Source organism: Macrobrachium rosenbergii, chromosome 55 (genome assembly GCF_040412425.1).
Source record: "Macrobrachium rosenbergii isolate ZJJX-2024 chromosome 55, ASM4041242v1, whole genome shotgun sequence".
Lineage (NCBI taxonomy): Eukaryota > Metazoa > Arthropoda > Malacostraca > Decapoda > Palaemonidae > Macrobrachium > Macrobrachium rosenbergii.
This window is the reverse complement of record NC_089795.1, coordinates 32410268-32520267: the sequence shown is the minus strand read 5'-3', so window position 1 is coordinate 32520267 and position 110000 is coordinate 32410268. Positions and strand designations below refer to the sequence as shown.

General features: G+C 39.6%; 2 protein-coding genes across 2 annotated transcripts in view; both read right to left on the bottom strand.

Annotated features, from left to right (window-relative positions):
• LOC136835926 (carotenoid isomerooxygenase-like) overlaps positions 1 to 6100 on the bottom strand; it is a 40139-nt gene extending 34039 nt beyond the window's left edge. Inside the window, exon 1 of the mRNA XM_067099797.1 lies at positions 5526 to 6100. Coding sequence (XP_066955898.1) covers positions 5526 to 5601 — 76 coding nt within the window. The 5' untranslated portion in view covers positions 5602 to 6100. The remainder of the gene's footprint in view (positions 1 to 5525) is intronic.
• A 19750-nt stretch (positions 6101 to 25850) lies between these two features.
• On the bottom strand, positions 25851 to 92680 carry LOC136835925 (malectin-A-like). Its single transcript, XM_067099796.1, has 6 exons — positions 92491 to 92680; positions 77789 to 77913; positions 60434 to 60559; positions 59753 to 59935; positions 40054 to 40111; positions 25851 to 27867 (listed from the first exon to the last, which is right to left on the bottom strand). The coding sequence occupies exons 1-6, from the start codon at positions 92624 to 92626 to the stop codon at positions 27602 to 27604; spliced, it is 894 nt and encodes a 297-aa protein (XP_066955897.1). The 5' UTR covers positions 92627 to 92680; the 3' UTR covers positions 25851 to 27601.
• Between the last annotated feature and the right edge of the window lie 17320 nt (positions 92681 to 110000).

The following is a 110000-nucleotide window of genomic DNA, read 5'->3' as shown; positions in this document are numbered from 1 at the left end:
ACCCGAAATCGAACTATGTATGATCTACACTGATGTAAGCCGAGAGCGCTATCATTTGAGCTACTACAGAGAGAGAGAGAGAGAGAGAGAGGAGAGAGAGAGAGAGGGCCGCAGAGAGAGAGAGAGAGAGAAGGGGGTCAAAAGACTGAAATCAACTGCAATTACCACTTGCACGCGATCTTTCCCGTCCGTAACATTAGACCAATATCTAGTTCAGTTACCAAAGACAAGTGGAGTCTGGCTTTCTGAAGTTTAATAAAAATTAGTTAAGCATGACGGCATAGCAGGTACTTCAAGATTAGAGATATCTTTCTCTCTGGAAGGTCAAGTATGCGACATCCTCATTGAAGGTAACTATAGAAACTGGAATAACTTAAAATCGTACCCAGCTTCACTTACTGTAATTTTTCAAGTCGGCATATTAATCTGCACAAATAGACTAAGACAGATAAAGTTGAGTATACCTTAGTTTAACCAGACCACTGAGCTGATTAACAGCTCTCCTATGGTCGGGTCTGAAGGGATTAGACTTGTTTTACGTGGCTAAGAACCAATTGTTACCTAGCAACGGACCTACAGCTTATTGTGGAATCCGAAACCACATTATAGCGAGAAATGAATTTCTATCACCAGAAATAAATTCCTCCAATTCTTCATTGGCCGGCCGGAGAATCGAACGCGGGCCTAGGAGAGTGCTAGCCGAGTACGATATCTACCCATCCAATGAGCTAAGTAAGGAAATCGAATACAGTATTTTGAACTACACTAATTTACATATTTGTGGAAGTCACTGTTTGATAAGAAAGGGAAATTAAAGTGAAAAAAAAATTACCGGGTAACGACAGCGAAAAGTAACATGCGCATCAAGCAAAGATATTGGTCGAAGTTTGAAACAAGACTCTAAACCAACGAATTCAGTGCAAATGCGACAGTCAACTCAAGTCAAGTGGGACGAACCCATTTTATACGTCTAACCCCCATAAAGGGAAAAGGTGACTCAAAACGATCATGACGATTACGATAACGATCACGAACTCAATGCAAATGCCTCTCCAACGCAAGATGTTTACCATACAATGCGTTTCACTCCGGCAGTCAGTAAAAAAAAAAAATAGTCAGCTATTGTTGTAATGGAGTATGTGATTTCGGCATAAAGCCAAGCACTGGGACTCACAGGGTCATTCAGCGCTATCAACTATTGCTGTCTCGCAATATTTCTCAGCTCCAAACCACTTGTCCGTCGGTAAGTGGAATGTTAGCCACTAAAAAATTCCACTTCAATCGTCCTCCTAGACTGCTTCCTTCACCTGAATAAATTCTCCTCATGCTGTCATTTGCGAGTGTCTTCAGTGAACTAGAGCGAGTGTCTAGGGAGTTGACTGGCAACGTTGTAACCTTGATACGGGCCTAATCTTCTTCGCATCAGAGTGACCAATATACTCAGCCTCACAGCCCCTTTGTTGGGAATGGAACTGGAGGAGGAATCCAATTTACGTGTAATTGGACCAATCAGCATTTCAAGAGATAGAGGTGTTGTGACTCAGTCACGAAGGCAGTTGACTGCCATTTATGCCTCCCAACTCAGTTTTGTCAATATAAAATCCACTGTTAAGAAAACAGGAATGAAAACGGTAAAAATATTAAACATCTAATTACTTTTGGGAATTTACTGATGGGTGATTAAGGGCTTGTTTTTTTTTGCTCAGTTTTCTTCTCTCTGCACACAGTTCGGTTGCCTCTTAACTTCTGGTAGAATCAGAATGTTTTATGATGTTTTAAAATCGATACCGAACAAGGGGAAAACTGGCACGGGGAAATAATTGAAGATAAATGTGCAAAGCACTAAAACAAAAGCAGCAAAACTGGTTAAAAAAAATAAACTATAACATGGCGCATAAAAGTGGTACTACAACTTTTGAACATGGGAGGATCGCCATTTGATAATATTGTCTTAAGGCCATTTTACAGTATCACAAGGAGGAATGAGACCCTTCTGGACATTGGGATATGTACCTTAAAAGTGTGTGGATGACTGTGCTCTGCTGAGATAGGAGAACACGTTAGGAGAACACACTGTAGCCCAGTCCAGCGAGTTTCAAGTTTTCATTATATTGCCCCAGCAACCATCCTTTAAGAAATTCGCTACACTGCTGACCGCTAGGTCAGGGCACAGTAATGCAATATTCAGATTGGATGGCCAAAGTGCTTAGGGCAGGCCAAATATGCTGATGAAAAGTTCCCTACTGAAATAAAACTTATGGAAGAGCACCAAACAAACTATCATTAAGTAATAGTTTAGACCATAATGACCACTTGCCAAAACAGAAACCACCACTAGAGCCTTCTTGTCAGATGCAGACATGGCAGCAATAGAAAGGTGTGAAACATGGGGCGTAATGGGGCGTAAAAATAAATTTTTTTTAGAAACTGGCTAGTCTTACGAACAAAACTTTTTCTTCCTTCACCTTGGATGATGCATTTCTAAGTTGTTAAATTTAATCATGTTCGCAGTCAGCAGTCAATGTAAAAAAAAAAAAGTTATTTCCACATGTTCAGAAATTCCCCAAGTTGAGTTTGATCTGTTTATCATGGTGAGCCCGTTTGCAGAATCAATAAACAGTGGCTAATCGTGATACCCGATCTCTATTTTTCCTCGGAATGAAATGTGGCAAAAATTTTTCACGGGAAGAAACCTGTGGCTAATTTATCTTTAATTAAATTAAAGTTATTTATAGGAACTTGTTACGGGGCTGCTTTCTCCAACTGGAGACAGTGCTGACAGATGCAAGCTAACTTGTGTGCTTTAGCAATGAAGTCTCTAAAAGTGGAGTGCTGTGTAGTCATGAAAGCTGCCAACCACCTTATCTTAAAGGAGACAGGGGTAATCACTATTAGGGGAGCTCATACTAAATACGAATGCAATCTATTTGCTAAAACACTTCGAAATAAGATTCCAGTCATTCACATTTCCCTGGGAGGTACAACGATGAAGTGGTAAAAAACACACCCACTCGTCAACCCTCGGAATGATCATCTCGGCTTTAGGCATTATCCAGAAACACTGACTGGCTTCTGAAACAATCATGTACTAAGACACTGATGGTCGAGAATGTTTGTATTAAGATTTCCAATATTTGAGTAGTTCCTTCCATTTCTTATGGATTAAATGAGGCTTGAGGCTCAATCTAATGTTGCTAGACAATCAAAAGAATAACCTACATAATAAAACTGTACTAGTTTTTCACACAAAAAAAAAAATTGTATAAAAGTGTAACTATACTTTACTCTCATATAGGCATTTAAATACTCGACAAACGGGGGGACGGAGAGAGAGAGAGAGAGAGAGAGAGAGAGAGAGAGAGAGAGAGAGAGAGAGAGAGAGAGAGAGAGAAACTTCATAAACCAGGCTATCAACCAGTCAAGAAAAAGAAGTTTTTTTAGTTAGAAAACCACTTTCGTTTGCTGTTATGGATCCAAACAGTTTCTAACCTTTGTCCCTTTACTCACCGATAAAGTTTGGAGAATGGAAATGAAACTGTATTGTTCGGGTATTTAATTGTGAAGTCAGTTCACCTGTATACATATACATAAACAACATACACACATATATACATATTTATATAACACATATATATAAACCACAATTTCCTTTAATATCGAATTCACTATACCTCTGGAGTAACTTATAAAGAAAGGAAATTATAATTTATAAGTGCATCTGCCCCAGCCAGGTTTGGAACCTAGGTCTTTGATGAACTTTTGCCCTGGCCACCCATATCAAGATCTTGGTAGTCGAGTCCTTCAAATGGACATTAGATAGTTTTATCTAAAAGGCCCAGGTCCGAATCATGGCCAAGTCAGATGTCCTTATCAATTATAATTCCACTTGGGTGTAAATTATTCCCTAGGCATAACGAATTCGATATTAAACGAAATATTTGCGGATTAATATCTGTAAATTATTAAAAAAAAAAAGCCACGTGCGTATAAAGGGAGAAAATTCACGTTATATATATATATATATATATATATATATATATATATATATATATATATATATCATATAAGGGCAGCTGTAATTAATGAGGTATATCAATTACAATTCCCTTGACGTAAATTATTCCCAAGAAATAGAAAATTCGCTACAAAATGCTTTCGACTTATTTTGTGAATATAAAAGGAACACAACAATTAATTTCATATTTGATAATGTTCATGTAAGTATAATATATACACATACATAATACATTTTAACTAAGGTAATAATGGTTTAATTAACAGTTAAAATCATCTTACCTAACTCCGTTGCTATATTTTGTATGTGACAAGCGGATATGCGGTATCTCTTCCATGGAAACTGCAGCAATTCATCCCAGATATTAGAAAGGCATCGACTGACATTATTTGAAACATAAGTGTTGTGTCACTATAAGTCATGATTTGAGATGAACTCAGAGGAACTTTGGTTTAGTGATAACATCTAGATAAGTGTCCAGTCTTGAAGAATCAGGAGCCGATTATCAGTAAAAGATACAAGTACTAAGAATGGTATACTTCACGTCACAGGTTCACACAAGTCAAGTGGCCAGAAAAAAAAAGGTAGATAATCATACAATCCTGCGTCGGGAGGCTACCTAAATTTTGTAATTGTAAGATGTTTTTGTTAGATCACAGCACAAGAACATAATCACAAGATTACCATGATGATACCATGGTAACATACTGTGTCTTCATCTGTATCCACTGCTAAGCTTGTCAGCTCTCTCAATTTCATACGAACGATTTTATTCGAAAAAAAATTTTTTTTGGGGGGAGCTGGTTAACTTTATATTCAAGGCTGAAGTACTTGATCCACCACACGGATCTACCCCTGCTTCTTGCTAACATTGCCCAGAGCGTGCATGATTACCTTGGCAACAAGTTTGCCTGAAAATTCATTTCTGTCACACCGAATAAACCCAGTACATGCTACTTCATTGTTCGAACGATTTTTCGGTTCTGTCATTAGCAAATCATGATCATCATAATTTAATAAGGTGAAGCACTATACATATATGCATCTAAATACATATATACATATATTTACGCATATACCACATATAATATATATATATATATATGTATATATTTTATACATAATGTATATATATATATATATATATATATATATATATATATATATATATATATATATATATATATATATATAATATATATATATATATAATATATATAAAATAAGAATTGGAAAATAAGGACATAGTTTACGAAAGGGGGGACAATCTTTTGAGCACACACTAACAAGAAAATACAAGTTCCTAAAAACTTCAAAAAGATTTTCGAACCTGAAGAAATTCAAGAAGGAAGCAAGTCACATCTATCCTCAACTCGTAACGACATAGAAAGCTAGTAATTTATGTTAGCTGTAACTGTCTAATTAAAGTTACCGCAAGAAAGATCGAGCAAGTTCCTAAAAATGTAAATTTGGAAGGTAACATTATGTTTTGAATTCTGAAACTTCTTACCTGTCACAGTCCCATCAAGTGGAGTCGCATGTTCCTCCAAGCAATTTCGATCCCAGGTAGTAAAATCGTAAGGCATCTTGGAAGGCAAAACCTTTGAGTATCGATGAAGTTTCCTCTCTTGCTTCTTGACGGCTTTGTCTCGCCAGCAGAGGTTATCCCTCAGATACCGGGGAGCTAAAGTTATTTATTTTAGCAAAACGCTGACTATAGAACAGCTGATCAGTTACGGAAGGTCAGTCCTGTACTTATAGCTGTTCTAATCTTATCGGGCGACCAATCGGGAAGGTCAATATATCGTAATATTTGAGACAGGCTGACAAGGACGGTGAGCGACTTTTTCCACGACTGCCTGCTGATAGACGTCTTAGCAACCTGGCTTCGGGAAAGGGAGTGAGAACCGAAAGCTCGCTCGGGTCGCTCCGGAGTGGGCGGGTTAGCGTCAGCCAACAACAACCTTGGCAGTTGGGACGGGTGTCGACTCACTGTATGGATAGCGGAGGAATGTACTACCCTTCAGGCTGCCTCCATACCCTCTTGAGCTTTACATAAAAAGCAGACTGAGAAAGTTGTTAAGGAAGGTGGGAAAAACTCGACAGCAACTGCTATAAATACAAAAGGTTAAATGGAAGAAAATGGCAACACTTCTTTACTACTCTCTTACAGGTAACAAGGTAATTTACTTTTTTGGAAAAAACGGAAGAGAGCACGGAAAGCAGACCGATGTGCCGTGTGCAAATAACGCTTTGTTATGTAATGGCTAAATTATATTTTTTAGCCATGTCCCTCAGCTTATTCGGTCATGTCACACAGCTTCGTCGTAGAACTTCGTGCTAAGAACGGACTTTTTATTTTGTTGGTCATGTGCTGTTTGCCAATTATTTCAACGAACACTTAGAATTATAAAAAAAAGCTTCATATTTATTAATGTCTATATTTCCATCGACGGGAATTCGAATGATGTTTTTTGAAAACTAAAACCCAATAAAATTCAAAGGACTCACACCACATCTATACTCTCACCAAACCAGTTACACTGAAAGAGAACAGAAAATGGTTATGGCAGCACTAGGCCTAGAAAAACTTTCCTTATTAAGAGTATCAACGAATGAATGACTATTGAGCTTTGCTGCTGGTAACGGCCACAATAGCGTCATGAAATGTTTAAAACTATTTTCTGAAATCCTTACTACCCTTAGTCAGGGGCGTTCCTAGACATTTTGGGGCCCGGGGGGCACTGTCCCATTTGGGGCCCCTCTTATGGGGAAAGCGAGCCAAAGCAGCTGGGGGGTTCGGGGGAGAAAATTTTTAGAATATGAGCAATTGTAGGATCTTTTAGCACTTGTAAATGCAAATTTCAGACATAAAACTTGTCCTGTCATAGCGGCAATGGTTAAATTTCGCATTTGGGAGCCCCACGTCACTTTGGGGCCAGGGAGGAGACGATTTCAAACAACCCCTCAGAGAACGCCACTGCCCTTAGTAAAAATCATTCCTTATAAACGAAGTACTTTCACATCAACCGGTAAAGGCGTTTTTAATACTTTCTTCTGCCAATTTTATCGTCTACGTCATTAGCTTATTTTGGTAGGTTCTTATTAGCCCTAATAATAATAAATATAAATACATAATAATAATAATAATAATAAGCCTTTTCACAACAGATAAATTAACCTCCCTAAAAATCTTTAAAACGGTTCTGAAAGAGACGAAGTGTCAGTAACTGGTGCGGTTACTTTTAAATGTGGCCACGTAGAAAATTGAAGACACGCACGTGTGACTTCCCTAAGCCTAGCCTACACTTACACCCAGTAGCCAGGTAAAACGAGAAATATATTACACCTTTCACTCTCCTCGTATTTCCCTTCAACAGTTGTGACATATGAAGAGAAATTGATTTTGTGTGGTCCACGCGTGACCCATCTACATTGGGACCACGGTCATGAACGTCGTAGCAATTTACAGTCTTTATAGAGAACCTCGACTCTCGATGGCAAGAGGGTGGACACATCCGGGTTCAGAGTCCAAGCCAGGTCAATACGATAAGGGCACATTCCGTCAAAACCCACCCTGCTTCTCTTGAACTAACAAAGGAATTAGGTATTAACATCGTTATCATACAATTTGCATGCATTCTTTTATAAAAAAAAAAAAAAACTACAAATGGATCTCATTTGTGAAAAAGGAAACCATGTATTGTTAAATAAAGTCATAATTTAAGTAATTTTAAATCCTTGAGTAAATTGGAATTGTAATGTGAAATTTAGACCTAAAGCCAAGCGCTTGGAGCTGCGAGGTCATTCAGCGTTAAAAGGGATATTGAGAGAAAATGTTTGAAAGGTGCAACAGGAGGAAAACCTCACGATTGCACTATGAAACGACTGTTAGGAGAAGGTGGAAAGTAAGATGGAAGAAAGATAATATGAACGGAGGTACAGTAAAAAGAATGCCTGTGGGTTTATTGCTCCGTTTGCTTGTGTTAAAAGACACCTCAGTGTTTCTCTCTCTTATCTGCCCTCATTTTGTTTATATCAGTGTTCTTTGGTTCACCTCATCGTCTTGACATGCTTTTATTAAAGATCCTCACTCTCCCTCTCTCTTACCTTTGCCTCTCAGCCTTCCTCTGTTATTCATTCAGGTTTGAATTAACAGTGCGCTTGTCTAGAACCACATACGTATCTTCGAAGTATATTCGAGAACAAAGCTCCTGGGTGCGTTCGATTCAAGGATTGAAAGTCAGTTTGCGTCCACCCCCTTAGTTGACTAACCCCCAAAAAAAAAAAAACACTCTCAATATTCTACCATAAGAGTGACCTATTTCAGTTTCCTTTCGTCACTATTTTAGGATGTAAAATGTTCATAGGTCAATTGCTGCTAAAACATACAATCAAAATGCGAGGGCAAATGCAGAGAGAGAGAGAGAGAGAGAGATTACAATGCCTCAAACGGTGGTTTTGGACGACTCGGCGTTTCGTTGAAATATCTCGCTTCCGTTGTCAACCACAGAACCAACTGTAACTCCCAGTAACAAGACAATTGACCTTTCCCGCCCATGCGTGACGTCATAAGCAAGCGGACTGGTTTTGGAGGACACTACGTCATCATCTCTTTTAAGCTTTCTTACGGAAAATATTATGCTATCATATTCATTCTTCTAATTTCCTTATAGTTTTCTACAAGTAAGTGGTGATTTGATTCTAAATGAAAAATTTACTTGCTATGTCTTCCCCCACCAAAAAAAGATAATGAACTGACAAGCAAGAATGACAAAGGTCATGGAATGATCATCAAAAATGTTAAAAAGTAATTTATTATTTTTGGTTATAGTGCATGATTAAAGGGATTAGGAAGGTGCAGCGCTCATCTCACGTTCGTTAAGTACTGTGTACTACAAGGATCGCTCAGTTCCCCTAGCTATGAGTAGATGCTAGTGTTCCCTGTTTAGGGCAAGAGAAAAGGCGTCAGTCGGTCGGGGTAGCAACATCACCCCTAAAGACTTGTTCAGACTGAAAGCTGTACCCCTCTGACACCAACCCTCAGGAAGAAGAATGTGGCCGAGGGTACAGTATCAAGGCATACATCAATTAAATTAGTCTTGTACAGGTATTATTAACAGCCTACTAACAAGCCTCTCATACAGATGTCAAAGGCATAAAGAAAGTGAAGAAATATAATTTACAAATGTGAAATACATCAATATAAAGATTAATTTATTGTACTCTAGTACTGGAAAGTTACTAAAATACAATATGCAGTTATAAGGAAGTGCACAATACTTACCTTTAGAATTTTATCTAAAGACGAGTTCTACCCTGCGTTTTTCAATAACCTCTTTGTAGCGTCATCATAAAATGTGTTTTATTCTCAAGTGCTCAAACAGAGTCTTTTTCAAGGGATACGGTTGACAATTTTTCCGACATTGTGTGCCTCTCCAGTAAGTTTTGAGTTTTTTTCTGTAGTTCGTTTCTTTTGTAACATTAGAGTGACAATTAACTTTGTACTGTTTATAAACTTCAGGCAGTCCCAGGATGAGTCAGTTTTATCCAAGATTTACATCATAAAAAAATAGAGTTGCCTCTGAACTCTCAGGAACGTTTAAAATGTCTACAAGCTAAAGCACTAAAATATTCCTATAGACCCAACACACATAATTAAAGTACCTACATACCGAAGCAGAGGAATGAAAAATACTTTTCACAGCAATACTGTACGAGCAAAAAATTACATAAAAAGTATAAAACAAAATGCAAAGGAAAAGATGACAAACCGACAACTTGTGACCATTTAATTCAGTTGTCAATAAACTTGTCTATAAGTTTACTGATTTGAACGAGTTTTTTTTTAATGACGTACCTCTTGAGCTTGATAATGACAGATAAGACACTTGTAATCATTTTAATATATGAGGAGTCTCATCGTCCTCTGTTGACTCAGTCACCAAGTCTGCAGCAACGTCTTCGTTGCTGTCAATCCACATATCTCACAGGGAGGAATGGGTCCTTCTCGGGGTTGCCCAACAAGATAATAGGACTGTTGACTTTTGCTGCTTTACCATTCCTCTGAAATATAACTTTCACCAATAATAAAGATGACAGAAGCAAGTGGCATTTATATACAGCATTAAATATTGCCTGTCAAACATAAGAATTGTGAAATTATCTCATCCTGAATTCAATTACAAAAAGAGAATCGTTGGCAGTTTTGTTCAAGAGGACGATCATATTGTCTCAGGTAAACCTTTAACTCCTACTGTGAACACAGGTGCTTTGAAAATGTTTATTTTCCAGCAATTAAGTTGTGGCATTCATCAGTTCTTTCTTTAAAGGGCTGGTTGTGAAAGAAGTTCTCTCCTCTGTCTTTTGTCTCGTGCACTTTTTGAATTCCTATCTGACCTCTGTCGTCATGTGTACCTTTTCTCTTCTCTCAACCACCTTCCGAGCTCTGTCTACTATTTTTCTTATTAAGTGCTCTTGCTAGTCCAAACTATCTACATCTTAAGATGTATGCTAATTTTCTAGAATCGAGACACTCCATCTACTACGACTTCTTTACTTGTAACATGATCACCCCAATGCGCTAAGACCTCCTCTACAGGTGTGGGTCAAATGGAGAAATTTAAGTTTTTGTAAAATAAAACATTTTCCATAGAAATCCGCCGATCATTTATAGCCTTCCTTTGCATTCCAGATATCCCAAGACGCATGCATCCTGATGCTATGCAAACACAAGCAGAGTAGCTAAGAGCCACAGTTCAAGCATGATCCATCCTTGATTGAGAGTTTTGTAAAAAATATGATTAAATCACAAAAGCTTGATTTATTAACAATACACCCATCAATCATATACAACCTGAATTGCAATTTAAGTGGGAGGTCAAGCAGAAAAGACTCGCAGCCTTTGCAGAGGTTCAGTGGATCCAATAGACCAGTAATTTTTGTGGGTTACTATGAGTAATCATGACACCAAGAGAGAAAAATATGTAGCTTTTACTGGTTCATATCATAAAACGGGAGCAGAGATCAATAAATCATTAAGTGAAATGTAAATGCTTGTAACTCCAAAGACTAATTCTCGTGAGAATGAGAGAAGAATGGACAAAGAAAGAGGTCAGGAGGAAGTGGAAGAGGAGTGCATTACATCCTCCACCAGTAAAACCCGAACCAGCCTTGGCTAACAATCTCAAATGCAGTACAGTTCCATCCCTTGTCCACAATATCACAAAAATTTAAAAAGTGGCAAAGGTTGATTGACATCTCCACTTACCTGCATTCATGATGGCTGTTATCTCAGTATTATTGTTGAAATTTATGGAAGTTGGAAGGATCCTGGTGTTATGTACAGTGGCTCTTGCTTGGCTAGCTTCTTCTTATGGGACCTCTGGTATGCACTGAATATGACCCCTCTCAGCTAGCCGGAATCAATATTTTTGGAGAAATTTCTTTTACTGATGTGTAGACAAGAATAACCTGGATTCCCTTGGGTTCCTTCTCTTAAATGCCTGGTCCTCCTCAGGGTAGTGCTGGATAGCTTTCACCGGACAGATGTCATCTGTTTCGTTGGACAACAAGACTGGAGTGGCAACTGGCAGTGATGATTCTGAAGGTTAGCTGTCTGGGTCTTAGTGATGAAATCAGAAGCAAATGACAAGCCAAGCTTTGCCAGGCAGCACATGAAAGCTACTAATGTCTTAAGATGTCAATCTACATTTAAAATGTAGTGGTTTGTAAGGGGCCAGGGTAAGGCTTGAGAGTACTAAAGAGTAGTCCCATTTCAGTGGTTGGATTGTGCTTTGAAGGAGATTTTTCTCAAAATGATTAAATAGCTTCCTAGAAGTCAGTATCCTTTGACTGGAGACACTTACAACTCCTGAAGGTGCAGAAGGATGAACTCTTGAAATCACATGAACATGGGCATTGGGTTGACTGATACCCTTCTCATTTCACCAATGAAAGAATCGCCCAACTCAACCTGGTAGAGGTTGATGATCATGGATTACTAAGGGCAAGATTCCAACTTCAAGGCCTCAAATGATAAACCTCCAGGCATAAGGGTGGTTGGTGGATGGGTGTGGGTGGAACTTATGCATGTACAGCTAGTTTTGAGGTCTCTTCCAAATTGGCAAGGACATGGGATGATCCACTAGCAACTGAAGAAGGTCCAGGCTACAATCCTGCTTTGGCCATAGAGGGGCAATCAACATCATCCTGGAGTGGCTGTAGGTTCTAAGCTTTTCTAGAACCTACCTAACCAGGCCAAAAGGAAGTAAATTGTAAGTGTCAAGGCTGTCCATGCTGCTACATTTGGTTGAGTCAAACATTATGCTAGGAGCTTATGGTTCAGGGTCATTGAAAGGAGGCCGACTATGGCCATGTCCTACACCTGCCAAAGAACCTTGCAGACTTCCGGGAAAGGAAGGAAAGCAATATAAAATTTAGGCCAAAGGCCAAGTGATGGAACCTATGCGGTCATTCAGCGCTGAATGGGAAATTGAGAGTAAAATGGTTTTAAAGGTGCAACGGGAGGAAAACCTTGCAGTTGCACTATGAAACACTTGTTAGGAGAGGGTGGAAACTAAGACGGAAGAAACCAAATACTGGGTGCAGCTAGGGGCCAAAGGACACTGCAAAGAACCTTAAGTAATGCTTACAGTACACCATGTGAGGTGCACTGACAGAACTAACCCCCTACAGGGCTTACAGACTTCTGGATCCAGCAACCACTCCAAAGACAAAACCTGCTCCCCTGTTGAGGCTGTCTTTGCTGATGTTCTGCCCTCCTGGCACAAACCTCTGGACAATCTAGACCTAGCTAGTCTCTGCTTACATGACCACCACCACCCTTGACCTCTACTAACTTGGACAATGCCTTTAGTTCCATTAAGTTGAATGGTACTTTCAATCTCCCTCCAACAAGACATTGCTTGAGGACTAGCACTCCTTACCCCTGATGAAAACGGCCAAGGTCTAATGCTGACCGGGAAACTGAAAGGTCTGGCGATGATTAAGTTTTGGTATCAGAACACTTGTCCTTCCATGCTTGATGCATCCTAATGTTGTCATATTGAGTAGACTGTATAATAGCAGACCCTATATGGTAAACCTTGATAAATTCACTTAGCCATACTTACGATTAGTGAAAATGTATGAGTATTCCTCAGCTGCAAGTTATAATTAGTCTTTGGAACTTTGTGACAAGAAAGTAACCTGGTGGTATGTGGGTGAAGTGGGGGTAAAACCCCACCCACCTACCATCATCAAGCACTTTTTTCTTTGGCATCAGGGACTAACAGGGTGGTTGGGGTGGAATTGTGATAAAAGGCCATGGTTTGTATACTCATTAAAAAAAAATTACCTGGTACTTTAAAAATATGTGATTTGTTCCTACAGGAATATCAACCATCACCTTTCGTTTAGGAGACTCATTCCTAATGCAAGAGGGAGTCTCACAGTAGATTGGGACATTGAATCTCAACCCAAATTTGTCAGTTCCTAGTCATTATAGTAAGAAGAGGAGTGTTGACTCCTTCAGCCTAGCATATGGATTCCAGTAAGCTTGGATAGGAAAATCTCAAGATAGACAAATCTCAGAGCAAAGAGGAGTGACAAAAATGGGAGTGACAAAAATTGAAGACAGTTAAAACCTAGTGAATAAAATTGATGGGTTCACCACTTACTAAAAGGGAAGAGTGGAGACAGCTGCACCTTAAATTTCTAAGCTCTAGGACAGAACGCTTGTGTAGCTTACCTGCACTTGTGCCCAGTCCAGCATGCACTCTGACAGTTAATCAACCATTCAACCCCTAGCCTTATGACCTCTGAGTACCTAAGAGATGCTTTTCTGTCCAAAAGGAGGAGCTTGGGTAATTACACAACCTGCTGAGCAGCCACCACAGTTCCCAAGGAGATGGTATCCAGGGACTTGCAGGTTATATCTCTTAGGCAGAAGGAGATAAAGGTGGCATGGCATCTCTGGACACCTGCCCTCACTGCCTGTACTACCAGAAAGTTGCTTCAAAATACAGTGCCAGGGAAAGTCCCATGCCTATGAATTTGTGAGCTCTTGCCCGAACTGTATTGGTTGTCCACTACTGGATAAGGCATAAGCCCACTTGAATGCAGCACGAAGCCAGAAAAGTTTTCTTGGACACCACCTTCTCGTGCCTGTTGGTAGCCTACTAATAACCAAGCGCTGATATGTTCAAAGCTTTTCATGAGCACAGACAACTCAACCAAGGCATGGAGGTCTATGCCTCCCAATCTGAAGACCTGCTCAAAGTAGAGTGACAGCCTTTTTTATGGAAAATGAGAGGAATTTGTCTCAAAAAAAGTGGATGAGGGAGTCCAAAACCTACTGAACAGAAGCTCTGACCAGAGAGAGACCCTTTCTATGACACCAATTATAGAAGATGGCCCACTCTCCCTAGTGCACGTTGGAAGATGATCCAAAGAGGTGCATGAACATCTGTGCGGTCCTGAGAGAAGAGAAGCTGTACTCCATTTGTTGGTGTAAGCCTCTATGTAATGGTCTTGTCCGTCAAACTACAGAGTGGCCCAGCACTTGATTTTAGAATGTCTGCAGGGCTACCACTTTCACTCAGAAATCCATTGTGTTGATGTATACCCCACCACTCCTGCTGAAGGAGACTACACAATGGATCAAACCTTACCCATCCCAGAATTGGATTGTTCCACAACAAAAGGCTATTCTCAGTCAAAACTTGTCTAGAGAAGAGAGAAGACACCATGTCTTACCTTCCAGAGACAATTTGCCAAAAAGTTGGCATCCTGATGTGAGAGGAAAGTCAGCACCTTTCCTCATAATGCCAACAACCTCTGGAACTTAATCATCTCCCCCTTGGCAAGTGTCTTACACCATAAGCTGAGACATGATGCTGCCTGAAAGGAGGCCATGGCAACTGACTCTGCAGGCAAGCCTTCTTGTAGAAGTCTCCACGGGAGGTCGTTGTCAGTCTGCAGATTGATGAACCCACGGGGAGTAGTTTCTGCATTCTCCTACATGCAGAATTTCCTCTGGCATGTCAGCAGTTGAGGGAGGAATTTCCTTGATCTGCTAGACAAAAGGGAACCATCTGTTCTGAAGATAAGACTTTTTCACTTGGTATAAAGCACTACAAGCAAGTTGTGACCATGGTAATCTGAATGACTGTCTCATTTCAGCACACACCCAAGCAGAAACTAAACTGACAAGAATGGGTTTAGATGGGACACTGAGGTCACCTTCCACAGATGAATGAACTCAGTGACTCACAAAAATGTTGCCCCAACCTTGCCTGCTGGGGTTCTGATGGTACAGGACCCTCTAGCCCCATCACCTTCCTCAATTGCACAAGAAAGATCCCCTCCCAGGAGAGAGGACAACATGCTAGCCTGCCCTGGTCATTCACAGAAATTTGTGCATGATCAGTTCCAACAGTACCATGCACACATCACGGCTCTGGGCAAATCAGGAACCAACTAAGTTGCTGCACAATCATCCAAATGAAGATCGTTATAATACCCATAGATATCATACAGTGGTGACCTGTTACATGTTAAACCCTGTCTGCACATGTACAATCAGGAAACCTTGCACATGGTGATTGAGAGGGTAGCATTGACTCTAATCCATGTATCTCAACAGAAGCACAGAAATAAGGGACTGGCGCAGTCCTCCTGTCCGAGAAGGACTGGGAAAACTCAGGGTCCTGGGTGTGTTTGCTACAGTAGACATCCCACTCAATAGTGAACAAACAACACTCTGACCCTAAAAGGATTATGCTCTCTGGAAGTCTGCTAGGACATCTTGTTAGAAGACTTCTTGGACTTCTTTTTCCTGCACAAAGAAAAAAAGGCAGATGAGGAGGACCAGAACTTTACTCCTTGGAAAGTGTGACAATACTAAACGTAAACCTGATCCATTCTGCTATGTGAGACTACTATCAGCCAAAATTTGTTGGGAGAAAAGCAGGCATGTAGCCTGTGTATTTCAGGCATGCAGGACTTCCACTGGTATGATAACAGCAGAAAAGCAGCTTGCCTGATCTGCATATTCAACTGTTAACTTAATTCAAGACAACTTTAGCAAGCAGTGACCACAGCACTTGGAATGACTGTCTTGTTCCCTGAGTACACCCTAGAGTCATGCTTTATCGATAAGATGAGCTCAACAAAGGAGCAGTGGTTACTTCCTTAAGATCATTAAGCTCACAGTGAGTCAAACCATCTTTCTATTCCAACAATGTTTGAAGGGGTTCTGGAGGAGATCCCTCAGGTTCTGATTCCCCAAAGCAAGAGTTGCATCCTTCCTTGAAAGAGGCTGACATACCAGGTTGCCCTAGTGAGTACTTTCAGACCATGGACACAATCAATCAGACCTAGTAGTACCAATTATGCACACCAGGAGTCTTAGAGGTACGAAAACTGTTTTGGATCCACTGTGCCATTTAGACAATCTTTAACTCTCAAGAGAGCAAAGCCAGAAACAAGGTACCCCAAGTGTCTTTACAAACACAGGTACACAGCTTGCCACAATACTCAGAAGTATAGTAATGCAGTGACTTTCCAAGCATGGACCTGTGTTGCACACACGCAATCCAGGTATCATGGGAGAGTACATCAAAAGCTGTAGAAGAAGCAGGCACCATCCGAGGGTTTGCATGATCATGCACATACTGTACAACAACACAATACCCAGAGGTATCATGCAGTAGCAACCTACTGCATATGAACCTTTAGCTTGCACATGTATGATCCAAGATTTGTAGGCACACTGACTGAGAAGGTAGCAGTGGTTCTATTTGAGTACTGTAGGGTCCCACAGGGACCCCATACACCATCATCTCACCTGGCTCGCTAATCTCTTCACATCATCATCTCCGTGCGCAAAACGTGCGAACACAAGAAACAAAGCATACATCGTGCATCTTTTTTCATATTATTGTCAGGTCAAATGTATTATTGTCTGTACGCATTACAATGTCAGCATTTCAGCCATATGTGCCATAAATTCAGTCACCCCTGTATATCAATATACAGTATATGTATATATTCATCTGTCAACAAACGCTAATGATTGTGTGGTGACCCCTGTTTTTGTTCGTCTGGTGTCAGGCGCTACATTTCCGCTTGCAAGGGTTATTGACCTGTCTGTTTGTTGTCTGAATAAATTAGTAAGTTTGTAGATGCTGACTATTACTCACATCTTCGCTACATTGGTGACCACGGGGGTGACTGACCCAGCCAACCCCAACGATGCCAGCCTCTCCAGCGAGACCATCACCGCCGCCACCATATGCCTACCTCCATTCATACCCCACAACCCGGAAGCTTGATTCTTCAGGGAGGAAACAATCTTCCGATTGAAGAAAATCACCTCCTCAACACACAGCAGACACTGTCCTCGAATTCCTGACAGACAACGTCTTCGAGCAATTCGCAGGATGGCTTGCAGAACTTCAAGTGCCTATCACCTACAAATTGCTGAAGGATCAGCTGAAGTCATCCTTCAGCACGCCACCTGCCCTAAGAGCCAAGAAATTCCTCAACCACATGGAGGCACCCACAGGAGACGAGCAGCCATAGCACGTCTACAAACAGTTGCGGCAGCTCATCATGCTACCCGCCACAGACGGCCAACCTATATCTTGTGAGAGAGGTACTCCTCACAAGATTACCCCACCAAACAGTGACAGCCACGCCCAATGCCTCCACCATACCAATAGAGGAATTCCTGAAGTTGGTCAACGCAGTGCACATGGTTCACAAGATGGCGGAGCCCACACAGCCATCAACAGCAGCAGCAGCACCACGATGGGCCCAGCAGTCAACCGACACAGAATCCGACAGCGACTCAGAAGGACTAGCCGCCCCTCTCCACAAACAAAACTTCCCCAAGCAATTCACCAAGGAAAACCCCAGACAGAAGAAAGACGAACCACCAGAGGCAATGTGCTACTTCCACTGGAGATTTGGGAAGAAAGCCTGCACATGAGACAAAGGCTGCCTGTTTACAAAAAACATGCAAAAGGGTTGCACCAGTGACCCATCCAACTAAACGTCAGAGGTGAGCAGACCAGTTGCCTCATAAGAGAAACTGCACCTGCCCACCGCTGTCTTTCTTCCAGGTATGAACGTAGAGTCTCCACATGCTCCTCTATCAGGCACAAAAGGTCAGAACAGAATTCCTCGTCGACACCGGAGTATGTACTGTAGGTCATTTGTACCAGCCAGTCCGAATGAACAACTCAACCCTGCTCCACCTACCAACCTCCACGCATCCACCGCCAGCGAACACCACTCAAGATGTACAGGAGGCAGGATATGAACGTGTCATTCAATGGAAAAGACTACAGTTGGACCGTCATCACGGCAGATGTGATGATAGCACTGTTAGGAGTGGACTTCCTAACAGCACACAACCTGCTGGTGGATGTAGCATCAAAACAACTGATTCTGAAAATGACTCCAACATCATCTCGTTAACAGCCACGCAGACGAACTGCCACCACACTGTCACTGCAGCAGCAGAGGCAACAAATATGCCCCATCACAGCAACCACCCCACCACCGGAAATACAAGAACTACAAGACTATCAAGAAGTCTTCAAAGACGACCTGCAGCATGACCTAACCAAACCAGCAAAACACAACATTCAGCACCATATAGAAACCAAAGGCCCCATGATCGACTCATCTTTCAGACGTTTACCCCCCTCGAGAAGCTCGCCTACGCCAAAAACAAGTGTTCAAGGAGATGGAGAACGTTGGAATATGTCAAAAAGCCCCCAGCCCATGGGCATCCCCCCTCCACATGGTTCCAAAACCTGACGGAACATGAAGCCCGTGTGGAGACTACCGGTAACTAAACGTCAGAACAAAGCCATATACAGTAAACCCCCCGTATTTAGGGGGGATGCGTACCACTCCCCCCTGCAAACAGCTAAAATCCATGAATACTTAAAGCCCCTCTAAAAACACTTAGAGCTGCCTATTTTGATTGTTCAAAAAAAAAAACTAAAAATGCTTATACCTGAGTATTTTAATATCTTTATCATGAAAAGTGCATTTAGTCATGAAAATTATATGAAAATACAGTAATTTGTGAATATTTCTCAGTGAAAAATACCACGAATGTGTATATATGTTCCATAGAGAAATCCTTAAGTCGTGAGAATGCAAACACGGGGGTGTTTACGGTAGATACCGGTTGCCGAACATAGCAGACAGAACTAACCAGATGAATGGAGCAAAGATCCTCACCAAAACAGACCTGCTGTTCCAGTAGCGAAGGAAGATACTGTATAGAGACAACAGTGATCATCACCCCCTTCGGCACCTACACGTTCAACTAAAGCTGTTTCGTGCTTCGCAATGCAGGGCAACCTTCCAAAGACTGATGGACGAACTGCTTGGCAACCTTCTGTTCTGCATGGTCTACATCGATGATATCCTCATATTTAGCCCCACCCTCAAGCAGCATCTTAAAGACGCCAAAAAAGTACTACAAATACTCAAAGAAAACGGACTAGTAGTAAGGAAAGACAGCTGCGAATGGGCAAATAAAACAGAATTCCCGGGACATCAAGTAAGCCCAGAGGGCATTGAACCCCTACCTGAAAAAGTAAAAGCAATCACCAACTTCACACAACCATCAACAATTAAAGAAGTACAAGAATTTTCAGGACTAGTCAATTATTCATCCCTAACATTGCTAAAATTATGAGCCTGATATATCAATGCCTACAAGGAAAACAAAAAGTTATTGGTCAGAATATCAAGATAATGCATTGCTTTTAGCAAAACAAGTGTTAATCTCTGCAACCACATTAATTTTTCCTCTACCCCATAGGTCCCTCACGTTGACAACAGACGCAAGTAACATGACAATGGGCGCCATACTAGAGCAGAACACAGATGATGGTCATTGTCTGCCGGCATACTTCAGCAAGAAACTAATGACAGCGGAACAGAAATACTACACTTTCGACAGGGAGCTTCTAGCAGTCTACAAAGCCATCCGCCACTTCTGCCACATGCTTGAGGGACAACAGTTTAGTCATGCAAACAGACCATCAACCCTTGGTGCGTGCCTTCACAAAGTCAGCAGGCACATGGTTCAGCAATAGCAGAACACTCATGCACCATCAAATACTTTAAGGCTTCAGCAAGCACCATGGCAGATGCACTATCAACAAACTGCATCAACACCATTCAGCTCAGGATAGCCTATCCTGAAAAAACAGAAGTACAAAAAGACGACCCAGACCTCCCCGCCCTTACATGAAGCGACCTGCCAATCAACCGTGGAGAGATGACCATTGCCTGCAAGACAAGTACTGGATGCCCTCGCCCCTACCTGCCAGAAGGCCTCAGAAAACAAGTCTTCGCTCTCGCCCACAACCTGTCCCACCTATCAGGCTGGTCAACTGTCCAAACCATAGCAGAGCGGTACGTCTGGTGGGGAATGAAAAAGGACATAAAAAACTGGATGAGAGAATGCATCCTGTGTCAGACTTCAAAAACCACAAGACACATAGAGAGCGGAACAGGAGAGTTCCAAACAACACACCACCGACTCACATCCATGTAGACATAGCAGGACCCCTAGCCCACTCCGAGGGGTACAGACATCATCGACAGAAATACCAGGTGGCCTGAAGCAATACTGGTATGGCAACAGATGGCAGAAAGCTCTGTGAAAGCCCTCATCGGATGGGTCAGCAGGCATGGAGTTCTGCAGATCATCACAAGCGACAGGCAAGCCAACTTTACATCCACCCTGTGGAATGCCCCCACAGACAGTTTGGGGACAAAGATAACACACACGATGGCCTACAGTCCAGAAACTAACAGCATCATCGAAAGGCTACATCGGTCATTGAAAGCATCACTCACTGTCAGATGTCACAGCAGAACAGCAGAAGCTGGAGAAAGGAGTTACCATGGGCCTTACCAGGCCTAAGAATGACACCACAAGCAGCATTCAACGCATCTCCAGTGGAAGTCCTATATGGCCAAGCACTAACACTGCCAGCAGATGTCTTTCAAAATCAAATGAGCCCAATATCCCCATCCGACACCTGAAAAGCAGTAGAACAGATAATGCCAGCCAAGATGACCTATCATGTGACCAGAGGAGTGTACGTCCCCAGCGAGCTGCAGAATGCAAAATGTATGTTCATACAGGTAGACGCACAGAGACCCCCCAGCCTCCCCAGGACCATACCGTATCATCCAAAAACGACACAAGGCCTACCAGATGACAGTAGACTGCAGGACGACATCGGTATCTATATCGATTTAAGTTTAAAACCAGCTTACTCTCCTTAGAAACCAAGCCTACAACCGTAGGCTCTCCAAGGGGAACCTATATGGTAGGCCACATGGACCCCCACACCGTCCTCTCACCTGGCGCTAATCTCCTCCATCATCATCTCCGCGCACAAAACATGCAGACACATGAAACGCAGCATACATCAGGCATCTTTTATACAGTGAACACCCCATATTCGCGGGGGATGCACCCCACATCCCCCCGCAAATAGCTAAATCCGCGAATACTTAAAACCCCTCTAAAAACACTTAGAACTGCCCATTTTGATAGTTTAAACACAGAAAAACCCTGTAAAAATGCATATACCTGAGTATTTTAAGTTTTATCGCAAAAAGTGCATTTATTCATGAAAATTATATGAAAATACAGTAAGTGGTGAATATTTCTCAGTGAAAAATACCGCGAATGGGCGAATTTTCCGCGAATAATGGCTAGATATGTTCCACAGAGAAACCCGTGAATGCGTGAGTCCGCAATCATGAGAATGCGAATACGGGGGGTTTATTGTACACATATCTTCTCTCATATCATTGTCAGATCAAATGTATTATTGTCACCACACACATTTCAGCCATATGTACCATAGCTTCAGTCGTACCTTGTATATCAATTTATATGTATATATTCATCTATTAACAAACACAAACGATTGTGTGGTAGCCTCTGTTTTCGCTCAACTGGTGTCAGGCGCTACATTTCTGCTCGCAAGAGTCACTGACCTGTCTGTTTGTTGTCTGAATAAATTAGTAAGTTTGTAGATGTAGCCGCTGACTCTTACTCACACCTCTGCTACAGTACCTTGGCAGAAGTATGAGCAGTGGAAGAATCAGGGATAGTCCTTGTATTCTGGAAGTACATGGCAAGACAATGATTCACACCACACTCAGAGAACTTGATACCAACTTGTAAACCCTACCTATAACAGATGTCCCAACCACAGGTGAGCAAATACAATCACAGGGGGCTTCTGAGACTTCTTCCTTTTCTTCCCATGGAAAAAGAACAGGCAGACAGTGAGGAGAAAGAGCTCAATGAGGAGGAGGAGGAGGAAAAGGAGGAAGATAACATAATTTGCATCTATGTTCCTCCATCTTGATCTGTCCATAGGTTTTACTCTCTTTGACTACAGCAGAAGACATGTCAAGGTGGGAAGCATCATCAGAAGAATACAGCCTGTACTTGATATCACAAGGGTATTCCCACAAATAAAACAACTGTCACAGAAGGCTCATCACCACTGATTCCTAAGTGGATATAGCAGCAAGAGCAGCAGCAAAAGATGGGTTGTTTAGTACTCCAGCAAAGTCATAGATGAAGAATTGTTAGGTGGTGAACCATAAATACAGACACTAATTCATCTGGGAAGAGCTCAGCACTGTCACAGAGTGCTGGCCGGTTACCTACCCTCTCACAAGCCAAAGGAGAACTACCAGAAGGTAGGGAGAGAGGGCAGCCATGGGGAACAAGCATAAGAAGGTTCAGTGGTATTGAAGGTGAATACCTTTCAAAGAAAACAATGAATATTTCTTGCCTTCCTCCATTGCTGCTGAACCTCTCCACTAACAAGGGGACCAGCGAGCATACTTTTAGCACCAGTGCAAGGTAACAAAACTGGTTACACTAACACCAAGGACATAAAGCAGACAAACACTCACTTAAATCCTTTATACGTTTTGTTGTTCATTTTTTTCAAATCCATGTTGAACTAAAAACACAAACACCATACACAATGAAAAATGCTTAAGTTTTAACTTGACAGTCAGTCAGAGCATGACGACAAGATGTCTTACCTTATCCACACCCAGAGGAAAAAGTGCTTGATGACTTCAAGTGAGGTTCTCCCACTCACCTACCTACCTCAGCAGAGGAATACTACTACATAAAAGGCAGTGGCTTGTTTTCCCATAAGAACAACTAAGTTTGTGTTCTGTTACCAAAGGAATATTCTGATTTACCAATTGCCAAGTGATACTTGTTCCACAATTTAAACCTGTCACTTTTTCTTACTGGCCCTCACAATCCAGTAATTCCATCATGTATCAAAGTCCAAAGTCTCCTCGTCCACATATACTGTCCACAGTCCTCCTCTTTGTTATTTTGTCTTTAGTTTTTTATACCCAGCTGCATTCATTATGTAGTGTGGAATCTACCTTATATCTTGCCAGCAATATGCTCAGAAATGTTTTATTTCCAAAGTATGCTCATCCAACAAAGCATAACCCTCCTCTACCGCCTCTTAACCTTTCTTCTTATATAATGTATCTGAGACCTTCATAGTGTTGAATTTACCAATAACAGGTACATGTTATCTTTCTGGACTACACCTCCTCCAATAATTCTTTTCAAGAAGCATTTTCCAAGTAGATAAAAATAAATGTACACATTATACTTTTATGACTTGATTAACAAAGAGTTTAACCAGACCACAAAAGTTAACATTCTTTACTCTTGCAACTAAATTTAGTGATCAGAGTAAAAAAAATATACACAAACAATGCACATGAAAACAGATGACACAAAATGACACACTATTAAAATGCTGTTAAGGGCAATACAAAACAATAAATGCATTCTGGCAAATATTTCTGTAATAGTTTAAGTACATTACTTCATACTCGTATTCAGAAATACAATAAAAAACTTTATTGGTAAACAACAATGTCCTAAAGAAATAATTTGTTCTTCTTTACAACAACTCTTTAGAATCTGTTTGAGTGATAATATGCATAAGTTTGTGCAAAAATTCTACCAATATCAGGAAATAGGAGACTATATAGTACTGAACTCCTAAACTTTAATCCTATAAGCTATTTTTGATGAATCACTTCATCGCATAATTTCATTTTAAGTACAAATGTGCTCATCCAAATAAAAACAATAACCATTACCACTGTCACTGATCAGAAACCATATTCAATATGAAATAACAGCAAGCCTGTTAAATCAAATACAGAAAGAATGTAATTCACATAAACCCTAACTTGACAGTAATTTAGTAACTAATTTCTTAAAGTTCAAAAAGCAAACCTGATTTGCAAAATAAAGCCACAACAATTTCTTTCAATTCTTTAAGCAATGGACGCAATATAGTACATCAGTTGCAACATATTTCATACTATTAGTAAAAAGGGATGCTTATCTCATAGAAAAATACTATACAAAGATCACACACACACATACAAAATAACTTTTTACTCCAATCCTTTAATGATACCTTATGCTGGATTTATTAACAATGTCTTAAACTCATTGCGCCAAAAGGTAAAAACAATTTTCTTAGCAGTTTAACATCTTGACTTTTAAGGATCCTTCACATAAATTTTTGTAAATGAATATTCCAAAACTTTAACAATGTTGATTTTCCATATCAATATAAGTACTGTTTTACATAAGCCATAAACTGATAGTCCTAGTGGCTGTCAGTCCAGTCAAGATATTGCCTTAAGGAAATGTAGCAGAGCTTCATATGGCAAAGCAGCAACTTACTAAATATTCAAAATTCTTTCACAACTGTGTTTTTGCTGTTTTTAAGTACTTTAACCAGTCTAACAAAGTAAAACCTCATTCTCTGAGATGGCCAACAGAATAAATTTTTAAGAGGATTGCGTTTTAACATTTTATTAATACTATTACACCTTGTATGAAGTGTAACAATTAGATACACTCAAAATGCTGAAACTAATATTTCATTACTTATCTTAAGGTAACTATTAGATACAGCAGTAAACAGTTATGTTAAATTTAAACAATTATGTTAAATACTGTAAAGCAAGTCATACCCATTCACCTTTACATGCAGTATCAAGAATGAACACTAAAGCAGAAAACATCCAAAACATTGTGTGCTCTTTGTACCCACACAGAAGGCTTAACAGCCACACTAAGACCATCCCTACATTCATACACAGCACTACTCACCTTCATCTTGCCCCTCAAAGATTACAAGGCTCCTCTGTTTCAGCACCTCTTCCATACCAACCAACCAGCACTTTTCATTGGTCTCCCTCTCCTCATCCCTCCTTCATGGGAAGAACTACGCAAGCTTCCCGTTAACCTACTACCCTTTATTCTCTCCATACAAGACCATCTACAATCACACAAGTTCAATTTTTCACTTCTATACTAACCTTTCAGCCTCATATCTGCCAATGTGAAATCACCTTCATATATATATATAGTATATATATATATATATATATATATATATATATATATATATATATATATATATATATATATATATATATGTATATATACATATATATATGTATATATATGTATGTGTGTATATATATATGTGTGTGTATATATATATATATATATATATATATATATATATATATATATATATATATATATAATATATATATATATATATTATATATATATATATATATATATATATATATATATATATATATATATATATATATATATATATATATATATATATAGTTATAGTATACCACACAAATAATAATATATATATTTTCCATATTTTCTTTCAATTGTATTCAACTTTCACACTTAATTCTATGAAGACTAGACTCAATAATCCCTCATGCATTCTAGTTTTTGCTTTCCAATTTTTTCCTAACATATGCCTTAGCCTGTTAAGAGGGGGAGACTCAAGAGGGTGATACCAATCAACTTTTCAGCAAATATTTTGAGATGAGGTAGTTAGCCCCATCACAACATTGAACCCCCACAATCAAATAACTATCAGGTACTTGAATCATTTTTACACCATCAGATACCCAATGGGATTTCACGGAATGTGCCTGAAGCACTCTGCCTAACTGGAGAATCAAACTATGGTGCCCCTGCTGGTGAGGTATGTATCATGATCACATGACCACAGTGGTTGTACTTGTCATCATAACCTCAATTCATCCTTCAATCATTTTCATTTTGAAATAGTAGAGCACATGCTACCATCATTATCCAGGATCAAAGCAACTGCAGTGAGGGTAAATTTCTTCCTAATCCCACCCAAAATCTAAGGCAAATAAGGAGCTGAGAGACAGAGACTTGGAGATATAAACTATGATGTCTAAAAGGAGAGAACATCACAGTGCTTTACTTTTTTGTGTTTGCTTTCTCTAGTGCTTTGCCATCTCCTCCTGCTTCAAGCTGAACCAGGCAGCATTAAATGTGATATTTAAGCTACAAATCCCTTTTTCACACCAAGAAAAAATGCATTCATGCCAACTTCTACGTAATATGTGACATGTAACTATTGCATTTTCTACTTTGTACCAGGCTATATATTTTGTACTTTGAACGAAATAGAAAAATACAAAACTTATTGTTTGCTGATCAGCAGAAATCACAAAAACTAACATACATAAAGACAAACAAATACTATGTAATGAACAAATAACTTATAGCTAAAAGGCAAGCCTTGCATATGAAACTTAAAAAATAAGCAGGACCAAATTAATGTTCTACTGACACCAAAAGTCTCCAAGTACTATACTCATAGGAGAGGTAGATCCCCTCATTCATAATACAGTATAGCATAAAAAGCAAAATTGATAACTACCTCTGGCTACGACAACTACCACAACCACCAGTTTATGGCTCATGAGAAGAGTGTTTGCATCTGAATGGGAACACACAGTTTTGATGATGATGATCATCACATAATAAAAAGTAAATTGGTAAAATTATATTCTAGGATTCATACAAAAAAACATTCTTTGGCAATTATTGAACTTACAAGACAACTACAACTATGGGGGATCCATAAATTCATAGTGGCATCAGCAGGCTGCTGTTAAGCACCTAGTAAAAACCTTTGGCATATATTAAAAAAAGGAAAAGGAGATACCTGAATGATAGAGAGAGAAAGAGAGAGATAGAGGACTAGTATATCAATTACATGACAAAACTTACCAACTTCACTTAATAACTGAATAATCATGATGGTGTCTAAAGTTATCCTATTCTGCTTTATACTGGAACCATATCGTTCATATCTACCTTTCATTATATGCCACAGCACCAAATAATACCTTGACTACAGGGATAAAATTGTGCTTTTAAAAATCTTTTCTATAATACTGTTGAAGAATCTCATATTGGCATTAAGAGTAATACATACTTAGGGTAGAAATTAAATAAAGGGTTCATATTTGTAACAATGATAAAAAATTTACAGGCTATCAATAAATTAAACAAAATAAAAAGAAGACTATCACATAAGGTATCCAAATCTTTAAAAAAGCATAACAAGAATTTCAACATCACAGTTTACATAGACAAAACAAAAGTGGAATGGCAGCCCCTATGGCAACAAAAATGGGAAGCATGGAACTTGTGTCATCAGAAGCGTATGGGTTAGGTGTCCGTGGGCCACTTGGGCGTCGCTTAGCAGTGGACTGTTGTTGTTTGTTGTTGTTATTATTGTTGTTGTTGTTGTTGTTGATTTGGTTTCCAGATGGTAATCTTGAATCTTCTAAGTCATTATCTAAATCTTCCTCTCTTGGTAAAGGTGGTAGCTTTGGAACATCTAAGGGGAAAATAAGTGTTTCTAAGATTTTAAAAAATTCTGTTTTGTAAAGCACAAAACACTGAATTAGAACAACAATGGTTACTGACACTACATAATAATTTCAGTCAATAATGAACTACTCATTCAAGTACATCCATAAATACTGAGTACACATATAAAAGCTACTAAATCATAACAATTAAAACTGTACATCAAATCATGAAAAAACTAAATACTTAATTTAAGATTTATTTTTTAAATACTTACCTCTCCATTATATAGCTTTCACTTCCTCACCAGCAGTAGTTCAATAGACTTAAACAAAAAAACGAGAACACCCGGTTTTCTTTGAATATCCGTCTTCTATCCATCTACTTACCCCAGCCCCCACAAGGGGACCAATAGGTACAAACACTCGTAGCCGGTCAGTCTATTTCTGTCCACTTTGAATGTGAGGAGGTACGGAGAGCAATTTATATAATGAAGAGGTAAGTACAGTACATATATTTTCTGAATGAACCTTACCTTTCCATTATATAGCTGATTCCCACTGTTGTAAAAGGAGGTGGGCAAAGTGGAAATCAGCCAACCCTTTAAAGGCTACTTAGCAACAAAATATTTTGTACAAAACAAGTGTTTGTTTACCCAGTGAATTCAGTCCATCAGCTATTACTGCTGCCTTAGGAGGATTGTCACTCAGGTACAAGATCCTCATTGTGAAGATAGCTGAGGTCTCTTTGGAGGGTGCCCCCTTCAGCAGGAGAGGTATGGTTACTGTGCCAAAACCCTACAGAGCCAACGATGGATAATTAACAAATACATATGTAAAAATAGGTATACAGGCAGTCGGTTTACTGACGGTTCCGGCTTACGACGTTCCGAGGTTCTGACGCTTTTCAAATATATTCATCAGAAATTATTTCCCGCTTACTGACGCATGTTCCGGGGTTCACGGACGCGTCGTCACGATCCGACGGAAAAATATGGCCCCAAAACGGCAGAATAATCATAATTTGAAGGTTTTTGATGTGAAACTCAATAATAATGCAGTTTACGTCGTTTTCAATGCACCCAGAGCATTAAAAGTAAGGTTTTCTTATGATTTTTGACGATTTTCGACGATTTTCCGGCTTACGGCGATTTTCGGTTACGACGAAGGGCAAGCCCCGGAGACCCCGTCGTAAACCGGGGACGCCCTGTACTTCTAATATTCAACACTGAGTACTGTGCCTCCAAGATTCCCAAAAAACCACAACCAGGCTTAAAAAGCAGTAGGTCAAAAAAGGCTGTCTATCGATTCAGGACATAATATCTACTGCATAAACTTGAGGAGTTGATGCTCTGCAATAATTGTATTTAATCTCCACACCATGAAGATGAACCAAACCAAATACAAGATTAACATGCCACTGAGTGACTTCAATATCTTGAGTAAGTTCTTTCCAAATTTAAAAGTTGTAACCATTGCTCACATGTCATGTGGCTTACCTTTCATTAAGGATAGAAATTAGCATGGAAGTCCTTAACCAAAGACCTAATGAAAAGGACATTACATTCCTACTATTCAAAAGCTCTGGTTTCCAAATCACTATACACAGAACCTTGACATCAGGTTTAATCCTTTTAGTGCATTCCAACAATTCTTAAAAGTCAGCACTGGACTCCCAAGGGGTCAAGTTCCTCAAGCCCTAGTGACTCCAGCTAGGTGAAGATACTGGTAATGGCATTACTGCAAGATCCTGCCTCGAGCTCACCTGACCATGGACTAAACCATTTAGTCATCTGTAGCGTGTGGGATTGTGATGAAACCTTTCATCTTTCGGTTGCTTGCGTCCACCACTGAAACAAACTGGAAACCAAGGCTTCCCTGGCCACCTGGGGTAATCAACGCCAAGAGACAACTTACAAAGTTGCCCTAATACATTGATGACTTCTTGAAAACTAGCAAGAGTAGGAAGGGCAATACAGTCTAGACCAGTGATTCTTAAACTGGGGGGCCAGAGCTTCCAAGGGGGGCGCACGCAGAGTTGCCGGGTGGTGCCTATTATTTTTTTAATTTGTGATGTTAATTACAAAATTGCCAAAAACTGCTTCCATATATTTTCTAATTATTATCTCAAAACATGCCAAAAATTCAAAATATAAGTGAATTTTAATTTCAAATCTTGTTTAAGTATGGTCTTTTATTGTTATGATAAGTATAATAGCATACAAACAGACAACATATTGTTTATAGATCATAGCTGGCAAAAATTCCAGGGGTAGGGAGGCGTGGGATCTATACATAATGCAGAGGGGGGCGCTAGGCAAAAAAGTTTAAGAGCCACTGGTCTAGACCTACCCAAGGAACAGATTGGTGTCCCTGCCCAAGCTAGAGGACCTTGTACTGGTGAACAAAAACTGGCAAAAAGAAGACTCCCCTTAGTTTCCAACAGGTCCACAACCTCTGGATGTTGAACCCCTTCCACTGCTATTACTTATCTCAGCAGCTGAGTACATCCACTAAAACTTTCATAATGAATAATTACCTCCAGGATGAGGTGACATGTGTTAATTTGACCAAATAATGAGAAAAAAAGGGCAGAGCATTTCGACATAGTAGTGTTCGCTCCTTAAAACATAAAATGAATAATATCATCTCTAACAGGCTTAATCTATTTGAGTACAGTACACTCTAATTGCCCTTATATGACATAAAAGTATCAAACTCATTACCTTGAAGTAAGGTCTAGTCTGCATTTAACAACCCTGTGAAGGAAAATGCCTCAAAATAGGTCAGGAACAAAAGAATAGTACAGTATCTTCAATGCAAAAGCCAGCATTCTGCAACACTGGGAATTCTCTTACCATTTCACAGGTCCTAGGGCTACCAAGGGAGGGTTTAATTGCTTCAAGAGGCTTTTACTAAAGACTCAAACAGCTTTGGAGGCAAAAACTAAACCCATCAAGATTCCAAAAAGAGTTATGGTGTACCAGGCACCTTAATTACACCGGACCTAAAGACCTCCTGGGGTCCAATTGTAAGCAATGTCTAGTACAGCATCACCAAAAACATAGGAAGATAAAGACCTAATATGTCTAACAGCTGGAACTGACAGCATTTAGAGTAACTAGGTAACTAAAAACTTAATGAAGTTGCCTATAGCGGTGCATGCTCAGGAAATACCTCCAGCCCAACTCCAGAAGAGAGAAACTAACCATTGACTCTGAAAACTTTAGTAGCTGAACCTATTGCAAACTTGGGGATAGATCCTGAGTCCACACCATACAAACCTCACTCTAGCATGCGGAGGTTTTAGAAGAACTTTATAAAAGAATGAGTTCTAAGGAAATATACTACAGAGGCAACAGAACCCAAAATCAATCCTCCTACAGCCACCAAGGTACTACTAGGAACACCCTATATTCCTTGGATCCTCTAAACTTGATAAGTCTCTCTCTTCCAATCATAAAATGAGAAATATAAGGGTTCATAATCAACCAATATTACTGAAAAAATGCCTGTTAAATCAGTCAGAAGACCTGAAAGTGGAAGTTAAACATTGGTACCTTTCTGTTCCAAGTCAAGAATATGCTTACATTCAGATTTATTACAGTTCTTATAGAAAATGACAGCTGAAAATTCAGAGGCCATTCTGTAGGCAGAATACTATTCCTTCTGTTTAATTGGTCCCTTAGTACATTGTTCCTATCCCGGACAACCCAAGGAAAAGCCACAATCTTCCCTGCCTCTCTCCAAAGGAGGGCTGTCCTATTCTGAGTAAAAGGAATAAACAATAATGATATCAATATCTATAGTTAATCCCCCGTATTCGCGTTCTCACAATTCGCGAATTTCTCTATGGAACGTATATACACATTATTCCCGGAAAATTTGCCCATTCGAGGTATTTTTCACTGAGAAATACTCACTAATTACTGTATTTTCATATAATTTTCACGTCTAAATGCACTTTTTGTGACAAAACTATTAATATACTCAGCTATAAGCATTTTTAGTTTTTTGTGTTTGAACTATCAAAACAGGCAGTTCTAAGTATTTTTAGAAGGGTTTTAAGTATCTGCAGATGTTAGCTATTCAGAGTTACACATCGCCTGAATGAAATTGAATAGTTGGATTATTTAATGAGTTGGATAAAATATTTAATGATGTCTTTTATATATATATATATATATATATATATATAAGATATATAATATATATATATATATATATATATATATATATATATATATATAGATATCATATATATATATATATATATATATATATATATATATATATATATATATATATATATATATATATATTATATATATATATGTATATAGTCATATATATAACCTACGTATGTTATAGTTCCGAAACCCTCAGGTTAGGTTCCAGAAGCAGGCAATTTTCATGCAAGTTTGGCATGGTCTCTAAAATGCTAATAAATGTTTATCTCTAGAGTTCAAACACTAAATATGACCCTAATCATGCTCCCAAAGTATTAAGATAAACTTTTAAATGAAATTAAAGTTACTGTAATTTCATTTTAAAGTTAGCTTAATACATTACCCTTAAAAAAAGAAATAAATGGTTGATGTAAAAATATATGAGTGTGAAGATTACATGTACTACTTCTCTTCTTCCCCCTTCTGACCGATCTATTTTTAGAATTCTTCTCAACCTTGTTTTTAAGAACTACTTTATTCTAGTATGTCTCTTTCTCTTTGTTCTGAAATGATTTTTCAAGACCAAACTGTTTTTTATTTGGACTAATACAACTCTTAGTTGTCTCTATGATTTAGAACATAATATTTGTCACACTAGTGCATTTACAGAACATAGATAGTACAGGTAAAACTAGATCAATTTACAATTTTCTACTTACAGAGGAATAGTAAAAAGTTGTAAAATATGTGTGAGCGCTAACTACGAACAAGAGAGAGAGAGAGAGATAATTGTTGCCCTTACGTTAAGAGAGTGAAATTATTTATGAATTATTACGGAGACAGTTATATTATTATTATTATTATTATCATCATCATTATATTATTGTTATTATTATTATTTAATGATATTAATCTTATTAATATTTGAAAATTAGTATTTATTTTTAGATAAATCATTTATTTATCATACAAAACAAATGAACATATGTATATATGTACCACAAAAATTCTCTAAACTCAGTAAGACAGAGAGAGAGAGAGAGAGAGAGAGAGAGAGAGAGAGAGAGAGAGAGAGAGAGAGAGAGAGAGAGAGAGAGATTATTTGTATAATTTAATGTTATTTAATTTACAAATAAAAGCTTGAAAACTTATAAATTACATAAAAATTAAACAAACCTAGCAGGGTTTCTCAAATTCGCAAATGTTCGCATGTCTGTGAAAAACTTGTGTGTGACAATTAGTGAGGTTCCAATGAAAAGTTCATGTATCTCTGAATTCACCAAACTGAATTTGGTGTAATAGATGATATATATATATATATATATATATGTATATAATAGATAATATATATATATATACAAAATTTTTTATCACACCGTGATTTATATGCAATCATGAAGCTACAAATGTAAGCAATATCAAATTCACGCTACCTCAGAGTATCTCCACGATGGAGAATTATCACCGAAGGGGAATTTATATAAGTGATAAATGAATTAATACCGCCGGACGCAACCCTTGACACGGACATATTCAGCGACTCCAGTAGAGCGTTACCACCACGCCATCAAGGTATAAGTCATTACCGAGTCTGCTGTGCTGTTTTTCCCGTCGTGAGGGGAAATTGTACTAGCCTTGCAATGACCCACCTCCGCCATGATAGTTCGTTGGTACGTTTGGAACACGCAGCTCTTGTTATGAAAGTTTTTATCACACTGTGATTTATATACAATCATGAAGCTACAAATGTATAAGCTTAATATCAAATTCACGCTACCTCGGGAGTATCTGGAGAATTATCACCGAAGGGGAATTTATGTAAGTGATAAATGAATTAGTACGCGGACGCGACCTTTTGACACGGACATATTCAGCGACTCCAGTAGACGTTACCACCACACCCTCAAGAGAGGTATAAGTCATTACCGAGGTCTGCTGTATATTTTTCCCGTCGTGAGCGGGGAAATTGTACTTAACCTCGGCAATGACCCAACTCTGCCATGATAGTTCATTGGTACGTTTGGAACACGCAGTTTTATGAAATTTTTATCACACCGCGATTTTTGGAATGTGCGCGGCTCTCTTGTTATGATAATTTAGATCACTGTGATTTATATACAATCGCGAGAGCATAATGAGTTCGTTGTACCGTTTTTTCGGCAGCTAGCTCAATATCAGAATTTACTGATCGCAGTTTGTAATTCTTTGTCACGCCGGATTTAATACTCACTGAAGGTAAGCCACCTGGTGATACCCCTCCACGAGCGAGCTGAATTTGATATTCATGATTTGTAGTTTCATGATTGCATATAAATCACGGTGTGATAAAAAATTTCATAACATGAGCTGCGTGTTCCAAACGCTGCAATGAACTATCATGGCGGAGGTGGGTCATTGCGAGGTTGGCATGCAATTTCCCCTAGCACCACGACGGAAAAAACAGTACAGCAGACTCGGTAGTGACTTATACCTCTCTTGATGGTGTGGTGGTAACGCCTACTGGAGTTGCTGAATATGTCCGTGTCAAGGGTTCTGATCCCGACGGTACTAATTCATTTATCACTTATATAAATTCAAGTTTCAGTGATAATCTCCATCGGAGATATCCCGAGGTAGCGTGAATTTGACATTGCGGGTTAATTTTTAGCTTTATGATTGTATATAAATCATGGTGTGATAAAAATTTCATAACAAGAGTTATCGTGTTCCAAACGTACCAACTAACATCATGGCGGAGGTGGGTCATTGACCGAGGCTTGTACAATTTCCCCTCACAATGGGAAAAACAGTACAGCAGACTCGGTAATGACTTATAAAATCTTGATGGCGTGGTGGTACGCGTCTACTGAGTCGCTGAATATGTCCGTGTCAAGGGTTCGCTATTCCCCGCGGTACTGTCATTTATCACTTATATAAATTACGCCGATAATTTCCATCGAAGATACTCCTGAGGTAGAGTGAATTTGATATTAGCGACATTTGTAGCTTCATGATTATATTATGTATGTATTATATATATATATATATATATATATATATATATATATATATATATATATATATATATATATATATATATATATATATATATATATATATATATATATATATATATATATATATATATTTATATATATATATATATATATATATATATATATATATATATATATATATATATATATATATATATATATATATATATATATATATATATATATATATATATATACATTGAAGTTCTATATCACGCCTGATTCATCAGTCAACAGAAGCACAAGCAATTGCCCTCCTGCCAAAGGAAGGGCAAGAGAATAAGTCTTAGCTACCAAAAATATGCCAGACAGACGGGCAAAGACTACATCGCTCAATGGTGGAAGAGCAACAGTTGACTACACCAAACTAACTCATGATCATCACAGCCAACAAAACCATTTGCTCCGGCTCAAAAGGAAGAAACTGATTCGATTGGAAACCTGACAGCTCAACCATGTGTTCTAAATCTTGATCAGGAAAATCTTGCAATAATGAGAACATAACAAAACATTTACCAACTGTTTACCGATAGAAAATCCCACAACTGGAAAAGGAGTCAGAACCCCTAAAACAAAATGTTGAGACTATTAACGGCAACCACCAGCCTACAGAAATGGAAGCCGAAACAATAGCACACTGCCAAGATTCTCTATAGGCAGGCAATAGTCGAGCAGGGGACAGGTGCACTGGCGATAAACATACACGCCGCAGGAGCGCAATCGATAGACACACAAGCGAAAGGCACACAAGCAACAGGCGCAGAGGTAATAGGATTACAGGCGTACAAGCACAAATGATAAGTGCACAAACGAAAGCATACAGGCAATATGAGCACAAGCCATAGATGTGCAAGTGATATGTATACAAGCCAGATGCATGAAAGCGATAGGCAACCACACAATAGGTACACAAGCCACAGGCACGCACATAATAGGCAAACAGGCCATGGGCATGAGAGCCATAGGTGCGTAAGTGATAGATGCACATGCGATAGGTGGACAAGCCATAGGTGCGCATGAGACAGGTGTGCATGCAATAGGCATATAAGCCATAGACACGCAAGCGATAGGCGTGCATGTGATAGGCACACAAGCCATAGGCGGGCCAGCCAAAGGCGCACAAGAACACAGCATTGTGGCAAAATGCTCAAATTCACGCAAGACACAGGCTACTGTTGCCTCAAAACTGTGAGGCACACCAACGCCTTGGCTGAAAAAAACCGCGATACAATGGAAAGCGAAGACAATCCAGGCTTCTCACTAAAACCTAACTGATACTTACAGTAGCCTTAAACTGCGAAAGATCCTTAGCTACAGGGGACCGAAGCGAAACTGATCAAAGCAAAAGGTAACTTTCCTTAATAAGGCAGCTTAAACTCGCTTAAACACTACCCAAAAGTATATTGGAGAATGAATTCTGGTGCTATTACTGGAGCTGCTAACATCAGAACTAGAATGGCAGATGCCACACCGAACAGAGAAAGGAGACAAAGGGCACAGATCTGCACCACTTTTCTGACACGTCCCAGTTCTCTATCATTCCAAGCCATGAGGGAGTAAAACAGGAAGTGCCAAGGACAAGGCAAGGAAAAAGTGGGGGCACTGACCCTTCCTCTAATGTAGGAAACAACCCGAACTTACCGAGACTCTTGGGAAGGTAGTGCAGAGAACACTTATAATGACAATAATAATATCAAGCAAAACTTGTGCCAAGTGAACACAAAAAATGACACCATCCTATCTGTTCTAATGCCCTGAATCAATATGACAATCATTTGGAGTAACAGATTGAAGCTAAGGCAGCAGAGAACCTAACCAGTTACTAAAAGAGGAAGCAAACAAGACATGCATCTCTTAATTCTACAACCTAACACGCTCTCTCCATTCCCAATCAATTACCGCATTTCATTCAACTACGATTCATATAGTTACAACCTTTCCCTCAGCAACAACATAGAATGAGGGTCAATAAAACTGGAATAATGCCTATTATGGCAGCTCTTACCTTACAGATTCTTACCAAATGAATATTCAAAAATTACAAGAACATCCAAAAACAAACCCACGTAAAATAAGTCTAATCCTTCGGGCCAGCCCTAGGAGAGCTGTTAATCAGCTCAGTGGTCTGGTTAAACTAAGGTATACTTAACCCTTAAACGCCGAGCCTCTATTTACAAAAACGTCTCCCGTATGCCGGCGGCGTTCGGTGAGTTAGTGCCGAAGCGGAAAAAGTTTTTCAAAAATCACAGCACGCTTAGTTTTTAAGATTAAGAGTTCATTTTGGCTCATTTTTTGTCATTGCCTGAAGTTTAGTATGCAACCATCAGAAATGAAAAAAATATCATTATCATATATAAATATTGAAATATATGACAGCACAAAAAAATTTTTCATATATAATTTTATACAAATCGCGCTGAGCAAAATGGTTAAAGCTAATGGGTTATTTTGTTTTTCTTTGTATTGTACACTAAATTGCGATGATTTTTGGTATATAACAAATTGTGATGATTTTGGTATATAACAAATTGTAAAACGATCAAAGCAACACAGAGAAAATATTATCACAAATGATGCATGAATTAACGCTTGTGGGACGTAAAATTTTTTCAAAATTCCATAAATGAAATATTGTGCCAGAGACTTCCCGTTTGTTGAAAAAAGCTAATTGATTGAATATTACTAGACTGTAAGTGTTTTAGCTTACAATTGCAGTTTTCGACCATTTGGTCGAGTTAAAATTGACCGAAAGTAGAATTTTTTCTATTTATCGTGATTTATATGAAAATATTTCAAAACTGATAAAGCTACAACCATGAGTTATTTTCTGTTGTATTGTACATGAAATTGCGCACATTTTCATATATAAAACTTTATGTAACGACTAATATAAAACGGATTTACCAAATATTACAACAACATAACGAAAGAATTTCTGAGATGTTGGCTGAGTTGCAGCATGAGCGTAAGGAAAATGTTTTTTTCAAAATTCACCATAAATCAAAATATTCTGCTAGAGACTTCCAATTTATTGCAAAATGAAGGTAAACGATTGATTATTACTAGAATGTGAGATTTTTAGCTTACAATTGCGTTTTTTTACCGTTTCAGTCTGAGTTAAAGTTGACCGAAGGTTGAAATTTTGGCAGTTATCGTGATTTACGTGAAAATATTTCAAAAGTGATAAAAGCTACTTCTGTTATATTCTACATGAAATTGCGCACATTTTCATATATAAAAGTTTATGTAATGACTAATGTAAAACGATGCAAACATTACGACAACGTGACGAAAAATTTCTGAGATGTTGGCCGAGGTTACTGCGTGCAGGCGTAAGGAAAACGTTTTTTCAGAAATTCACCATAAATCGAAATATTGTGCTAGAGACTTCCAGTTTGTTGCAAAATGAAGGTACATGATTGAATATTACTAGAATGTAAGAGTTTTAGATTATAATTGCGTTTTTTTACCATTTCGGTCGAGTTAAAGTTGACCAAAGGTTGAAATTTTGGCAGTTATCGGGATTTATATGAAAATATTTCAAAACTGATAAAAGCTACAACCATGAGTTATTTTCTGTTGTATTCTACATGAAATTGCACACATTTCCATATATAAAACTTTATGTAACGACTAATATAAAACGGTGTAAACATTACGACAACGTGGCGAAAAGAATTTCTGGCGCGGACGTATGAAAAAGTTTTTTAAAATTCACCATAAATCGAAATATTGTGCTAGAGACTTCCAATTGGTTTGCAAAATGAAGGTAAATGATTGAATATTACTAGAATGTAAGAGTTTAGCTTACAAATGCGTTTTTACCATTTCGGTCGAGTCAAAGTTGACCGAAGGTTGAAATTTTAGCAGTTATTGTGGTTTATATGAAAAATATTTCCAAACTGATAAAGCTACAACCATGGGTTGTATTTTGCTGTATTTTACATGAAATTGCGCACATTTTCATATATAAAACTTTACGGCTAATATAGAATAGTGCAAAAATTACGACAAAATGACTAAAGAATTTCTGAAATTTTCGGCCGAGTTACATGCGCGGCGTAAGAAAAAGTTTTTTCAAAAATTCACCATAAATCGAAATATTGTGCTAGAGACTTCCAATTTGTTTGCAAAATGAAGGTACATGATTGAATATTAATAGAATGTAGAGTTTTAGCTTACAATTGCGTTTTCAACCATTTCGGTCAAGTCAAAGTTGACCAAAGGTTGAAATTTTTTGTAGTCGACGTACGGTACGTCCACTTGGCACCCAACAGACAATTTTAGTCGACGTATGATACGCCCAGTAGGCGTTTAAGGGTTAACTTAACAGAAAACTAAGTATATAAACAATCTGTTGACCTCCTACAGAAACCAGCGACAGAAGTAGACTGACCAGCTATGAGCGTTTGTACCTATTGGTCCCCTGGAGGGAGGTGGGGAAGTAGATGGATAGAAAACAGATATTCATGGAAAACCAAGTGTTCTAGTTTTTTTTTTTGAATCTGTCGAACTACCACTGCAAGGAAGTAAAAGCTATATAATGGAGAGGTAAGATTCAATTCAAAATTAATTTTTATAACAAAAAAGTTTTTTCATAAAAACCTCTGTCATTTAAGTGGTCCACACTCATGGTCTTCAATATCCAGAGACTTAACTATTATGAAGAACTATTTTTTGGCAATTTTCAACTTGCAGTTTTAACCTTCACTTTATGGTTCTGCTTTTTATAAACATGCCACAGTAAAGTATTTTACTTTAAAATGATACTATCTACAGGGAGCAGCCAATCTGCTCCTTATTTTGCTACTAGGATTGGACCACCTGGGAACTCTGTGTGGATGCACCAGTGACTAAGCAAGCAGTAACAGGTTTGTACTGAACACATCAGTTATGTTTTATTAAAAAACTTTATGTCCGGTGGTTACTTTGGTGAATTGGAGAATATCTATTACTGTATGGCAAATTTCTTAAAAGTACACAATTTTAAAATGACTCTGGTCTTACTTACCATCCAATCTTCCCTTGATAACAAACACTGCATTAACTTTAGGGTTGTCCTTATATCCCTGAAATAAAAGACAGAACAGTAAGTAACATCTGTCACTCACGAGTGATATATCCAGCTGTGCACATGAAAGAGCAACATTGTAAGAGCAAATTATTTTTACTAAAAAGTACTTTAACCCTCTAATGCCGAGACTCTATTTACAAAAGTGTCTGTCGTATGCCGGCAGCGTTCGGGAGTTAGCGCTGAAGTGGAAAAAGTTTTTTCAAAAAATCACCACAATTTAGTTTTTAAGATTAAGAGTTCGTTTTGGCTCCTTTTTGTCATTGCCTGAAGTTTAGTATGCAACCATCAGAAATGAAAAAATATCATTATCATATTCAAATATTGAAATATATGACAGTGCAAAAAAAAATTTCATATATAATTGAATACAAATCGCGCTGTGAGCAAAACAGTTAAGCTAACAAGTTATTTTTTTTTTTGTATTGTACACTAAATTGCAATGATTTTGGTATATAACAAATTGCAAAACGATCAAAGCAACACAGACAAAATATTATCACAAAATGATGCATGAATTCGTAACACGCAGACGTAAAAAAAGTTTTTTTCAAAATTTCACCATAAATCGAAATATTGTGCTAGAGACTTCCAGTTTGTTGCAAAATGAAGGTAATTGATTGAATATTACTATACTGTAAGTGTTTTAGTTTACAATTTCAGTTTTCGACCATTTCGGTTGAGTTAAAGTTGACCGAAAGTAGAATTTTTTCTATTTATCGTGATTTATATGAAAATATTTCAAAACTGATAAAAGCTACAACCATGAGTTATTTTTCGTTTTTTCTACATGAAATTGCACACACTTCCATATATAAAACTTTATGTAACGACTAAAATAAAATGGTGCAAACATTACGACAAAGTGACAAAAGAATTTCTGAGATGTTCGGCCGAGTTACCGCGCGGACATAAGGAAAAAGATTTTTTCAAAAATTCACCATAAATCGAAATATTGTGCTAGAGACTTCCAGTTTGTTGCAAAATAAAGGTACATGATTGAATATTACTAAAATGTAAGAGTTTTAGCTTACAATTGCGTTTTTCGACCATTTCGGTCGAGTTAAAGTTGACTGACGGTTGAAATTTTGGCACTTATAATGATTTATATGAAAATATTTCAAAACTGATAAAAGATACAACCATGAGTTATTTTCTGTTGTATTCTACATGAAAAAGCACATTTTTCATACATAAAAATTTATGTAACGACTAATATAAAACGGTGCAAACATTACAACAAAGTGACGAAAGAATTTCAGAGATGTTCGGCCGAGTTACGCGCGGACGTAAGAAAAGTTTTTTCAAAATTCACCATAAATCGAAAAATATTGTGCTAGAGACTTCCAGTTTGTTGCAAAATGAAGGTACATGACTGAATATCACTAGAATGTAAAGTTTTAGCTTACAATTGCGTTTTTCGACCATTTCAGTTGAGTTAAAGTTGACCAAAGGTTGAAATTTTGGCACTAATCGTGATTTATATGGAAATATTTCAAAACTGATAAAAGCTACAACCATGAGTTGTACCTTTCTGTTGCATTCTACATGAAATTGCGCACATTTCCATATATAAAACTTTATGTAACGACTAATATAAACCGGTGCAAACATTACGACAAAGTGACAAAAGAATTTCTGTTCAGCAGAGTTACCGTGCGCGGACGTAAGGGAAAAGTTTTTTCATAAATTCACCATAAATCGAAATATTGTGCTAGAGACTTCCAATTTGTTTGCAAAAATAAAGGTACATAATTGAATATTACTAGAATGTAAGAGTTTTAGCTTACAATTTGCGTTTTCGACCATTTCGGTCGAGTTAAAGTTGACAGAAGGTTGAAATTTTGGCACTTATCGTGATTTATATGGAAATATTTCAAAACTGATAGAAGCTACAACCATGAGTTATTTTCTGTTGCATTCTACATGAAATTGCCCACATTTCCATATATAAAACTTTATGTAACGACTAATATAAACCGGTGCAAACATTACGACAAAATGTGAAAGAATTTCTGAAATTTTCGGCGAGTTACCGCATGGACGTCAAAAAGATTTTTCAAAATTCACCATAAATCGAAATATTGTGCTAGAGACTTCCAATTCGTTGCAAAATGAAGGTAAATGATTGAATATTACTAGAATGTAAGAGTTTTAGCTTACAATTGCGTTTTTCAACCATTTCAGTCGAGTCAAAGTTGACCGAAGGTTGAAATTTTTTGTAGTCGACGTACGGTACGCCCACTCAGCACCCAACAGACAATTTTAGTCGACGTACGATACGTCCAGTTTGCGTTTAAGGGTTAACACAGACACTGAGTTAAGATGTCTAGACTCATAGGCTTCCTGCAAAGAATCTATATTTACATGAAAAGTGGAAATCAAAGCATGAAGTTAAAGAAGTTGGATAACCAGGTTGGAAGAGTCAAAGTGAACATATTAAAAGTAAGGAGAAGAAAGCAATGCAGCTGGCTCTGAAGGAACTCTGCAAAGAACCTTCACTTGCTTCAACAGTGGAATGTGCAAGGCATACACAGGTGTTATCACCAGCAAGATGTGTTCATCAAGCCTTCTGGACAAGCCTTGGGGAAGTATACATCTCTTTAACCACTAATAATGTAAAAGTTTAAAATAAAACTTTTTGGAATAGACATAACCCATGTTCTGTGACATAATGAATTTACGTACAATCACTGTTGTCAAAATACATATAACCAGCGTCACCAAAATTAAGTTCAGTGATGCTAGCAATATATGAAGTTGATAAAATATGAGTAACCTGTTTCAAAATATCAAACCTGACTCAAATTTTATCAGACATGACATTAAAAAATTTATATATACAGACAAATATACCTACCCATGACTAATTGATTTTCACGAGTTTAAGCTCAAGCTGAAATATCATATGAACTGTGCTAAAATTAAACCGAGTTGACAGGGCCAGTGCTTTCCCCTAGTGAGACTATTTTCATCAGACAGGGTCTTTTAGTTTTGACAGAGTATTTTAGTTCCTTGCCACAACAAGCAATGATAACATCATTGTTGCTCTATTTCAGATTCAGATTTTCATCACAAGAATAAGGATCAAAGACCCCAAGGACTATTCTCTACTTACTCTGCCTTTTCTTGAAATCATACAGTTCCAATGTAATAACCCTGGAGATGGAGAGAAGTCATTACTGCTTTGCCCATAACTTCATAATAAAGAGTGGGCAAATCTTACTCTACAAAGTCCAAAAGTTAACCATAGACAAAATTCTGCAAACCAAGCAAAAGGTACATAATGAATTAAAGGAATCAGATGAATGATGATAACAGAAAGCTAAAGGACAAGAACTCACATAACACATTGGTGGGGAGTATGACCACCTAATGAAAGCCACAAAACATTAATTTAGCAATAAATACATCACCACATCTAAATGATGCAAAATGAATGATCAAATGGATGAATAAAAAAAATGGTAATCTCAAAAATGCAAAAAACCACAATAACCATATATTCCATGGGGACATGGAAGTAGCTGTCCTGCATGTCCAGGGTGATCATCCAATTGCCTTGTCAAATGGAGGGCATGACTGATCAGTTCGTCTCCATGTGAAGCTTCATCTTCCGAGCGAAGTGATTCAGGGCACTGACATCGAGAACGGGCCTCCAGCCTCCCGATGACTTTGGGACTATGAAGAGACAGTTGTAGAATCCCTCTGAATAGTGATCCTCTACCTCTTCTACAGCTCCTTTGAGGAGGAGGAGGTCATCAACTTCCTTTGAAAGGGCTGAAAACCTTTCGGAGCCTTCTGAGTATGCTGTCAATAAAATGGGAGCATTGGCTAAAAGAGGTTTCTCCCTGAATGAAAGAATAGCCCTCTTTTAGGACTTCAACAACCCATTATTCTGCTCCTCTTTGACTCCGCTTCTCCCAAAAGTGGAAAAGTCTGGCCCCCACTGGAGCACGAAGGACTATATCTTCACTTTCTTGCTGTGGGCTTGAAGGTTGTTTTCTTGATGGACTTCCGCGTGAAGCATAAGTTCATCTGAGGCCTGGCTTGGGGCTTCTGCTTGCCTCCTCGAAAGGGATGAGGATGAAGAGGAGAAACAGACTTGGTAATGAAGGAGGAGGGGTCCTTAGGCCGCCTAGCAAATTGAGCTAACATCCTGCATTGACTACTTCTGAAGGTCTGAAGAAATCCCTTGGACTATATCTTGAGGAAAGAGGTGACTCTGATCCAGAGGTGAAAATAGGAGAGTGGATTTCTGGGTATGTGTGACTCCTCTTGTGGTGAAGGAGCACCACAACTCTCTTTTCTTGAGTACCCCCATGGAGAAGAGAGAGGTGAGCTCAAGGGAGCCATCCCTGGTGGCTTTGTCAGTGCACGACAAAACCACCAACCAATCTGAAGCGAAGTTCTCCACCAGGTCTGGGTAGTCCTCGATCTTCTTAGCGAGGGCGCCGATGGTCCAGTCCAGGAAACTGCATACTGCACTTCAAAAACCTTGAATATGTTCTTGATGACGTGGTCCAGTTCAGGTGGCGTAAACATCACATTTGCTGACGCAAAGGCTGAGCGTCATGGAGGGTCAATAAGTCCAGAGAAGTCCCCTTGGGAGGAGGCAGCGACTCCACCTCCTTGAGTGCCTTCCTCAAGGAGGGGGAATGTACCATCCTGGGAAGTTGAGTGCTGTCACCTGTCTGACTCCTCATAAGGAAGGTTGAAGCCGGAGATGCTGAGGCAGCAGGCATGAAGTGACCTGGAAAGCTGGATAAAAAATACGTCAGCAGCGAAGCATACGCATAAGGTCCAGGTGTTTGCTCAAGGTCCTCTTCATCTGAAGAAACTGGCGACAAGGATGCATCCTGGGAAGTTGTGGGAACCGTATGGGGTATATGTAAAGCTCCCCATAATGGCACCTGTTGTCTTCTGAGCAGCTCCAATGAAGGGTTCTGAGCTGAAGGGTGAGTAAGAGGGGGTTGGAGGTGAACGCACGAGAGTTGGAGCCAGGGACACAGTCACTGGCGTCACCAATGCAGGAACTGATGTGTGGCGGCTGTGAGCCTGTGCACTGCGCTCTGGCACCACCAATGTGGGAGCTGATGTGTGGTGGTTGCGAGCGGGTGCAGCGCGCGCTGGTGTTGATGGTTGCTTGGAGACGGAGAGGTGCTTGGCTAACAACGACTGTCTCCTTAGCTGATCTTTCGGGTGCTTGGATAATACAAACTGGCGTTCCATATACAGTGAGAGAGGCTCCGGGCCATCCCAACCCAACATCTGGGGTCGAGCCGAAGCAGAGGCAGGAGGTTCAGCAAAGCTGCAGGAGGGTTGGGGCCTGCGACTGGCCTCCCTATACCTCTTGCCTGGAGGAGGGGAGCGGTATGCTCCATCAGAAAGCCTCTTAAGTGGGCGAGACACAGAAAAGCGCCACTGGAATCTTCTAAGTCCAACAACAGGTGATGCACAACCACTTTAACGCCTTTTCAATGGCTGTCATCCGACGTCTGGGATTGGGCAACAGGCTCAGCTGAGGGGGCAAAACCCAATGACCTTCCTTGGACCTCCAGTATGTCTTCTCCCAGGTTCAGGGGAGCAGGATAGGGACCTTCGTCTAGGAGCACCAGTGGGAAGGGCAGCCACCTCCTCCACTCGAGCAACACTGTCACTAGGCATAAACTTCGACACTTTGTCAAAGAGCACTTTTGGGGATGCCCCTAAATCAGACACTGCACTTACAATACATGTACAGTTAAATCTCTGATCGAACTTAGTTTCATGGCTGGCACTGGAGTCAGGATCGGAAGCATGAGAACCAGGAATAGGAGTACAGTATGTGGCAAAGTGGAAGGAGGGCTAGGAATGGGAGAAATAGCAGGAACAGGTGAAGAAGGAACAGAATTCTCATCAATAGGCCTAGCGGACTCTGAAGTAGCCCTATTTTTGGCTTTAGAGGTCGAATTTCTCTTTTCTGTTCCCCCTCAAGCTTATCTATATGAGATTTAAACACTACCCACTTCTTTAAATCCCAATCATGACAGTCACTGCATGTATTCTCCCCGTTACACTCCTGCCCCCTATATCTAACGCACTTAGTATGAGAGCCATGCTTAGTTAGCATAGTCTTACACCCTCAGTGCAAAAGCTAATGTGAGCAGAACTAGTATCTGACATGGTATGCAAAAAACTGAGAAATCGGTAACAAAAGGTTAATGCTGAACAAAGTTCCCGCAAAGCTAATCAATGAAACCACAAACTTTGGTACTTCACCAATTTTCCGGAAAACATTCCAACATACGATGAAGACGAACTGTGAAGAAGAGCTGCAGAGACCTCACGGTGTTAACCGAAAGCCAGCAGATAACAAAGTGAGCTCTCTGCTGTGCTGTTCCTCTTCTACCCGAAAGTGGGCGGGGTTTAACTACCTACATTAACTAGTTGAATTATTACCGCAAATTGTGAATTTCTGAGCTGCCATGGTTGAAAACCTTTAGCAATGTAATTATTTGGTAAGTTGCTTATTAAGTTACTTATGTAAAATTATGTTTTTCCAATAAAATTAGTTTTATACTAACCCGCTGATTGTAAAATAGCCTTTAACTGCATGGGAGGCATCCAGGTATATAAAGCAACCATTTCAAAAAACCATTCCAACATGTACACTTAACCAACTTCTGGGTCCTCGTGCATGCTCTACTATTAGTTATTCATTCTTCAAAGCCAAGCTCTATTTGAAGAGAGAGGGGAGGAGATGAAGGTACAGTACTAGAGTCTATGATTAATGGGTTTACATAAAAACCTGTTACTGTAGAAATATATTTCATTATTACAAACTCATTTGTCATAAAAAAAAGCCCAAATCACCCCTTAGGAGGAAGATGAAGTAGATAGAGCCTAGCAAGGATGACATGGTTGTGAAAAGTACATTCCTAGGAACAAACAATGGAGAGCTGACAAAGGCAGGTAAAAAAGGAATGCTTCCACGAATAATGAGTTTGTAATGGAAGTACTGCCTGAAGATGGGCACTTCCATAAGGAGGGGATCTGAAGTGGAAGAGCTCAAAGGAGGTCACTCACCAAGCATACGGTAAATAAAGGTAGGTACAGCAATAAGCACACACCTCCAGTGTGCTTGACCACAGAAGAAGAGCTTATGATTAAGGGAGAGATGATTGATTCAACACCTTTCCCAATGAGAATTCAAATCATATAGTGACAAAAGGCCCCAATGAATACAGACCAAGTGTCTTCGGATATCAACAAGACAGAACTTGGCAAAGGTGTTTTCACAATGCCAGATGCTTGCCCTAATGATGGCAGAGAGCTCCATATTCTTTTGTTGTGAATTGGATCCAACGTTTTCAGCGTTGAGTCTGATGCTGAGCCATATATTTCGTTCCCATAATCAATGATAGACAACACTATTGCTTTATACAGTAAAGTAAAGGTATATGTCTATCAGCTCCCCAAGTAGTGTTTGATAGTTTTTTAATTAGATTTAATGATCTTTTACATTTAGATTTCACATAGGTTAAGTGGGCTTTGTAATTCAAGTGAGTATCAAATACTAATCCTAAAAATTTTGCATTTTGGTCAATTGGTATGGAACGATTTCTGATTTTTAAATCTATTTCTTCACCTTTTTTCCACCTTTTTTTTTTATTAAACATTATTGCTTGAGTCTTTTGTGTAGAAAATTTAAAGCCTACAGATGAGGCCCATTCATCTATTTCCATTATAGTTTTATTAATGATTCGCTCTGCATGTTTCATGCAAGGTGCTGAATAATATATGGCAAAATCATCAATATACAAATTACTTTTAATCCCTACAGGTAGATTATTACTGATATCATTTATTGCTAGAGTAAACAGTGTGCCACTCAGGACGCTTCCTTGTGGAACATCACTTTCAGTGGAAATGTACTTGACAATACATCATCAATTCTCACTTGAAAAGTGGGATGTGTCAGAAAGTTTTGGATGCTGTTTTTATGTAATGTTTTTAATATTGCATATCTCCATGTAGTATCATATGCCTTTTCAATGTAAAAAAAATGATGGCTATAGCAATTTGTTTTCATTCAAATCCTCTTTGTATCTGGTCTTGTAAGTTAGATACAGAATCCAATGTAGATCTGTTACACTATTACCCAAATTGAGTAAGAGTCAAAATTTTACTTTCTCGAATGTGCCTTGTTAGTCAAGCATTTACCATTTTCTCTAGTAATTTACATAAGCAACTTGTTAAAGAAATTGGTCCGTAATTGTTTACATTACTGGGATCCTTTCTAGGTTTGGGGATAGGAATAATTATAGCTTTACTCCATTCACTAGGAAATAAATTTCGAAGACATAAATGATTATAAAACTCTAATAAGTATGACTTTGCCAAAGGTGCTAAGTGGCAGATCATTTCAAACAAATATTTACCTCCAGGGGCAGATTTATTACTGCTCAACAAGGCAAATTCCAGTTCTTCCATATTAAATTTTATATCATAATATACATCTCCTATTGTTTCAAAATTTATTGTTATTAATTCTGTACTATTTTTCTTTGTGTGGAAGTGTCCACCTACATTTTTATCACTAATGCCTTTTGCTAAGTTTTCTCCTATTAAATTACTTATTTCTTTTGGATCAAGTACCATTCTTTTCTCATCTTTTAATATGGCATGTCTAGGTGGTTTAACATGGGTACCATTGATTTTCTTGAATTTTCCCCATATTTTTTGTATGGGAGTATTATTAGAGAGATGTGACACATATTTCCTCCATGAAATGATTCTTCTTTGAATTATTTCTCTTTTAAATTTTGCAGATATCTTGTTACACAGAGGTTTTAATATATCAATTTCTAATAATATAGTCGGTTTTTGTAAATTTTCTTCTACTATTGGTAATGCTTTATTTATTTTACTGAACTTGCTACAGGCAGTCCCCAGTTTATGACAGGTCCAGCTTACGATGTTCCGAAGTTACGACGCTTTTCACATATATTCATCAGAAATTATTTCCTGGTTTACGATGCATGTTCCAGGGTTACGATGTGTCGTACGCCGATCCGATGGAAGAAATATGGCTCTAAAACAGCAGAATAATCAAATTTTAGATGTTTATTTGTTGAAAAACTCAATAAAAATGTAGTTTACATCGTTTCCAATACACCCAGGGCATTAAAAGTAAGGTTTTCTTAGGGTTTTTGACCAGGGACTGCCTGTATTCAAATTATCTAATTGTCTTCCAATTTGGCATTTTATTCTTAGTAATTCTGTTAGTTTTTCAGACCACAATGGGACTTTGTGTTTTGTTGGATGAGATTTTGACTTTGGTATTGCTTTATCAGCAGCATTTTTAATGAATTCAACAAGAAATTTATTAGTTTCATTATGGCCTTTTAAATATTCAAATGGTGGGATATTCCTAATGTGGAATTCATATTGCTCCCATTCTGCTTTATAAATGTTATATTGAGGGACATGCTTGGTGGGATTATTTTGTAATAATGAAATTAATATTGGGAAATGATCACTGGTATGCAAGTCATCAACTGTATTCCAATGCAATCTGTCTACTATGTTTGTTGTACATAGAGTTAAGTCGACTGAGGAAAATGTGCCATGTGTTTTTGAAAAATATGTGCTGATTTCGTTATCATTTATACAGCACATGTCGTCTGAATCCATGAATTCTTCTACTTTACTTCCTGCTCTATTTGAGTCTGTACAATTACAGTCCCACATCGGGTTGTGAGCATTAAAATCACCTACTATTAATGTAGGTTCTTTGGTAATATTAAGTAATTCTTTAAGTTTGCCAATGTTGTAATTTATATTAGGTTGGTTGTATAAATTTTAAATTACATAATTATCGTTTTTTATTTCGATTTTAATACCTGATATTTGCAAGTCAGTACTTTGTCGTAAGCTACTTCGTTACATACATATATGGCTGTACCTAAATTTCCTTCTTCCTCATTGGTTCATATTCTTTTAATAACGGTTGTACTTCTCCTAGGTGTAATCTGGTCTGCAGACCATTTACGTTCCATTGCATAACATAGCTATTGAAAATATTATGTTATAGCGGTCGAGTTTTACTTTTTTTTTTGTATTATCAACTTGGATTTTTTCTAATAATTTACTTACGACATTCATTTGTTTTTCTTTATAATATACTAAGTGCTCAATGCACATGCAACCTTTTTCATGGGTACTCAAATCCATGGTTTCTTTTTTTCTATATTTCATAAAATTTCTTACAATTTTGTTATACCATCTTTAGTTATTTTTGTTATTACTGTATTGCACAATTAAACAAAACAATCATTACATCCACATTTGTTTTCATGTACATTTCTTGTTTCATTTGCTCTTGTACCAATTATTGGTGATGGAGTAATCTCTTCTCCCTTGACATAATCATTGTTATCTATGGTATGGTTCTCTTCCACTTCTTCAGGTTTTACTATTATCTTAAGAGATAAAGGTATATTCTTAGCTTGTTTTTGTTTTTGTTCTTTCTTTATATCCTTTGTCTTTGGTTTAACTGATATTGCTCCTAATAATACTTGGTTTTTTCGTTTTGGGTGGTGTTCTCTCCAAAGATCTCTTTTTATCTTTAATTTCCAGTCCATCACAACCTTCCTCTGTTACTTCCGTAGCAGCATCCTCCTGTGTTCCTATTTGCAATAATATTTCAAATGAACTGGATAAAACATTATCCATCCCATTTGTACCTTTTTCTTTATTCTTTACCATTTTAGTTTTTATTTCAAAAGCATTAATTTCTTCTTGAGATTTACTTTTCTGTGCTCCATTATTTCTATCTGTATGCATTTTTGTTTCATTATTGGTTCTTGTTATTGAAGAATATGTATGTTTCTTAGATGGATCTTGAATTCCTCTCACTTTTAATTCTAATTTAGCTTCTTTAATAGACATCCCAGTTCTTTCTTGTAAGATTTTTAATTTTGTATTGTAAATATAGTACATACATTCTTTGGACCTTGCATAATGGTCTTGCCCACAGTTTATACACTTTGGCTCACTGCACTTCCTTTGTGTGGCATGTTCTTCAGATCCACAATATGCACACAGGCTCATTTCTACTATCTTTTTTTGCATGCCCATATTTACTACAATTTTGACACTATAGTGGCTTTGGGATTTGTGGTCTTACTTCTCTGTTTTGGCCCAATATTTTTATTTTTTGAGGTAGATCTTGACCTTCAAATTTCATTTTTCCAATTTTTAACATTTTCTTATTTCTTTGCTTACTTGGCATATTATATACTTCACAATCTTGGACTCTGGGACATCTTTTTTTTTAAGAGAGTCCAAGAAAATACTCTTTTCAACTGGTTTCTCACTGTTCTCAGGAAGTACAATAGTACCCTGAATGCTATTCATAGTCTCATGTTTTTTAATTTTTACGATCATAATATCTATTGTCATTAAAGACATATAGTCTTCAGACTGGCTTTTTGTTGTGGCTTCTATAAGACACACCTTTTCTCTTATCTGTCTGAAAGAAATTTCTGCCGTTGAATGTCTGCTTAATAGGTAATTTTCTAATTTTAGGGCTGAAATTTTCCATTCTGTTTCTAAGCTTAGAAACCTTGACCAACTTCCATTCCCAAAGAGGGACTCGAAGTGAGTCAAGGTTGGGTCAAGAGGATATTTGCTTCTTTTGGGTTTGTTTTGTATTGGAGCATAAGGTTCCAGTGTAATTACATTAGGATCTTTTTTAAAATTTTTCTAAAGAACGGTTGTCAGAGGAGGTTCCAGCGGTTGTCAACTGTGCCGAGTCACTACCATCAGAGGGCCCAAGGGTACTGAAAAACCTTAAAAAGATATCAGCCTTTCATGGAGTTTATTCCTCCCACCAATGGCACAAGTGAGAATCAACTCCCTAATGTCTGCATTCCTACCCTACCCCACAGGGGATGGCACAATATGATTAGAGTGGCCCAAGTGTAAGCCAAACCTGCTTGCTAGGACTGGGAGTATTACAAGAATACAATCATCCCCACCCTAATCATATTATGGGCAAACTGGATAGAATGTCGAGAGTCCTATCTCCAGAAACAGACGCCCCTGGAATCAGCGACCCAGCCCTAAAGAATAGTTCTGCCCTTGAGGTATCAATCTGATATCTCTCAGGTCCACACATTATCGAGTAGTTGATGGTCCTACCACAGTTCCCAATATTTAGCTTTGAATATAAGCCCAGTCCTAGCTAATATATCTTTTATTATTACTATTTATCAAGTCGATAAGTTTTAGCAAAAATGGAAAATTCCACAAAAAAATATATAATGATACAGGGAACTCTTTGACTCAAACCTGGGGACAGATTCCTGGGGTTCAAGAGCCCCTTCACCATGTCAAGGTGGTCCCACATCAAGGGGGACTCCTCCTTCAAGATGCCCAAATCAGCAAATCTTCCATTCCATACAGTAGCAGAGATGCAAGGCTAGATTGCATCTACAAGTCTACCAGGTGAGTTAGTTAGTTAGTTATAAATGATTTGTTTAACCAGGCCTCTGAACTCTTTTAGGGTTCTTCTCGGGCTGGGAAAAGAAGGGGGGAAAGAGTACATAAAAAATTAAGTAGTTGAATCCTGGTGAAGACCTGAGGGGCAAGACCAAAGCAAAGGACCTGGAACTTAATGGCCCCATCTGATGAAGCAAAAGTACGCACCATCTGATGAAGCAAGACCACACCTTCAAAGTGGGTGAACGAAAGCAAGGAAGTACTCTCTGCAAACAGACCTCCATATAGACTCCATTGCCTCATTGCAGAAGGGGACAAGCAAAGAAATTTGTTGAAGAGCAAACTTAAGAACCACAGTTACTTCTATGAAATCTCTTTGATGGTGTCCTTCTGCATCATGGATGTCACTTCCTCATCAAGGAATTGTCTCTTTGTGTAATAGAAAGGGTAGGAATCAAAAGCAATCAGTCATGAAAGCATTTGAGAACAAACACTTGAGAAATGACAGACAGTAGTGGAGAACCTCTACGAGACCCTGACCTGGGGCAAGTTCTTGTCAGAGAGGATCTTCATCAGGTGAGGTCCACTACTGCAAGGAGGTGGAACGTGGACCCTGAATACAGGCAGTCCTCACTTATCGGCGGCATCGGTTAATAGCATTTCGGTGTTACGACGCTAAGCTAATGATGTCGTTAACCAGATTTTCGGCGATGGTAAATGATTTTCGGCATCGGTAAGTGGTTTATCGGTGTCAGTAAGCAGTTTATCAGCACTGTTAGACGATTCATTGGTGCTTATGATGTCATAAACACCATTTATTACCAGAATTATCGGCGATTTTCGGTTATCGGTACTCGGCCGGGAACGGAACCCCCACTGTTAACCGGGGACTGCCTGTATAGCCACTAGTTGAGACTGTACAATGCAGAATGGCAAGTTTGGCCTCTGTGCCTCAAGCCTGCAGAGTTGATGGGAGTTAAAACCAAAACCAAACATGATCCCTAAAGAGTTACCACCTACCTAACTGAGTTGCTGTGGCATCTCACACCCAAAACAACACCACCAATTTTTTCCTGAAAAAGGTGGTTCTAGATCAGCTCAGGGTAGCTTTCTCCAATGAGGAGTAATGGCTCTGCAACATAGGTCCAAAATTATTTACTCTAATGAACTTCGTTGGTTCCTACATAAGAGAAACAAAGCAATTACAGTCACTGTATCAAAAATTTTTTTTTTACATTAATATTAATATTTGAAAATTAGTAAATAATTTTTTTATCATAAAAAATGTATTTAGTTATAAAAATAACATGAAAATACAGTAATTAGTGAATATGTATAGACAAAAAATTCCACGAATCGCTAATTTTTCGTGAATAATTCAGGGATAAGTTCCACAGAAAAATCCATGAATAGGTTAAGCCGTGAATCCCAAACTGCGAATAGGCGGGGGTTGACTGTACAACTAAGTAAAATCCTGCAGTCAAAACAAAGAAGAGTATAATGTTACCATGTACGAATTCCAATACATAAGGTTCCTCACTGATTCAGGATGGGGTCGATAGTGAAAACCTGTACCTGTTTGTAACACAAAAGAGGAAGACTAGTAGAAACCTTCCCTGCCGCAACTATAGGTGATAGTGTATGGCAGTCCTTACTGGATTCAGACAGCTCTCATGCAGTTAGAAGAGAACACAGAGTTACACCTCCACTGTGCAGCCAAGACTTGACAGCTAGAGAGAGGTGCTAATGAAGACTAATCGATGTAGTTGTAGTTCTGACATTGTGCACTTTCACCAAAAAAAGAGGACAATCTTCTAGAGACAATGCATGATGTGCTTCCAAGATTAAGGATTAATAAAGAAAACCATGGCATCTAAAACCTAGGAACCTAAGGATTCTTGATGGTGCAAAATAGGTTCTTACACTGCTTTCTTAATGGTTAAAATGGGATGTATAAATCCCTATAGCCCTGACAGGGGATCAAAGAAACTCCTTTTCCATGGGTCAGCTTCTCTCAAGCTGGCATAGCGAAAACCATGAAATCATCTTAGCATGAAAGGATGCAGAAAAAGATAGTTTGCTCCAGTAAGTGAACACCCTACTGACGAATAAATCGCATGTAACCCACTTCTCTTCTGGCCGAAGCTATGCCCCAAAAGGAGTGTTCTTTGAAAGAGTCATGAGAGAAGCCCCTCTCTGGGGTAGGAAGGAGGGCCACTAAGGAGCCTTGAGCCAAAGACTAGCAAAATTTGTAGCAATCCAGCTGAAAAGCGTGAACAGTTTCGCTTAAGTCAGCATGGATTATAAACTAGATGTAAGAAACACACAATCCTTTGTCATTACTCAAGAAGCGCAGACCTTTAAACATTGTTAATCTTGTTAATATAAGAATGCAGACAGGGACTGCCTCTGGACTTGCACCATAATCTATAAAGCTCCAGCTATACTGAACAAGAAATTAATATACTTTTCTTTTTGTCATAGGGAAAAAGTCCCTAGATGACTAATAAAAGTCTCTGGAGCTCAGTAGCTAGAAGACGTTTCCATGAGGTTAGTCGAAACATTTTGATATTTCCATAAGGCTTCCCCTTCCCCGCCTGACGAAGCAGATTAATATGGAGGTAATGCCTAGGAATTCTACTGAAATGTGGAAGGACTGGGAATCAAAGCATCATCCACCACAAGAGTGTGATTAGAAACCTGGTGGGGTTCGCAGTACAGTAGTCCTCAACCCTACAATACACCCCTTCAACAGCAGAAACATAGGGAAGGCATACATGAATAGGTATGTCCAATCCTGAATCCCAATGTCTACAGCCCAGGCTTGAGGGCACGGAATTAGGGAGACAATGATTCAGCTTAGCAGCAAAGAGATCAACGAGGGGTTGCTGAACACCCTCCTAAATGCCATACAACCTATAAGGAAAGATTGATCGCTGGATGACTTAACATGTCCACCAAACATACAGTCAACCAGGAAAAAACTGTCCAGAGGCTAAAGTTCTGATGGTGGCTCTCAAGGTTCCGAATTTATGCCTCCTACCTACTAATAAAAGCTAGAGAAGGCACGCCCAAGGAGACAGAAATTACTTAAATCCCTTCTGGCTAGCCAATGACTCCTTGCAATTAATGAAAAGACTCATTTCTACTGGTGACCACACCTTGAAGCGACTGGTTCCCGATAACCACACCCCAATCCACATCTCAGGCAACTGCATATGGTGAGGAATCTGGGTTCAGGGACTCTAGGGACTTCCCTGCAAGAAGCAATACTAAGGACAAAGACCAATGAAGGAAAAGGATCTGTTCTTGGCTCTACGCTACAACTCAAGGTCTGGCCAAGTCTCTCTCCATGCCAACGGAACTGAAGAGGTAACACCTAGGGTCAAGTACTCAGAACTGACTTCTCCACAGAGGACAAGTGGCTTAGGCGAAACATCCAGCATTAGGGGGCATGCACCCTGAGGAGGAGAATTCTCTCATGATTAATAACCGATTGTCTACTCAAGCTTGTGTTGGAAAACCTTGAACAGAGCAGAATCAATCCTCATGAACAGGCAGGTCACTCTTTGCGTAGGTTAAAGAGATGACCTCAGACCTTTTAGTAAGCATAGGGCCTTGCCAAGACCAGTACAGGCTTTCTTCCCCTTACACATACCCCCTGGACTTCACAAAGTAACGTTACTCTTAATAAGAAATCATACATGAAGGGGATATTACCCCAGCAAATACTTAGGGCAATGAACTGAGCCCGAAACCATGAGCTCGACATTGATGTCTTTCCCCAAAAGACAGAGAGTAGGCACTTCCAGAAAGTTATGAATGGGAACACGAGAGTAAACATCATTCATGTACCCGTAAACATTCATGTCCTTTCTCCATGGAGGTTAAAGACTGTGGAGGTTGACATGGAAAAAATGGAAAAAGTGGGCCACAGTGGTTGAGCCTGTGCACGTCTAGGACCATCATCCAAACTCCTATGCCTGGCACTAGGAATAGCCTGTGTTAAAAGGCCAGCAAGGTAGCTGTTACTTCCTCTAATGCTGCCTTCTCTAATGAAGAAAAAGACTTCCTGACCAACACCTGCCTCTTCTCTAGGATGCTCTGTATGACTGAAAGGTTGAAGAGGCAGTGAATTCCTGAAAGGAATAAAAAATCCTCGCAAAGAACCTCCTTTTCCAGGGAGTCTACAAGTGTTCCCTCACTTGAGTGAAGAGATTCAATCTGGAACCACCAGCCCACAAGGGCTCGATGAGCTAAATCAGATTTAGGAATCTTGATATAGTGGAGAAAATGCACAACCTCCTTAGGTAGAAGAAAACTGGATCCTTGGTGCCAAAAAGGACACACCTTCCCTACTGAGCCCGGAAGGAAGACCGGAGAAGGAGGTAGAATTGCCCAAAGTGCATTTATAGATAGAAGAAGAGGGGACTTCCCTTAGTGGACTAGGAAAGGAGGAGAAAAGTACTAACTCAGTCTTCAGTGTCTCCTTCCCTGTCCCTGTAGCTGTCAAAAACAGATAGCTTGTTGTCTATTCCTTCCCGAAGGATGAGCTGAGACATGAGCCAGTTCACCTATCCCATACCAAAAAAGGCCTTGTTAAGGAAACAAAAACCTTCAGGGATTATTGAGGATCCCTGGCCCAAGGAGGGAGGGAGTCTGCCAAACTCCTACAAACACTAACAGCATTCAGCACTAAGCACTGAAGAGAATAGTTTCGATGGCGTTAGCCAAATTTAACACATTCTCGGGCTCCTGAAAGGAGAAAAGTGGCTTAGCAGACACAACGGCACCTCTCTTGCTTGGAAAAAACAAGGACCATAACAGCTGGATCAGGAAAAGAGGGGGAAAAAAATCCCCTGCTTGAACACCATAGTCTTCCTAGCAGACAGCAAGGGAGACAAGAGAGAGGACTTTCAAAAGGAGAATCTTTGGCCAAACAATCCCACTGAGACAAGTCTCCCAAGTACAGAAACAGATAACGAAACAGATAACTTAAAGGAAGGATTGAGGAATATGTCTAAGCACAAGTGAACTAGTTCCTTAAAACTGAAGGTATAAACTAAATGTTCCCCTTCCTGAAAAGGAAACAAAGGAGAATGCTGTAAGGAAGGGAAAGAACAAAACTAGCCCCAAAAATAAATGGTTTCCAAAGACCAGGAACTAAAGTTCTCCTGATCCAGCTGACAGAGAATGAAAGTCAGAACCTCTCTCACTAAAAGGACTCACAGACTCCTTGCGCAGACTCGCTGAAGCGCCATGTGGACTCACTGAAGCTTTGGACTCACTAACGCCCTGTGGAGTAACAGACAAACGTGCAGACTTGCAAACAACTGTTCAGACTTGCTGTAAGCCATTTAGACTCACAACCAACTGTGCTGACTTGCTGACGCCTGAGCGGACTCTTTGCAGGTCAAGAGGCACCTGCGGACTCGCTGCCGGCTATGCAGGTTCCTGAGGACTCACAGACAACGGCTCAGACTCATTGCCGACCATAAGGACACCCGCACACTCGCAGACAACTGTTTGGACTTGCCACCTGCCACCCAGACTAACGCAGATGCGCAGACAACCAAGCAGAGTCGCCACTGGTCCTTCGGACTCATTCAGACTCCCAGACACCTGTACAGACTCTCGCTGTTTGAGGGAACTCACAGACTAACAGGTGAAAACTAATATACAGTACAGTAAACCTCCCATATTCGCGTTCTCACGATTCGCAGATTTCTTTATGGAACATGTACAGGCAGTCCCCGGTTATCGACAGGGGTTCCGTTCTGATGGCGTGATGATAACCGAAAGTCTCTGATAACCAAAAATCAGCGATTTTCAGTGCTTTTTCGGCAATTTTCAGTTATCGGAGCCAATACCCACTTATCGGCACCGATAAGCAGAAATCGGTGATTTTCGTCACTGGACAAGCCCCGCAAAACCGGGTCGCCGATAACTGGAGACTGCCTGTATACAAATTATTCATGGAAAAATCCCCCTTCCGCAGTATTTTTCTCTGAGAAATATTGATTAATTACTGCATTTTCATATAATTTTCATGTCTAAATGCACTTTTTTGTGATAAAACTATTAAATTACTCGGGTATAAGCATTTTTAGTTTTTTTTTGTGTTTGAACTATCACAATAGGCAGTTCTAAATGTTGTTAGAGGGGTTTTAAGTATTCACGGATTTTAGCTATTCGCGGAAGGGGGTGGTATGCATCCCCCGCAAAAATGGGGGTTTACTGTATGGCACACTTAGCCTAAGCTTGAAAACCACAAAAGAATGGGAACTGACATACTGTAACAGTGGCCTAGTCAAAACAAAGTTGGACCATTGGTGATAAAAGGGGAGAAATAGCATGAATGCTGACTCTGATAGCTTACAAACTCAGGACTGCTAGCAACAGATGCAGGTGTGACACCATGGGCGCTAACAGGAGTGAAGCCTTGTGCTAGCAGGTGTGGCGCCTTCCACATTGGCAGGCGCAGCTCCTTGCATCCTGGCAGGCGCAGTGCTTTGTATGCTGGCAGCACTCACAATGGACTGCAATCGGTTATCTGACTTGGACGAATCACTAGAATAACCGTGGAACAATGGGGTCAAACGCAAGATCTAGACCTATAGTAACTGTCCTATTTGACCACGATCTAACTTTGTCCATGGAGGACTGAAAGCAAAGGCAGGATACAGAGGGAACAGTCCTAGAATGTCTTGGAATGTTAGTCCTCACCTGAAAACACCCAGGACTACCAAGCCTGTCAGCAGGTGGAGCCAATGGGACAGGACAAGGCTGCGTCCGCAGAGTGGCCAAGGAACGAGGGGACACCATCCCTGCCAATGCACTGGACACATACAAAGCAAATGACACAAATAGTTGCACACATTTCAATCTAGATTTAACCAACTCAATCTAAAAGCATTAAATCTAGCCAGCTACCCTGAGCTGATATATGTATGTAGAAGGATCTATATCTACTAAAGAAGAAACTATACCCTTAGCTCTAACTTCTTGACCAGGTGTTAAATCTAAATAAAACCTACATTAAAAACTGTTCATTTACTCTCTCCTAAGTCTATCTTCCTCTTCGAATTCAGCAATTTATTCTCTATAACTCTAATCATCTGCTATAAAATACATAAAAAAGGTGACCTGCCTTCACAAATTCCACTTTTACTTTCGAGCCCTCGACAATGCTTTTTTGTCCAGCTGCCTGAAGTGTGTTGCCTGCAATGGTGAAAGGGATATATTCATCATAAGCTACACCTCGCCCTACTCGACCAAATATATCAAGGGCTGGAATCACTGTATGTTCTCCATTCAAGACGACATCAAAAACCTGAAAAAATAACATATGGACTGCACACTTTTTGCAAAATAGGAGAAAAAAGGATAGTTAAAACATACCATTTTTGTAAAATACGTGAAAAAAAGGATATTAAACATACCATTATAAGCAAAAAAAAGGATATTGAACATACCATTATAAGTGAAAAAGGATAGTTAAATACAGCAAATATATCTAAAGCAGTATCAAACCCTTCTCATGAAATGGGCAAAATCCCATTATAAAAAAAGGAGATGAATCTATTTACTTCAATGCAGTATTTACTAACCCTAAGATATATTAATACTGAAATAATGATGCACAGCATGAGATACTCATAGAAAAACTACTTTTAATGAACCCATTACATACATATTTCCTATTAAGAAAATAAGTTGGCTTGAACTGCTTTTACCATGAATCCACAAAACTCAGAATGAAAACTGTAATTCTAAATGCAAAAATGAACAAACAAGTAAGAACATTTGATAACACAAATTTTATATATACCTTTTGATCGGGAGCATTAAAGTAAACTTCAGAGAATTTCAAAACTAGTACATAATCTCCATCACCTTTTAAAGGTATATCGTAGCCAAAGGTTGAGTGATGGTAACGTTCTGTTTGATATAAAACCTGAAATACAAACAAATTTTATCATTTTTGCCTGCTGCTGCTTTCTTTTAAAAGACAAGACACGTATACTACTCAACACTGGCATCAAACATTATTGCATAATATGCTGCATTTCCACCACCAGAGAGTGGTAGCTGACAGAGTAACAAAGTTCATAAAAGTTACAAATTTTCTTAATATAACCCATTACAACATTAAACAATACTGTGTCTGTATACAGCATATACATACAGTACATGAGTATCTTTATACAACTATTATTATATCATATTTATAAAAAATCACTGATTCACAAAATCATTAACAGAAAATTAAATAATAAAACAAATTATTAAAAATGATTTATAAATCATTAAGAAAAAATAAATCTTGGAAGATACTCCTCACTTTCTAATATCCTAAAAATATGTGCAGCATTAAACATATTTTCCTTTACTACTTAAGGACAAACAAAATAATCATCACTCATATTTAAATAAAAATGTTATTTTCATGATAAAATTAAGTTTCATATATACTTACCAAGTAATTAAATAACTATAGCTTCAACTCGCATGGCAGCTTAAATTCTGACATTTTTGGTAGCGCTTCTTTTGTTTTGTGTACGTGACTAGCCCGCCACTTTCGGGGAACAAAAGGAACAACGTAGTAGAGCTTCAATTTGTTTGTGCCTTTATGTCCATGCAAGGGGAGAAGGGAGGGCTCTGATTCTGTAATTACTTGGTAACTGTATATGAAACTTAATTTTATCATGAAAATAACATTTTCATTAAGTTACTTACCAAGTAATTACACAGCTGAGTCTTACACTGACAGGAGGTGAGATACATGGACATACTCTACTCCAAAACATTAGTGATGGTATTGAGTTTGAGAACAGAAAAAATTACTAGCATTGGTACAATGCTTGTTGTTTCCTTACATGGTAAGAGAGCTACTGCAGGAAGACTCTGCCTCTGGTTGGTGCTCATCTTAACCCTGTAGTGACTTAGTGGTATAGTCGTGGAGCGCCTCTACTTTAAGTGGGAGCTTTGCAGTGAAGGACATTTCCTATGGCTAGAAGCATCAATAGTTGCCCCTGCCCTGGGCACAGGGGCAACCAGACAAACAATGCTGTCACTGACACCACATAAAAAAAACCAACTCCAATCCACTAAAAAACTGGTGGGCACTCCAATTACATGGTACCCCCAGGCTCCCTAAGACTCAACACCCCATATCAGGGTGAAGAAATCAAGGATGGAAGGAATGCTTCCGATGCTTTGTCCCCAAAAACCATGCCAACCACTGACAATGGACCCAGGGTATTGCAATTTTCAAACACCATTTCCACATCAGGCAAGTAATGAGTTGCAAAAATCAACTTACACCTCCAATATGTCGATTGAAGAATAAAAGAGAGAGACAAGTTATGTTTAAAAGCTAACAAGGCAGTGACTGCTTTGATCTCCTGAGCCTTAACTTTGAAAGAAGGCAAATCGTCCTCGACAATCTGGGAATGTGCTTGAGTAATAAGGTCCCTTAGAAAGAATGACAAGACATTCTTAGAAAGGGGTCAGGAAGGATTTTTAACTGAGCACCACAGGTTGCCAGCTGGTCCTCGGATTTTCTCAGTTCTATGCAAATACTATCTTAATGCTCTCACAGGGCAAAGAACTCTCTCTTATTCCTCTGGGCCCAGGATCTCCATAAAAGAACGAGGCCAAGGATTGAACGGGGTCTTGTTCTTGTCCAGAAAACCAAGGGTAGAAGAACAGACTGCATCCCCTTGAGAGAACCCAATCCTTCTATCAATAGCATGAAGCTCACTAGCTCGTTTAGCAGTTGCTAGAGCCACGAGGAAGAGGGTCTTCTTAGTAAGATCCCTTAATGACGCTGAAGGAACGGGCTCGAACAGGGACCAGAGAGCCATTTCAGAACCACATCCAAGTTCCATGAGACCGACTCCGCCTTCTTCTGTTTGGCTGTGTCGAATGATTTAATGAGGTCGGACAGATCCTGTTGGAAGACAGATCCAAACCTTTATGACGAAAGACAGAGCCCAACATGGCCTTGTAACCTCTAATGGTAGAGAAGGACAGACCTTTAGAGGACCTCAAATAGAGCAGAAAGTCTGCAATATCTGTTACAGACGTCTGAAAACATGATACATTATGTCTTCTACACCAGCTGTGGAAGATTGTCCACTTAGTTTGGTAGACCTTGCTAGAGGATTGACGTCTACACCTTGCAATAGCCTCTGCAGCCGGTCTTGAAAAGCCTTTCGCTCTAATGAGTTTCCTGACAGTCTGAATCCTGTCAGGGTAAGAGTGGATAATCCTTGATTGAAGCATCTGAAGTGAGGCTGTCTGAGAAGACTTGATTTCTGTGGCAGTAGCCTCGGAAAGTCTACCACTTGTCCAAGGAAATCTGGGAACCACTCCTTCAGAGGCCAAAACGGGGCTACCAAGGTCATCGTCACATTCTGGTGGGCAAGAAACTTGTTTGAAACTTCCCTTACCATACAGATCCTTGTTCAACCAGTCTTGTAGCATGGCATCTGTCACCCATGCCAGAGAGTCCAAGACTGGCGAACGGAACAAAGGAAGGCAATGATTTCTGGAGGTTGCGAAGAGGTACAGGGTCGGTTTTCCCTACAGTTTCCACAGGTTGGAGCAAACTAGTGGATCTAGGGTCCATTCTGTAGGGAGGACCTGTCTGTGAGGGCTCAGTTCATCTGTCAACACATTCAGTTTGCTTAAATAAACTGCGTAACAATTCTGGTTTGATTCTGGTCTGCCCAGAGAAGAAGGGCCCTCACTTCCTTGCAGAGGGAGAGAGAGTGAATCCCTCCTTGCTTCTTGACGTAAGACAGGGCTGTGGTGTTGTCCGAGTGGGCCGCCAGTCTCTTGTTGTAAACCTCTGTCACAAAATGTTGCAGTCCCAAATGAATCACCATCAACTCTTTGATGTTGATATGTAACTTGCCCTGTTCCAGGGACCATGTCCCCGAAACTTCCTTGTTTCCCAGTATAACTCCCCAACCTAGGTCCGATGCGTCTGAGTAGACATCTAGGTCAAGGCTCAGAAGGAGGAAAGGCTTTCCTTCCAAATGTCTGCTTTCAGACTTCCACCACTGCAAGTCCTCCTTGACTTCCTGAGTCAGGGGAAACACAAATGAGTTGGGATGCACTCTCTTGTCCCAGTTGGGCCTCAAGAAGAATTGCAGCACTCTCATGTGGAGTCTTCCCAGAGTAACAAACTTCTCTACGGAGGCTAGAGTTCCTAGAAGACTCAACCACATGTTGGTTGAGCAGGATTGGAGACAGAAATTTGTTCACTGTCTGCAGGCAGGATTCTACTCTCTTGGGGACGGAAAAGCCCCAAAACTCCGAGAGTTGATCGTCACCCCAAATAAAGTATTTCCTGTGTCAGAGTCAGCTGGGACTTCTCCAGGTTGACTAATAATCCTAAATCTTGGACTAGGAGAAAGGTCTTCCGAAGCCCCTCCGTGCACTTCTCCTTCGAAGGGGATCGAAGGAGCCAATCATCTAAATACAGGGAGATATTGATGCCCATAAGATGGAGTCACTTTGCAAGCGGGGTGAGAACCCGAGTAAAGACTTAAGGAGCTGTAAGAGGCCGAAGCACAGGGCTTGAAACTGATAGACTCTCTCTCAGAAAACAAACCTGAGGTACTTCCTGGAGTCCGGATGGATGGGGACGTGGAAGTATGCAGTCTTCAAATTGATGGTAATCATCCAATCACCCCTGGTGAATATATGACTGGACAGTATGGTTTGTTTCCATCCTGAATTTTGTCTTCTGGACAAAGAAATTCAGGGCGCTGATGTCTACGACAGGTCTCCAACCTCCTGATGAATGGGGACTACAAAAAGACAGTTGTAGAAACCTTCTGCGCTGATGTCCTGGACCACATATACTGCTCTCTTCCTGAGAAGGGATGACACTTCTTCTGAGAGGGCCAAATATTTCTCCAAGCCTACTGAGTAGGCAGTCAATACAATGGGAGTACTGACTAAAGATGGCTTCTTCCTTGAACGACATGGAGTAGCCCTCCCTCAGGACTTTCACGATCCATTGTTCTACTCCCTTTGTACTCCATCTCTCCCAAAAAAGGAGTCTGGCTCCTATTGAAGCACGGAGGACAGTCTTTCCACTCCCACAAGGAAGGCTTGGAGGAGGACTCCTTAAGAGTACGTACTGAGAAATGGACGTTTGACCAAGGTCTAGACTGGGCCCTCTGTCTGCTGCTATGAAAGGGCTGAGGCTGGAGAGGAGAGACTGACTTGGCGCCAAAAGTGGCCAACTCCTTAGGGCGTCTAGTTGACTGGGCCAAGAGGTCCTGTGTGGACTTCTTTTGGAGGTCTGAAGCGATCTCGTTCACAGTGGACTGGGAAAAAAGATGATGGCGGTCTAGAGGAGAGAAGAGAAGAGCTGACTTCTGTGAAGAAGTAACCCCCTTTGGTGGTGAACGAACACCAAAGCTCTCTCTTCTTAAGAATATCCATAGTGAAAAGAGCAGCCAACTCCTGAGAGGACACTAAGCCAGTCTGCAGCACAATCTTCTGGTAAAGAAAAACAGCCTTGAATTTTCCTTGCAAGAGCTCCCACTGACCAATCTAAAAAAACTCAGTACTTCAAAAACCTTAAAAATGTTCCAGAAAAGGTGATCCAGCTCCGTCAATGAGAACATCACCTTCGCTGATGAAAAGGCTGACCTTCGTGATAAGTCAATAAGCCTGAAGAAGTCCTTTTAGAGGAGGCATCGACTTCCAAAGAAGGAGCTTCTCCTGTGGCGTATGATAAATCTCTCTTGCGAGACAGTCGGGAGAGAGAAAAACTAAGACGCCTTTCCTGGCTCTCTCTTCTCCGAGAGCCAACCTTCAATCTTGTTCAAGGCCTTCCTGGAAGAGGATGAAAGCACCATCTTAGGGAGCCTGGAAGAGTTAACAGGCTGGTTGCTCATCAAGAGGGAGGAAGTGGGCGAAACCACGGCCACTGGAGTAAAAAAATCAGGGAAGGTTAGCAGCAAATACCGCAGCAGGGCCGCATTAGCTGAGGGAGCAGTGCCCTGATCTAAGTCTTCTTCTGATGATATCAGGGACAAAGACAAGCCAGTTGACGCCTTGGGTGAGGAAGGTGCCTTCTTGAGCATTCCCAAAATTTTGTGAAGTTGACGTTCGATGGGCGCCAATGATGGATCGAGGACCTGAAGCAGCAGCTAATAAGGGGCGGAGCGCATGGAGGCTTGCGCCGGGCGCTTGGAAGCTGGTGCTCAAAAGGCAGGGGTTGCCGTCGGGCACTCGAGAGCTAAGACTGGGCGTTCGGGAGCTGCTGGGCACTTGGAGCGGTAGACAGGCACTCATAAGATGACTGACATTTGAGTGACTATGGGCATTATGAGAAGATGAAGAGCACTTGGGAGCCAAGTACTGGAACTCTACCGAAGGGCTCTCCAGAGAAAAACGTTCTGGACTGTCCCAGGTGCTGCAGCCAGGCTGAGGGCTGCAAGAAGGTTCTCTGAACCTTTTGCAGAGCAGCGGACAAGGGCAGTCCACATCCACTGCATGCCTTGTCAACGGCTGAGACTCGTCTGCAAAATGCCACTGGCACTTCTTGTCAGGACTGGACACCTCCGAACTAGAGAACAGATGACGCACTTCCGTATTGATGCCTCGGCTGTCTGTTGCAACCAGGGAAGCAACAACAGGTCCGTCTGAGGGGGCGACTACCTGTGGGCATACACCACTGACCCCCCTTGGACTTCCAGTATGCTTCCTCCCAGGTTTAGGGAAGTGTGACAGGGACCTTTGTCTAGGAGAGTCAGCGGGACAAGAAACCGCTTCCTCTAATAACACTTCACTGGCACTCCTATCGTTCACTTTGTCCATTAGGACCTTCACTGATGCCAAATTTCTAGTCAATTCTTAATTCAAGACTGGCAACGGGATCGGGGTTGGAAGCGTGGGAGCCAGGCAAAGGAGTAGGTGGTACAGTCGAAGGACTGGGAGTGGGAGATACAATAAGCACAGGAGAAGAGATAACAGGAATGTTAACATCACTAGAAGACTTAGGAATAGAATCCTGACTAGCTAAAGTCTTGCTATCGGCCCTAAAAGCCGCTTTCCTCTTCCTGTCTCTTTCTAATTTGGCTAAATGTGACTTTAAAACTCTCCATTTTTTGTCATCCCAGTCTTTACACTTGTTACAGGTCAAATCTACAGAACACAACTGCCCCTACAGTTCAGTACAAAGGGTATGTGGGCTATAAGATGCCTTAATCAACCTCGAATTGCAGCCTTTGCTGCAATAACGAATACTAGCTGAACCTCAGTCTGACATGCTACTGTGCAAACAGTCAACTAGTCACAAAAGTCTTAATCAGTGAAAAAAGTCTCCAATCATCAAAATGTCTTAATTCTGAGAAAATCAGTCTCAAAAAGAAAAACCAAACACTCGCTAACCATGCCGAAGGCTACCAAAGGTAAAAATACTTCACCTGTTGGAAAAACATCAACCGGAAAGCGGTCAGAATTCCAAAACAAGCTGACTTCTTACAACCAATGTTAGTCGTAAGCTGGCAGAAACAAATTGAAGCTCTTTGCTACACTGTTCCTCTTGTTCCCCGAAAGTGGGTGGGACTAGTCACCTACACACAAAAAGAAGCGCTACCACAAATTTCAAAATTTATGCTGCTGTGTACGTTGAAACTATAGCCATGTAATCACTTGGTAAGTTACTTATATGAAATGCAATAGTTATCTGGCATCACAGCTACTAGGATCACTGATACTGAAAATATTAACAACTTTAAGTCAATAAGCATAAAAACAATAAAATTAAATGTTATGCACTGTAGAATAGTTAGTGAATCATAATATACCACTAAAATTTTTTTCTAAGTAATTTGTATTTTTCTTAGGTATACAAACCAGAACTTTTCACATAGGAGTCTTCCTCAGCATGGGCTAGAAATGTTTGCTGAAACTTGGTAACAAGGTAGTTGAAAGTGATGGGAGGGAAATAAGTGGGGGGATACTACTCACTTACCTGCTGTCACCAAGCACTTTTTCCTTCAGCATTAGGAACAAAGCAAAGTGGCTGAGGTGGGAAATATCATACTAACAGGCTCTGGTTTGTGTACCTAACAAAAATATACATTACATTAAAAATTTATTTGTTCCTATAGAAATACAAATCATCACTTCTTAAGAGGGAGGTTATCTCTGCAAACTGAATAAGAAGCTGAAACCCAACTAGCAACGGAAGCAATGGATGCCAGAGCAGTAGGGCCCTGAGCCTGAGTGAGGGTGTCTAGATACAACTGATAAGTTCACAATACTGTATTCCTGTATTACCCCACCCAAAAAAAATAACAGAGAGAGGGTGTCTAGATACAACTGATAAGTTCGCAATACTGTATTTCTGTATTACCCCACCCAAAAAAAATAACAGAGGGAGTCACTTTTTACCAGCTGAGCTCTATGAATGGTTGCTCAATTGAGTAGCCACCAGCAGTCATTCTACCATTCAACTCCAGATTTATGCCCTCCAAGTACCTCAGGCAAGATGCTCTACATCCAACAGGAACTGGGATGAACAGTCACCACAGATCCCTTGGATAAGGAGCTGTGAGTGATGTCCCTCAGGTAGAATGAGGTAATGGTAGTCTAAGGCTTCAGACACCTACCCTCATTACCTGTGTTACTCTAAAATGCCAAAGGACTGTTCCATGCCTCTTGACTTCATGAGCTTTTGCCATTAATGTACAACTGTCCACTTGCCAGAAGTGTTGTAAGCTCTTTTGATACATTATACAGTCAAAAACAAAGGGGTTCCTTGGCACCCGCATCTTGCATTTAGTGGTACTAGCAAGAACCACTTACACTGACCTATGAAACTAGGTCCTGCTATGGTAGTATTGGTGAGTCACACCAGGCACAGAGGCCTCTCATCCAGACCACCAGTAAGGTCCCAGAGAGCTTTTATGTCTTGTCAAAAGTGCTTAGTCCTGGGTTCCCCATAAACCCAGGAAGTAATGACCAAGAGAAATTCCAACCCTCCAAGTATTGTACCAGACAAGAATTCTGTGCTACTTATGTTCACAATCCAATGAACATAATATCCAACCAGAGAAAGACCCCTTTGTATTGACAACTATAGTATAAATAATGGCCCACTTCCCCTCATTGAGAGAATGAGCCACATGAAAACTCTTGGGGACCCTGCCAACAGCCAACAGAATGGGATACCATTAGGCAAGGATGGAATCCTTGAGGGGTTACATGGGTAACTTAGTCCCAGGGATAAACAAACAAGTGACCAGACAGTGGGACACAGTGATTGGAAAAAAGCCACAGGCATCCAGAATGTACCTGGGGGCGCTGGGTGGCATCCTCCAGTACTCTCCAGTGATCTTACAATGGAAAACTGAACAATGGGAGCTTCCTGTTTAGTTGCAAGGTGAGCAGGTCAATCACTAGTGATTCTAAAGGCTTAAATAGCCTCATCCCCATGAAGGAGCAAGGACTACTTGTCCCTACTACAGTACCTGCCATAGGTAGATCAACTAGGATGCAAAAAAAATTCTTCATTCCCAGAATATTCCAGGCTGATGGTTTAACAGCATGAAGAAACGTCCACTATTGCATCTGCTTCACCAACTGTCAAAAGTGAAGGGAAACTGGTCTCCCACCCCACCTGCTTGTTGACATAAGTTACTAAGGTCACTACAGTCATGTTACTACTCATCAGTGCCATGCGGTGACACATCAAACATTTCTGGAATGATTGAAGAGCTAGCAGTACTTCTTGCCTTCCAAAATGCTTTTATGCAGATGAGGTTCATCCATTGCCCACACAGTTGCAATGAAAAAACCATTCAGTTCAGGTGTGCTAGCCACCCCTCCTCTGATGTGTCTGCTTGCAGACATATTTTGGGAGGTGGGGAGTGCAGGGCAACTCACACAAGGAGGTTTTTGTTATCTGGCAACCATGCAAGACCCTCTCTGATCTCCCACTCATGGCATGAGCTGAGAATGAGGACTGCTTAGAGATGATCATTGCTACATCCAGGGGAAAATGTCCATGCAGAATGAGCTTCCCAAATGATGACAAATGGTCAAGGAGACCTGCCAAAAGTCCATCCAGGTACTCTGTCTGCTGTCTGAGGACGAGATCCAACATCTAAAAGCTTATCATGATCCCTAAGTCATGACAAAAACCAAGAAGACAGTCTCTGTTCCACAGCAACTGTACCTCTGAGGACAACAGACTTAACCAGTCACCTAAGTAACACAGAAAGTGTATACCCTGCAAATGGGTAAAGGCTGAAACCAAGGTGGACACCCCTGTGAACATCTATGGGGCCATTACTAGCCTTAAGCACACAGTTTGGAAATGGTAGAGAGTCCCACTATAAAGAAGCCAAAGTCACTGCTTGGGTCTTTCCTCAAGAGGGGATGGTGCACTGGTCTGCTCTAGTGCCTGTTCATGGGACAGTAATATTATCAATACCCATGATACTAGATGATGTACTCTGGGCTAAGGATAACCATGTATGGAACTGATTCCCAGCTGTGGTCATCCAACTTGTGAAGCACCCCACGTTTGCATGACAATGAACAGGAAAAGGTCACTGAGAAAGAGTACTTGCTCAAACATGACTCCAGGGACGAGGGTAAGCCATTGGCCAGCTATGAGCAGCACGATTTTGGGTAGGCAGACTGTCTCGATACCCATTAGCAATGTACAGAGATCTGTTGCTTGTGAATTAGTGAAGCCTCAATCAGGTGTGTTTCTGGTGAAACACAGATGGAAAAGTTACAAGCAGTGCTTTTGTCCTAAAGAGAACAGGTAGGCTGCTTACTCTGTACGATCCATGTCAGCCCTACCTATGGTGGACGGAACACCTGGGGATATCTGAAGACCATCGCCTACTAAAGCTTGGGAAGGACAAGCACATGAAAGCCTATGGGACTTTTCAGCTCCTGGAGACTTAAGTATTCAATCATCAAATGCCTTACATAAAGGGTGGGTCATTTTCATCATGTAATAATCACAGGGGATAGCGTGGGTCAGTGGTAGAACACTCAGCTGTCACTTGCAAGGCATAGGGCTCAATTCTCTCCTACCACTCACCAAACTGACCCAGCTGTAAAAGATATCAGCACATAGCTGGGAGTCTATGGGAAAGGAGGAACCAACTGCCTTCTCCACATCACACTTACATATCAGTTACTCCACTTAAATAACATATACTGACATAATGGGCAGTAACATTTTTAGAGCAGATTTCAAATCTACTTGAAAGTTTAAAAGGAACCTATACCCTATTGCCTGCCTGCTCCTAATCAGTGTCTGCCAAGACTGTCAATATGCTTGTCATGGAGAACCCAGGTCTACTCAAAGTTTACACTTAATTTAACTGCCTCTGAGTATGAGCACGGATGCAACATAACCTCTTCAGAAAAGTAATAAAATTTTTGGTGTTAGAAGTTAGAAAAGAGAAAAATTACTCAATATTCTTGATATTTGGAGTATTGGACCTCTGAAGCAGTCTGTCTTGGTACTGTATTATTTCCAGCTTTTAATATAATGGCTAATTCATATCTTTTCATACTAATATCTAAGGTGCTGTCTACTTTCTTTTCACTGCAGTTAGCTGCTTTATGTTTCCCCCTATTTACTTACAGGGAGTAACATATCAGTTATGAATCAGAGGCTTCCTTGGCTTTTTTAACTTCCACAATTTTTGGGTTATCATACTGCTTATCCTTTAAATTTAAGGCACTGAATTTCCTTGCTTTGACACTCCTGTACAATCAATTACATGACACATAACTGTTGGACTGACTTCTAAAAAACAGTCTTCACTGCTGAAAATGAATTTTTATAATAAAATAAAGTTTTATATATACTTACCCAGTAATTACATTGCTATTAGTTTCTTTTAACTGGCAGCTTAAAATTTGGAAATTGCAGGTCACGCTAGTTTGTTTTGGTTATGGTGATGTGCCCAGCCCATTTTCAGGTGTAAGAAAAGGTACAACATAGCAAAGAGCTTCAATTTGTTTATGTCCTTATGTCCAAGTGAGGGGAGGTGGGCGGGCTCCGATCATGTAATTACTGGGTAAGTATAAGTAAAACTTTATCTTATTATAAAAATGTCATTTTTATGTAAGTAGCTTACCCAGTAATTACATAGCTGATTCCCACATTGAATGGAGGTGGGAAGGTTGGACATATCTACCCCAAAACATTATTAATAGTAATGAGTTTGAGAATAGAAATCTGCTAACACTGAATCAATGTTGTTGAACCTTACCTGATAAGAGCGCTGCTACAGGTAGATACTCCCTCTGGTTGGCGCTCATCTTATCCAGTAGAGGTGAGGCGGTAAAGCCTTGAGGGCCTACTACTACAGTTGGTGCTTTTTAGCGATGGACTAATTTCCAAGGGCTAGCAAAGTACAACAAGATGCCCCTGCCCAGGGCACAGTAACACACAAATAACCAGAGCAAATAGTCACCATAACCAACAAAAAACCAAATTAAAAGCACCAATACCCAACCATTAAAACCAAAAGACTGGAAGATACTCCAAGTACGCAGTACTCCCAGGCTCCGCAAAAAACTCAACACCTAAGCAAGGCGAAGAGATTAAAGAAAGGACATTGCTTTCTACGTTTCCTCCCCCAACACCATGCCAGCTGGGTAAAACGGACCCAAGGTGCAGCGCTGATCGTAAGTAGTTTCAATATCCCTTAAGTAATGCGATGCAAACACTGACCTGCACTTCCAAAATGTCGCTTGCACAACTGACATGAGGGATAAATTGAGCTTAAACGCCAAAGACGTAGCAACCGCTCTTATCTCACGAGCTTTTGCCTTGCAAGAGAAGAGAGAGTGTTCGCTCACCATGGAATGTGCTTCCGAAATCAAGTTCCTGAGAAAGAATGCCAGGGCATTATAGACAAGGGTCGAGAGGGATATTTCACAGAACACCAAAGGTTCCTTGAAGTACCACAAATGTGCTTCGTTCTGTGAAGATAAAACTTAAGGGCCCTTACTGGACGGAGAGTTCTTTCTTCTTCAGACGGTCTACTATCTCGGACAAGCTCTTGATCGTAAAAGAATGAGGCCATGGACTCGATGGCGATTCGTTCTTGGCTAAAAAGTCTAGGGAAAAGGAGCAAACTTCATTCCCCTGAGAAAATCCGATATTTCTGTCCAAAGCATGCATTTCACTGGATCTTTTGGCAGTGGCCAAGACGACCAGAAAAAGTTTTCCTGGTAAGATCCCTTAAAGAGATAGATTGCATGGGCTCAAAACGTGAACTGGCCAGCCACCTAAATACCACACCTAGATTCCAGGACAACAAAGGTTTTTCCTTAAGCTTTACGGTATCAAAGGACTTAATAAGGTTGGACAAATCCTGGTTAGACGATAAGTCCATTCCTTTATGGCAGAAAACTGAGCTAAGCATAGCTCTGTAGCCTTTAATGGTAGAGGTGGAAAGTCCTTTAGTGGAGCAAAGGAACAGAAGAAAGTCTGCTATTTCTGCTACAGAGGTACTAGAAGAGGACACGTTATTTCGTCTGCACCAAGACCTGAAGGTGGACCATTTAGCCTGGTAGACATTATCTGATGACTGTCTTCTGCACTTTGCAACTGCGTCTGCAGCCGCTCTTGAAAAGCCCTTCTTTCGGAGCAGTTGCCTAACAGTTTGAATCCTGTTTGGGCCAAAGAAGACAGGTTTTGGTGGAACCGTTGGAAGTGAGGTTGCCTGAGAAGTTGTTGCTTCTGTGGCAGCACTCTCGGGAAGTCCGCAAGAAGTTCCAGCAGATCCGGGAACCACTCTTTTGCTGGCCAGAAGGAGGCTATCAAAATCATGGACAGGTTTTGAGGGCACCAGAATTTGTTGATGACTTGTCTCACTAAACTGAATGGGGGAAAGGCATAAAGATCTTTGCCCCGACCAGTCCTGCAACATTGCATCAGTCGCCCATTCTAAGGGATCTGGTACTGGTGAGCAAAAGAGAGGAAGTGGTGATTTCTGGAGGACGTGAACAAATCTATCATGGGTTTCCCCCAGAGCTTCCACAGATCCAGACAAATAACGGGTCTAATGTCCATTCTGTAGGAAGGATCTGTCTCTGACGGCTCAATTCATCTGCCAGAACGGTGAGTCTCCGCTGGATAAAATGCGTTGTCACTTGAGTGTCGTTCTGGTGTAACCAAAGAAGAAAACCCCTTGCCACTTCATACAGGGAGAACAAGTAGGTTCCCCCTTGTTTCTTGATATACACAAGTGCCATCATGCTGTCTGAATGCACTGCTACTGTCTTCTTGCGCACTTCTGAAGCGAAGCACTGTAGGCCCAGAAATATCGCCTGTAACTCTTTTAAATTGATGTGCCAGTTTTGCTGTTCCTGAGACCAGGTACTTGACACTTCTTTTAACACCAAAAGAGCTCCCCAACCTAGGTTCGACGCCGGGGTTCAGAGGTTGAAGAGATTTCCCTTCTGATAGCTTCTTCCTGGAATTCCACCAACGAAGGTCCTCCTTGATTTCCACTATTATCAGGAACACAAATGAGTCCGGAAACTTTTTCCTGTTCCAGCTGGCTCTGAGGAAGAACTGGATAGGTATCAGGTGAAGTCTTCCCAGAGTGACGAATTGTTCCATGGACAAGAGGCTGCCAAGAAGACTCATCCACTGATTGGCCAAACAAACGTTTAGTTCCAGAAATTCCTCCATTTGTCTAGAGACACTTGTCTACTTTGGGACTGGAAAAACCCAAAAATCCCGAGAAGGTGTCAGGAGAGACTTGTCCCGACTGATGAGCAGACCCAATTCATTGGCCAAGAGAAGAGTTGTGCGAATGATCTCTGTACATTGAGCTTTCGAGCAGGAACATAGTAACCAATCATCTAGATATAAGGAGATTTTTATCCCCATCAAATGAAGTCATTTCACTAGGGGATCCAACACCCTGGTGAACACTTGCAGAGCCATCAAGAGACTGAAGCACAGAGCCTGAAATTGGAACACCTTGCCCTGAAACACAAACCTGAGGTATTTTCTCAACGTCGGATGCACTGGAACATGAAAGTACGTGTCCTGCATGTCGATGGACGCCATCCATTCTCCCTGGCGAATGGATGCAAGAACCGATTGGTTTGTTTCCATCTTGAATGTTGTCTTTTTGACAAAGATATTTAGAGCACTTACGTCCAAAACGGGTCTCCAGGCCCTCGATGACTTGGGCACTACAAAGAGACGGTTGTAGAATCTCAGAAAATGAATGTCCTCTACTATCTCTATAGCCTCTTTCTGGAACAATGACCTGAGCCTCTAGCAAGAGAGCAGCATATCCTCGAGCCTGGAGAGCAAGCTGTCAATTTGACAGGCTTGTGGAATTAGAGGTGGTTTGTTTAAAAGGATAGTGTAGCCCTCCTTCAGGACAGACACTATCTGAGGGTTCCACTCCTTTGTTCCCACCGTTCCCCAGTGGAAGGAGCTGCGCTCCACCTAAATCTGGAGGACTATGACTCATTTCTTGGAGGAAGACTTCTTGATGAACCCTGCTGGCAAAAACGGGTATATGTTCTTGTTTTAGTATGTGTCCTAGAACAGGAGCTCCAAAGGGAGTAGGCTGCAGCGAGACGTAAGATCTGGGAGGAAGAGTCAAAGAATCCTTGGAGTCTCGCAGATTGGGAGAGCAGGTCCTAGGTGCTCTTTTCTGCAAGTCAGAGGCAATGTCAGTACTATAGCCTGGGTAAAAGACACATCTTGTCCAAGGGGAGAAGAGGAGGGCTGATCTCTGAGATGGAGGGCGCTTTCGAAGTAAAAAAACATCAAAGCTCTTTTCTTAAGCACACCCATGACATAAAAACAAGCTAACTTCTGCGTACTATCGCGAATGCTCCTGTCAGTACAGCAAAGTACTCCTAAGAGATCTGAAGAAATTTCTTGAGGTAACAAGGAGCAGTCTCTAAGCTTGAGCACTAGTGTGCCCACTGCCCAGTCTAGAAGCTCATCACTTCGAAAACCTTAAAAATAATCTTGAGAAGGTGAGCTAGTTCCAAAGCTGAAAACATAATTTCGGCTGAGGAGAAAGCTGATCTCCTAGCCAAGTTGATAAGGCCAGAGAAGTCTCCCTGAGAGGAGGCAGAGACTCCAAGGGAAGGCGCTTCTCCGGTTACATAAAACCTGTAACTCGATCTGGACAACTTGGAAGGCGGGAAACAAAAAACTGCTTTACCTTGCTCCCTCCTCTCAGAAAACCACCCTTCTACTTCACTCCAGTGCCTTCTTCACTGAAGAGGAAAGAACCATTTGGCAATTTCAAAGAACCGACTGAGGGTCATAAAGAAAGTCGAAGCAGGAGAAGGGGAGTAGCTGGTGAAAGAGATGCTTGGAAAAAGTTGCTAGCAGGAATCTCAACGACTCAGAGTACACCTAATGAAGGAGCATCTTGATCTGGAACAACCTCTTCAGAAGAAGAAACAGGAGAAAGCGATAAGTCTGCTGTCATCTGAGCTGTAGAAGGAGCCTTCTGAAGAAATCTTAGAATATTATCCAGTTTGCTCTGAATTGGGTCAACTGAAGGAGGAACAATGTCTGAGACGACACTACAATGAAGCGGTGGAGGAGCGGGCACCAATGGGCGTTCAGAGAGCACTGTAGAGATGGGAGCCAGTGACGAAACCTGATGGCGAACGGGCGGAAGTGGGCGCTCATCTGCAAGCAGGAGCTTGGGTGCTTCGACACTAGTTGCTGGCCTGATTGAAGAGATGAAGGTGCTGGGTGAGCAAGTCCTGATGAAGGGGTTCCTTTATTCAACGAAAAACGTCTATGCGCCACAAGGCGCTTTGGCGCAATTTGTGACTGTCGTCTGAAGAAGCAGAAGATTGAATCCGCTTTCCCAGTGACAAGGAACAGGGAGAAATCTCGAAATCCACTGCACGCCTTTTCAGTGGGCATAACTTGTCTGCATAGCACCGTGAGTGCCTGGGACTAAAATCTTTGGAGCTGGAGGACATACAGTGAGCACTTACTTGAAGGCCTTTCCAACGGCCTTTGGTTGTACTGAACACAAACAGTGTGAGAGTTGTAGGATTCTTTAGTCAGTCTATTATTGCAGCCTTTGCTACAATACCTAATACTAGTTCTATACTAGTGTCAGACATCCTGGAAAATTCTAGGACAAGTCCAAAAATGGGAAAAAAGTCTAAACCAATGAGCAAAACTCGCCTACCACTATCTAAATTGTGCCGAAAGGCTACAAAAATAAATACTTCACCAATCCATTAGCAAACAACCAGCAAAGTATAAATTTCAAAATTCAAGCTGCTACCAGCCACAGTCCTTCAACCATGAACGAAACAAATTGAAGCTCTTTGCTCAAGCTGCTACCAGCCACAGTGAAATCATAGCCGTCGGAAAATGTGAGCTCTTTGCATGTTGTAAGGAGTGGGCACACAGGCAGTGCAGCCATAACTAAAACAAAACGAAGAAAAAACAGCTGCCGGGTTAAAAGAAACTACTGTAATAGCTATGTAATTACTGGGTAAGTTACTTATATAAAAATATATTTTTTAATTTACATTGCATGACATGGAAAAAACAAAAAATAAGAATTATTGTAACAATTTTTCAACAACCAACTACAGTACTCCAAATCATATATACAGTACTTTATAAACACTTGAACTTCTTAAGTTCACAAGATTGTATTAAAAATGGATAAAAACTTGAAATCCATATTTTGAAAAGAGAACAGGTTCCTCTTTGTAACTAAAAATATAAACTGATTTATATACATAATCCTCTCTGATAACTATCAGTAGCTGCATTGTTTTGTATACAATCCTCTTCATGAATAAAGTCACGTAATTCTTAAATATAATTACAGTAATAGTGGGCATCATATCACTGAACACACAATCCATTAATAACAGCCCGGCCACATTGCTCTAATGGAAATAAAACAGAACCACAAAGTTGATCCATCCCTCCATTTCTAAATTTTATGACTATCACTGATGACTATACAATATGGATAGTTATCACTGAAGATTTGTAAGCTAAAAACTACAGAAACACTGTTTAAATATTATGTACCATATAATGATATAATCAGTTTTTGTATAAACAACCAGTATTCATAGCAGAAGAAAACAGATCTTGTAATCATTCTACTACATAAAGAAAACATACCTGATCACCTGGAGGGACTCTACCAATAACTAGCTGCTTGCCAAAATCTGATGCAGTGCCAATTTTTCCAGTAAGTGGATCTTTTTCATATTTTACTCCATAAACATCAATATGTGCATCTCCACCTAAAAAAAAAAAAAGTCATATCTTACAAATAAAATCAACTTTGTTGACCTTTAGTAAGTCTAAGTCTCAAAATTTCAAGACTGAACTTTTTAATATTACAATCATACAATTTGGTATCTGTTTCAAAGTATGTGTGCAGTCTAATTCCACCCTTCCAGCCCTCTAAGGTTAGGCAAAAGTTGCTCTGTTCTTATACTATTATACACTGAATACAAAAAAACTCATGACAGCCAATCACTTAAGCTTTGAAATAAATTTCTAGATCTAATTCAAAATAAACAACTTTGACAATGTGATTATGGATGAATAAGAATTCATTTTAATGTTACCTTTGACTTAATCATATGGCTCAGCTAAATAAAGTAGGTAACTCAGTGCTGGAGGCTTAAGTGCGTAGCAGTTAACCTCATTCAGTCTTCAAGTAACCAACAGTAGAGTACAGTAATGATGTTGATGGTGCTCTAAACAAGTCCATAAGGGTGTGTTCAAAGTCCTTTGTTGCTTTAGTTTTTATGAGCAACATGATTCTTGCTATCGCAAGTAAGATAACATGGAAATAGGGAAGTTTTACTAGCTATTTAATCCTGCATACTTAAAAAATATTAGTCAGTGGAACATAAGGCTTAATACCAGCAAAACTAACTTTTTAGCAAATTTGATGATCGTAACGAAATGGCAAGAGATGATAAGTATGTACAGTATATCTCTATTTTTACCTAAAACCAAAGGTATTTACTGAATCCTGATTTGCTTCATCATAACCCTTTTAAATATATATCAACAGGTATATAAAATTTTAAAAGTACTGTAGTTTGTAAACTTTCAAAACCAAGTTTCAGTGACTATTTCCAGCTCACGCTAGGTATCCAAACCAGCAAGAGCTGGAAATGTCACTGAAAATTGGTTATGAACCATATGTCTGCTTGCTCACTTCACAAAGCCATAAGAGTACTAAGTTTGACCAAGTCAGGTATTCCTTAGATGACAAGTCTTGCCAATGGGTTACACTTTTCTTTAAACCAACAGTCCTGAAGGAAGGAACCAAAAATTTCTCAAATCTTTCAAAAGAGGCTGACAGGTTCTGAGATTTTGTAACAACTCAGGAAAATGAGGATAAGATGGATTTTCAGCCCTCTAAATGCTAAACACAATACAAAAGGCCCTGCAACTCATCAACCTACTTCGATGAAGCTAACCTAAGTGTCATGAGAGTGAGATCTCAATTTACAGCCTCCCCAGTGGGTTCTATGACGCCTGAGTTTTAATGTAGAAGATAAAAACCACATTCTACTCTGGAGGCTGAGGCTCCCAAGGTGGGCAAGTTGCTCTGAAGCTTCTCATGAGCATGGGCAACTCTACAGAGAATGAATGCCTCAGAAAAACCTGGCTCAAAACAGATATCAATGAAGGTTGAGAGGAGCTTGTCTCTCTGGAAGTGGAAGTGTAAATCTGCAATCTGCTAAATAGTAGCTCTGACTAGAGAAGATGCCCCACTTCTCTAGTACACATTAGCTGAAGCCCTCAAGAGACATATTGATATCCTCAAGCTACCCTGTGAGAAAAGCCTCTCATCTTGTGGGAAATGCTAGAAAACCTCCAACTGTGAAGGTTGAGTGGCTGAACTGACAGGTGGTGCCTCAAAATGTAAGGCTAACAAAGAGTGGGCCAAGTGGGACTCTCTCTCTGGGCACCAAGACAAGAGAAGCAAGCAGAGTGGGGTACTATTTAGCACTGGGTCAAGGAGCTACCAGGGTTATCCGTACTGGGAGTGAAAAAAAAAAAACTGTTGATCCCCAGATTGTTCCAAGGGTGCTGGAGGGCATCCTACAGAGCAAGTAGGTCTACTGGGACATCTTAGAACACTAGAGCCTTTGCTGTAAGGAAAAAGTCATACACTAGCATTCCCCAAAATCCAATGCAAGGATGTAGTAATGACTGACTCAACAATCTGCCCTGGCAGCTGAAATGATCTGCCAAAAATGCAGTTCAACAACCTATAAGGCTTCCACTACCAATTTTAAAATGATATTTCATAATAAATAAATTTTGAACATACTTAGCCTGGTAGTATATATATAGCTTAAGTCCCTGACGTCACGGCAGAATTTCAAAACTCGCGCACGCATTCATCGGTAGTCAGGTGAACCACCTGTGCGCCTCTACCCAGGTACCTGGAACCATTCCAACTATTCCTCAGATCTTCCATGCCCTAGTCTCTAGAGGGGAGGAGGGTGGGAATATAACATATATAACTGCTCAGGTGTTATGTTCAAAAATTCTATTTTTTATGAAATATCATTTTTAAACATCTAACTTACCTGGTAGTTATATATATAGCTGATTGACACCTTTGGTGGAGTGGTCAGAGACAGCCAACATCGTTGGAATTTAATTAAGGTTGCAAAACAACTTAAGGTTCCACGTTAAGGAAGCTGACTTCAACGAATCCCTCATTATGTCTGCATTCCTTAAGAGATCCAGCGATCCACCCAGAGTGGCTGAAACCTCTAGGGGCTGTCAACCGTGTACCAACCTCTATGTGACAGACAACCTCTCAATACCCTTGTTCCGGCGCTACCAAGGAACAAATTCATCCTAAAAATCAATGATTGTGGAAGACTGTGCCAACTTCACAAACAACCATCAAAATTTTCAACCATTCCAAGGCAAGAACAAAGGATATTGTTTTATGGAATTGATTAAGGAAGCTGACTTCAATGAACTCGCCTCATTATGTCTGGGCATTCCCTTAAGAGATCCAGCGTATCCACCCAGGGGCTGAAAATCTCTAGGGGCTGTCAACCGTGTATAACCTCTATGTGACTAGACCTCCTCTCAATACCCTAGTTCCAGCGCTACCATGAACTTTCAAACCAATGAATGCGAAGACCGCGTCCAGTCTTCACAAACAACCATAAAAATTCTCCATCCCAAGGTAAGAAAAGGGTATTGGCTTATGGGATTGTAGGGTATTCCCTTCTCCCATTACTGAATTAGATGCTATAAACGGACCCAGCGATAGCAGCCTTCGTGATAATGTTGGGCTTGTTTAGACAGTGAGAGGTAAATACTAACTTGTTTCTCCAGAAGGTCGTGTCCAAGATACCTGCCGACCTGTTGCTTAAGGGCTACAGAGGTTGCTATTGTCCTGAGCTCGGCCTTTTACTTTCAATCTTGTGGTCCATCTCGCCAATATATGAGCTTCATCAATTGTCTGATAAAAATAAAAACAGAGCATTCTTCGACATCTTGTACAGAGAGCTTTTTGACTAAGCACCAAAGTTCTTCTGGAATTCCTCTTCTAAGTCCTTTTGTCCTGTCCAGGTAGAGCCTAGAGCCCTACCTGGAATAGACTTTCTCTCTCTCCTCCCCTGTAATGTCCGCTAGGATTCTGAATCTCAACGTTAAGGGTCAGGTTGTGATGAGTATTCATTTTTGCAAGGACTTAGCTGCAGTGAGCAGATTGCCTTGTCTTGTCTAAAATCTATATTCTGCTGAGAGCATGTATCCACTAAATCTTTTCACAGCCCAAACTGACCAAGAAAAGAGTTCATGGTGAGGTCCTTTAAAAAAGATGGTATCATGAGGAACCTAACCTTAGGTTCCATGCCTGAGTTCTGAACCTTAGCAGACCTTGAAGAATCTAGGTTTCCCCAGGCAGGTCTAAAAGCCATCATTCCCATAACCCCTTAATAGAGGTAAAATATAGAAGGAAGTCCAAATTTGGAGTTACAGAGACATTGGAAGAGGACACATGGTTGTCCTTGCACCATCCCTCCAATTCTGTATACCTCTGTGAACCAATAGCACCAACCTCTTTCAAAAACCGTAGACGTAAGTTTTCAGTAGCAGGTTACCATCTTTCCAAGTGAGGTTGTTTGAGTAGAACTCTCTTATTCCGGGATGTCCAGAACCTCTGAAACACCTTATCGGCCAAAGGCCACAATGATCAATCTGGCACAGTGAAACAAATTTGAGTACCCTGTGTATTATCTTGAAAGAGGGAAAACATACACACCCAAATTGGACCAGTCCACCAGTAAACGCGTTTCATGTATACAGCCTCGGGATCTGATACCGAGAGCAGTGTTTCCAGTCTCTTCGCTTGCGCTGTGCTTAAGAAATCTATGCACGACATCCCCAAAGTCGCCACATGCTTCTGAAGACGCCCTGAAGTAGCAGCTCCATTCTGTTGAGAGGACTTGATTTTTTCTGCTCAGAAATGTCCGGCCTCATATTTTTTCTCCCTTGATAAACAAAGGGTTACTAGTTTGACATTCTTCCCTTTGCCCAGAGAAGAGGTTCTCTGTTGTCTCAGAGCAGAGACCTGGAATGAGTGCCCTTTATTTGCTGATGTAGGGCAACGCTGTCACGTGTTGTCGGCGTTTTGACCTGCAACCTCTCTGTTCCCCACTATGTGTTTGAACTCCCTGAGAGCTAGAAGGATTGCAGTTAGTTCTTCCTTTCCTGTTTCTAGTGTTGCTCCTCATCCTGAACGACCGTGGAGAACAACTTTAGGTCTGAGTTCCTGTGATGTAGAGAAAAAGTCCTCCTGGAGCTGACGGGTCATTCACCACTTCTAAACACGGCCTTATTGGGAAATGGGGAAACAATTTGTCTCCAGTTCAATTTCCTTGTCCCAGTTCTGATTTAGAAGAAACTGTAACGGGCATAGAATCAATCTTCTAGAGGAAACACAAACTGTTCTAGCGAGAAAGGGTCCTCAGCAGACTCATCCATTCCTCACGAGCATGTCTGTCTCTTTAGAAAGTCCTAAAACTTTCTTAAGGCTTGTCCTGTTCTTTGCAACAGAAGGAAAAGCCGAAAATCCTGACTGAATCTTTATCCTAAGGTACAGAACCTCTGGGATGAGATCAGTTGAGATTTCTCTCTGTTTATCGTGAAGACCTAATTCTTCTGTGACATGAATCGGTGGTGTGAAGATCCTCCGGTAGCATGTGGGAAGGAGCTCTGAGGAGCCAGTCGCTGGGCACAAGGAGATTCGATGTTCTCGTGGGTGAAGAAAAATCTGCAGCATTGGTAATCATCCTTGTGAAAATTCATGACGCTTGTTGCCAGTGCATCTTATGCCCTGAGCTACCTCCACGCCTTGGCTTCCAATATCTTGAAGCCTGACATCCTGACATCCATCGCTTTGATCACTGGGACGCCTGGAGTTCATTGACGCTATCGTCATGGTGTTTCATTCTAGATGCTTGACACCAGAGCATTCAGCGTCTAGAGTTTCATTTACTACGTTCAGCGTCTTAAACTTCTGGACGCCTAGAAGCTTTAGTTGGACGCCTATTATCCTTCTTCTCTTTGCCTGGTTGTCATGCTTGCACCAGAGAAGACAAAGCCTGCTGCATATTTTGTAGTAAGCTCTATGGGCTTCTGCTGTTGGGGACAGGCTGGGGAAGCATTAACTACGGAATTATTTCCTCCTCAACGCCAATAATGGATTAAGTGGGAGAGGGTTGTGAACGAGTACCAATCCGAGAAGGAAAAGGAGAATGTACGGAAGACAGCACAGTGTCCACCACGCCTTGCAGCCTGGTATCCTGACTGACAGAACTGCTCACGTTTTTCTCTTAATAAAGAGAGCTACCCTTTGGGCTGGAAGGGGAAGAGCTCGGGTTGCTCCCGTGGCTACAAACTGAGTCTATGAAGTCTTATCATGGCGTCCCTCAATACTGGGTAACTTGCTCTTGAGAGGTCTCGACTCCAGGCCAGGCGTCAGCCACGCCTGCTTAGACCGAAAGAGAGAGATCGAAACTGGAAAAACTTTCCCATGGACAAACTTCAGAAAATTCTGGAGTTCGGATGCATGGGAATGTGAAAAATCGCATCCTGGAGAGTCCAGTGAGGCCATCCAGTCATGCTGTCACTGCAACTAGAACCCGATTTTGTCGTTTCCATAGCGACCTTTGGTTGCAATCACGTCTAGCACCAGTCTCTAACACCCAAGCCGATCAGGAATAACTTGAATGTAGAATCCGGGGAATCGGATCTTGAACTCTCTGTCTGGTTTCCTTTGCAACATCATAGACACTTGTTGCTGTAGAGCCTTTGCCTTGGTTCTGTCGTTGCATTTTGACAGAAAGGACTATTGGTCTTACCTTGTTACTAGAGGGGGCCTCCTCAGGAAAGCGATCTTGCGCACCTCTTAGAAGAACTTTGTTGGCGAACGGATGAACTTCAGACTGTCATTCGTTGGGCAGAGTTCAATTCCAGCGGTGCGGCTGGTGAAGAGTTAGAGGGATTTATTTCACAGTTAAAACCAAGGTATTTATATCATTACCCCCTCTTAGTAACAGAATGGATAATAGGTCCACTCTCCTTCTCTCCCACACTTGCTAGAAGCTGGACAGCCTGCTCTTACTGCTGTCTGCAAGAGAAGAGTCGTGTCCTCCTTTTTCCCTATGTAGAGGCTCTTCGTTATCTTTCAACTACCCGTCCTAGAGAACCTCTATCGGAGGGCGACTCATCTAAAGACTCAGACACCTGAAAACACAGGAACCTCAACCTTACTCTTTTAGCGATGAAAGTCGTTGGTAGGACTTTTCTAGCTGTTTTAGATATTAGATCTTACGTGGTTTTCAGGGCCAAGGATGAAAAGACCTCTTTACCAAATCTTGAGAGAAGAGGTGAGAGGAAAAAAGGGGCATAAAACAGTTCTGATTTTGACTGGACGTGACCCCATTAGCCAGGAAAGATCAAAGATGGGCATTTTCTTCAGGATTCCCGCTGAGAAAGCGTAGCTGATTCATTGGCACCACCTCCAAGTCCTTTATCCATACACGACATCAGATATATGAGTTCTTCGGTGTCAGTCGTGTTGAATAATTCCATCTTTCTTCCTCAAGCTCCCGGGGTAGTCCAAATTGCTAAACCTCAAAGGTCCTAAGAATTTCCTTTGAGGGAGGTCTAACTCTGATGTTGACCAACAAAACTTCGTTTTCCCATGGCCACTCGACTAGAAGAGTCAACAAGATTCGAGAAGTCTCCTGGGAAGAGGCAGGCTATTCCAAGGCCGGCGATTCTCCAGTTTGATAACAAACGCTAAAATCTTGAAGCCAGTTTGGCTGGAGAAAAAACAAAGGCTGTCTTTATTGTTCCTTCTTCGAAAAGTATCCACTTATTCAAAACTTTAAGCGCCTCTTGGACGAAGGGAAAAAACACCGTAAATACTGCCCTCTTAAACGCCTTCCCAAAAGTAAATTCTGAAGGCGGGATTCTCTGAAAATCCGAAAATAGTTTCATAAGTCTTTTAAAGTCTGATGAAAGCTGATGGCCTTTATAACGCTTCGTCAGGAAAAACTCTACAAGGATTCACAGGAGAATCACGGGATATATCATTCTCCTTTTCGATTGTCCGAAGACCGAAAGCGACGCCTTTCAAAATATTATCATAACGTTCGGTGTCCAGGAGTCCAGTCTCTTGACGCCTTAGCGTCCATTTTTCTTAAAGCTTAACATCTTGGCCAGCCTCGCGGCGCATGACGCCCTGGGTCAACTTTCTCGACACTTGGCGTCCTGGCGTCCAGCTTCTCAACGTCCGGCGTCCTGGCGTCCAGCCTCGACGCTTTGGTGGCCTGGTGTCCAGTTTCTCGGCGCCTGGCGTCCTGGCGTCCCAGCTTCCCCCGGCCTTTCGGCGCCTGGCGCCCAGCTTCTCGACGCCTGGCTACCTCCTGGCGCCCAAACTTGTAATGTTCGCTGATCCGCCAAACCTAGAGGTTGCGAGAACTGGCACCAGTGCGACATCGGTCAAAAGTTTCCACTCAGGTTGACGTTGACACTGCATCTGAGCTGTAGAGCTTTTGATGTATTCCGTTTTGGACGCTGAAGCCAGTGCATCCCGTGCCCAGAGTTACCTCTGCGATGGGGACTCGTCGTCCGGCAGCGAAGTTTTTCAACCTCGCCTTTCCTATGGCCGGTGAGCGTCCTGGGAAACGTCAGCAGGTGCGCTCGAGGGGACGCACTCTTTCATTAGCTAAAGCCTCTCGCCTCCCTTCATCTGTCGACTTTCCTTCTCACAGGGTTGGTGAGCTTGGAAGAGGTCTAGGACTAGGAGCATCGACAGGACCGGCTGATTCGCACCTCACTGCACTTGCACTAACAACATATTAACACTTGTATTTTTTAGATCTCTTACTGTCAATCATATTATCCCTGTCTTCTGAGAGGGTTTTACCTGTTAGACCCAGGGCCTGAATGGCGACCAGCATATCTTTAAGTGTTGGGTCCTTACCTGTTTCAGTAGGGGTTCAGAGACTACCATTATGGAGAAGGATCAATAGGATAGTTAGCAAGGGGAAAAGAATGAACTATTCCCTGGTTATATCAAGAAGATGAGACACAGTACTCTTAGTTCTTCTGAGCCGGTCTTTCAAGCTTTCTCACATATACACCGACTATAAGCAAACCATTCCCGTTCTTCACATATACTAAGTGGGGACCCAAGGAGACTTTTATGGCACCCCCACACACATTCTCACACTCGATGAAGAGTCAGGTATGTTGTAAGAAATTCTAAAACAAGCGAAAGCTGAAGCCAAAGGTACTTCACCAAAATAAGTTGTGAAAAACACAGGGCTTCAGGCGAAATTCCATCGATCATTGCGACACAGCGGCAGGAAGATCTGAGGAGGAATAGTTGGAATGGTTTACCTGGGTAGAGAGGCGCACAGGTGGTTCACCTGACTACGATCGGCGATTGCCGCGAGTTTTTTGAAATTCTGCCGTGACGTCAGGGACTTAGGCTATATATATATAACTACCAGGTAAGTTAGATGTTTAAAAATTCAAGGGAAACTGTTCCCAATATTTGTTAATGCATGCCAGTATGGTCATACTGTCACTCATCAATGCTGCAGATCCTGGAATGTCTGCATGGTTAGCAGTGTTACATGCATTTCTAAGATGTTGATATGCACATGAAAGTCATTCTCTCTCCACATATCTGGAAGAGAGAGACCTACGTGTGCACCCAAGTACAGTGGCATCTCCAGAAGTAAAGAGTTCAAGGGACTTCCCATCGTCCAGCCATCAAGCAAGGTCCTCCCTCACTTCTTGGCTCAAGAGCACAAAGTGAGAGGGAGGATCACTTAAGGAAGACCAATGCTGCTTCAGTTGTCATTAAAGAGAGCCTCTAAGATATGAGCTTCTTCATGGATAACAGATGACTTAGGACGACTTGCCAAAGCTGAACTGGTCATTTCTGTCATGGCTGGAACTGTGCTGTAACCTCCCTGAGCTTGCTGAACAAGTGTCTGAGAGAAAAACAATCTCCCTGCTGCTGTCATTAGCATGCCTAGGTAATTGCCTGCTGCTTGGCGTGAGACCCAACTTCTCCCACATTATCACAATCTCCACATCATGACAAAAGGTGAAGAGGCAGTGCATTTGCTGTTCTACAGCAAATACACTTCTGAGAACGTCAGACATAGCGAGTAGTCAAGGCAAAAGATTAATCCTGTGAAAGTAGGTCCAAGGAGAAATCAAAGTGAAAACTTGCATGAGCATCTGAGAGGCCGTTACCAACCCAAAGGACTGAGCTTTGAACTAGTAAACAGTTCCTTCACAGACAAAGCAGAGGTACTTCCTGGAAGACTGATGGATTGGTATCTAAAAATACACATCCTTCATATATCCACCAAAAGTATGAAGTTACCCCTCTAGTGGAATCAAACACAGAACAAATTATTTCCATCTTGAACAAAGATTGTGGTACAAACTCATACCATGAGTAGAGGCTGATGATCAGTCTCAGCCCTGAGCTGACTTCAATCAAATTTTCCTGGCATGGAAGTCAGTTTCAGGGCTGGAGACTGATCATCAGTCTCTACTCATGTATGAGTTTGTGCTACAATCTTGGTTCAAGATGGAAACAACCTGTTCTGCATTTGATTCCATTAGAGGGGTGACTTCATACTTTTGGTGGATATATGAAGGATGTATATTTTTAGATACACATCCATCAGTCTTCCAGGAAGTACCTCTGCTTTGTCTGTGAAGGAACTGTTTACTAGTTCAAAGCTCAGACCTCTGGGTTGGTAACAGCCTCTCAGATGCTCATGCCTTTAAAATACCCTAAGTTCTGTTAACTGGCACTTGATCGAAACCTAAAGAAGGATCTTCCTGGGCTGATGAGAGTGGATGTGGAGGAGAAGGTGGCACTGGGCACTCAGAAGTTGGCACCAGGCACTCGAAAGTTGGTGCCAGGCGCTCAGCAGTTGGTACCACATGTTCGGGAGTAGAAGCCTGACGTTGAGAGGCGGGCACTGAACACTCGGGAGTAGGCGGGCGCTTAGAGGCGCAATGGATCTTTGAGGAAGATGATGGGCACTTTGGGTGCTTGGATGCCAAATAAGGGCGCTCAAGAGGTGAGAAATGCTCTGGGCTGTCCCAAGGAGAACAATGAGGAAGAGCAGGCAGGCAGGTACATAAAACTGCAGGAGGGCTGTGGGCTACGGCTGGCCTTCCTATGCCTCTCGACTGGAGGAGGGGAGCAGTCTGCATCAGCGGAGTGCCTCTTAGGCAGGCGCAATGGAGCTGGAAACCTCCAACTCCAAAGACAGCTGATGTTCATATACTGACAAGCCTTTCCAACGGCACTTTGTCGCAACCTGGGAACACTCAACAGGTTCGACGGAGGGAGCAACTGTCCATGGGCAAACCACACCAGCCTCCTTTGGACCTCTGGTATGTCTTCTTCCCAGTGTGGGGAGTGGGACAGGGACCTTTGTCTAGGAGCACTGGCGGGACGAGCAGCCAACTCCTCAACATGCACAATACTGTCACTTTTCACAGTACTATCACTTTGCACGTTCTTTGACATCTGCTCCATAAAGCACTGTTGGAAGACCCCAGTTCCATCACTGTACTGGCTAACAAATCAAATTTACGGTCAAACCTTGATTTAAGGCTGGCAATAGCATTAAGATCAGAAGCATGGGAGCCTGGTACAGGAGTATGTGGTAAAGTAGGAGGGCTAAAGATAAGAGACACAGTAGGAATTGGAGGAGAAGAAATAGCTCTATCTCTACAAGACCAGGTAAAGGAGTGGACTATACACTAGCTCTATTCTTGGCTCTAGCGGCCGCCTTCCTCTTCCCATCCCTTTCGAGTTTTTCCAAATGAGACTTTCATAATATTTTCCACTTCCTACCATCCCAATCCTGACATTCTATGTAAGTGTTATCTTTAATGCACTCTTGCCCCCTACATTTAGTACACTTCCTGTGAGAATCATACTTAGACTTCGTTAACCTAGTCTTACACCCCTCTATACAGAAGCAAATGCTAGATGAGCTAGAATCTGATACTGTAATCCAAAAATGGTTATAACTATCGTTAACCAAAGCTAACCAAATAACCAAAAGGTTGAATGCCACAACAAAATTTGAATACTTCACCAAAAGTTGGTAAAAATATCCGAAAAAACGATGACGCAGACTGCGGAAAACCGCCGATGTTAGTCGGAAGCCAGCAGAAAATGAATTGAAGCTCTCTGCTAAGTTGTTCCTGTCGGTGGTTTAAAAACCTATAGCTATGTAATTACCTGGTAAGTTACTTATATAAAACAAGCTTTTCCATATGCACAGATCCATTTGTCATAAAATAAGTTCCCTCCTCCCAGCCACCAAATCTCACTGCCTCACCTCATCTAGTTTGCACATAAAATTAAGAAGGTCTAGGGTATGACGTTAATCTCAGTGAAGGTCTCAGACACATATGGACCAAGATGCTGCATGCTAAGTTATGTCAAGTAAAATATGCCTAGTACTGCACTGTCTAGATTCTTCTTTTACCTGCTGATCTCCTTGATTGCTGGCACCTGTTGCAGGTACTGAATTAATGTTTTTCTGATTGACTTTCATGAGCTTTACTGTTTCTTGAGTATTCTGGTCAACCACTCCAACTCACGAGGCAAAAATATTTGTACTATAGACTACTACAGGTAAAAATATTGGTATATTTTTACTTTAATACTATGACCACTTGCATGAACACAGTATTTAGTACCAACCCTGCAGGTATGAATAATGAAATACAGGTTTGCAATCCCTTATCTGAAATTCTAAAACCCAAGTTTTTATGTGGAGGGAAGCATCCATTTGCAAAAGCAAATTTGCACAATTATGCTTAAAATAATGATAATTTTAATAAAACTTGCTTTACTTACTGTATCCTATTATATTATATGTATTATCACACTAACTCATGTTATAAAATATGAACATTACATTCATGCACCATTTGGTTTCATAAGCTGACTACGTTCACCGACATCACTGCTATATCTTATCTAGTGTTAACTGAGTGATACTTACATCCTCAATACCATTAGTTGTTAAATGAAAAATAATGCTGAGATACAAATTTTTGTCAATTAAAAAATCTGAGTTAAAATGCAGCTTATATTAATTATAGGTGGAGTAAATTTTAAACAGAGGGAAGGTGTGATTTTGCTAGTTTCAGATGCTGTTTTCACCTTTTCCAAAACATAAGTTTGTTTCCTTAGCTACAGCTTAGTTTAGTGGTATACTTTCTTAAGACCTTCTCCACTGCTTGGAGGATGAATACAATTTTATTCGATTTTTACTTATGGACATTAACATTAAGAGTTAACAAGATAACAACTATAATAGACTCTAACAAAATGTGAGATAATTACAGTAACAAACACCAGAAAACATATGTTTCTAGATTTAGTTATTTATATCAGTACCTGCTGTTCTTTATGGCAGTGTTTTGCAAGAAATCATAATTATTTGTTAATTATAAGTAATAGTAATGAATTATTAGACAAGCCATAGGTTTGATAAGCCTGACTTTTAGACCTCTTAATCAATCAAAAGCTAACTTTTATGTAATATGCATTATCAACAGAATCTACTGGAAATGAGACAGGCAGAGTATTCTTAATGCATGACATGAGATATGAAATCAAGTTTTGGGGACAAAATTTTAAGGGTTGCATGATACATGAGATCAGATAATACACAAGTATAAACAGTAATTATGGTTCTTTTGATGAAGTATACTTGGGTTTTACAGAATGGTTTTATTTGAAATAAAATCTGTTAAGTGTATTTATGGTGCAAGCTTCAATTGTGATATCCAAAAAATCTGAAAACTGAAACACAACTGTCCCCTAGGGTTTGGGATAAGACACTGGGAACCTATATACACAAAGACAGTAAATATCTTGGTAACAGTAAATTTGTGAAAGATTTTAGTGTGCTTTTCATATTAAGCATATTAAGGGAACTTGAGCGCAAAGCATAAAAACTCCAATATCAAGAACTGGTATTATTAAAGTAGGATAATATCCAAATTTCTTGTGTGTAAGCTACATATGCAAAGACTGTGATACAGGCTAGACCAAAAATGTCTTAGAATTCTGAGAAATATGCAGTAAACGCACTACTTACATTGTACCTCTCTACAGATTTCAAGGTACCATATCCCACACGATATGAGGCCAGTGGCTTTGGCTACCTGAGGGATTGAAAACTGGATCTCTTTCACCAGATACAATACTGCTATGTCCTCTCTTGTGCAGTCAACCATGTTCAGTACCAACCACATGGGAACATAGTATATGTTAAGACAAACAAAAGACAGTAAATATCTCTGTAACAATAAATTTGTGATAAATTTTTGTTTGATTTTTGTATTAAGTATAGGCTACTAAGTTTGATTTTTGTATTAAGTATAGGCTATTAAGTAGACTTAAGGGCACAGCATTAAAAACTTCAGTATTATTTTACTTTGAACCATTATTGCATTATCGACTTGAAAAGATAATTTTCCTATATTTTAATGTGTGCTTTCTGGCCCTTGTTTCAGTAGCAAATAAGTACTTTTAGAGATAGTGGACCCCATCCTTATATCCTGCAATTTAGGAACAAAGGTGGGAAAACAGGTTTTTTTTAGTTTTCTTGTGGGGTAGGGGGGAACACACAAAAGAAGTGAAATAGCCTATAAGGACCTTACTCCCATTGACAGTTCTCAATAAGATTAAAGGAAGTTCATGGAATGTTTTCAAACTAGGGTAATATCATGCACTAGGGTAAGGTATCGATACCCTAAGCTAAGTTAGGTTAGGTGTGGTTGGTTAGATCATTTGCTAACTAAACAAACATCAGAAACATTCAATGCACACATCATGGCACAGGCTAGGAATACGATACCTTTAGGCTAGGCCCAAGTCCAAAATGAAAGAATGGATCAAAACAAAATTTTAACAAAACTCCAACATCTAGTTGGGGTATTAAAAATAAAATAATACCGGCTTACCAACGCCCGTTAGGCCTGCGGCAACTATCTAAAATACCCACATTTTACCAATAGACTCCGGTCCACATCGAATGAAAATTGGCATTTCGGCTTGCTCCCTTTCTTACTTTTCCACTTTACAGAAATTGTAATCGATACTATAAGTCTAGCATCTCTCCTTCCTACGCTAAATCCCACTGGACCGGCATTTCACTATCGGATTAGCCTTTGCTTGTAAGGAAATCCACGAAGATAGCCTACTATAACATACCGGTACAGCCTTTACTTACCAGCATTAATAGCGTAGATCACTTCGCCAAGACCAGCTGCTCTTGAAAAGAAAATAAGAAACAAGAGTAGCAACAACATTATATCGACACTGCAAAAAGCCATAGAATATGAATGTTTTATCTTATCTTCTGGCATACGTAAAACGACTCTACAGGTTTGTTGTGCTGTCAACAAAATCTACATCGTAAAGCTATCGGTAGAATTCATCATATACATAGTTCTTAAGTCCGTTAATTTTAGATATCAGGGATTTAAACATAAATTTATTAGAATACAATTATTAAACAAATTTTATCATATAAATATATTTTTTTATAAATAATACTGAAAATTAGCACAGAATAAATAAAATCACGTTTCGACTATCAAAATACACACATAATGGTTCGCTATCTTTCTTTGCTAGATTTGCTTGTGTCAATTTTGTTGGTGTATGTCGTCTGCTGGGAAAGATATCTTCTTAGATATAATTTTTTATAAATATAAGACAAAATATTATTTGTAAACATATTTATGCTTAAAAAATAGAATAAAAAACTTTAAAAGCATGAATTTTATATAATATTCAGCAAGCTAACCAGCCAGTCGGCAAATGTTGAGAAACATCATATACTAAAAGAATGACACACGAAACACGATGGTCCAGCTGATTGGTTATAACAATAACATTAACTGAATAATTTGAACTGATGAGATTTTCCATCCGGCTGTAAAAATGCCTTACCAGAAAAATAAAAAAAATTATTTAATTAAATTTTTGTTTCTATTTTAGAAATAAAAACTTGTTTGTTAATGTGCGATAGTTATGAAAGTAAATATCATCTATCACCAAGCAAGAGAATGGTTGTCCCGAACGACAAATTTGACTTCAATATTATATTTGCTTTTGATAAAAAAAAGAAAAAACGGAAAAAAGTGTTCGGTAATGAAACGCATTTTATGAAATTAGAGACTTATAAAAAGGACATTATGGGTCATTCAATAACCCTTAAAGATTATCGAAAACAGACATGGTGAAAGACAAATTCCGCATGCAATGCATTTTGTGATGTCTGTAATAGGTACCATGTGATACAGTCATGGCGGATATTGCTTAACTCACTCCAGTTGCCATGATTATTTTACGAAGAAAATTATATTTCTTTATTTACAGATTCAAATATTTACAGCAACTATATGAGAAATTTATGGAGATGACGAACGATTCAAATAACTGAAGATTGAACAGTCCGTTGCAACATGTGACTCGTGTTTTATGCATTAACAATCTACTTATACAGCCGAGAACAAATTTCACTCTTCGACAAATTGATTCATTATCAATCAAAGAAAATCATAAGCCAAACAAAGCAAAAGATGTAAGATTCATAAGCACAGTGGCTGAAACTCATCATCAGAGAATCCTAAGGATGAATGCAATAAACGCCTTGCCTGCGAGCTGGGACAATTCACACCTCAATTTAGTTACAAATTTTAGAATTCACAAATACTTTATAACTGCTAAACTTTCCCACTTGATATTTTACCTTTTTTTCGTACTTTTACTCTGTATTTAATCAAGTTCTTTAGATCAAACTTATACTCAGTTATTAAGCTATTGTTCCAATACTATTAAATAACCAAGCCATCCTAAGCAGAATAGATAACACTTATTATTAGTCAAATACACCTTTATGAAGCTTCAACGAGAAATGATGAATACAGGTCGCCAGACACGAACTTCATAAGAAACAAGTAAAAAACAAGAAGTAAGAAGATAAGGTGTGTTACGTAGAGGTCGATTTTTCAACTCTCCCGAGCATGACGTCACATGGTACGCTCATCTTAATAAAAAAAATGCGCCGAAGAAACTTCGGCGCAATTGAGTTTTCTGTACAGCATATAACGCTGTATGAAACTCTCAGTCGCGGACTATGAAACATTCAGCCAGGGCCCGGTAGTGGCTTGTGTTGTTGGCACCTATAGCGGTGCCAGAAGCACGAGCATGGCTAACTTTAACCTTAAATCAATAAAAATTACAGGGGCTAGAGGGCTGCAATTTGGTATGTTTGATGATTGGAGGGTGGATGATCAACATACCACAAACCAACCTCATTTTAGTAATTTTTAAGATCTGAGGTGGACAGAAAAAGTGCGGACCAACAGACAAACAGCCATCTCAATAGTTTTCTTTTACAGAAAACTAAAAAGGCCACTTTTTGGGGGGCAAAACCCTCATGATAAGAAATTGAACCTCAAATCACGTGTTGACGCACAATATCTACAGTATTTATAATTTCAAAAAAAATGTTCCTTCCACACCTTTTGTTGTTTCATGTTATACCTGTAGGACTGGTGTTGGAATGTATCAGAACTTTCGTACATCTCGCTAGAAGACTTCATTGTAAGCGAGCAGGCTGAACTTCTGTGAGTTAGTTCGTATACTTGTAATACACCTCATATATGGTGTCAATACAGATGTAATCAGACGCTGCCAATCATTATGCCATTGTTTTGGAAAGAAATTGAACATTCTGACATCTTTACTTGATTTTGTATTATCTTTTATTCTAGAATATATGATTGCAATTTTGTTGCTTCATTCTTTGTTGGTTACATTAACTATAATCTGGCCATATAAAACTACTCACAGAGAGAACATAGACAATACGGTCTGCTGCAGGAGCAAGGATTCGTGCTGACATATAGCCAGCTTTGTCTAGACAAGCTTTTGTTGTGTTCATGTGCATGATGGTGGTTATACCGATTTAAAAATATTTTGCTTCTATTACTGATAATTTGAAAGAGTTATGGTACTCTTAAAGCAAGAGTTAACGACTGTAAACCTTCCCATTTTGCATTTAAATGTTTTAGTTGTAGTTATTAGAGTTCATATTCTTTTAGATACTAAATTCTAACGACAAACTTTGATCATTGTGCTTTACTTACCACAAACACTCACACATACATACATATGTGTGTGCGTGAATATTTTCTGAGTAAGGAGCAAACTGAATGATCTGATGAGCTGAAAAAGTCTGTTAATACAATTCGCTTGGTATTTAAAAGAACTATATAATCTAAAAGATTTGGTAATGTTGTGTTCCTGTGATTTACAGTCCTGCTGGATCTGAAACACTTGTACAGTAATACTTACTCATGAGAGAGAGAGAGAGAGAGAGAGAGAGAGAGAGAGAGAGAGGTAAGTGGTTCCTCAGAAATTAGACGCACCGTACAGTAATTAGTTTTACCAACCCCTTTCTGTGATAATGAATATAAACATCTAGTATTAACCTAGACATCCGTAGCCAACAAAAACCTGATTAAGCAATGATACGAAAGTCAAAAGTAGTGAATGAACTAAGCCCCTAAATGTGTGAAACCTAACTATGCCCTAGACTTACTTGAGCATTGCACTTATTGAATGAGTACACTACTAATAATCCACGCTAATAACATGGAGTAATATACATAGACTAATGGAGAAAATGAAACGCAAAGACTTTGGAAGAACCACTTTGGTTAAGCAGCATTCAGAATGTTTAATAATAACTCGTCACACCCATCAAGAGATGCTGAAGTTTACTGTTTCTCAAGTTAAAAATTAATATAATCGAAAGCATCAAAGACTTTGGGAACAAAATTAATTCAAAACTATATCCTGTAAATGATAAGCGAAAATTAACTACAAATATAAACTCAGAAGCTAATGTTATTGGGCATAATATTTATCAAGATTTTTATTTTTAAAGGTCTACTTGTAAAAGATTACCATGGAATTGAATTCATTTTCTGTATCACCAGTTTGTAACGTTTTCTGTGGATTCCATTGCGCGAGAGTAGATGAATATTAACAAAATAGTACAAAATATAGATGTCATATTCAAGTAAACAGATATGAAGAAATAAAAAATTTTTTTTTTAATAGAGATAGGGGAAAGAGGAGTAGAAACTTACAGAATTTTCTTAGCGCATAAAAGGCGGTGCCGTTGAAAAGGAGCGGAACTGAATAGTATTTTGCCCCAAAAACATTAGAAGTAACAACGCTTAGGAAAATGGATAATTAAAGAATAACGGTTACGTCAAAAAAAAAAAAATTCCACTGTTAAAGATCTTAGACCAATAGCATTTAAAAAATTTACCTTATAGAATATCTGTGGTGGATCGTCAAGTTAAATGCAGTTAGGTTTCACAACACAAACAAGAGGCACAAATAATTTGCATAGATTAGAAAACTGTTATATTAACAGATTTTCATAAAGCAGTTGACTCTGTGGATAGAGGAAAACTAACAGAAGTCACGATGATTATGATGACCTGTCAGAGCGTCTACTATTAACGAGATGAAAGACTGCTGTACGGAACATTTGAAGAACCCACATCAAGGTGTAGCGGGAGTCAGGCATGGCAAAATCCTTCATAAGTATAATTTATCTAGATGGGCAATGACTTTAAATAAATCAGAAAAGAGTAACAAAAACAAATAAGCAAGTATGTAAGACAACAATGAAAACGTTAAGGCAAACTGCATGCTACGCCCAGTGATTTCAGGTGCATGCATCATTCCGTTACTTAAGAGATTAGAAATAAACTAGTTCAGCAGCACCATCCTTTCAGAAGTGACGGGAATAGCTTCCTCTAAAGAGATTACCACAGACCAGCATAAAAACAAAAGAAATCTTTGGACCTTGCATATCTAAAAATGCATGGAAGAGTTTGGTATTACCGTGTTCTAATTTAGAATAAAAAGCTAAAAAAACAAAACTAGACATTTGGGACAAAAAACATGGGAACGTAAACGAGAGGTAAACTTTGAATATCTGTAGGAAATTAAGGAATAGAATTAAAGAAAATTAGCATAAAAAAACAAAAGACATCGTTATAAGTAGAGCCAGATTAAAAGTATTATGCTAAATGACAAGGAAAGATTGAAAGACTCGGTTTCATGTAGCAAAGCCACGTCATCGCTGCTACTACAACAGTTATAGACACCAAAATGGACAGTTTTTATCCAAATTCAGTTAGGACTATTTCCTTCAAACAGTCAAGGAGGTTTCTTCTTTTGCTTTACGAAACAAAATTTAAGGCCAAAGGAAAGCTGAGATTGTTTCAATCCGAATCATCAGAGATAATAACTCCAGGGCGAGACATTATATATCTTAAATGAATGAGAATTTTTACCAAAAAATCGTTTTTCTGGGACAATGAAGCCAGATCCCTAATTAATAGGTTTTAGTATTATCATCAGTTTTTAATTTATTACTTTTTGGTGGCAAATTGACAAAGAATTTATTTTTCAAATGAAAAATTTTGAGAATAATATTGTACATAACGGAGGATAGTGAAAGTGTGGAGAATCGTGCAATCAACAGTGATAAGCAAAAATTAAACTCAACATTCAACTTATAGATCAAATTGAATTTTAAGAATAGCGTAGCTACTCTACACAGGGCTGGGAAAGAAAATGAGTTGCCGCGTTGGCTGATCATCATGAATTTGGGTTTCTCATTTTCGGAGTAAGATTCATTTTGAAAAAATTAGGATACCGTATGAGATATGCTTATATATGTACAATGTTTATACATTTTATAAGGCTCTTTTCATGAAGTACGTTCGAAGATTTCCCACATGAGTTATTTACTTAGATGAAGAATGAGATTTATGTGCAGAACAAAATCACTTCACATAGTATGGAATTGGTATAGTACTGATTATGTAAGTTAGTTCCTTATTTTCAGGTAACTTCTGCAGCGGGGAGGCAGGGAAGGGCAACGGTTCTTTTCTCGTTTGACTCCTATCTCGACAACTTTCAGTTTTTTTAGCTTTTAATTCTCGGATTTAATGAACTGTATCACTTTGGAAATCATATCTGTCATGAAAAAGAAATTAATGATTAGTTTCAATGAAAAGAAGCCCTTGTTACTTCAGCGGCTATCGTCTGCCCATTCATTAGTACTCTAAGAAAAACACTGGGTATTTCACGCCTCTAAACAGTATTGCAGAATATGAATAGACCCGATATATTTTTTTTACATACATGAGGTAAAGTGCGACCTGAACCTCTTCCTTCCCCTCTCCTCTCCCCAGGGCCAAAACAAAAGGTAGCTGAAGCGATGCCTTAAAGGAATTCACTGGCTCGCCTTGCCACCTAAAAATGTCTCGGCACATAAAATTAGTAGTGCAGATTGTGCGGTACAAGAACTACTACAGTGACTCCCTCTCCCGCTACTAAATCTTCGCGATTAACAAGACTTATCACGTTTACTTTCTTATATCTGCTGAAACATCTCGTCTTTCATGCTGATACCAGCTACTGGCGATTCATAAGGCATTAGCACAATGTTTGGATTTCTTATATCTGCCCATGTAGCTCATTTTTCAAAACCGATACAAAATATTTGCGATTAGCGAGAAAGCATTGCATTCATTTCTCATATCTGCACAAAGTCTTTCATTATTTGAATTCTCATGGTTCAAATTCCTTCTTACAATCTTCCTGGATTAAGTAAGATATAGATGATCTCACACACTTGAGTTCAAAATACACACTTGGAGAGAGAGAGACGGTGGGGGTGGGTTGGTGTTTGGGGGTACTAAGATTCATCCGTGAAATACCTCTGTATACGTATTCATACCAAACTGCCACTAATGACGCCACGAAATAAACATCTTTTTGTTTCCTGATCTTTCTAAGATTAGTCATTTGAATCCCAATTTACACATGACGAACATGATCTCAGCACTTTGATATCACGTGACCCGGTGAACTCTCTGATCGACACAGCATATCTCGCAAGCGAACAAAAAGGAGAACACTAAAAAATAAAAAGAGAAAATTGAAACTGCCATTTATATGGCTGATGGCATTTTATCTTCCGTAACTGAAACTGTACCGGGCAAGGAAATGGCTAACGTGAGATAACTTAAAAGAGTGAGGATTTTAATAGGAAGCAATGCCTGGTTTTGTTCTTCTTCAAAGAGTCGCTCTTGGCAGTCAAGCGGTGATGTCTCGTCGATTAGCGGTTTTAATTACGCGAGGACTGAATGAAAGCGACGGAGGAGAAAGCGGGTGTAGAAAGCAAGGGCATTCACGAAATCACTGGAAGTCACTTTGAGTATCTCTCTCTCTCTCTCTCTCTCTCTCTCTCTCTCTCTCTCTCTCATACGCACACGTGTTTATATCGTGTTTGATACGTAAGCACATGGAAAGCAGATGAACATGATTGTGCATATCCGTACATATACAAACTTATTAACGCACGCAACACATACATACACACACACACACACACACACATATATATATATATATATATATATATATATATATATATATATATGTGTGTGTATATATATATATATATATATATATATATATATATATATATATATATATATATATATATATATATATATATATATTCATCGTCTATTCTATCGCACAAATTTTAACCCCACCTATTATATTTACTGTCTTAAATTCTTCCCAGTAAAAACTTTATTCATAAGCTCGACATCATTCTGTTTCGCTTTCTGTGATAAACTAACCATAGCAAGCAACTACTAAGACCTTAACAGTTTACTAACAATACGGCATTTCTATGGCTCTTGGGATAATGTTATGGTACTTGAAAATTCTTAACGGGGTAATATGACATTACAGCTAAGACTGCTGATCCCTGGAAAAAAACGTCTCTTTTTATAGGTGTTGAAGTTGGTTTGTCGCTGTTAGCAAGACTATGTGAAAACCACTTAACAAGTGTTAATGAAACTTGGTGAAAATATTGATTGGATGATTCCCCTTACCACCAAAGTAGGGTAGCTTTTGGCTTGTCTCATTAAAGTACTGAACGATTTCTTTGGTCATAAATGACACGCAAAACCTTCATCGATGTTCACCAAAATCCTAACGTCCGGAGGAGCTCACCCAGTGAATGTTTCCTCGAGATTTCACTAGGGTCCGTTCAGTCGTCCTCAAGATGTCTCGTGACAAAACAGTCGGGTACGATATCACTTAATGGTTTTGTGTTTAACGGCTGTGTTGGAAATGGTTAAGCACTGGTGGTTCAACTGCAGCTGCGGGAACCGTGGTTTTGCGCTAACCAGATCGTCTCTCTAGTGCCTCAAAAAATGGCATAACTTGTACATCCTGATACACCTTGTGATTCAGAGGTATCTAATGCCCAGCTGCTAATGTGCCCAAATTAGATATAAAAGCAGAGTGTTTAATAGAGTTCCCTGTATAGTTATTAATAATTTTTTTAAGCTCCATTCTTACTGTAGGCTATATACTTCGATGTTATGCATGCGAAGTTACTTGAATTTTAAGGTAAAGGCTGCTTAACACTTTTCACCTCTACGATTTGCTTTATTCTTCATATAACTTGAAAGTGACCAAGGTCCTGGAAGTTTAGTTAGAGCACTGAATATTTTTTTCATACAGTTAGACTGAATGTTTTCTACTCGTCCTCACTTTTGTTTTAGGCGATCAGAATACTTTTCTATCATGCAGTCTCTATCCTGAATTAAGAATTTTTGCTTTTAATTCCGTTTTCCGTTTGTCCTCAATCATATTTTAAATCATTTATATTTTTGTTTTCTGATTTAATTTCTCTGTTTTCTTCATGTATTTTCTTGTTTTATTGGTCATATCCCTCTGAGACACGTAAACGTTTTCTTAAACCCCCTCTTTTTTTGTAAATTGTTGTACTCACTCCTTGTTTACCTGACGTGTGGCGCTATAATACAAATTCGACTTTCTGTTTACGAGGTTACGATTCTTTACATGTTCATCCTTACAGATAGACGACGTATTGTAACGTCACACTATTATACTTTTACAGGTATATCATGCTTCTTGTACTTGTTTCCTATCTTTATATACGTTTTATTTTCATTTCTTTCAGGACGTGGCAAGTAAACACCTGGGGATATCCTTGGCCACCTTGACACACTTATTTTATTCGCTTGTTTCCTTTCCACGCGTGTCGATTCCCCCCTCCTACTTTTTTATTTCTGTTAGGCCGTGAACGCGTATGTACCTGTGGATATCCTTAGCTATTTACAGCAAACAGCTGATGGCGAGTTGGTTGGTTGGTCGGTCGGTTTGTTGGAAGGTAGTCGAGATTTTCGTTGTACCCAGGTGGAGTCCCCTCAGAAGAACAGTCTCTTAGTCGAACTCGTCCTGACACCACCACGAACTTGAAAACTAAACCATACAGTCGCACCTGCTGGGAGATTATACATACTGTATATGGCTCTAGAGCGAGTGACGCCCTGTGACGGAAATGATGCCGTGTTTGCAATAAAAGTTGACAGCGTTCCTTGAGAGGTGTGGCCGGGATCAGACACTTACTCATTAAAGTTCTTCCGCGTGAATTATATCACAGTTGGTACCAAAAGGTTGTGGATGGCAGTACATCAAAAATCGTTCTTTAATGAGTGGTTTTTTGTGTTATTACTGAATTATCTTTAAGGAAGTGGTAAGTGCGCTCAGATTTACTTGTCAGGGCAGACCACATTGCCTCCTACCGTCCCCTAGAAAGAGCTGGGCCTTTTTCGAGGGTAGACGTCAAAGGAATGTAGATCGCGAAGGTTGAACTCCAAAGTTAGGAGGGAATGGCATATCTCTTCACTCAAGGACGACAAGGAGGAGCACCTAAGATCAATCTTGCGTAAGTACATGAACAGTGGGTTCTGAAGGGACACCTCTTCCCATTTCGAGACTACTGTGAGCGTTGTAGTAGCTGATACTCTCTCTCTCTCTCTATTTATATATACATAACATGTGTGCATACTGTATATATTTTTTTGTGGTGTGATCAGTAGCATTGTTCGACCCCTGGGCGAGGGCAGGCAGTTCATCAAACTTTATTGAAAGTCACTTTGTCTGTATCGCTCCAAATGGTGAATTATACACGTGGTAGTTAGACGAGTGAGCAGTCGCAATAGCATTAAATGAAAGGAACAGGGCTAACGTGGTCTTATCCTGTAATCCTAAAAGACTTGCTAGGATTTGGGGGATTAAATCTTTTTGCCTCCTCTGGGGGAAAAGGTGTAAAGTGAATTTTATATGGTGTGTGTGTATTTATATTATATATATGTGTGTGTATGTATATGTATATATATATATATATATATATATATATATATATATATATATATATATATATATATATATATATATATGCTTAAAAATCACAGTAGATGGATGTGACTTCAGTGTATAAGCGAATCCCACGGGAAAATGACAGGCAGACGTTCAGTATCAAGCGCTTTCACGTTTATTAACGCATATATGTGTAAGTATATATATATATATATATATATATATATATATATATATATATATATATATATATATATATATATACAGTATATGCATATATACATATATATATACCATACTCTTTTTTTCTCAGGTGTTTGCGTGTATCTTTATATGCTGGTGTTTACATAAGTAATGAATTATTTCAGTTGTAGACAGATGAGAAAACTATATTCCATTTATGAAGATCCTAACTTCAGTTAGGTTCTTCATAAATGGAATATAGTTTTCTCGTGACGTGTTTTGCAACTACTGTTGCTTTTAGATGGAGCGAGCCTAATGTCATCACGAGCTTCAGAAAATCGTTGTGTAATTGAGGCAATACACAAACACAATAAAAGAATCCAGAATGAATGAGAGAGATAATGATAATACAGCGAAGTCCAATAACCCTGAACCTTTTTTTTTTCCCACAGCTAAGTTTCTAGCAAAGGAATTTAGTAGTAGTGGCCTATATACTGGGAACTCGGTCAGATTCTTCCAATTCTGAAGCGATTTTGGAGCTTTTCAAACTCTCGTGCCACGGGCGTATTTTGGCAGTGTCCTTGATAACTGGGTCGGATGAGAGGGTGCCGTGATTGTCACAATATTTAGGTTCAAGGTTAACGACCCGCTAGTGACCCGACCCAGGCATCATGAGGGTTAGTCGTAGTCTTGTATATCCTTTTGTCGATGCACCGAGACAGGGAAATCTTGCGTAAACAAACATTCCTTTAACTTAACTAATTAATTCTTGCTCATAACTATCTGGAAAACACCGTTATAAATAGCAACAAGAAAAGGACGCCACCTAAATCTATGACAGTGACCTGAATAGGGTCAATAGTGATAAACTTAATTTTCATAGAATTTTCTAATTTATCAACAGAAAAAGGATACCAGGTATGAGCCCTTTAAGTCACAGACAATTGTAAAATTTACCTTAAAGCGAGCTTTATATGTTAAATCTGAAAAAGCTAAATGTTTATGAATTATGCTAAGTCTAGTAAGATCTGTATTACTATATGGACATGAATCAAGTTATGACAGTTAGACTATTTATCTAAAAGATTTCATCTGTTTAAGAATAAAACTTTAAGAAGAATATCAAGAGTCAGATGGCACGAAAGAGTGGGAAATGATACCGTAAGGGAAACTGCGGAGGTTCGATACGTAGATGAAACAATAAAAGGGAGATGAGATGGTGTCGGATGGGCTTCTGTGGGTACCAGAAGAGTTGAAGGACCCAGATCTACTCGCATGAGAACTATGAGAAGGGAGGCTGTAGCTAAAAGGAGATTTGTGGAAGATAAATCACAGGGAAGACGTAAGTGGAAGCATTTCACAGAGGGCCTTTGCATCACACAGCGTTTGAGGCGACAATAATGCTGATAATTTATTTATTACACTTCTTTTTGATCAGTATACAAAAAGGTATTGTAAATACGTAACCATCTATGAATCCTTCAGAGCTCCAAAGGAACAGTGACCATGACATCTGAAACTGAATCAATTTCTCACAAGAGTCAATCGTCTCGAGGTCACTTTATGAATGTTTCCACAAACACTCATCAAAATACCCTCAAGGAAATAAACAGACAGATCGACAAATCGATGTAATAACTGCGTTACTGGTGAAATATCAATTTTGTTAAAGATACGTCTCATCGAATGAAAGATATGCAAAAAGCGATCTGGAATTCTCGTTCAGCTTCTGTTTCCCGAACCGTAAAAGACAAGTCTGTCTCCTCCTTCGTGTCTAAGCCTCTTCTTTCTTCCTTCCATTACTCCTTTATTTTTCTTTGTCAGGCCTTGGCTAAAAAAAGGGTATAAGACTGTCCGTCCTTATGGCTGCTACGCTTTCAAAATAGCCAAGAATTATACAGTAATGTTTACCTTCGGTATGTAAAATTCTAATATCCTCGTTGTTACAGAATGGAGAGTATTTTTGAATGATTCAGCTGTTTTGCCTCATTCTTCGATAATGATTAGTGTGAATATCTAGGACTGCTGTAAAGGAAAAGAATATGAACAAAAGAAAAAAAATACATGCAAATTTGGCATCCTAATGTTTGTTATTTTGGGGCTGACGGTAAATACCCACAGCCAATATCGTGTTAACCTACGTCGGGTGCTGAGCCAAGGACACCGCAAGATAATCCCTCGTTGCCCTTGGCTAAGCAGCAAAAGCATTCGAGTAGTTTCAGGTGAAAAAAAGAATAAAAAATAAACAGATAAAGAATGAAAAAAAGCTAGTTCAGGCTAAGATTTATTAATGTCTGGATACCTTTACATTCATCAATCATCGGTCTATATTTGTACTTTTCTTGATTTACAATTAAATTTAAAACAACGACTAACTAAAATTATTTTTTTTCTGTTGGAGCCTTTCAAAGCACACTTAGCAGGCATTTCATAATAATATATGAGAATAGCAATAACAGAGTAATAAGTGTAGAATACTTTAAAATCGAATATCCTTCGACTAGCATCGTAGGCCGAGTGGACTGTGTAGAAAAACAAAGATTTAGGCTGTTACTTATTGTGATTTTTCGTGTTAGATTTACAGAATATTTAAGTTATGATTTTTTACAGATTATTATTTCTTCAGGTGAAAAGTCTGTTTGGTTATATGCCCTTTCGACTAAATTTCTGTTTAAGGAAAGGCCCGCTCTGTCAAATGTTTGTCTAAGAAACGTCCAAAGGAACGGATGAGAGAAATATGTATTCTTTTGTACGAGAAAAAAGATGACATTGGCGACCATAGAGACATGATATTACTTTGCATAACAGGGAAGACATATAGTAAGATTTTCATCGAGAAGATAAAACTTATGAGCAGAGAATTGATTGGAGAAAAACCTTATGAGCTTAATCAATTATAAGGGATTGTGGAATAAGTATTGTGTTGAAATACAAACGTAAAAAGTTTGAGACTCTGGGGAAATCTTTATGCAGCCTACATGGAAATATAAATAGCTCTTGGCAGAAGCAACAAAAATGAAGAGTGATACATTGAGGATGTATGAGGTTAAAAGTGATTTGCTAAGATATATTAAAAGCCTCCATGATAAAAACTTGGTGTGTGTGTTGAGTATGTAGAGACAGTGGAGCGACTAGTTAGTTATAGAAGTTGGTCTGAGACAAGTGTGTTGTTTCTCCATTGCTGTTTACTGATGAAGTGATGCAAGACCTTGATGAAGGGCGGAAGCTGCAGGTGGTAATTGTAGAATAAGTAAAGAGGCTTAGATGGAGTGAGGAACAGCTGAAGTTTCCATAAGATGCATTGATGACCGGCGATAATGCAGTGACACTGCAAAGCCTAGTGAAAGAATCAAAATGTACTTGAGCGAGCAGAAAGTTTTGAGGGAATTTATCAAAAATATGCTTAAAGGGCAAATGGAAACCAGAAAGAGAAAGCAAAGAAGAATAGTGATTATGTTAAAAGAACTGAAGCGATTGATTCATACAGATTATCAACAGGAACTGTAATGAAGGATAACAGGAGGATCACTGAACGGGTGAAGCAAGAAGGTGGCAAGGTCTATGCAAGAGATTTGGAACAGAGGAGCAGTGTCTGCGGAAGCATTTGGAAATGAACAAATTTAGTTATGGAATGTATGCACACATATGTATATTGTTGAACAAATTATTAGTTATGGATATATATATATATATATATATATATATATATATATATATATATATATATATATATATATATATAGCACACATATGTATATATATTATATATATATATATATATATATATATATATATATATATATATATATATATATATATATATATGTATGTATATATATATGTGTGTGTGTGTAATATAATATATATATATATATATATATATATATATATGTATATATATATGTATATATATATATATATATACTATATATATATTTATGTATGTATGTATATATGTGTGTGTGTGTCTGTGTGTGTTTCTGTAGGTTGTGTATGTATGTATATATATATGTATATGTATATATATATATATATATATTTATGTATGTATGTATATATATATATATATATATATATATGAGAAGAGATAGACACTGAATGTTTGGAAACAAGGGTGAAAGAATGAATAAAGTTTAAATTTAAGGTACCTCAAATTCCATTTCGCATTTATTCAGTGATAACTTTAACAGTGAGTATTTTTGCCTGAATATCATACTAAATATGTTTGACTATTGTGAAAAGTTTATGGTTTAGAAGTGTTTGTTTTTATACTATAAAGTGTAGTCTAAAAACACAGGTGGTTTTAATTTGCTCTGAGGATTTTCTGCACCTCCTTTTGCTCGGTTGAGCTTTCGCGTTGGGATGACAAATGAATTTCTCGCCAAAAGCGTGAAGCATGTATTCTTCCGACCGGTTTATGGCCTTTGTGGTTTATTGTGTTTTTCACATTGATTTGTGCAAATAATTTGTCATGTTTTGTCCTACAAATATCTCTTTAACAGTTATTTGGGAACACGGCGGGAAACCGGAATTTCGTTAGAAAAAATGGTAATTGGCATCAACTTCTCCTCCTCCTCCTTCTTCTTCATTTTATCTCTAGTAGGTGTTGCTGTTTTTAAATGCGCCTTCTCCAGCTGTTTCTTTCTGAAAATGGCTCATTTCACAATCGCTTTTATCAAATGTTGTATGGAAGGAAATCCTTCTTGACTCCAACCTCCTTCTATTTATCCGGACTTGACGGTCATCGTTACTAGCAAAAGAGCTAGAAGTTAGATGCTACCTAACCTAACCTAACCTAATTTATGCAGCTCTCTGACGACTGCAGGTCTGACCTTTTCTCCTCGATTTCACCCGTAACCTTCCAAAATTAAAAGTCAAACGCCACTTTCATGGAATTTATTATACCTTTACCTGTTTTGACCTAACTTTAACCACAAACACACACACATATACTGTATATATATATATATATATATATATATATATATATATATACCAGTGTAAGAGCACTGAATTTGTAAGTGTCAGAGCTATGGTTCAAGTCCAACCTGCCGCCCACCATTTTACCGAGCTGTAAATGGGTAGCAGGGTTAACAGACGTCAAGAAAAAGAACATGGGACTGGCAGCCTCATCCGAAAGATCTGCAGAGGGCAGAAGGCTAGAAGGCTTTACCTTTCTTTGCGTTACCCGTCTCTATGGAGGGAAAAGGAGTGTGGGAAAAAATATCTATCATATATATATATATATATATATATATATATATATATATATATATATATATATATATATATATATGTGTGTGTGTGTGTGTGTGTGTGCATAATGAACAGACATGTATAGATTTGTATCACTCTTCATTTTGTTACTTAATTTTTACAGTGCACGCCTAAAAAAGTTTAAACAATTAGGGCGTTTTACATTTTAGATTTAGCTATCTCTAAAACTCCGCACCTCGTCTGGCTACATGACAGTTCTTTACAGTCCGTCCCCTAGTCAAATGCTTGTAGCTTTCATTGAGTCTTCAGCTTGTAACTTTATGAGGAGGAAGCAAATTTTGCTGCTGGACCCGCCTTCTTAGAAACAAGATCTACCTTTCCCTGCCGATCTTATCCTCTAACCATTAGGAAAATATATTGGCAAACAATGTCATTAAGCTTAATCCTATCTGCAATCCCACTTTACAAATCGTGTTGGATACAAGTTTGGTCACCCAAATTCTGCTGAGATAACATCTGAATACAGAAGACAGAAATTCAAAGGAAATAAATTCTGTAAGATTCAAGTTTCAACTTGCTTCTTTTCAGCACCTCTTCGTTTGTTACCAGTTAGACGCCTCGTTGCAAGTTCTTTATTCGTTACTAAAAAGTATCAGAATGTTGCTTCAGGTGCACTGTCTATGACCGTAATTTATGTCTTCTAGAATTATCTGCTTTCTGTATCAGATGTGGCTACCCTTTCTTTATTCCGTCGTTAGTGGCTTTTGATAGTTACATACGCTGTTACCCACGCTATGTTCGCCAAGCAACGAACAAGCACCATCTGACAGGAAAATAATGTCAAATGCAAAACGTTTTGTAAATTCTCTACTAAGCAATCATTCAGAGCAGTACGCAAGCTCCAACATACAGTAGTCTATCATCACAACAAAATAACAGCCCTATTCACTGAAATGAGAGTTGAACTAATGGATAAAGAGATCAAGAAAGAGCCAAGCAGGCTGATGAAGATGAACACAGCAAACTAGAAGGACTCAGTTGTTCGAAAGAGAGCGTGGATGGCCAAGAACCCAAACTGCGAGCTGAAGAAAGCAGTACTACTGGCCAGAGGTTGGTCGGTCTCAGGTAGCCAGTCTACACCTGCTGGGGATCACAGCCTATTTAGGTACGCGCTTGTCTCCTTGCCAGCAACAAACAAAATGTACAATCCTGATCGATATCTGCTCGTAAGTTAGGCTTCGGATAATTGAAATAGAGGATTCTTTTGACAGAGGGTTTACAGAACAAAGACGAGCAATTTTAGATCAAAAGGCCTTATTTTGCTGTAAAGGTTGTCTGTGCCGTTAACATAATTTTACAAATGATCTTATTCATATATATTTTTCTGTACCCTGCAGTATACGCGCACAAGTTTGTGTGTTTATGCTTGAAAGCATAAAAGGGAGAAAGAGAACTGCGTCTTGCCTCTATTTCAATTTGCCTTTTGAAGTGATTATCCAAAATGTTGATGTCACTTCAGAGACAAATGACAGCTGCACGTGTGTCTAGAACCAGCAAGAATTATTCCAAGCAGTCTTTAAAATCCTAGAACTCTTTTTATGCTATTTCAAAGCAGTCTTTCCAGATCTCATATGACTCTTTCCTCTTTCACATTTTGTGTTTCTACTCAGTTCTTATGTATATATATATATATATATATATATATATATATGTATATATATATATATATATATATATATATATATGCAGTATGTATGCATACATACATCCATCCATATATAGTATATATATATATATATATATATATATATATATATATAAATGGAAATGATAGTTAACTACAAGATTGGCATGTTACCCCCGTCTCCAGCATGGCCCATTTTCGTAAAAGAAGCAATAACAACGCTAGTCTCCGCTTTCGTTAAAATCTGCAGTTTGCAATCGTAAACTGACGTACTTTTTGAAGAAACCTCCCATCCGGAAAAAAAATTGGTAAATTTGTTGTACTGCAAATCGATATGG

What these genes read in the sequence shown, in the direction of transcription:
- LOC136835925 (XM_067099796.1), bottom strand. Translation starts at nt 92,626, where the DNA reads ATGCCAGAAGATAAGATAAAACATTCATATTCTATGGCTTTTTGCAGT. An exon ending in GATCTACGCTATTAATGCTG is followed by an intron (nt 77,914 to 92,490) that starts GTAAGTAAAGGC and finishes TTTTTTTTTTAG; the next exon opens with GTGGAGATGCACATATTGAT. An exon ending in TATCAAGGGAAGATTGGATG is followed by an intron (nt 27,868 to 40,053) that starts GTAAGTAAGACC and finishes TTTTCCCCTTAG; the next exon opens with ATGTTCCAAAGCTACCACCT.